This window comes from Panthera onca, chromosome F1 (assembly GCF_046562875.1).
Source record: "Panthera onca isolate mPanOnc1 chromosome F1, mPanOnc1 haplotype 2, whole genome shotgun sequence".
Lineage (NCBI taxonomy): Eukaryota > Metazoa > Chordata > Mammalia > Carnivora > Felidae > Panthera > Panthera onca.
In genome coordinates this window covers 65,992,994-66,133,032 of record NC_138355.1, presented here as the reverse complement: position 1 = coordinate 66,133,032, position 140,039 = coordinate 65,992,994, and the positions used below count along the sequence as shown (strand labels likewise).

General features: G+C 46.1%; 5 protein-coding genes, 3 long non-coding RNA genes and 5 other non-coding genes across 17 annotated transcripts; 10 read left to right on the top strand and 3 right to left on the bottom strand.

Moving 5' to 3' along the window:
• Positions 1–2,374: 2,374 nt before the first annotated feature.
• Positions 2,375–2,445, bottom strand: TRNAG-GCC (transfer RNA glycine (anticodon GCC)). The gene has a single exon. It is a non-coding gene; the product is annotated as a tRNA-Gly (tRNA).
• A 210-nt stretch (positions 2,446–2,655) lies between these two features.
• HSPA6 (heat shock protein family A (Hsp70) member 6) lies at positions 2,656–4,149 on the top strand. Its single transcript, XM_081791837.1, is given in 5 exon segments — positions 2,656–2,806; positions 3,091–3,292; positions 3,294–3,415; positions 3,418–3,482; positions 3,484–4,149. Coding segments are annotated over 5 exon segments (747 nt in total). The 3' UTR covers positions 3,691–4,149.
• Positions 4,150–5,724: 1,575 nt separating this feature from the next.
• Positions 5,725–13,063, top strand: LOC132685771 (uncharacterized). The gene is made up of 3 exons (XR_009613321.3): positions 5,725–5,803; positions 11,810–11,889; positions 12,470–13,063. It is a non-coding gene; the product is annotated as an uncharacterized LOC132685771 (long non-coding RNA).
• Positions 11,623–11,705, bottom strand: TRNAL-CAG (transfer RNA leucine (anticodon CAG)). Its single transcript has one exon. It is a non-coding gene; the product is annotated as a tRNA-Leu (tRNA).
• On the top strand, positions 12,321–12,392 carry TRNAG-UCC (transfer RNA glycine (anticodon UCC)). Its single transcript has one exon. It is a non-coding gene; the product is annotated as a tRNA-Gly (tRNA).
• Positions 13,064–13,298: 235 nt separating the features above from the next.
• On the top strand, positions 13,299–13,370 carry TRNAD-GUC (transfer RNA aspartic acid (anticodon GUC)). The gene has a single exon. It is a non-coding gene; the product is annotated as a tRNA-Asp (tRNA).
• A 7,357-nt stretch (positions 13,371–20,727) lies between these two features.
• Positions 20,728–20,801, top strand: TRNAN-GUU (transfer RNA asparagine (anticodon GUU)). Its single transcript has one exon. It is a non-coding gene; the product is annotated as a tRNA-Asn (tRNA).
• Positions 20,802–22,249: 1,448 nt separating this feature from the next.
• Positions 22,250–30,138, bottom strand: LOC132686618 (low affinity immunoglobulin gamma Fc region receptor III-A). Of its 3 annotated transcripts, XM_081791938.1 has the most exons (6): positions 30,023–30,138; positions 29,197–29,282; positions 28,471–28,491; positions 27,846–28,103; positions 24,372–24,626; positions 22,250–23,576 (listed from the first exon to the last, which is right to left on the bottom strand). In XM_081791938.1, exons 2-6 carry the CDS (start codon positions 29,234–29,236, stop codon positions 23,398–23,400), a joined length of 753 nt encoding a protein of 250 aa, XP_081648064.1. In that variant the 5' UTR covers positions 29,237–29,282; positions 30,023–30,138; the 3' UTR covers positions 22,250–23,397. The 3 variants fall into 3 exon arrangements, with proteins under 3 accessions (XP_081648064.1, XP_060500470.1, XP_060500467.1); XM_060644487.3 differs by lacking the exon at positions 30,023–30,138 and having other exon boundaries at positions 27,846–28,100; positions 29,197–29,321; XM_060644484.3 differs by lacking the exon at positions 30,023–30,138 and having other exon boundaries at positions 29,197–29,319.
• A 33,283-nt stretch (positions 30,139–63,421) lies between these two features.
• LOC132686617 (uncharacterized) lies at positions 63,422–84,595 on the top strand. The gene is made up of 2 exons (XR_009613817.3): positions 63,422–63,495; positions 83,388–84,595. It is a non-coding gene; the product is annotated as an uncharacterized LOC132686617 (long non-coding RNA).
• Positions 70,292–78,513, top strand: LOC132686616 (uncharacterized). The gene is made up of 3 exons (XR_013553058.2): positions 70,292–70,947; positions 73,639–73,742; positions 76,913–78,513. It is a non-coding gene; the product is annotated as an uncharacterized LOC132686616 (long non-coding RNA).
• Positions 84,596–88,076: 3,481 nt separating the features above from the next.
• Positions 88,077–104,166, top strand: LOC132686615 (low affinity immunoglobulin gamma Fc region receptor II). Of its 3 annotated transcripts, none has more exons than XM_060644480.3 (8): positions 88,077–88,305; positions 92,998–93,018; positions 94,724–94,978; positions 98,198–98,452; positions 99,161–99,283; positions 101,155–101,285; positions 103,108–103,145; positions 103,225–104,166. In XM_060644480.3, the coding sequence occupies exons 1-8, from the start codon at positions 88,194–88,196 to the stop codon at positions 103,271–103,273; spliced, it is 984 nt and encodes a 327-aa protein (XP_060500463.3). In that variant the 5' UTR covers positions 88,077–88,193; the 3' UTR covers positions 103,274–104,166. The 3 variants fall into 3 exon arrangements, with proteins under 3 accessions (XP_060500463.3, XP_060500464.3, XP_060500465.3); XM_060644481.3 differs by having other exon boundaries at positions 88,078–88,305; positions 101,155–101,202; XM_060644482.3 differs by lacking the exon at positions 101,155–101,285 and having other exon boundaries at positions 88,080–88,305.
• A 15,636-nt stretch (positions 104,167–119,802) lies between these two features.
• On the top strand, positions 119,803–127,560 carry FCRLA (Fc receptor like A). The gene is made up of 6 exons (XM_078441391.2): positions 119,803–119,947; positions 122,764–122,811; positions 123,067–123,219; positions 123,990–124,256; positions 124,838–125,122; positions 125,985–127,560. Exons 1-6 carry the CDS (start codon positions 119,815–119,817, stop codon positions 126,275–126,277), a joined length of 1,179 nt encoding a protein of 392 aa, XP_078297517.1. The 5' UTR covers positions 119,803–119,814; the 3' UTR covers positions 126,278–127,560.
• A 6,302-nt stretch (positions 127,561–133,862) lies between these two features.
• On the top strand, positions 133,863–139,652 carry FCRLB (Fc receptor like B). The gene is made up of 6 exons (XM_078440521.2): positions 133,863–134,920; positions 135,240–135,260; positions 135,609–135,863; positions 137,120–137,386; positions 137,982–138,260; positions 139,108–139,652. Exons 1-6 carry the CDS (start codon positions 134,773–134,775, stop codon positions 139,524–139,526), a joined length of 1,389 nt encoding a protein of 462 aa, XP_078296647.1. The 5' UTR covers positions 133,863–134,772; the 3' UTR covers positions 139,527–139,652.
• The last annotated feature ends 387 nt before the right edge of the window (positions 139,653–140,039 follow it).

The window sequence follows — 140,039 nt, the reverse complement described above, 5'->3', positions numbered from 1 at the left end:
TCAAGGCATGGTCTCAGCCCACCCAGTTCTGTAAGGACTCACGGCAAATGTATTTTCACAGATTTTAGACAGAGGCTCCTTAAATAGATGAAAATTCAGTACATTCTGCTTCTACTTTCAAAATAAGTCCAGCAAACTTACCACCAGCAAGTGGGTCCAAGCCACTGTCGTCCCTTGCTCGGATTACTGCACAGGCTTCCGACCGGTCTCCCTACACTCGCCCTTGACACCCTACGGTCTGCTCTCACCAGGACAGCCAAAGTGGTCCTTCTAAGATGTGCGTTGTATTTGCCACTTCCTTGCTTAAACTAAGCAAGAGCTTGTCCCTGCACTTGAGAACAAATGCTAAAGCTTTGCAGGGCTCCACGACGTGATCCATGATCTTGACCTCACTGTCTGACCTCATCTACTGCTCTTCCTTGAACACACCAATTAGACCTCTGCTCAGGGCTTATGTTAACTTCTGTTTCTGGAATGTTCTTCCTTACAGATATCCACATCATGCTTCGTCATGGCCTTGATTCAAATGTCACCTTATCAGGGAGGCCTCCCCGATCATTCACTAGAACTCCAACCCACCCCTTCACCATCTCCTAACCCCTGTCTCCTGCTTTATTTCCCCTCATTGTACTTCCTGCCAATGGACGTACCCTGTGTTCCCTTGTTTAGCTGTGTATTGCCTGACTACCCTGCCTCCCATCAGAACGACAGCTCCAGGAGAGCAGGGCCTTTGAATTTGCTCACTGCCTTCTGCCTTAGAGTGTCTGGCACATGATAAAGCACTCAATAAAAATTCTTCAGCGTTTGACATCAGAAATGTAAACCTAGAAAGTCCTGTATAAACGATATAGTCCACACTCCTTGCCGACGCGAGGCTCAAACCATGAGATCCTGACCCGAGCTGAAGTCGGACGCTCAACAGGCCGAGCCACCTAGGCACTCCGACAGCTTGCTTTTTGCGCTCAGTATTGATAGTGCGCTCAGTATCACAAGCATCCCTCCACTTCATGATGTCCAGGTAAGTTATCGCTTAAAAAATCTGTTCTACGTCTAAAGACACTCAGGCTAAGTTACGAAACATAAGTGGATATATTTCAGTGCGTGGGAGAAGACGGCCCTGCAACATACATTCCTCTATATTGGAAACTTTCTGAATTAAAAAGCAAAGACGTGAAATGACTTTGGAAGAGTGCCTGTGATGTACTGTGTGGGTCACGTCCAGGTACAGAGGTGCTCACTTTAGGCCTACACCTGGAGCTCTGGGGGGTGGGTGGGTGGGTGGGGTTTTGAGTTGCTGAGGGCTGGGAGAGAATGCTGGAGGAACTTGGACAAGACAGTCCCTGAACAGGCCAGGACACAGATCCCAAGCCAGGCCACCTTTCCTTCTGAGGTGAGGACCCTTCTCTTGCAGACCCTTGGCTACAAGTGTCCAGAGTGTGACAGCCAGGCCGGACCGGCCTAGACTCTAAGAGGGAATGAACTTAAAGCTGACGGCTTCTTTCTTCCGGGGCTATAGACTAGCTTTCTCCTTTTTGAGGATGGTTTGATTTTTCCACTATGGGAGGCATTCACTGCACACTTCTTCTCACATTCCCTTTTTTTTCCTGGACCGATCACCTGGACTGATCCCAGTAGAGCTGATCTCTCCAGCAGCAAACCTTGCGAAGCCTTCGCACCACTGCACCGGGAGAAGGTTGACTAAGAAACCCCGTCCAGAAGCTGGACTGACCTCTGCATGCTGACTCCCACCTCCTTCCAAGGACCCCCTGAGCTTTCCACAGGGTTCTCGGGCCTGAGGAGAAAATAGCCACTTATGGGACACAGGTTTTCAGTTTCTCTTTTTTAAAAAACTGGTTTCCTTTGAGTTAGGCAAATAACAATATATTACAAAACAGCCAACTTTACTGAAGCTTAAAGCCCTGAGAAGCTGCGCCTGTTTAGTGTAGCCGCTAGTGTCTCTGCCTGCCACCTGGGACAGTCAGGTTCCATTCGCCGTCGGGCAAATGACAAGGACATTTTGTTTTCTTTCCTCCATTTCTACCCTCACGTCTCGAAAAGTCTCCTCCTTTTGTCATGCAGAGCCTTTCCAGCAGGCCTCTGGGACGATGCCCCTCGGGACGCCAGCGACAAGGACGTGGCTCAAGAGGAGGGCGTTCCCACAGTTCAGGCACATCCTCCTTCCGGCGCGCCCCTCCCCCTCCCCGGCCCCGCCCCCGCCCTCGGCCTTCAGAGGAAAGGGACTTGATAAAGGAGGGGAATCAAATCCAATCAATGCAGGCTTCAGCTAGCTGGTTTCGCTTATTTCAGTGTTGCAAATCCTAGAATAGAAAAAGACTGAATTAAAACGACTGGATCAGAAAACGAAAGGCTGTGATGCATTGGCCGGGAATCGAACCCGGGCCTCCCGCGTGGCAGGCGAGAATTCTACCACTGAACCACCAATGCTCCCGATTTGCGATTCGTCGTGGCATCCCTTAGCTTCATCTCTATCCCGAGCTCCGTTCCACGATGTGAATCAGGCTCCCGCTTGAGTCACCGCTGAGCCACCAGTTTGAAAATATTGTCTTTATGTTCCAAGACAGAGAACGTTAGGACTCAAAAAAGAACAACAACAACAAAAGCTATTTAAAGTCCTGACTCTGAGGCTCTATTGGCATGACGATGACACGCTTTCGGCTCTCCCGGCTCATCAACCATCCAGGGGGCGCATTTGTCCTCGTGGGGAGTTGCGACCTGAAGTGGTTTCGGATCTCGCTTCGGGCCGGCGGGGAGGAGCTGGAACTTTCCCCTCCACGCCGAGCCAGGAGCGGGTAACCGGCAGGCGGCGCGACGGAGCGGGATGAAGGGCTCCTGGAGGCCGGGCCAAGCAGCCCGGAGTCCCAAGGGCTCAGGCGTCCGACGCGGCCCGGGAGCGCGAGAAACCACCAGCGAAGTGGCCGTGGGCACCGACCCTAGCCCCACGTGCTCGTGGGTCGGCGTGCTGCAGGGAGGCGGGGTGGCGGCTACCAGTCACCCACGACCAGGGCACGCGCCCAGCGCCCGGCTAGGTGGCCTTCAGGACCGCGCGCGGCTGGTGCGCGCGTAGCTAAGAGGCCGGCGCACCACCTGCTTGGACGCCACGCGCGCAGGTTCGCGGTCCCGGCGGTGCTGGCGGACCTGAAGCACTGACCCTTGCATGGGGGCCGAGGGAGGGCGGCAAGGCCTGGGTGCGCGTGTCCCCCCCCCGGGGGCAGGAGACGTCCTCCTACCCCCAGGAGGTCTCTTCCATGGTGCTGGGCCAGGTGCAGGAGATTGGTCACGGTGCCCGCCTACCTCAACGACCCGCAGCGCCAGGCCACCAAGGACACCGGTGCCATCGTGGGGCGCCACGGGCTGCGGATCATCAACAAGGCCACGGCGGCCACCATCGCCGACGGGCTGATCAGCGCGGCGCGGGGGAGCAAAATGCGCTCATTTTCGACCTGGGCGGGAGCACCTTCGACCGTATGCATTCTCGCTGTCGACGCGGGTGTCTTCGAGGCTCCTGAGGCTGGGTGGGGAGGGCTCGACGACAGGTTGGTGAGCCGCCTCGGGAAGGAGTTCCGACGGAAGCAAGGGAAGATTTCCCAAGAGGACAGGCCCAGAGTACAAGTGTCGGGAAGTCCTTGCCTGGCCGGAGCACAACCAGCTGGCAGAGAAGGAGGACTATGAGAATCAGAAGAGGGAGCTGGAGCAAAGTCTGTCACCCCACCTTCCCCAGGCCCTACGTGTCCCTGGGGGTAGCCGCTGTGGGACTGACGCCGGCCAGGGAGCCCCCCACCCCTCCCCGGTAGTGGCCTCCGCACTGAGCAGGTTGATTGAATGGTCCCTCCTGGCAGGTCATCTGTGATGGTAAGGCCTGGGCTTGTGGTCCCTCTGTCTTCTGTGATCCTGCCCTGAACTTGAAGAATGGGAGTGCAGAGGAATCCTCCAATCAGGGAGCTTTCTTCTCGCCGTGGTGTCCCACTGAGGCCTGTGCCCGCGTCGCTTGGTAAAATCCTTTTCTCTCCCATTTCAGACTGGCAGAAGTCATCATTATTAACACTTGTGGGGCACTTTACCATCGCTTTTGCCTACTTTGGTGCTGTTGTTACCTGCATGTATGGATTTTGTTAATATATGGGTTTTGTGAAACATACATGGAAATAAACATTTAAAACTCCTCCTTGGTTTTCAGTCCAGTTAAATACATAAAGAGGCAAGGCTTTCAGAAGCAGAAAATGTCAGGGTGGGTGCTGAAGGAAGGAAGTGAAGAAAACTCACAAGCCTGTGCGTGTGATTTCCACAGGGGAAAACAGGCTAAGGGAGAGTTTGAGGCAGACATGTCCAGTGGGTACTGAAGTCTGAGGGCTGATAGGAGCGAGCTGTGAGTTATCTGCTGCAAGAGGAAAGGAGATGAGAGTTGGAAAAGTAGAGAATGGTGAGAAACTTTAAGTCCCAGCAAGGTTCCCACGTGTGACCCTAAGATTAAAAAAAAATCCTGTATTGGGATTCTAGTTTAGTTTGTCTGTCTATATGTCCTAATACACTGACAAGATAGTTTATACGATAATTAGCTGGCTCTAATCGAGTTACTTTATCCATTGTTCCTTTTTTAAGCTTGTTTATTTATTTTGAGAGAGAAAGAGAGAGCGTGCGCATGTGGGGGAGGGAGAGAGAGCGAGGGAGAGAGAATCCCAAGTAGGCTCCACACTGCCATTGCTGAGCCCGATGCTGATGCTGGGGCTTGAACGCACGATCCATGAGAACCATGAGAACTGTGAGATCATGACCCCAGCTGAAATCAAGAGTCTGAGGCTTAACTGACTGAGACCCTTAGGTGCCCCTATCCATGTCGTGTTAGAGAATAAACCCCACATCCTGAACTCTGGGATGTAGTGTATCCTGTCTCTGGAGAGTACATCTAGGGGTGTAATTAAAGTTACTATTGATCTTGTGTGTGAGAAGTTTCTGGTTTCTTCTGATGGGCCCTAAGGGTGATGATTAATAATAATGATGATGATGCCAGCCCTGTATCATAATAGCAATACTGAAACCAGATTGCTTAGGTTTTCAGCTCTGTTCCTTTATATCTGGTGGAAGTTAAACTTCCCAAGGTTTGGGGGCATCTGGGTGGCTCAGTCAGTTAAGTGTCTGACTTCGGCTCAGGTCATGACCTCATGGTTCATAGGCTCGAGTTCTGCATTAGGCTCTGTGCTGACAGCTCAGAGCCTGGAGCTTGCTTCCAATTCTGTGTCTCCCTCTCTTCTCCTCCCCACCACCCCCAAATAAAAAAACATAAAAAAAAAAAAAAAAAAACCCACTTCTCCGAGGTTCGGTCTCTCCTTCTATATAGAGGGGATGATGATGAAATAGGACCTATTTCAGGATTGGTAAGAGGGTTCAGTTAATTAGTACATGTAAGAAATGATGAAGAAAGTTATGCATACAGCATATGAGCCACAAATATTAGCTATTACTAATTATTTTAGTTGAGCATCATCTATGTAGCAGGTACTTGACATACACAATCTAATTTAATCCTCACGGCAACATCACAGGGTTTTATTTCTTTGGGGAGATGAGGATTCTGAGGTTCACAGAGGTTAAACAATTTACTCAAGTTCGCATAGCTGTTAACTGTGGGGGAGGGGCAGGTTGGAATTGAGAATCCTGTCCTGCCTGATTCTAGAGCCTGTGCCTTGTCACCTCACAAACAGGCGGTGACTCTACTTGTTATCAAAACTTCCCAATATGTCGTGAAATTGGCTATGTTATTCCTCTAGAACACAGTTGGAGAGAAAAGGTATATATATTTTTTATTAGTTATATTATTCACTGATACATGTTTTTTACAGCACGTGGCTGAAGCTGGGAAGTATTTTCGGGCTCAATTTTACTGCCAGTTGAGCAAATGCCGATGTAAGAACAAGGATAAACTCGCGTCAGCTAGTTCCCAATTAACCCAGTCCACACTGGGTCTCTCCTGTGAGCAACGGGAAGATAGACTTTTATCTCAGAACTGCAGGCGGGTTTGGCCAGAGCAAGGCTGCATTACAGTTGGTTCAGGGGCGCCTCTTGCGGGTGACGAGGAGATTGCAGAACAACCCACTTGGCCCCATACTTGTCACTTCCCATTTTTAACTGCTCTCTTTTCCTGCACCTGGGCTTAGTGCTGGCCATGCTGGTTTCACACTGAGAGAACTTGCCCAGAAAAGATGACATCACATACACATTCTATATTACACTTTCCCTTCCCAGAATTTCCTACCAACTTCCAACTTGGACTTCCCAAGAGGAATGATACTCGTGTTGCTGGGTGAATTGGGGAGACCCTGGGCCCCGGGGCCTTGACCCAGTCAGACCTGAAGGAGTCACCAAAGGTTCTTGGTCTTGTCACAAGAATGAATCCAAGGACAGACATGCAACACAGCGGTCGAGTGACACAAGTGGGAAAAGTTTATTAAAGCGAAAAGTACACTCTTGAGATTTGAGAGCAGGCTAGCAAGGGGGGGTGGAGGGAGAGACAGAGAGAGGGAGCGAGTGCCTTCTAGAGGTGGGGTTTGGGTTTCTGTCTTATTGACAGTTGTTAACTAGGGGGCAGAATATTTATCACTTGGGGCAGGAAGCAGGGTTTCCCGCTTTTTCTTCCTAATTTGGTCAGGGATTTCCTGTTAGGGTATCTGCCAACTTGGGCCTGTTGCTTTGATGGGGCTTCCTGTGGAGTGCTGCCTGGACAGGCCTCTGACCTTCGCACAGCCGGCCACAGCTTCCTGGTTGCTGGCCTCCAGGTATCCTGTCAGAGCTTAAGTAACTTCCTATTCTAGCACTCACAGGGTCAAGATAGTTTCTTAGCATTCCAACAACATATTCTCTCTCTCTCCTTAAAAACATACACAGGGTGTAAGAAGGAAAATCGTCTTGTGTTGGGAAAACATTTCAGATCCTCTCATTTGTATGGGATCTATTTTTCCATAGAGGGATTTAAACACACTACTTCATCTACTTTTGAATGAGACTGTTGTTAATGGTTTAGTTTCTTTGGGGACTATTTCTTGTATGCCTGGTAAGGCATCTTTTTTTTTTTTAATTTTTTAAAGATTTACTCTTGAGAGAGAGAGGGGGGAACAGAGCACGAGCGGGGGAGGGGCAGAGCAAGAGAGGGACACAGAATCCGAAGCAGGCTCCAGGATCTCAGCTGTCACCGGATCCCGACGAGGGGCTTGAACTCACAAGCCGAGAGATCATGACGTGAGCCAAAGTCGGGCGCCCAAACGACTGAGCCGCTCAGGTGTCCTTGATAAGACATCTTTATATTGTATATAGTTGTCAAAGGACAGAATTTTAACCGAGTAACTCTGAAGATCTAATTGGCTTTTGTAAGTGATTCAAGAATTGGGCAACGTCCATTCCAGCAAGTCAAGGGGAACTCTGAGGCCTTTTACAAAAATCGAAGGTTTTTATAGGCAGGAGGGTGGGGTGACAAGTTATTAGCAAAAGAAACGAAAGGATTGCTCCAGATAAGGTCACCCTCCCTTAGGGGCAAGGGCGGGGTTTCTTACCCTAATTGGTGCAGACTGGAAAATTCCTGACTGACTGGTTAAGACTAAATTTCAGGGAGAGGTTTAAACTGCAATTAGGTTAGGATTTAAGCCCCAGTTTGGTGACTTGGCCCAGCATAAGTGACTCCACCTTGGACCTGTCGTTTCTTTCTTTCTTTCTTTCTTTCTTTCTTTCTTTCTTTCTTTCTTTCTTCTTTTGATGTATGTTGATTTTTTCTTTTTTTCTTTCTTTTTTTTTTGAAATTTACATCCAAATTAGCATATAGTGCAGTAATGATTTCAGGAGTAGAATTCAGTGATTCATCCCCTACATATAACAACAAGTGTCCTCCTTAATGTCCCTTGCCCAAATAGCCCATCCCCCACCCACAACCCCTCCAGCAATCCTCAGTTGGTTCTCTATATTTAAGAGTCTCTTATGTTTTGTCCCCCTCCCTGTTTTTATATTATTTTTGCTTACCTTCCCTACTGTTCATCTGTTTTGTATCTTAAAGTCCTCATATGAGTGAGGTCACATGATATTTGTCTTTCTCTGACTGACCAATTTCGCTTAGCATAATACCCTCCAGTTCCATCCACGTAGTTGCAAATGGCAAGACTTTGTTCTTTTTGATTGCCGAGTAATACTCCATTGTATATACATGCCACATCTTCTTTATTCATTCATCCGTGGATGCATTTGGGCTCTTTCCATATTTGGCTATTGTTGATAGTGCTGCTATAAACATTGGAGTGCATGGGCCCCTTCGAAATAGCAAACCTGTATCCCTTGGATAAATACCTAGTAGTGTAATTGCTGGGTCTTAGGGTAGTTCTATTGTTAATTTTTTGAGGAACCTCCCAACTGTTTTCCAGAGTGGCTGCACTGGTTTGCATTCCCACCAGCAGTGCAAAAATGTTCCTCTTTCTCCTCATCCTCCCCAGCATTTGTCCTTGCCCGAGTTGTTAATTTTAACCATTCTGAAAGGCATGATGTGATAGCTCATTGTGGTTTTGATTTGTATTTCCCTGGTGATGAGTGATGTTGAGCATCTTTTCATGTGTCTGTTAGCCATCTGGATGTCTTCTTTAGAAAAGTGTCTATTCATGTCTTTTGCCCATTTCTTCACTGGATTATTTGTTTTGGGGTCTGTCGTTTTCTTTTTAACATAGTTTGATTAGCGTAATAACAACCATGTCACCCAGTTCCTCCCCAAAAATATTACAACAAATTAAATCAAAATACATGTCCATTACTTAGAAATGAAATCTTGCTACAATCCCTCTAATGTAAAAACAGCATTTTCTTGCCCTTCTCTCAATTCCTCACAGGCAGCTATTTTCAAGTGTTTTTCGTTTCGGGGTTTTTTTTTTTTTTTTTTTTTGGGCCTTTTTATTGCACAATAACTTTTGATTGACAGAGAGTTGGGAAGATACTACAGAAAGTTACTATATATCCAGGGGTGCCTGGGTGGCTCAGCTGTTAAGAAAGTTACTATATATCCTTCACCCAGCTTCCCCTAATGTTAAGATTTTTACATAACCATGGTGCACTTATCAAACCCAAGAAGCTGACATTGGTACAATACAGTTAAGTGAACTATAGACTTTATTCAGATTTCATGTTTTTCCACTAATTTTTTTTTCCAGAAGCCAATCCAGGATACCATGCTGGATTTGGTTATCATATCTTCCCTGATGTGGAAAATGTTGGGGTTCAGAGCCAATGGTCAAGAAAAAAATCCTTGAACCGTCTTTGGAGCAAAAAGGTGGTTTTATTACAGCATGGGGACAGGACCCGTGGGCAGAAAGCTGTCCTGGGGTAGTGACAGGTGACTGATTATGTAAGTTCAAGTTGGGAGGGGATTAGGGATAGCAGAAGTCTCTAAGGAATGTTGGAAACAAGGTTTCTAGGACCTTGAGGGGGCTAGCTATTTTTAGGAAAAGGTCATTTATTACTGTTAGTAAAAAAAAACTCAGTCGTGAGACCCTTCGGATATCTGGGGGCCATATGCCTGGAGGATGATTGCCAACATGTATCTTGGGGGGCAGCAAAAATGAAGTTTCCAAAAGAATTTTTATATGTTAGACGGGATCCTGTGGGGTTGGGCTAAGGCCGCCTTTTGCCCCTAGCAAAGTGTCAACTTCAAGGCAGCTGAACTCCCAGAGGAAGGTCACTCTGCCTGTCTCAAGGCCTTATCAATGGGCTGTAGGTAGTAAGGACATTTAATTTTTTTCTTTTGCCTTTGTTTTGTACATCATTCCCGACAACCTGTGACAGTTTCCCAACCTTGTGTTTCATGACCTTGACATTTCCAAGAGCACTGGTCAGTATTCGGCAGATTGTCCCTCGATTTGGGTTTATGTGATATTCTTTCATGATTAGACTGAGGTTTTTAAGAAGTGCCCATCTCCATGAATTCGGTCAGTGGGACTGTGACCTTGATCACATGGTTAAGGTTCAACTTTGTTTTTTTACATGTCTCTCTTGTGAATGCATTGCCATCGGCTTTAGCGTAGACACCTTCTGTTCTAAGTGCGGTGTCTGACATAGTGTGAGTGCTCATCTGAAACTGCCTTGGTGAGAAGCAAGGGAAAGGGTAGTCCAAGTTCAAGATGAGCCTGTGCAAAGGCACCTAAATTGGATCGGTGCTGCTCAAGCTTTCGGATGCGTGTGCATCACCTGGAGACCTTATGAACTTTGGATTTGGTGGGTCTGAGGTTGTGGCCTGCGACCTGCATTTCTAATAAGCCCCTAGGTATTCACCTAAGCCTCCCACCAGCTCAGTGTACTTACTATACTGCTGGCAGCTTCCTGAGGTCACGGTCTGGTCTAGTAAATAGCAGAGAATGCAGTTTGTCCGGCGAAGTTTCACCAATTTCACCAATTGACCTAAAGATCCTTCCAATCTCACACCTGTGAACCTCACACATTCATCTTGACAGCTCGTCCCTCTTCCCAGAAGGGCAACAAGATTTTTTTCATAGCCACTTCCTCCTCCTATCAGAAAGCATCTTATCTGTGACCTTCAGGAAAAAGGAGCTCTCGAAACACCCAACTCCACGAGTTTACCTTTCCTCTGTATTACTTTCCCAGATTTTTTCTGTTGATTTATTTTCCTTGGTTTTGGTGACACAGCAAACCTACTGAATTAGAGTTGGTGGTGGTTTTAGCGCAAGCAGGTAGTCGGGTTTCAACCCCACGTCTGGACGCCAGCAAGGGAGGAGTCAGGGTCAGCTATGCGGAAAGTCAGATACCTGTCCTGGCAACATTCCAAAACTAAAGCCGGAAGAAAGCCGGATCAAATCAGACAGGCCCAAGACAAAGAAGGCCTGCAACCCTGCTCCCAAAGAAATCCCCTCCCCAAATAATATTCCACCGCCTGGTAGACAACTGTCGATGAAAGATAGAGACCCAAACCCTGGGCCCTGCTCTCCCTTGAGCGGGCTGCTCTCACATCTGGAGAGTGCACTCTCTCTCCCTTTAATGATCTCTTTTCCAGCACTGCTCAACCAGTGTCTGGTCTGTTCTTGAATTTTTCTCTTGGGAGGAGCCTAAGAGCCTGCGGTGACATCCCAGGGAGGGGCTGCGCGGAGGCCTCAGGGCCAAGGGGTCTCCCCAGTCCACCCTGCGACAGATGAACGGCCTGCCCTAATATGCTTGGCACATAGGAAGGGCTCAATATATTGTTGTTAGATAAAGGAATGGATAAATAGGTACCAAGAGGACGGAGTCTAAAGCAGAAACACTTTTTTTCAGTTAGGGATAGATCTTAGTGTCAATTGTTTCCTGATTTCCTAGACCAGTCTCCTGCCTATGACAGAAAAAAATTGTTTCATATTTACAATGAAGCATAATATTCATATGTAGATACTCAGGATAAAGAGGTGTCGATTAATCAATACTCCCTTCTCCATGAATTCAATTCTATTTGTTGGTGGGAAAAAAAAGTAAAAGATTTACAATGAAGCATAATATTCATATGTAGATACTCAGGATAAAGAGGTGTCGATTAATCAATACTCCCTTCTCCATGAATTCAATTCTATTTGTTGGTGGGAAAAAAAAGTAAAAGCAACACTTTGTCAGAAGTGGGATTCGAACCCACGCCTCCAGGGGAGACTGCGACCTGAACGCAGCGCCTTAGACCGCTCGGCCATCCTGACTTGGCGTTCATTATCGTCTTATTTTCCTTTAGTATTATTCCACAGTACTGTATCACGACGTTAACGTACATGAAAGTTGTATTTATTGTTTTATATAAAATTAGAACTCTCCATGGGATCCTTGTCAAAGCACGGAAAATAAAACTGTCTCCGACTCCTCTTTCCTACTTCACCATCCTAAACGGTAAGGATCCATTTTAACTTTCGCCCTTTTGAGCCCTCCAATCACTCCTCTAGCGCGGCGGAATCTCGCCAGGGTGGGCCCCTCGCCGGCCGGTCTCCTTCAGACCCTCCGTCCCAAATCGTCGGTACCGAATCCCACGCCCCGCGGATCCAGCGCTGGGACGAGCCCAGTGGCAGAGCCGGGAGCGCGGACGAGAGCAGGGGGCGGGAAAAATCCCTGGGCCGAGCGAGGCGTCTACTTTCCTGCTGGGCTCCGCGCTGCCCCGGCCTCCAGTCCCTGTCCGTAGCTGGAGGATCGACTAGGAGCAAGGCCGAGATCCATTCTCGTTAAAGGAAAGCTCCACGCACCTCAGAATCGTGGAACACCGTGGTCCGAGAAGCCACGGCCTCCATTTGCCTTATATAGAAAATTCCCAGACTTTAGAAACGCCGGCGTTGGTGGTATAGTGGTGAGCATAGCTGCCTTCCAAGCAGTTGACCCGGGTTCGATTCCCGGCCAACGCAGCTCTTCTTTTTTTTTTCCCCTTCCCGAGGAAAGCCACATGGGATTTCCTTTTTTTTTTTTTTTTTTTTTTTAAAAGCCTGAACCCAAACTAGGAACCGCAGGCACTGCCTTCTCTCCCGGACTCATCTGTCGCTGGGGAGCCCCTTCTCCGCCCAGCCGCGTTTGGGTCCAGTGTCCGACTCGGAAGGCTTTCTTTCTTGGCTGCCGCTCCTCCCCTCCTTTCTTTCCCCGCTGCCACCTCTGGAGGAACCTGCGCGACGCCGGGTGCCAGGTACCGAGTGCCGAGCGCCGGGAGCCAGGTCTCCGGAGGGCCCTGCGTGCAAGTGCGCGAGGTCCGTGCGGCTGCCCTGCGAGTGCGTCGGGAGAACTGCGCTTGCAGGTGTACGACAGTAAACTAAATAATTAGCAGAGGTCAATAAATGGACACCCAGTTCAGCCACTGAAGAAAGTCTAAGTACGCTGGGAGCAACTTGGGCATATGAATCCCCTTTTTCAACTGTAAACGTTATGAAATCTAAGTACCCATCCAGTTTTTCCGATGAAAATTTAACGCCCGAGTGTGCAACCTGCTGTCTGTTGAGTGTCCAATACATACTGGTTTGAAGACGAAGTATAAAAAAATTCTAATATCTTCATATTGGTTACATGTCCAAATAATATTTTGGAGATCTTGGGCTAAAGGAGATGTGGTATTAAAAGCCACCCGTTTCTTAATTTTTAGTGTGGCTGCAAGAAAATGTAGATTGCATGTAGGGCATTCGGCATGTGTCGGTTGCGACGCGCCAGTCGAGGCAGGAAAAAAGGCATAGCGTTGCCAGCAGCCGGTAACGTTTCACGAAAGAAAGTGTCCTGGCAAGTTAGAAGTAAGTTTGTAAACAATGACTTTGCCCCCCGCTTCGCGGTTTTCCTCGTTAGTATAGTGGTGAGTATCCCCGCCTGTCACGCGGGAGACCGGGGTTCGATTCCCCGACGGGGAGACGACGAAGTTTTGTTTTTTTTTTTTTTTTTTCCTCTCACCATGGCCTCCCTGAAATCTGTGCTGGGTAGATACTTGGTTGGAGGGTAAGCCAGAGATAGGAGAGATTTATTTGCAGATTTGGTTTTCCGGAATCAGGCTATCTCTTCTCTGAGATTTGCTCCTTCAATATCCAGCCAGTCTAGCAGCCTTCAACTTTGCCTCAATGCATGAGGTATAAGACTGGTTTTCTGCCTGAATTTATGCTCCCGAGTCTCATTTCCTGGAGAGTGCCCTCAGAACGAGGATCTTACCCGTATGATTCCTCCTTCTATAGCTTGAATCCTCTTTTCTTTTTTTTTTTATTTTTAAATTTTATTTATATCCAATTTAGTTAACATATAAAATCCTCTTTATTTTCTATCTCCTTTGATCGCTTTCCAGTGTTTTATAGATTTTTTTTTTTAATTTGTCCAGAGTTTATAATTCTTATGGGCACAGTGGTTAGTACCACACAAACTCCCCCACCAGTATGGAAAGGAATTAACTTTCTAATTGTATTCATAGCATTTTTGAACAGAAGTTTCTAATTTTTATGGAGACAAACACTTTCCCTGGTAGTTTCTTAACTTTTTTCATAAGTAGAAAACTCTTACCCACCCCAATATCAGATCAGTTTTTACCTTTATTTTCTTAAGTGTTTCCTTTTGCTTTTTTGGTATTATCCCTTTAATTCTTTTTGAAACCATTTTGAGATGTAACATGGGTAAGTATAACTCTATTCCCATCCCTCCACCTGGTGGTTCTCTATTCAATTCATTGCATAGCCCACCCCTCAACCACTGATTTGAAATGACATCATTGATGGGTACTAACGCATCCATCCCTCTCAAAGAAGACAACACAAAAACTCTGGGACACACTTGACTCCAGTCCCAGCTTGGATCCATGAGCTAAACGTGAAACCAGAAGATATCAAGCTTCCTCTTGGATACTGTGAATGACTGGGTGTCAATGGCTTACAGTCCCTTAGGCTGCTGTCCCTTGTTGTCTCTTCTTGCTCACGTTTTTGATATTTGGCTATGTGAGTGGCGCCCCGGTCTGATTTCCAAGACAGTTTTGACTCCATCTTGGATTATGAGCTGTTTATCACGAACCCAGTAGATTGCATGCTTTCTCTTAGGTATCGTGGATCAACAGGATGGTATAAACTTTTCTCTGTTCCACTGTTGGGATCTTTTCCACAGGAATTTGGGAAGAGTCCAACACAGGGACCTGGAACCGCTCCCTCCTCCCGCACCTGGGTTGTCTTTTAAGAACAAAAAGCTACACAGATCCTTGGTGGCAAGGTATATATTATCACAATATACCCACAACTGTAGCCCAAGACTACATAGTTCTTTAGATCGTTTCATCCCCTCAGTATCTAATAGCCCCGCATCAGAGGTGGAGGTGGAAGCGTTATCTGCTTTTGTTTTAATTTGGAGTTGGTTTTATTTTATTTTTGCTTTTCAGTTTATTCACTGTAGTGGATACGTCCCCTGGTTTGCTCAGCCCCCGGTCCCGTACCATTCTGGTTTGCTTTCCTGTGCTATTGAGGCTGGGAAGCTAAAAACTACATTTCCTAGATTCCTTTGCAGCGGAGGTTCTGGTTATGACTTACGTTCCACCAACCAGATGTACTTTAGTGAGATCTGATTTGTAACTGAGTTACATGGGAGAGACATGGGGATACAATTTGGGTTGTGTAAATAGTGGCCATTGCAGCCAGTGTTCTGGAGCCAGAGACCAGAGACTGGGGAAGCTTTTTAATTTGTTTTATAGCAGGTTTTGCTGGGTAGTGTGGTAGCCCGATATACAGAATAGTTTGGGGAGCTATTCCCGGAAGTTAGCCTAGAGTCTGTTTCTTCAGTCTTCCTGATGCCTGGCGAATTATCCATAGCCCTCAATAAATCCTTTTGTATTTAAACAAGCTACAGTAGATTCTGCTGTTTGCAGTTAAGGATCCTACTGTGCTCATCCTTGAATGAGAAGCCATCTAAGGAATCTCTCTAAATCGGGTGTCTCTTTCTCCCAATAAGGAGCACACTTTATTCTGGGTTTTATATTCATTATTCCTTTGGCCTGTATAACAGTTTCAATACATGTGTATGTGTTGCCAAATATATGTATTATTTGGATTTTCATGCTTTTAAAGGTTTTATAACTGGTACCAGGCAGTATGTATTCTTTTGCAACCAGCGTTTTTTCCCCCTAAATATTATTTTTATAGGATTCATTTATATTGAGACACATAGCCATTAATGGTATTCAGAAGATTTAAAACAGCTGCAGGATTCTGTATTTCAACTATTCCCTACTAGTCCTTAACTGCACGTACAGATCTGTGTGTTTACGGGTCTCATAAAACCGATTTCCAGGCAACGTAGTTGTCGTGCGAGTCCTATCTAACCTTTCAAATCATCTCCAAATTGTTTGATTTTTAATAACTGTTGGTTTGGTTTGATGCAGCTGTCACTGGCTAAATGATGCCTCTCTCTGAACCCTGCTTTTCCTGCGTCAAGTTCCCCCACTTTCTGTCCAATACACTGATAGTCATGCAGTGACTTGTGTAAGCTGAACATTTTTTCCTAAAATTAGGATACTGAATCCTTTGGCATCTTCTGTTAAACTAACAGCAATCGTGATAAGTTTTTTTTTTCCGGCCTTTGAAATACTGTCTGAGGGTTGTTTTCTCTGTCACACAATAGTCATTTATTGGAATGATATGTGTCATCAGGCTGGATGAGGCAACTAACGGGATTGTGAGGTACATGGGCTCTGTTGTGCTTCCCGTGTTTGGACTTGGCTCCCCTTCTCTCAGTTTCCTCATATGTAAAAGGGGGTAATGATGACGATTATAATTCTCAGATGAGTTAATAAGCGTTTAGAATGGTGTCTGGCAATGAGCAAGCATTAATTATCCTCTTTATTACTAAAACAATTACCCGCGGTGGGAGGATGTTTGGGGTTTGAAAAACAAACAAACAAACAAACCTGTTCCATGAAATGAAGGTGAACCACAATACAGATGGGGGAAAGGGGCACCTGCCCCTCCGTCACCTGTTAGCCCCCAATTTCCCCTATGTTCCAGTCTGCGTCCCAGTCTCCATCCTATCACGGGACGGCCAGCAGAGGCCACAACATGTGGCTGATACTTTGTGTGACGCATTACTGCCTGCCTGTTCTCTGTTATTTCCTGATTCTCGGTACCAAGTTTGGGTGGAGGCTGTGGTTCCTACAAGTGGCCACAGGCAAGGGTGACTACTGAGTAGTAATGAGTGGTAGCAGACAGCCACAGTGTCGGGGAGCCAAACTGACACTGGGCCTTTGTTAACTGGACCAGGGTTTCGGGTGGCCCTGTCCTGGGATAGGACAGTCCTATCACCAGGACTTGCAGTAGGCTGGCTTAAATTGGACTTGTAGGCTGGGAGGCATTGAGCTGCCTCTTGACAGTGCTCATGTAGAATTCTTTAGAGTTGGCCAGCATTGGCATGGGGACTGGCTTTCTGGTATCTAGGGACAGCCAAAGCAGAACCCAGACGATGATTCTTTCTGAGGGGGAGTTAACGGGTATGGCACTGACCGATCAGAATGTTACCGTCTATACATTTCCCTCCTTGTCACAGGATTAATTGTCTTCCAAAAGTTTTCTGTTGTCGTCGTCGTTGTTGTTTTTCTAGCAGATTTATTGACCCGCAGATCCCGTGCAATACGTATGCTAAGCATTGAAGGTCGGTATAGCATTCCTTTTCCCTGGTGCACATGTAAAACCCTGAACAATCAACAGTTTGGGTGTGTTATATATTTGTTACTACTCCATCTAAGCATTTTTCTTTTCTTTAATTTTTTTTTAATGTTTATTTATTTCTGAGAGAGAGACAGAACATGAATGGGGGAGGGGAGAGAGAGAGGGAGACACAGAATCCCAAGCAGGCTCCAGGCTCCGAGCTGTCAGCACAGAGCCGGACGCAGGGCTTGAACTCATAAACCGTGAGGTCATGACCTGAGCCGAAGTCAGTGGCTCAATGGACTGAGCCACCCAGGCAACCGGATCTAAGCATTTTTCAATTTCCACTCAATTTCTCTTTGATCCATGAATTATTTTAAAAGCATACGTTTGAAAATTTTCCACATATATGAGGGTTTAAAAAGGTTTTTTTTTGTAGTTGCTTTCTAAGTCAAATCCCGTTATGTTCAAAGAATGTGTTCTAAATAGTGCCAATTCCATGAAGCCATGTTTTATGGTTTCATATAATAAAGTGAATTTTTGTAAATGTTTGAGAAGACTATGTAGCCAAAAATTATTGGTTGCAGAGTTCTAATTATATATATTTATTTATTTTTTTAATGTTTGCTGATTTTTGAGAGAGAGAGACAGCACGAGTGGGAGAAGGGCAGAGAGAGAGGGAGACACAGAATCCAAAGCAAGCTCCAGGCTCTGAACTGTCAGCACAGAGCCCAATGCAGGGCTCGGGCCTACGGGCAGCTAGATCATGACCTGAGCGGAAGCCGGAGGCTCAACTAACTGAGCCACTCAGGCACCCCTAAATATATATATTTTAAACCAAGCTTATTAATTGTGTTCATATGCTTAATTTTTTTCTCTCTGCTTGACCTATTGAATGCTGAGAATAGTAAGTTGAATTCTCTCACTGTAGAATTTGAAGAATCAACTATAGATGAATTTGTCAGTTTTCTCTCAGAGGTCTAATAATTCTTGCTTCTATGTTTTAACATCATTTTATTAGATACATATGTATTTAGAATTGTTATATGTTTATCATAGTTTAATCTTTGATCATCATGTGGTGACATCTTTATCCCTTGTGATGCATTATTTCTTAAACTTTATTTTGTCTGGTATTACTTAGCTATGTGCCAACTTTCTTTTATTTTTTATATTTAGAATTGTTATATGTTTATCATAGTTTAATCTTTGATCATCATGTGGTGACATCTTTATCCCTTGTGATGCATTATTTCTTAAACTTTATTTTGTCTGGTATTACTTAGCTATGTGCCAACTTTCTTTTATTTTTTATTTTTTTTTTAATTTTTTTTTCAACGTTTTTAATTTATTTTTGGGACAGAGAGAGACAGAGCATGAACGGGGGAGGGGCAGAGAGAGAGGGAGACACAGAATCGGAAACAGGCTCCAGGCTCCGAGCCATCCCAGAGCCTGACGCGGGGCTGGAACTCACAGACCGCGAGATCGTGACCTGGCTGAAGTCGGACGCTTAACCGACTACGCCACCCAGGCGCCCCTGTGCCAACTTTCTTTTAGACTGTTCCTGTCGTATCTTTTTCCATTCTTTTCCATTCAGTCTTTCTGTGGTTTTTTTTTTTTTTCCTGTTTTAATGTCATTTGTCTAAAACAGAATAAAATATATTTTTAAAAAATCCACTCTCACTGGCAAATTTTCTCCATTTATATTTATTGTGATTACTGATATATTTGGATTTATTTCATCATCCCATTTTGTACTTTCTTTTTTATTTTTTTTTTTTAATGTTTATTTACTTTTGAGAGAGACAGAGACAGAATGCGAGTGGGATGGGGCAGAGAGAGAGGGAGGCACATAGTCTGAGGCAGGCTCCAGGCTCAGAGCTGTCAGCACAGAGCCTGATGCGGGGCTCGAACTCACCAGGTGTGAGATCACGACCTGATCCAAAGTCAGTCACTCAACCGACTGAGCCACCCAGGCACCCCTGTACTTTCTTTTTTAATAACTCAGTTTTTCTTGTTTTGCCTTCTTTTAGATTGTTGTCTTGTACTTGCAAAGCGAAACATGGGAAATGTATGCGTGTTTAGAATAAACTGGAAAGTAATTTTTAATTTCTACTGCCAATCCAATAAACAGGTGAAGGTGAGAGTAGCGGTTCCCAAACTTGGACTTTGCAGATAAGTTGAATTTCCCCTAAAATGTTGGTGACCGGGGCGCCTGGGTGGCTCAGTCGGTTAAGCGTCCGACTTCAGCTCAGGTCACGATCTCGCGGTCCGTGATTTCAAGCCCCGTGTGGGGCTCTGGGCTGATGGCTCAGAGCCTGGAGCCTGCTTCTGATTCTGTGTCTCCCTCTCTCTCTGCCCCTCCCCCGTTCATGCTCTGTCTCTCCTGTCTCAAAAATAAATAAACATTTAAAAAAATTAAAAATAAAATAAAATAAAATGTTGGTGACCAATATAGAGTTGCCAACTTTTTATTTTGCCGAATTAGGAAATTAATAAAACAACCGCAGACACTGCTTTGTATAAAACAAAGAACATTTTAAAACAAACTTAAAAGTGTAAAAAAAGGTAATCTCAAAATAGAGTTCTTTTGGCAAACTTCTCTGAGATACACACACACACACACACACACACACACATAATTTGGGCCTATATGGGCATTGTGTATTCTCATTCTCTGAAGAGCATTGGACACCGACCTGCACCCAAACTGGAATCCACTGAGTAGGGCGCAGAGGTGTAGAAGGAAGAGAAGGTTCTGGGCGGAGGGTGGGGACTTGGCACCACAGAGAAGGGCTGCCTGTGGGTGCCTGGGTGCGTCAGAGGTGTGGCTTTGGTAGAGGGGTTCGGGGGGGGGCCAGGGGCGGAGGTGATGTGACTCAGGAAGCCTGCGGCTGCGAAATGACCCAAGAACAAGAGAGAAGCTTCCCTCCAGGCTGCAGAGAAGAGGCCAGGCACTGACCAGGATCCCTGTGCTGGTGATGTTGGATGAGGGGTCTCTGCCCTCAGATATTTAGATCTGGATTTGCCAGTGTGAGAGTCTTTAAATTACAGGCAGTTACAAACTCTGTGTTCTGTCCCGGTGCCTAATGCACGAGTAGCAACCTTTCAAAAACAGCTGGGCTTGGAGATTAGTCTTGTTCTACTGGGCTTCCTTGCTTAGACGTTACATTTCGCCGGGCGTGATTGGACACGTGATACGGTATTTTAAACATTCACAAGAGCAAGCTGATTGTGAGTTACCACTCGCCCAGGCACGAGCGCATAAATCGTCCAGATCAGCAGGAAAGTCGACTGTACCTCCCGGAGCAAAGCCCAGTGAACTCGCGAGCGCACAGAGAGACTTCGTTTTGGACTCCCGAAGGAGCTGGGCTGCTGCGGCTTCTCAGCATCATCTGGGTGCGCACCGAGGCCTGTCCCAGGTCTAGGCAGCTGCCTCCGCAGCGCGGGGGAAAGGCCTGCTTGGCTGGGGCCACCCGGCGCGCCGGAAGGGGACCGCCCCGCGGGTTCCCACGCCAGCCCCGAGCACCTCTTCGGGGCGAAGCAGAAAGCGCGGCCGATTTTTTTTTCCTTCGGTGAACTGGGTTGGCAGAGGCCCTGGCTTCCGCCTGTCTCTGTGGCGCAATCGGTTAGCGCGTTCGGCTGTTAACCGAAAGGTTGGTGGTTCGAGCCCACCCAGGGACGGGGCCTGACCGTTTTGAACCGCGGGCGTGGGTGTCCTTCCCGGAAGCCGCGGGGCATCCTCCGCGTGGCCAGGTTCTCGCTCGCCGCTCGTCCCTCGCCCCCGTGGCCTGGGTTTCCTAGCAGGAGGTCCGCCTGGGTAGGGTTGCGGTCAGGAGTGAGAATTTTAGCCGCCTGACTTCAGTTCTACGAAAACTGCCTCGTGAAATTGTTCTAAAAATGTTTGGCGACCAAAGGAAGCCAGCACTGGTAATCCGAAGGTGAGTTCCTTACCAAACCTGTGCCTGCCTCGCCTTTGACCTTGCATTGCTTAACTCATCAAACGGGCTTGTCCGGAGCCTGGGCCCCTAGTCGTGCCACGTCCGACTGGTTGCCGGTTTTTGGAGAGTCTGCTTTCTAAATATCTTTCCAATAGGCACCTGCGTCCCCAGCCTCGCTGCCACTCACTTCCTCACTATCTAGTCCCCCACCCCCCACCCCCACCGCCCCTTGAGTTACTGCAACAACTACCTAGGTTTCTAGGCGGTTTCCTGTCTTCAACTCCCCTCTCCCTTCCTTGCACGGAGGGAACCGTCTGAGAGGCCTCCTAAAACTCGTTCTGCCTGAAATCCCTCCACGGCTGGCTGGGGGCCCGGAGGCGCTCTCCTCTGCTTGGAAGGCCGTGCCTTTGATGATCTGGCCCCTGAACTCCCTCTTCTCCCTCACTGGCTCTTTACACTGGAAAAGGGCCGAACCACCTTCTTGAACCCTAATCTGGCTTTGGAATCTTTGCCCACGGATCTTCAGCGTTCCTCCTCTCTGCCTGGCGAACTCCTCCTTCACCACCACAAGAACACTGCAGCCTTTTCTCCACTCTCTCCTCAAGGCTTTTCTCCCTAGAATGGAGACTCCTCCCGGGACTGACCCTGTGCTCTACGTCTCTGTCTTCAGCACTTGGACTCAAGCTGGGCATATTGTAGGCCCTAAATAGATGTGAGGTGGATGCCCAGGGTTTCCCAGTGCACCTGCCTTATGTCTGAATCTCATCCGATATTCATACATCAAGCTTGAATCGTCTTGACCTATAGCTCATAACTTGACCTATAGCTCATAACTTATGAGCTATGGCATATGGCTCATAACAATTAGGCTGCCCCTATACCTCTGTCCAGGCCCCTGGCTCCTTCCCAGGGGTGCCTTCTCCTGCCCAGCACCTGCTCTGGAACTACTTCTAACTTTTCCCCCTCCCCTACTCCCATCCCACACCACCTGTAAAAGTCTCCTGTGCCCGTTGCCTCAGCAGGACTGGTGAATTTGCCACTGGCTGATTCACATGAGCTGCGGTGACGTGATTTAGTTACCCCCACACTAATCCCTGGTAGAATGTCGACAACAGGAGGGAAAATGGGTTTTTATTATCAGGTCTTATTACCACGGTTTTTCCATCGTCTGGCTGAGAGTAGCACGCAAAATCTTGTAAAATGCTTTATTGGAATCAAGAAATGTGCTTAAAGCTTGTACAAAGAAATAAGGTCGCTAAGCTTTCTTCCACAAGCAATGCTGGTGACCCCACCCTTACTCATTGTCACTGACAGGCGGACGGATTTCCAACTGTCCTAGCTTAACTCAGCAGACCTGAGCGCGTAGAGTATCGCTTAGCCAAGGTTTGTTTGGTGAGTGATGTAAACAAAACTGCACCTGAATTAGATACTGAAGCAGAAAGCTGGTTTGCTGTTCCCTGCCTCTCCTCTCTCCGACTGTGGCTTATCCTGGCCAGGTGTCCTGCCTCCTGAGCAGCTGTAGTGGACTCTTTCCTGCCATGTTTTCTCGGTTCAGACCCGAGATGGCTCTGTTCACTGAGCTCAATCTGGGACAGCCATGCTGCCCTCCTTCCTGCGGACGTAGGGATTGTTCTGTGCTTTCTTTTCCAACACCCTCCAATCCCCAACCTCCTTCCAGGACCATCTTCGACTCATGACATCAAGAGGGTCCATCATTATATACTCACAGACCATCCCAATTCTGGCATGGGCCCCCCTGAAAAACTCAATTCTATACCACCCCTGTGATCTTTCTGCCACCCACACCATGGCTCATATCCTAGGAAGACAGAGGTCTTCTCTGATCTGTTCTGGACTGCCGTGTTCTTTCTCAGTCACCCGCTTCACTGGTTCTGCCGTCTCCCCTAGACCCTCCACAGCCCCCACGATCTGTCTGGAAGGAGTTTTAGTGTGCCTCACAACAAACGTAGACCATCAGCCTGCTGGCCCTCGGCCATAATTCTCTCACCTACACATTCGGTTATTTAAGAACAACGTTCGCATGTTGGGTCACCGTCCAGATTCTGCATTGTCGCGTTGCTGTGACAGGGCAGTCGTGCAGAGAGAGCATCTGTGTGGCTCTGAGACTTCAGTTCTGAGGGATGCGGCTACTCACTGGGGCGTCACTGTGGGCACCTGAAGGTCGCCAGCCCTGCCTTCCCAGCGGAGACCGAGAGCAAATGGAATGGGGTGAGGGACCCTCAGCCTGGACGCTGCCCCCAGAGCTGCCTGTCGGGGACGACGGGGTTGTGAATCCAGAGAGAGGTTCGGGGGTGTCGATTTTATCGCCCCTGTTTGTCCTACGGGCCCTGGCTCCACGTGACTTTGCCGTCCTTCCGCTCCTTCACGGAGCTTTGAAGGTCTCTCTGCACAGCCACATGCAGCCCTGTGTCCACTACAAACAGGAGTGCTGTCACCAGGAAGAAAGCGATTCGGTACCAATGTGGAAGGAACGTTGAGGTGGAGGGAACTGGCGGACCTAACGGGAGAAGCACAGGGATGAGAAAGATGACAGTCGTTAAGGCAGAAGTTTGGTGTCTGTCCAATTATTTCATTTCGTCCAGTGGTTAACTACGTAGGCTTTGAATCTTGGGAATGATCCTGGAGAAAACTTCATTATTCCCGCTCCCTGCACGACCACTGCCCCCCCCGCCCCCGCCCCGGCTCCTTTTCCCCTCAGTGTCTGCATCTGCAAAGTAGACTCCAAACTAGCTAGTGATCTCCTAACGTTGTTGTCAAGAGTCACTGGGTGCCTGTGAGGAAGCACCTGGCACAGTGTCCAACACACCGGAAGTTGCCCAATAAATGTCAACTCGTCCTTGTTACAGAAGGGGAACTTGACATTCAGCGAGACTAAGTGGCTTGCCCACTGTCACACGATGAATGAGCCACAAAACCAGAACCCCGTCTCTAGGCCCTCTCCGTGAGGGGGTGAGAGGCTCCCACCAGGTGGGCTTGTGGCTAAGCCTTGGGCTTGGAGAGGACAGGAAGGCAGGTCAAGATGGCCAGCATCATGTGCACACATACCCTTGCGGGCATGGTTTGACTGGCGTAAGTGAGGACAGGTGCATTTATGGGGAAGGAAACGCGGTTTCCATTCCTGCCGTCACATTGCAGAGTGAATGACGCCCCTCAGCACCCCTCGTAAAGAAGCCTCGGCAATAATCAGGACGCAAAGCAAAAAGCATAGGATCCTCTGAACTCTTCTTCCCAGGGTGAACGCAGACCCCACGCACAGGGGGCTCTGGGCCCTCTTAGGGCTGCACAGCCTCACCTTGAACCGTGATGTTCACAGCCTCTGACGACTCATTTTTATTCCCGATAAGCCCCCTGCAGAAGTAGGAGCCACTGTGTTTGCTCGTTGCTTTTGGAATGTAGAAGTCAGAATTATTATGAAAAAACATCTTGCCCCTTCCGTTCTGGAAATATTGAACCTTCTGTACAGTCTTGTTCTTCCAGCTGTGGCACCTCAGCTGGATGGTGTCTCCCTCCTGGAACACCCAGCGGGGGGCCTGAAGCAGCAGCCAGCCTGAAAGACACCGAGACCACAGGCCCCGGGGGCCTCAGCGATGAGAGCAAACACCTTCCCAAGGAGACACCACCCAGATCCTGGGACGTCGTGGAGAGCCAGACTGGGAGCCATCCCTGCAGAGTTCCCTTTGGGAAAAAGGCCACTGGGCCCCGCAGGAGAGCTCAAGTCGCACCAAGACTTTTTGTCCAATGGGAAAGAGAGACGCACACGTCAAACCGTAAGGTTAGAGCTGAGGGACTTAAGTGATGAGGTAGGTGAGGAGCTATCCACAGGGTCCTTAAGGCCTGCGCTGGGGTTTGCTACGGCAGCTGATAAGCAGCCGCCGTAGGTTCTAGATCAAAGAGTAAACATTGCACTTGAACGTGATGATTTGCCCCATCCAAGGAAAGGTAGATATCAGAAAGGATAGATAATTATAGGAATATTCGAAGACTCCTGCCAGTCAGGAGTGAGGTCACTGGATGGCCACGGGAGTTGCTACAGAAATCGTGAAGTAGAACTCAAAATAAAAGTCAAGGAGGGGAGGGGCGCCTGGGTGGCTCAGTTGGTTAAGTGCCCAACTCTCTCTTTTTTTTTAATGTTTATTTATTTTTGAGAGAGAGAGAGAGAGAGAGAGAGAGAGAGAGAACGAGCATGAACAGGGGAGGGGCAGAAAGAGAGGGAGACAAAGAATCTGAAGCAGGCTCCAGGCCTCAACACAGAGCCCGATGAGGGGCTCGAACTCATGGACTGTGAGATCATGACCTGGGCTGAAGTTGGACGCTTAACCGCCTGAGCCACCCAGGCGCCCCATTAAGCGCCCAGCTCTTGACTTCGGCTCAGATCATGGCTCAGGATTTGTGGGATCGAGCCCTATATCAGGCTCTGCACTGACAGCATGGACCCCGCTTAGGATTCGTTCTCTCCCTCTCTCTCTCTGCCCCCCACCCCGCTCACACGCGCACCTGCATACACGTGACTTCTCTCTCTCTCTCAAAATAAATAAACAAAAAAATTAAAATAAAAGCTCAAATAGCTTAAAAAAAAAGTCAAGGAGGGGAAAGAGGGGCATGAACGGTAGTGCTCATGGTAACTGCTACTTTCTGAAGGGCCCCAGGGCCCTCATCACTGAGCACAGCCTGCTAGAGAAAAAATTTGTGTATCACCAGGATACTTGTTCTCACAACTCTGTCACCAAGTAACCACATTTCACACAGAGAGAACACGACAGTCACCGCCAGGAGGTTGACCTGAATAATGAAAAATGACATTGCAGATAAATTTTACAATGACACAAGAAAACAGTCACTAGATAATGCTAAGTGAAAAAGACAGAATACAGAAAGCACAGAAGCACGGAAAAAAGGAAAAGAAAGAAAATGTGCTGAAATATTAACAGGGGTTTCCTCTGAGGGATGGGATTACGGTTATTTTCGTTTCTTTTACATAGTTTTGAGATTGAACCCAAACGACTTTTGTAATAAGAACAGGACAATAAAACTTCCTATAATTAAAAAAAAAAAAAAAGTCTGCTGCCTTACGCTACACAAAATTGATAGAACACAAAAATTCTCTGCTTGGGAGATTTGCCAAACAGAAAGTAACCTTAATTACTTATCCAGAGATATTTATCAAAAGACAATGTACCCATATATCCATTTACTTTTTCAGTGAAGAGATACATCATTATTATCATAAGATTATGGTTATAAGAATATATACATATACATGTGTGTATATCTAATTGTGTGCAGAGAGAGAGAGAGAGAGAGAGAGACTGGTGATCTCCAAAAAAGTAAAGAGGACTTATCAGAGGAGGAGGTAAGTGAAGTAATAACAATGATAATCAAGTGTTGGCCTGGTGAAGTTAATGCTCATAGTCTCGTTTTCATATGGTCCTCATTGACAGGCCTTCTTTTTTTTTTTTTTATGTTTATTTATCTTTGAGAGAGACACAGAGTGTGAGTGGGGGAGGGGCAGAGAGAGAAGGAGAGAGAGAGAGAGTGGGGAGGGGGCAGAGAGCTGAAGCAGCTCCAGACTCTGAGCTGTCAGCACAGAGGCCGACACAGGGCTCGAGCTCACAAACTCTGTGTGGGATCATGACCTGAGCTGAAGTCAGACGCCCAACCAACTGAGCCACCCAGGTGCCCCCTCATTGACGGGCCTTCTAAAGCCAGTTTCTAGATCAAGGTCCAAGGCAAATTTATAATTCTCAGACTTGATTTTTCTCTTACGTCCTGCTGATAATTCCCCCTTTTATTTGGTCCATGGAGGCCATCTCTCACCTCATTAGTAAGAGATATGCCTCCTTGTAATTCTGTAGTGTGACGACCATGTCAGCTGCGTGACAGCCAGGGGCTAAGGAACCACAAAGATCAGCTCCAGGGGCACCTGGGTGGTTCAGTCGGTTGAACATCTGACTTTGACTCAGGTCATGATCTCACGGTTCGTGGGTTTGAGCCCCACATCGGGCTCTGTGCCGACAGCTCAGAGCCCGGAACCTGCCTCGGATTCTGTGTCTCCCTCTCTCTGCCCCTCCCCGGCTCGTGCTCTGTCTCTGTCTCAAAAGTAAATAACCATTAAAAAATTAAAAACAAAATCAGTTCCAGAGGCCCAGTTCCGTGAAACTCTTTGCGAGCCCACCTCCGCCAGGCCCTCCTTCCCCCCTCCCGCCTTGTTTCATCCACACCCGGTGGGCAAGTGAGCCTTGGAAGTAGTCGGGCTTGCGAGGCGACACTGCACTCCACTAGGTGATTTGCACTGAAGAGTGAGTGAGAGAGGGGGCCCTGATGGGGGGTGGAAGGGGCTAGATATGACCCTAGGCGGTTAGGAAGGTTAGGAGGAGAGCTTAGGGCGCGGTGTGTCTGAGAGTCAGAAGGAAATGGAGCTCACAGAAAAACAGATTCATCACTTTATTCAGTAAATATTATCGAGCGCCGGTGTCAGGTGCCGACCTTCGGAGGACACCGTGGGTGCCGGGCGCGTCCTACGTGAGCCGCAGTGGCTGGGACTGCGCCCCGCAGCGGTCCCGTACCCATGACCCCCCAGGTTTTGACATTTTGCCGGAGGCCCGCTTATGGTTAGAACCACAACTCTGATATCCTTCAGGGGGATCACAGAGGCTCTCATCTCAGTTGTAACCCTCAAGAATGACATCTTCTGGCTCTCCCCGAGTCGTTCAGCGTCTCCCCTTTCACCCTTTGTTGGAGATTCCCTCCTTTCCCTTCCCCTACTCACCAATATGCACTTCTAGCTGAACCGGGTCGCTGGCTTCGGAGAGGCCCGTCTGGCACTTATACTCGCCACTGTCTTCACTTCTGGCAGCTTTGATGGAGTAGCTGGGGGCCCGATGGGGGATGACGCTCTCGTTGTGCCACCACTGTGCGGAATTGTCCCCAGGGGGGTAGGCCCCCTGGCACCTCAGAATCACACTGTCCAAAAAGAGTACCCTGTTCCATTCAGGTTCTAGGACCACCGTGGCCTTCGAGAGGTCTGCTGAGGAGCCAGGAGAGGAGAAGGTGGGTCAGAGCAAGGAGGTGAGCAGGCCCTACGCCGGCACTCCCCGGGGACGCTCGGAGCCAGAGCGAGCCCATTGCAAACCCATCGTCGGCGACTCAGCCTTGGCCTGTGACTCAGGCTTGGAGCATCTTGGCTTCAGGGCGCTTAGTCCCATTTCTGGCCTCTCCTTATCTTGAGGAAAAGTAGCCAGAGAAGCCTAGCGCCAAGCCCCACTGTGCGGGGGAAGTGCCCCTGACAACCCTCAACAGCTTCCCAGGCAGAAGGCATTTCCCAACACCCTGTGGCCATTACACGCCATATATGTGCCTCGCTTGATCAATCCAAGGGCACAAAGCCAACTCACCAGCTCGCGTGCCAGCAGAAACTGCAAGACAAAAGAGGGAAACAAATACTGAGCAGAGGCAGAGAGCAGGGCGGCCAGAGCGGGTGTAAATTCCTTAGCCCATCCCTTTCCTGAGAGTCCAGCGTTGCCAGGAATCAAGGCGTATACATGGCTAGCTGTCCCGCTGCCCGCCCTCTGTTCTCCCGTGTCTGTGCCCCCTGCTCTCCTCTCCAGCCAAGTCCCTGTCTTCAACACCATAACCTTACTCCTTAGTCCCTAGTCAAACTCCCAAAATAAGGGTACAGCCTGAATTTCCCCGAATCAAGCCATAGAAACAACCTCGACCCGTGTCCCCCCCCCCCCCCCCCAAAAGGGTGGAAATTAAAAGTCTTAGCGGGCAAGCCCAGAATGTCAGAATGGAAGAGACAGAAATTAAAGAGCATCTATCGGGTCCACAGTCTTCATCTTACGGATAGGGAAACTGAGACCCCGCAGGGTGAGGGCACAGGGACCTCACAGTCCCCCTCTACTTCCTGGTTATGCCCACCTCAGAGGGCTCCCATGTTTAGCCCCCAAATGTTTGTCCTGGGAAGGAAATCTAGCGCTAGAGATGGGGTAAGGGGTCCTATTCCTTGGGAGGGCTCCCTTCCCTGACCTGAGAAGTGGGATCTGCTGAACCCAGGGCGTCCTGAGCTTCTCCATCAGCCAGAGTGGCCCTGACTTACCCAGAAGGTGACTCTGACTTACCCAGAAGGAGCAGGGCTGTCGGGGACAGCAGCCGCCACATGCTGCCACGGTAGAATGAACAAGTCACTGCAGATGCACTGAGCTCTGAAGGGACAGAGCTGAGTCAAAGAGAGGAAGTAAACAGTCTTTCCCTCACCCCCCTCCCCCACACCCCCAGCTCATTACTCTCTAGGTTCCTTTTCCCGGAAAGTCATCTGATTTCTGAATCTGAATTCTGACCAGTGAGCCCCAAGATAGGGCAGGAAGAGGAGGAGAAGAGCCTGGAAGAGGAGCTGAGGGAGGCTCCCCCTTTGGTCCACATAGGTCTACAGCTAAGCGTCTAGTGACACAGGGTCTGTCCGAACGCGTCCCAGTAAATCTCAAGGTTTTTCCCCCACCTGGTAGGTTTGGATCTACTCCGTGCCAAGAACGAGATATCGGGACCCTGGGGATGAGACTCAAGAGGGAGGGCATTCATCGAGGGATCTGGCGCTCTACTTCAGACCTTGTCACTCTCCCGCCTGGCCCAGACCTGCCTCCAGCCAGCCTGGACCTGCCTGCATACGGGAAGTAGTCATTTAAACCTTCAGACCCCTAGAAGTATGTCTGTCCCCCCAGCGATCTCTCCACTGACGTATTTTTCAAAATTCAAAAAGCATGTGCCTTGGGGTCTGTAATGCGCTTCTTAGGGTGAATTTGACCATGAGATTCACACCTTCTGTTAAAGGAAACCCGGGCAGTGAGACAGAAACGGGGCCTTGGGATGCCACTGATTGGTTGAAGGGAAGGCAGGAAAGGGGGACCTGTGGGGAAAGCAGCGAGGAGGGGAGGCCGGGAGCTGTTTCCTTCAATCCACCGTTACCAGGGGTGGGCTGAGTCACAGCAGCTCAGGTGAGCTTAGCCCGTCAGGGAGCCTCTGGGCTGCTCTGTGAGCCTGTAGCCACGGTCCCAGGGCTCCTGACTGGAAAAGGTGGAGGCGCTGTGGCCAGGAAGTCGTGAGATTGCTAACCTGTTCTGCTTTCCCTAGCGCGCCCCACCCCCAACACCCGCGCCTACCTCTGTGCCCTCCCCCTCCCACCCCCTCTTCGCTTAAATCCTGGTCCCAGACACAGCATCAAATGGCTCTGCTTAGCAGTGCCAAGGCCCCAGGGGGTCCCTGGACATCTGGGACAGGCCTCGCTTATAAAAGCCGCGGGAAAGCCTGGGAGGTGAACAGCAGACAGATGTGATGTTTGACAGGGGTAGCGTGGAGGCGGGGCCGGCACAGGAGCCTGTGACCTCTGCTTTGGACCAGTGCCCCTCCCCGCTCCAAAGTCGTATTCAAAACCACTTCTCAGGACTTGATTTTCGTTTCCTGTTGCTCCCAGGTAGAGTTTCCCGGTGCCGCCCTCCCATCCACCCGCCCCCTTCACGCATTCTGCAGCAACCTCTCCGCTCACAGGCCCTGGGATTCGATGTGTGCTTAGCATCAACAGTGAAAACGCACCAGGCAGCAGGTCTGGTGCTCCCTTTCAGGTGCCGCATTTACACCTCGCAAAATCCAGATTAGTATCCGGCTAGCTACCTCTCCTGGCACTTCAGGTCCTTATCTGGGAAACCCACGCGCAGAGAGTGCCTTCAGGGCCGCCCGTGGAAGGCTTCCCAGGCCGAAGGGGACACCCTCCACGCGCGCGCTCTGTTCCTCATAGTTGTCGGAGTGGCTTTCGGGCACGTGAGTCGTGGTGCATGGCATTCACTGTAGCTTTCCTTCTTTGCAGTTGCATTTTTGCCTCTGACTCAGCTTCTGTCCATGGTCTTCCAATGGAGGGAGGAATGAATTGCTAGCTGCAGAAAATGGGCTGGACAGGAAGGAGAGAGCACAGGAGGACGCAAGAGTGGGAAGCTGTCTGTAGGTTTGCATGAAGCACTCATTGAGCAAGCCTCAGCTCCAGCCTGAGGTTGTAAGGGCTACTTTTATGGTGTGGGTAGAATGCACATTTTTTTTTTTTTTTTTTTTTTTTGAAGCACAGATAGTCTTGGGATCTCTTATACTCGAGTGTTTGTCCTCATCCTTTTGCCTTTTCTTTTCTCCTTTCGTGCTTTCCTCTCCGGCTTCTTCTCTTCCCTTACTTTGCCTTCAACGTTGAAACGCCAGCCAGAGCACAGGGTTCTGAGATTACCGAGGTCAATCAGTTATCATCCCCCCACCCCCACCCCGGGACTCACACTTTCTCAGGGGGAGACCACCAGATGCGCCACGGGGACTATGAGAGAATCCACACGGTTCTGTTTATGCCCACAGAAGGCATCTGTGGGAGGAGGGAACACTTTAACTGGATCACAGAAGGTAATTGCGTGTTCAGCAGGCAGGTTTGGAGGGAAATAGGCATTTCAGGCAAACAGAGAAGCGTGACCACAGATGGAGGGAAATAGGCTGGCGTGTTCTCAGAGCTGGGTACGTACAGTGCCACGAGGTTAGTGAGTCCCATAAAGGAGAAGTGGAAGCGGAAGGGCGCTGGGTTTCAGATGAGTCTGGGATAGAATCTCAACTCCATCCCTTACTTAACCCTTCTAGGGCCTTGGTTTTCGTATCTGTAAAATGGGGCTAACAATAGCGGTGGTAACTCCGAGGTGAAGCCTAAATGAAACAATGTCTGCAAAGGCACTGGTTCCATATCCGGACGCGTATCTACTGATTGTTATTCGAAGTGCAACATGGAGGTTGGGGCCGTCCCTGGTGATCTGAATCAGGATGACACCCTCGTCCCTTCTCCTTTAAAAGCCCGCGCTTCTCCTTTGTGGTACTCATAATACCTGTGAACCGTAAGGACTCTGAGGGCAGGGAAACTGTTCTTTGTTTATATTGTATCCTCAGCATTTAGTGCAGTGACTGAAACATACTAGGCACTCAGTATTCATTGGGTGATCATGGAGGACTTTGTCACTGTGAACAGTCTATACCTTCTTAGATTGCTGCCAGAATAATGTTCATAAAATGAAAAGCCAGTCATCAACACTCAAAGCTGGGGAATGACATGATCAGTTTCACGTATTGTAACAATTGCTCTGGGGGCACCTGGGGGGCTCAGTCGGTTAAGCTTCCGATTCCTGGTTTCCGCGCAGGTCATGATCTCACAGTTCCTGAGTTCGAGCCCCGAGTCGGGCTCCGTGCTGATAGCTCAGCGCCTGGAGCCTGTTTCAGATTCTGTGTCTCCCTCTCTCTCTGCCCCTCCCCTGCTAGCACTCTCTCTCTCTCTCTCTGTCAAACAAATAAACAGTAAAAAATTTTTAAAAAACATTTAAAAAACATCCTGATAATAGTCCAATAAATAGATTGGAGAGGAGAGAGATTGAAGGTGGAAGGAAAAGTTGGGAAGTTATTTTAACAGTGTAGCTGAGAGGAGATTCGTCATTAACGTGGAAATGCAAGGGAAGCATGTAAGACAGGTGTGAAGAAGGTAGAATGGACAGGATTTGGACAAGGGATTGGCTGTGAGGGTAATAGACAAGGAGGGGTCTGGGGGTGATGCTCAGTCAGCTTTTTGATCTGCCTGATGAGGAGGAGGGTGGTACATTTCATGGACCTAAGAAATAGAGGAAGAGGAGCAGGCTTTGGGTGGGGAGATAATGACCTCAGCTTTTGACATTGTTGAGCTGGAAATAGCTGTGAGTTTAGGTGGAGATTCCCAGCAGGTCGTTGGACACAGGACCCTGGAACTCAGGAGGCAGGTCTGGACAAAACACAAGGTTTATGAGGTACCAGCATGGTGTTTTACACTTTTGATAAGAGCTTCGATCCTTTTCCTAAGAAAAAATGCAAATAAGTATACACATAAATTTCCTTGTGATTTAAGAAGTCCCATGTGAAGCCCATGTAGAGATCCTAGGTTAAGATAAAGCAGGGGTAAAATTTCTCTGATTATCAGAGAGAGAAAAAAGGGGAGCTTCAGGGAGGCAAGGAAGGAGATGGGAGAGGAGGGGCAGGAGATAAGGGGAAACAATGAGAGAAAATTGGCACAGCAACTTTCATAGGGTGAAAAGGAAGAAAAGCTGACAAAGGAGATTGGGTAGGAGGGGCTAAAGAAGAGAGGAGAACAGGGAAGCAGGGGCTTCCGTATTAAGGGAGAAGTCAACCATATTAAGTGCCGTAGAAAGTTCAAGAAGCTCTTTCAATGAGGCAATCCAGGAACTGTTCATGACCTCTCCCTGAATAATTTCAGGGGCTGGGGTGGGGGGACAGACACTTGATAACTTTTGGTTGAAGATTGAGTAGAAGTGAAAAAGTGTGTGTGTGTGTGTGTGTGTGTGTTTATTTATTTTGAGAGAAGTGGGGGGAGGGGGGGGAGAGAGAGAGAGAGAGAGAGAAAATCCCAAGCAGGCTCTGCGTCGTTAGTGCAGAGCCTGACTCGGGGCTTGATCTCATGAACTGTGACAGCATGGCCTGAGCTGAAACAGAGTTGGATGCTTAACCTGCTTAACCTACTGAGCCACCCAGGCTCCTGAAAAAGGGTTTTAATGAATTGCTACTCCCTTTAAGAATCTCTGCTATGAGGGCACTTGGGTGGCTCAGTCGGTTGGGCCTCTGACTTAGGCTCGGGTCATGATCTCACAGTCCGTGAGTTCGAGCCCTGTGTTGGGCTCTGTGCTGACAGCTCAGAGCTTGGAGCCTCCTTCTGATTCTGTCTCCCTCTCTCTCTGACCGTCTCCTGCTTGCGCTCTGCCTCTCTCTCATATAAATAAACATTAAATTATTTTTTTAAAAAAGAATCTCTGTTATAAAGGCATCATGGACCTTTGTCCTGACTGTCCAGGGTCCATATCAGCATCTCATCCCCCCTTGAGGAAGCTCCCACTTCGAGTAGTCTTAATAGAAAGTGGAGACTGGTTTCTACTGCAGAAACCAAACAGGCCACATCCCCCTTTTCCCTACTTGGACCAGTGTTATGTGCTAAACTGTGTCTCCCAGAGATTTATATTTTGAAGTCCTAATCCCCCAGTACCCAAGAAAGTGACGGCATTTGAAGACAGAAACTTTGAAAGGTGATGAAGTTAAAAGGAAGTCATTAAGATGCATCCTAATCCAACATGACTGGTGCCCCTATGAGAAAAGGAGATTACTGGGGTGCCTGGGAGATGCTGTCGGTTGAGTGTCTGACGTTTAATTTTGGCTCAGGTCATGATGCCAGGGTGGTGGGATCGAGCCCCGAGTCAGGGTCCACGTTGAACGTGGAGCCTGCTTAAGATTCTCAATCTCTCTCTTCCTCTGCCCCCTCCCCTCTCCCCTGCTCATGCTCTCTCTCTCTCTCTCTCAAATAAAATAAAATAAAATAAAATAAAATAAAATAAAATAAAATAAAGTAGGGGCCCCTGGGTGGCTCAGTCGGTTGAGCATCCGACTTTGGCCTAGGTCATGATCTCTCAGTATACGAGTTCAAGCCCCATGTCGGGCTCTGTGCTGACAGCCTGGAGCCTGCTTCGGATTCTGTGTCTCCCTCTCTCTGCCCCTCCCCCGCTCATGCTCTGTCTCTCTCTGTCTCAAAAAGAAATAAACATTAAAAAAATTTCTTTTAATAAAATAAAATGAAGAGGAAATTAGGACACAGACATGCACAGAGGGAAGACCATGTGAAGACATAAGGAGACGATGGTCACCTAGAAGCCAAGGAAAGAGGACTTGGAAAAAAACCAATCCTGTCTACACCTTGATCTCAGACCGCTGAACTCCAGAGCTATGAGAAAATAGATTTCTGTTGTTTAAACCACCCAGTCTGTGGTATTTTTACAGACCATATATGTATTATAGCAGCCTGAGCTGACTAATACAGGAAGTCAAAGAGCAGACCTGTGACGTAGGCTTGGCCAACCTGTCTCCTCTGGGATGCTGAATCCCGAATACCTGACATTATTCACATGTCAGGAAGATGCGTTCTTAAGGGAAGGAGATGGTTGGGTCCTAATCATCACAGCGGTGGGACAGGCTGACCTGCCTCCAGTTTCCATCCAATAAATTCCTTTCCTTTACTTAGTATGTCTAGATTCTGGTGCAGTTGCTTACAGTCAAGAGTCCTGAGTGATACAGTAGGAAAGGAGGACCAGAAGATGGTAACTAGAGGGGATCAAAGAAAGGAAAGACGAGGAGTTTTGTTTTTGTTCATTTGTTTTGTTGCCTGAAGTGAAAGACTTGAACTTGTGTTGGAGTCCAGCTCCAGCGGGTCCAGGGGTTCCCGAAGGATGAACGGCGTCGGCGGAAAAGTGAAAATAAAATAAAACAAAAATAAAATGGACACAGACCACAGCAGTGGGTTAGAGTGGCCGCTTTATTGTGGCAAACGTGGCATTATAGTTGTTAGCAATTTCCTTGTAGCGTGCGTCATCTGTTTTCTGGCGTTACCTAATTCTGAAAATGTTCCTATGTGTAATCACCCCTTAAGGAATAACGTGGTTATTTTCTCATAAGGTTCCCTACTGCCCTTTGCTTATTTATTAATTTCTTACATTATTTTCATTATGTATCTACATTTATCCATAATCTATAGAGCATTTGCTTTGCTGTTTTCATGAAAGGTCATCTATCTCTCAACACCTCAAGTGGAACAGTTACGGGGCCATGACCTCTTAGCTGTTTCCCCTAACCATTGGTGATTTGGGGAACAAAAGTGTTCACCTTGGTCCAAGGTGCTAGAAGGGGGCCAAGAGGGCCTTAGGAACCCACACCTTACACGTTCTCAGAGAGACAATGCACCTAGGAACTAATGTACCATTCTGTACTGACTAGGTTCAGTCATCATCTGGAATGCCTCCTGGGGGCCAAGTGGGGTGGAGTGGGCCTAGGGGTGGGAGTAATTTGTGCCCATAGATACACTCCTTTGTTGCGGGAGTGGGGCTTTCAAATCCATTTGTTCCTTCCTTGGCTGGGAAATGTAGGAGGCTATCCTTCCTTTAGGTAGAGGAGTCTTTATAGGGGGTGGCAAGGGCTAAATGCAGGACCGCACAATTTCCTTGCGGAACTTTATTTTCTTTCCCCAATGGTTCTTTTCCCAGGGGGCCTGTGGAGGGCAATTCTCCAACAGACAATTCCCCAGGTACTTTTATTAAGGCCAAATTACATAAAAGCGGGAATATAAGAAGCTTCGCTGTCGGTGGGCGGCCTGCAGTCCCGATCTGTCCACCGCCAAGGCCCCGCCATCAGGCTGGTTGGATAGCTCGGCTTCCGGCCAACTCGTATACAGGCCACTTAAGTTTTTTAATGGCCATTATGATGAATGGTTGGGGGGAAAGTCAGAGGCTCGAAGCACTCCCCAGGAAGCCGGATCAAACCAGACAAGCCCCAGATAGCAGAAAACCCCCGACCAGATAAGGAAGAAAATAGTCAAACCTTGCACCACACCAAGAAATGAATAGTCTAGCTCCTAGTTAACAACTACCAATAAAAGATAGAAACTCAACCCCAGGGGGAGCAGCTCTCTCTTTCTCGAGCTCTCCGGCTCTCACATCTTGAGAGTGTACTTTTCGCTTTAATAAACTGTCCCCATTTTGTCACTCATTCACTGGTGTGTCTGTCCTTGAATTTTTTTTCTCATGAAGAGACCAAAAACCTTCAGCGACATCTTTGGGACAGGCTGGGCTGAGCCCCGGGGCCTGGTGTCTCCCCAGTTCACCTGGCAACAAAACCAGTTAAAAGCCCATCCTGAATCAAGGGTAGGGGATATAGATCCCACCTCTCGATGGAAAGAGTGTCAAAGAATTTGCAGCGATGTTTCAATACTGTCGCAACCAGCCGCTTTAGTAACTTTTTGGGGATTTCCTGATCCTTTGAGGGTCTGGTGATTAAAGTGGAAATATTTAAAACAGAGAGGGTTGGGTGGCTCAGTCGGTTGAGTGTCCGACTCTTGATTTCAGCTCAGGTCATGATCCCCAGGGCTCAAGTCAAGCCTTGAGGCTCCATGGAGCCTGCTTAAGATTCTCCCACGGTGCCTGGGTAGCTTCGTTGGTTCAGCATCCGATTTCATGATTCCGCTCAGGTCCTGATCTTGCAGTTTGTGGGATAGAGCCCTGCGTCGGGCTCTGTGCTGACAGCTCGGAGCCTGGAGCCTGCTTCAGATTCCGTCTCCCTCTCTCTCTGCCCCTTCCCCACTCACGCTCTGTCTCTCGCTGCCTCTCAAAAATGAATAAATGTAAAAAAAAAAATTTTTTTTTTTGGAAACACAATAATAAAAAATTTAAAAGAAAGAATAACCACAGGAAGAAGGGAGGTAGTCGGTGTTAACTGGAAAGAAGAAAGCCAGACAGACATTATCCATGACTCTCGTCCCAGACTCAAAAGTTTGGGTAAGATTATAGCAGCAAAGAAATAGTGTGTGTCATAGCACTGTCTTAGCTCAGGGCTACAGTACAATGCTGAGACATCTAGGAAACAAGTACGTCTTGAACTTGAATCCACGGTAACCTCTGAGTTCTTTGCAACTCAAAAATTGCTCTGACTCATTTGACGTCACAAGTCTTATACAATGTACAGTGAGGGGGTAGAACTACCCAACATCCATCCTTCCTCCTTCCCGATACAGTGCTGATTTTATTCAGAGACTGGCATCACCCCATACGCAGAGGTGTCTCCCGACTGGTCTAAGCCACTGAGGGTGTAGCGTTCTCCTGGCTTTTATTGGTTAAGTGGGGGCAGAGGGGACACTGTCCAAAAGATCCATTCAGGCAGAAAGGAATGGCTTTTATACGTCATATTTGGGAGAGAGGGTGTCTCTCTTCCACTGGCTGTGAACAAGGACCCATTATGTCTCAAGTTTTGCTGGCAGCTGTTGTTAAGACTGTGGGGATAGTGAGCATGAGGCCAAAGCCAAAATACCAAGGAGGGCAGAGAGGAGGGAGGCGAGGGATAGAATGTGGCCTTGGTGACATCACTGAACTTCTGAAGCAACCAATTTAGACTTGTCATAATTTGAGATACATTTCCTTGTTGTTTAAGCCTATTTAAGTCAGGGCTTGTGGCTTTCAGAGGAAGGCATCCTAATGGACACGCAGGTATTTGCCGAGTACCAACTAAAAGAATAAAAAACTCTCTTTCTTGGGGTGCCTGGGTGGCTCAGTCCGTTAAGCTTCCGACTCTTGATTTCGGCTCAGGTCATGATCTCACGGTTGATGGGGTCGAGCCCCACATTGGGCTCTGTGCTGATAGCGTGGAGCCTGCTTGAGATTGGGATTCTCTCTCTCCTTCCCTCTCTCTCTCTGCCCCTCCCCCGATTTGTTCGCTCTCTCTCTCTCTCAAAGTAAATAAATAAACATTTAAAAAGAAGAGGGGCATCTGGGTGGCTCAGTTGGTTAAGCATCCGACTTCTACTCAGGTCGTGATCTCACAGTTTGTGAGTTTGAGCCCCATATTGGACTCCCTGCTGTTAGCCTGGAGTCCACTTGGGATCCTCTGTCCCCCTGTCTCTGCCCCTCCCCTGCTTGCATATGCATATTCTCTCTCTCTCTCTCTTTCTCAAAAATAAGCGTTAAAACCCCCCTCTTTTTCTGGAAAGACCTCCTAATTAATAAGGGAGAAAACTTGGCATTTAAGGAAGAAGAGAAACTATTCACAGGGAAGCCAGGAGTTGTAGACCTTGTTTATGTGACCTGGAACAAGGCACTGAATCTTACCAGATCTCAGTCTCTGAGGTCCTTGAGCTAAGAAGGTAGAAGGATCTTGTTTGCCAAGATCCCCTCTGGTTAAAGAATTCCGTCTTAATGAACGTCAACTAGAGGAAAGATGGTCTGCCAAGAAATGAACGATGAAAGCCCACAGAGCGGCAAAAGGAAATGTAATGGCCTTTTAAGGAAATATTCTACCGGTTCATTTTAATAGCAAAATATAGCAATCTCTGAACTACGACTGCAATAGACATCAAAGTCATTTAATGAAAATATTCACCGTTACACGTCCCGTAAAGTTAGGAAAAGAAATAGCAAAGGAGACTGGCAGACTCAGAGAAAGGAGGGGAAAGGCAGAGAGTGTGGTGGGAAGACATGTAATGGGAACAGAAGGTAACACGAAACAGCCTGGAGAAGTAAAAGGTAGCAGGAAAGTTACCTGGGTTCACAGACACTGAGTCTCAAATGTAGACGGAAAACACACACATAATAGGACAGGCACACAGAGGCCTGGAATCGGACACACCTACAGAGACACATGCAAGAAGTCATGGGAAAGGTAAGGGTCACCTCCAAACAACAGGAAGTCATCGATGCAAGGGCGGGTGGGGGGGGGTGGGTGGGAAGCCACAAGGAAATAAAACTGACTTTGTGGCGTGACCTTAGGCTACAGCCTGTTACTTTGGCTGTGCGCGTTAAAATAATATAGCCTATCGGGGCGCCTGGGTGGCTCCGTCGGTTACGCATCCGACTCTTGGCTTCGGCTCAGGTCATGATCACGCGGTTCGTGGGATCGAACCCCGCATTGGGCTTTGGGCTGACAGTGTGGAGCCTGCTTGGGATTCTCTCTCTCTCCCTCTCTCTCTCCCTCTCTCTCTCTGCCCCCCCCAAAGTAAATAAACTAAAAAAAATTTTTTTTAATAATATAGCTTATTGACATAAAAGAGTGTCCCAGAAATTCGATGTTATCTGCTAGAGTGACTTATAAATGCCCTACCTTCTCATCCGATGTCAGAACATGCTTAGAGTCCCCCTGGACTTGCAAACATTTAAAGTTTCAAAAGAAGGTGTTGCCGTGTTATGGGGAGGACATTAGCCAAGGAGGAAGGAAATCCAGTTTTCGGTTTCAGCATGACCACTGCTGGCTGTCAAGCCACTTCTCTTCCCTAAACCTCTGTTTCCTCAAATGAGGTAATGATTATGTCTAGCCCCCTTCTATCTTTTTTTTTTTTTTTTTTTAAATTTTTAACGTTTATTTTTGAGACAGAGAGAGACAAAGCATGAACGGGGGAGGGTCAGAGAGAGGGAGACACAGACTCTGAAACAGGCTCCAGACTCTGAACTGTCAGCACAGAGCCCGACGCGGGGCTCGAACTCACGCACCGCGAGATCATGACCTGAGCCGAAGTCGGCCGCTTAACCAACTGAGCCACCCAGGCGCCCCAAGCCCCCTTCTATCTTAAATATGCTGGCTTCCCATGTGATTTCCAGACACTGCAGAATGCAGGAGGCTTTGGCTTCTAAAAACCCTAATGAAGGGCCGCCTGGGTGGCTCAGTGGGTTGAACCTCTGGACTTTGGCTCAGGCCAAGATTTCATGATCCATGGGTTCAAGCCCTGTGTCGGGCTCTGTGCTGATAGCTTAGAACCTGGAGCTGCTTCGGATTCGGTGTCTCCCTCTCTCTCTGCCCCTTCCCTGCTCACGCTGTCTGTTTTCTCTCTCAAAATAAACATTAAAAAAAAATCGTAACAAAGGCCACTGGACAAATTTTAGGAGCTAAGGGAATTTTCTAGCAAAGCTAACAGATTAATACCTCTAAGATTTAAAAATCAGTTACAAAACCTGAACTCACGCTTTCGCTCACCCACGCACTAGTCACTACCTAGGAAAACAAAAGGCAACACCAAAAAAGAAAGGTTTCGGAAAAAGAAACGGAAATGGTTTCGTTTGGTTACTGGGTGCCATCCCTTTGGAGATGAGGGGGGTTTGGAGGCATCCACAGGAGTGTGAGCAGAGCCCAGAACCATCCCCAGAGATTCAGTCCCTGTCCCTCTCCACGATGTGTCTGGTCGTTGTTTGCTTTAAACATTTTCTGCTGGAAAATATGCACGCGAAGCTATAATATACTCTTGCTGCGGAATAAGCAAAACAATTCAGAAGGCAAGAAAGCAAAAGTGAAAGTGACTTCTAATGACCTGTACCCCGTTCCTCAGGGGTAACCACTCAGAAGTCTATTGTGTTCTTCCAGAACTTTCCCTGTGCATTCAGATTCATGGAGGCGCAGACCTACCTACATATATTTATATTTTGTTCATTTTTGCCGACGTTGTTTACATATTGTATTACATGCTTTTTCTGCAACTAGATTTTTTTACAGTAATTCCACATATACATAGGTACACCTTACTAGGTAGCGGGAGGGGGAAAATGCTACAAAAATATTTTTGAGGGATGTGTGGAAAGGAAGAGGCAGTGTTACTACTTTGACCTGTTATTTCTAAGAGACTCAGTTCATCATGGGCACCAGAACGGGATTTCTCTGGTAAGAAGTCGGCCAGCCCCGCCGCTGTCTCTCCCTTGCTAACAGAACATGATTATGTTCAGAAATACGAAGGCCAGGAGCTTTAGGGGAAGCTCAACCTCTTACCAGCCTCAGGAGGTGACTTTTCATCCGTCCAAGTCGTACTTCTCCAATTTGATCTACATCGGAGTCATCTGGCTGTCCTGTTAAAATACAAATTAGTGGGCCTGACTCTCAGATTTTCTGATTGAGGTGGGGCCTGAGAATTTGTATTTCTTCCTCTTTTTTTCATATTTATTAAAATTTTTTTTCTTAATGTTTATTTTTGAGAGAGAGAGAAAGAGAGAGACAGAGAGAGCGGGGGAGGGGCAGAGAGAGAGGGAGACACAGAATCTGAAGCAGGGTCCAGGCTCCGAGCTGTCAGCCCAGAGCCCGACGCGAGACTTGAACTAGAGAACTGTGAGATCATGACCTGAGCTGAAACCGGATGCTTAATCGACTGAGCCCCCCAGGTGCCTCTGCTTATTATTTTTTTAAAAAATCTCTTCACCAACCTAGGGCTTGAACACACGACCCTGAGATCAGGAGTTGCATGCTCTGTGAACTGAGCTGGCCAGGCACCCTGAATTTGCCTTCTTTTTCTTTTTCTTTTCTAAATGTAATTTTCTGTCAAATTAGCTAACATACAGTGTATACAGTGTGCTCTTGGTTTCAGGAGTAGATTCCCATGATTCGTTGCTTACATACAACACCCAGTGCTCATCCCAACAAGTGCCCTCCTCAGTGCCCATCACCCACTTTCCCCTCCCCTCTGCCTCCCCCATCAACCCTCAGTTTGTTTTCTGTATTTAACTTGCATTTTTAAAAATGTTTTTATTTTATTTTTGAAAGACAGAGCACAAGTGGGGAAGGGGCAGAGAGAGAGAGAGAAACACAGAATCTGAAGCAGGCTCCAGGCTCTGAGCTGTCAGCACAGAACCAGATGCAGGGCTCAAACTCACAGACTGTGAGATCATGACCTGAGCCGAAGTCGGACACTTAACCGACTGAGCCACCCAGGCACCCCTTAGCTTGAATTTCTAATAAGTTTCCAGGCAATGCTGACCCTGCAGATTCAAGAACTACACTTTGAGAACCACTCCCCCTGCCGGTGATGGACTTAGGACAGAATGTGTGATGCAGTTCTGGACAATGAACCCTCCGGAGGCAACCTGCTGGGGGGCTGTGGAACACAAGAAGCAATGAATTCTCCGTCAGTCTTTGGATATGATGATGTTTGCGGGTGTGATGCTGGGTGCAGCTGCTGCTGTTTTGCTCCCATGAGGGAAGTGGCTGACAGGCTAATGATAACAAAGCAAAGAGGGAAGAATCTGGGTTACTGGTGACATTACTGAGTTATAGAGTAACCAGCGCTGGAAATGCCCCATCTTCCTACAACTTTGACATGTGAGATCATAAAAGATTTCTTTCTTGCTTAAGCCATTTGAGTGGAACTTTCTAGCACTTGCAGAGAGAAACCTCTCTCTCAGTGTTTAGGGCGACTCCAGCTGATGTTGTTGTACAGCAGTGAACCTAAAGCTAGAATTTGTACATTTTTAGGTTGTTTCTAGTTTTCAGTATTCTCAAGAGTTCTGCAAAGAGCAGCAAGATTTTATTTTATTTTATTTTTTGGCATATTTCCAAAGGCCGCATTTGTAGTGTCGTAGCTCTGCACATCTCCAAGCTTTCTGATAGTGCTTCCATGTTTCTTTCCAAAACAATTCCTTTGTTAAAAATTTTTTTTTGATATTTTTTTCATTTTTGAGAGATAGGGGCAGAGCATGAGTGGAGGAGGGGTGGGAGAGAGGGAGACACAGAATCCGAAGCAGCCTCCAGGCTCGAGCTGTCAGCACAGAGCCCGAAAGCTTGAACCTACGTAGGTTCGGGGCTTGAACCTACGAATGGCGAGATCATGACCTGAGACAAAGTCGGAGGTCTAACCAACTGAGCCCCCCCCCCCCCCGTGCCCCCAAAACAATTCTGTACATTTGTACTCCATTCAGAAATCTATGAGAATCCATTCAATCACTTTCTTGTTTAAATTAAGTTCTTCATTTTAATTCCAGTATAGTTAACATACAGCGTTATGTTAGTTTTAGGTCTACAACATAGCGATTCAACAATTGTCTACATCACTCAATGCTCATAAGGTAAATGTGCTGCTCATTTCGACCGCCTGTTTCCCCGGTCCTCCCACCTCCCCTCTGGTTGACCAGCAGGGTGTTCTGTATCGTCCGTTTCTTGGTTTCTCTCTCTCTCTCTCTCTCTCTCTCTCTCGCTTTCATTTGTTTTCACATTCTTTTTCGTAATCTTTGGTAACTTCATAGACAAGAAATGGGATCTCATCATTTTAACTTTCTGTGATGACTAGTAGGACTGAATATTTCCCATGTATTTTATTGGCTGCGTTTTCTCTTTTATATTTCCATTAGGTGGGAAGCACTTAAGCCAGTGTCTGGCACATTTAGACATTTAATGTCTGTGTAATCAAATGTCTTTGGATGTCTGTTGGCTCCCCCATCCCACCTAGTTCTCGAAACTCTATGTTTTTCTCTTTAATTACTTATAGGACAAAAATACCTCTTTGGGGCATAATTAAAATGGTTTTTTTTTTTTTTTCCAGATTGCAATTGGTAGTTTATTTAGAGCTGGTTTTAGTTTTGTATTACTGAGAAATTTAAAAAGTTTTAGGAGGGGATCCTGGGTGTCTCAGTGGGTTAAGCATCTGACTTTGGCTCAAGTCGATTTCATAGTTCAAGAATTGGACCCCCGCTTCTGGTGAGCCCTGCCTCTATCTCTGCCCCTCACTCACTTGCTCCTTCTCTCTCTCTCTCTCAAAAAAAAGTTTTATGAGGATCTTTTCCTCTCCCCCCACCCCAGGCTTAGAAATCTTTCTTCCTTCAGATAATTTGATCACTGTTCAGTTCTATTGTATTCTGGGTTGCCTATAGTTTGGTTCTTTTTTCTTTTTTTGAAATGTTTTCCTTATTTATTTTGAGAGAGAGAGAGCGTGCATGAGTAGGAGAGGGGCAGAGATAGAGACACAGACAGAGCCCGACACAGGGCCTGAACTCGTGAACCACGCGAGATCATGACTTGAGCCGAAGTTGGACGCTTAACCGACTGAACCACCCAAGGGCCCTTCCTATAGCTTGGTTCTTGTGACTCACTCTGTGCTCCTTCTGAAACGCATTTGTGAGTTTTGACAGTGGTCTAACAACTTACCTTATTATGCTCCTAATTTTAAGAAAAAAATGTGGTAAGAAACACATAGCATTAAATTTACCACCTTAACCACTTTGCAGTATAGAGTTCAGTAGTATTAAATCTATTCACACTGTTGTATACCGGATCTCTCGAATTTTCGCATTTTGCAAAACTGAAATTCTTTACCCATGAAACACTAATTCTCCCTCTCCCCTCTTCCAAGCCCTTAGCAGACACCTTTGTGCTTTCTGCTTCTATGGTTTTAACCACTTTAGATACTCCTTATGAGTGGAATCATACGGTATTTGTCCTTTTGTGACTCGCTTACTTGCTTAGTTTAATGTCCTTGAAGTTCATCCATGATGTCGTATGCGAGAAGATTTCCCTCTTTTTTCACACTGCCTAAGATTCCATTGAATGAATATGTCACGTTTTCGTTATCTGCCTCTCTGCTGATGGGCATTTGCATTGGGCTATTGTGAATAATGTTGCAATGAACATGGGGTGCAGATATCACTTGAAAATCCTGCTTTGAATTCCTTTGCTAAGGTAATGGTGGTGGGGTTGAGCTAGTCAGCAAGGAGAACTGGTAAGACTGGATGCGAGTTCTGAAAGAAAGGAAGGAAGCCACGATGATACCCAGATTTCTGGCTTAGCAGGCGCTATTCCCTGAGGTAGGAAATATGAAGGGAAGAAATTTAGCCAGGATGGAGCTGGAGGGACGTGATAAGTCCAGATGTGGAGACTCTGGGCTTGGGATGCCTGCGGGACATACCAGTGAGTGGTCGGAATCGGCTAGAAGGAGAGGGCTGGGCTAGAACCAGAGACAGAGACTTGATCTGAGTTGTACTTTAGGAAATTAACTGGGAGCCATAGAAGTGATTCCCTTATTTGCTGAGGCCTTGAGGTAGATGGATTTCCAGGGATGAGAAGATAATTTTGAACCGCTTAGAAACTTGTTTACAGTGCTTCGAATGTTCTGGGCAAGTATTTACTTGCTACTGAGTGGGGCAGATTCACTCTCTGCAGAAGTAGCCCGCAGCATGCTTGGCTTAGGACCGTGTTCTTACCTCCCTGAATCTTCACGCTCGCTGGAGACCTGTGCACTTGATACAGTTAAGTCTGTATCAAGCTGGTCTGAGCAGGAGGTCAAAGCTTATCTGAGTTGCAGACCTTAAATATTGGGCTCTACCTCCTAGCTTCCTGCTACAATTTCAAATCCTACCCTCACTACTAAAGCCAGAGTGCCGATGAATGAAAGCAAGACCATTTTTGAATGTCATTGTCAAGAGTCACTCAAGAAGGGCAGAGCAGGTGGCTTAAAGCAAGAGGGTCCTCCGGTTGGTTCTTCTTGCTTCTGAACCTGACTCACTCTTGCTTCCCTAGCCCCTTGGCTGGCTGTCAACTGGTGTCAAACCATTCACTCAGATCTTTAGTCTTCTTGAAAACTGGGGATCTTTGTCCGGCAGAAGAGACTCACATTGTCCACTTTGTTTCAACAGAGGGCAGTAGAGAGCCACTGACAGATTACATTTCCCAGCTCAGAGAAAAAAAGTCAGTTTCCATGACCCCAGTGGTCCCCAAATACAACACACCACGCTTCATGTATTCATGAACGGGACGGGAGAGATCTTTGTGAAGGGAGGGAAGCCCCTGGAAAGTCTGCAACTCTTAGATGACTCCTCCTCTGGCAAACAAGAATTTAGCTGTGTGCCACTCGTGGAGTGGCCTCGAAGAAGGAGTATGGGTTGGCAAAATAGCTTTACTCACAGAGAACGGGATGGGCAAAAACATGGCAACACATGGCAGATTTAGGGAACAACAGGACATTTGGTATTCGTGGAGCACAGGATTGGGGTGAGGACACCAGTGATAGATAAGCTGTCTCACACTATGTGTGCTACCCTGAAGGGTATAGGTGCCATTAAGAAGGGTCCATCTTGGGGGCGACTGGGTGGCTCAGTCAGCTGAGTGTCTGACTTTGGCTCAGGTCATGATCTCGTGGTGCATGAGTTCGATTTGTGGGTTCAAGCCCTGCATCGGGCTCTGTGCTGACCCCTCAGAGCCTGGAGCCTGCTTCGTGGATTCTGTGTCTCCCTTTCTCTCCCTCCACTACTTGTGCTCTGTCTCTCTCTTTCAAAAATAAATTAACATTAAAAAAAAAAAAAGAAGGGTCCATCTTGAAGGACTCCCATCCTGAAGGCAATGGGAAGTCATTGAAGGATTTTGAGGAGGGGTAACCCAAACTGTTAGCCAATTTTGGTTTTGTTTTGTTTTTAATTGAAGTATATACGGGTATTGCCAATCTTTTTAATTTTAGCCCATCAGCTGTGCATATAGTGATATCTCATTGTGTTTTCAAAGAGAGAGAGAGAGAGCGTGAACAGGAGAGGGACAGAGAGAGAGGGAGAGAGAATCCCAAGCATTCTCCAAACTTGGGCCTCAAGCTCACAAAACCATGAGATAATGACCTGAGCCAAAATCAAGAGTCAGATGTTTAACCCAGTGAGCCACCCAGGCGCTCCTCTCTCTAAGATTTTTAAAAAGAAAAGTCTACTGGTATTTTAATGATTTTCTCTTTATTTTTGGTTTGTAGGAGTTTGGGTCAGATGTGTTGGGGTGTGTGTGTATGTGTGTGCGTGTGCACATGCGTATGTGTGTATATGCTTAGTCTGTCTATGGTTCTCTCAGCTTCTTAGATCTCTGGTTTGATCTGTTATTTCTTCAAATGTTTCCTCGGCCCCATTCTTTCTCTCTTCTTTGGAATTTCAATGACACGTATATTAGACCATTTTATATTGTTCCACATTTCTTGGACATTCTGTTCTACCTCTTTTTTTTTCTACTTTCTTTTCCTGTTGAATTTCAGTTTGGATTTCACTTTGGTTAGTATTTATGAACCCATCTTCAAGGCACCGATTATTTCTCAGCTGTATGGAGTCCATGAAGGACCCTGTGGAATATATTCCTTCCTCTCTCCTGTTGTGTTCACAACACTCTTACGTTGCCATTTGACTGTTCTTACAGTTTCTATCGCTCCGTTGAAAGTCCTTATCTGTCCACGCAAGTTGTTGTGTTTTCCACCAGAGCATGTAACAGAAGCGTTTAACATATTACTTATAGCTGTTTTATTTTATTTACAGTTTATTTATTTATTTAGAGAGCAATAGAGAGCGTGAGTGCGGGAGAGGGAGGGAGAGAGGGAGAATCCCAAGTAGACTCTAGGCACTCAGTGTGCAGAGCCCGTCGCAGGGCTTGAACCCACGAAACTGTGAGATCATGATCTTAGCTGAAATCAGGATTCAGTCACTTAACCCACTGAGCCACCCAGGCACCCCACATATAGTTATTTTAAATTTCTTGTTTGATAGTATCGCATGTGGATCATCTCTGAGATGGTTTCTGTTGCCTGCATTGTCTTTTGACAGGGCTGTGTTTTTGTGTAGTTTCATAATTTTTTTAAAGTTTTTATTTGTTTAAGGAATCTCTACAGCCAACATGGGGCTTGAACTCACGACCCCAAGATCAAGGGTTGCATGCTTTTCCAACTGAGCCAACCAGGCGCAAATATAGTTTCATAATTTTTATTTTATTTATTAAAAAAATTTATGTTTTTATTTTATTTTTGACAGAGAGAGAGAGAGGGAGAATCCGAAGCAGTCTCCAAGCTCCGAGCGGTCAGCACAGAGCCCAATGCAGGGCTTGAATCCACAAACCATGAGATCATGACCTGAGCTGAAGTCAGACACTTAACTGGCTGAGCCACCCAGGCGCCCCATTTTATTTTATTTCTTCATGTTTATTTGTTTTTGAGAGAAAGAAAATGTAAGCAGGGGAGGGGCAGTGAGAGAGGGGGACAGAATGGAGCCCCATGCCAGGTTCGAGCTCATGAACCCTTGAGATCATGACCTGAGCTGAAGTCCGTCGCTTAACCGACTGAGCCACACGGGCGTCTCATAGTGTCATAATTTTTCATTGAATTCTGCACATCATATATAGGACCATAGAGACTGGAGTAAATGCTATTTACGCTTGGAAATGAGCACCCCTTCTTCTGTTAAGTGTGGAGGACTGAGGCAATTGTCAGGAGTAGACCCGGGCTTGGATTTTCTGGTTGCTATGGTTGGTGTCTATTGTAGTGTCATCTTTGCTTGAGGTACGGGGCTGGTTTTCCTGGAGGGTTTTTCTCAATGTTTCTGCTCCCCCTTCCACTTTAGGCTTTCCTACGTGTCTGCACCTCAGGTGGTCTCTCCACAAGGTAGGGTGTGTCTGCTTCTTATTCAGGACTTGTTAGCCTGGGAGGTGGGGACAGGGATTTCTCTGTCATGCCGGACTTGCCTCAGTCTTAGGCCAGCTCTCTGTCCCTAGATCTTGCGAATAGGACCCTGTCAATAATCCTGCACCCCTTCCAATGATAGAAGCCTTCTCATGCTCTGGGCCTGGGATGGTTTGGAGGCCCTCCCCCAGGGGTAGAAGTTTTCTTTTTGTTCCCTTCTTCAGGTGTAATGGTTTTTCACCTATGCCCTGGGCCCTTCTTCTAGTGATGGAAGGGGTCAGGGAGAAGGGCTTCACGCCCTTCCCACAGTACTCCTGTTATCTAGGCGTGTGTCACCAGAGAGGCTTTCTCTGATTTCCCTCTCTGCTCCTGTTCTCTTCATGAGCATCGGGTGAAGATCCACAGAGAAGACCCTGGAAGCGGGTGTGAATGGTGCTTGCATCAGCAGCCCTCAGTTCTTGGCCACACCTGGGTTTTAGCAATTTGTTTAAACTTTTAGTTGAATTTTTCTAACCCATTTGTATGGCAGCCCCTTCTTCCCCCTACACTCTGTTGCTGGTGAGCACGTCCGTCCTAGCTCTGTTTGGAAGAAACTCTTGCCTCAGATCTCTGAAGGGTTCTCAAGAAAGAGTCTCAATCTTATCTGGCGTTGTGTGTGTGTGTGTGTGTGTGTGTGTGTGTGTGTGTGTTTCTAATTAAAGTAATTTAAGGTGGCTGGTTTTTGAAGCTGTTTTTATACCACTGAACCAAAATGACCAAGTCCAAAATGAAAAATCACCAGAAGGGCCAGGCATGATGCATGTAGGCACAGGAATTAGGTGAGGATATCTGTTCCTCACAGGACTTGATAATCTAAAAAGCTAAGAGAGGTGCCCGGGTGGTTCAGTCGGTTAAGCGTCCGACTCTTGATTTCAGCTCAGGTCATGATCTCATGGTTTGTGAGTCTGAGCCCTGCATCAGGCTCTGTGCTGATGGCCCGAAGCTTGCTTGGGATTCTCCCTCTCTGCCCTTCCCCCAGTCTCTCAAAATAAATATTTAAAAATTTGAAATATATTTGACATATAGCATTGTATAAATTAAAGGTATACAACATGTTAATTTCATACATTTATATATTGTAATAAGATTGCCATTATAGTGGTGATCGTCACCTCTAGCACATTACATAATTATCCTTTCCTTAGCAGTTGGAATAATTAAGTTCTAGTCTCTTATCAAGTTTGATGATTATAATACAATATTGCTGTCTAGTTTGTACCCTTAAATAACATCTGTCCCAACCTCCAACTCTTGTGACTGCCATTTTACTGTCTGTCTTTATAAATTTGGCTTTTTAAAATTCCACATATAAATGATGTCATACAGTACTTGTCTTTCTCTATGTCACTTACATAATGTGCTCAATCAAGGTCCATCAATGTTGTCACAAATGGCAGGATGTCCTCTTTCTCATGGTTAAATATTACTCCATTGTGCGTGAACACACACATTTACACACACGCACACGCATGTCTGTGTGTGTTTGCACCACATCGTCTTTATCCATTCATCCAGTGATGGGCACTTAGGTTGTTCCCATGTCTTGGCTATTGTGAATAATGCTGCAGTAAATATGGAAGTGTGTATATTTCTTCAAAATTCTTTTTTCATTTCCTTTGGTATTTAGCCAGAAGTGGCATTGCTCAATCATATGGTAAATCTATTTTTAACTTTTTGAGGAACCTCCATATTGTTTTCCATAATGGTTGAATCAGTTTACATCCCCACCAACAATGTATAAGTATCCCCTTTTCTCCATATCCTTGCAGTACTTTTTATCTGTCTTCTTTTTTTTTTTAATTAATTTACTTTTTTTAGAGAAAGAGAGCACATGAGGGAGGGATGGACAAAGTGGGAGAATCTCAGGCAGTCTCCACACCATCAACATGGGGCCCGATGCGGAACTCAAATTCAGGAATCATGAAATCATGACCTAAGCTGAGATCAAGAGTCATATGCTTAACCGAATGAGGCACCCAAGGCACCCTTATCTTTTGTCTTTTTGATGAAAGCCATTCTAACAGGTGTGAGGTGACAGCTCATTGTGGTTTTGATTTGAATTTGCCTGGTGATTAGTGATGGTAAGCATCTTTTCATGTCCCTGTTAGCCATTTGGATATCTTCTTTGGAAAAATGTCTCCTTAGTTCTTCTGCCCATTTTGTAATCAGGTTGTTGTTTGTTTGTTTTGTTTGTTTGCTTGTTTGTTTTGTTTTTGCTGTTGAGTTGTATGAATTACTTATATATTTTGGGTATTAATTCCTTACTTAATATATGGTTTGCAAAATTTTTCTCCCGTTTTGTGGGTTGCCTTTTTATTTTGTCCATTGTTTCTTTTGCTGTGCAAAAGTTTTTATGTTTGATATAGTCCCATCCATTGAATTTTGCTTTTGTTATTTGCTTTTGGTGTCATATCCAAAAAATCATTGCCAAGACCAATTTTGAGGAACTTCTACAGTTTTTTCTAGGAGTTTTATATTATCGGGTCTTATGTTTAAGCCATTTTGAGTTGATTTTTGGGAGCGTGCATGACAGGGATTCAATTTCATCACTTTGCATGTGTTCATCCAGTTTTCCCAGCATCATCTGGTGAAGACACTACCCTTTCTCCATTGTGTGCTCTTGACTGCCTTGTTGAATATTAGTTGACCATACAAACATAATTCTGGACTCTCTTGGTCTATGTATCTATTTTTTTGTGCCAGCACTGTACTGTTTTTATTACCGTAGCTTTGTAGTATAGTTTGAAGTCAGGAGATATAATACTTCCAGTTTTGTTTTCCTCAGGATTACTTTAGCTGTTTAGGGACTCTTGAGGTTCCATACAAATTTTAGATTTTTTTTTCCTTTTCTAATTCCTCTAAAGAATGCCATTGGTATTTTGATGGGGATTGTATTGAATCTGTAGATGGCTCTGGATAGTATGGACATTTTAACAATATTAATTCTCCCAATCCATGAATATGGGATGTCTTTCCATATGTTTATGTCTTCTTTGATTTCTTTCAGGAAAGTCTTGTAATTTTAGTTGAATGATGTTTTATTTCATTTGTTAAATTTATTCCTAAGTATTTGTTGTTTTGGATACTAACATGAACTGGATATTTTTCTTTATTTCTTTTTCAGATGTGTCATCATTGGTGTATAAAAATGCAACTAATTTCTGTGTGTTGATTTTGTATACTGAAACTTTACTGAAATCATTGATTAGTTCAAATAGTTTTATGGTTGAGTCTTTGGCACTTTCTAATACAAAACATATCAGCTGCAAATAGCAACAGTTTTAATTCTTCCTTCTTGGTGTGGATGCCTTTCAGTTCTTTGTCTTGACTAGTTGATATAGCTGGGACTTCCAGTACTATATTGAATAGGAGTGGAAAGAGTGGGAATCCTTATCTTCCTCTTCATCTTAGAGGAAAATCTTCCATTTTTTTCTCCATTGAGTAGAATGTTAATTCTCGGTTTGTCATGTATGGCCTTTATTATGTTGAGGTATGTTACTCAATCTACTGAGGGGTTTTATGATGGAAGAATGCTATCTTTCGTGAGATGTCTTTTCTGCATCTATTGAGATGATCATGTGATTTCTATCTTACATTTTATTAATGCAATATATTACATTTGTTGATTTGCATGTGTTAGACCATCCTTGCATCCAAGGGATAAATCCCACTTGGTCATGATGTATAATCCTTTTTATGTGTTCTTGAATTTGGTATGCTAATATTTTGTTGAGAATTTTTGTATCTATATTCATTAGGGATATTGGTCAATAGTTTTCTTGTGTCTTTATCTGGCTCTGGTATAGGGCAATGCTGACCTCATAGAATGACTTTAGAAGTATCTCCTTCTCCTCAACTTTTTGAAAGAGTTTAAGAAGGACTGCTGTTAGTTGTTCTTTGAATGTTTGGTAAAATTCTCCAGCGAAGTCATATGGTTCTAGGATTTTCTGTGTTTGGGAGGTTTTTTTGTGGGTTTTTTGGTGTGTGTTTTCTTTGTTTTTTAATTTTTTTAAGTTTATTTATTTATTTTTGAGAGAGAGACAGAGAGAGCGAGCGGGGTAGGGGGACAGAGAGAATGAGAGAGAGAATCCCAAGCAGGTGCCACACTGTTAGCATGGAGCCCATTGTGGGGCTGGAACTCACAAACCGTGAGATCATGACCTGAGCCAAAACCAAGAATCAAACTCTTAACCAACTGAGCCACCCAGGTGCCCTGGGAGGTTTTTGATTATTGATTCAATCTCTTTATTTGTTATTGATCTGTTCAGATTTACTATTTCTTCCTAATTTAGTCTTAGTAGGTTGTATGTTTCTAGAAATGTATCCATTTCTTCTAGGTTATCTAATTTGTTGGCATATAATTGTTCATAACAGTCTCTTATGATCGTAGGTATGTCTGCAGTATCAGTTGTAATGTCTCTTTTTTTATTTCTAATTTTATTTATTTGAATCTTCTCTCTTTTTTGTTGGTTAGTCTAGATAAAGGATTGTAAATTTTGTTTATCTTTTTGAAGAATCAGCTCTTAGTTTCATTGATCCTTTCTACTGTATTTCTGATCTCTATTTCATTTATTTCCACTCCGATCTTTATTATTTCCTTCCTTCTGCTAACTTTGGGATTAATTTGTCCTTTTTATATTTCCTTGAGGTGTAACGTTAGGTCACTTATTTGAGACGTTTCTGACTTTTTAATATATGCATTTATTGTTATAAACTTTCTTTTTAGAACTGCTTTTGCCATATCCCATAAGTTTGGTATGGCGTATTTGCATTTTCATTTGTTTTGAGATAAGTTTTATTTCTTTTTGATTTCTTCTTTGACCCATTGATTGTTTAGAAGTATGTTGTTTAATTTGTACACATTTGTAACTTTCCATTTTTTTTCAGTTGTTGATTTCTAGTTTCATTCCATTGTGCTCAGAAAAGATAGTTAGTATGTTTTCAGTCTTCTTAGATTTGCTAAAATTGTCTTGTGTCTTATCATATGATCTATCCTGGAGAATATTCCATGTGCACTGGAGAAGAATATATTCTGCTCCTATTGGATGGAATGCTCTGTATACACTTGTTAAGTTCATTTGTTCTAGAATATGGTTCAATTCCAAGGTTTCATTGTTGATATTCTGTCTGGATGACCTATTTATTGCTGACTGGGAGTATTAAAGTCCCCTAGGATTATTGTACGGTTGTCTATTTCTTTCCTTAGATCTGTTGGTATTTACTTAATATATTTTGGTGCTCTAATGTTGACTGCATATATATTTATGACTTATATATTCTTGTATTGACCCTTTCATCCTTATGTAATGGCCTTCTCTGTCTCTTGTTAGTGTCTTTGGCTTGAAGTCTATTTTGTCTGATATAAGAATGGCTATGCTCACTTTCTTTTTGTTTCCTCTTGCATGGAATATCCTCTTCCATTTCTTCATTTTGAGCCTATATGTGCCTTAAGAGCTGAAATGAGTCTCCTGTAGGCAGCATACAGTTGGGTCTTGTTTTGTTTGTTTGTTTGTTTTTAGATTTTTTTTTTTTTAAGTTACCTCTACATCCAATGTGGGGCTTGAATTTACAACCCTGAGATCAAGAGTCACATAGTCTATTGACGGAGCCAGGTCTTGTTTTGTTTTGTTGTTTTTTTTACATCTATCCAGCCACTCTGTACCTTTTGATTGGTGAATTCAACCTATTTGTGTTTAGAGTAATTATTGACATGTAAAGACTTACTACTGCCATCTATTGCTTGCCTTCTGGTTGTTTTGAATCTTCATTGTTCTTTTCTTCATGTTTCTATCTAGAAAGGGTGTGTTTTCAAAGTCCTCATCCAAAGTGACTAAGAGTTATACCCCATCTATGACAAGGGAGCTATGCAAGCAGGAGCCATGCTATGGTGGCAGGCTTTTCTATATGTTCTTTTCACCACTATACATTCAGTTTGAAATCTCTCCTGTGCTAAGTACTCACCACATGGGATATTGATATTTGTTTTCCCTGAGGCTATGTTGTTTGTAATATAAGCATAATGTTAATTTTATGACTCCCTCCCCCCACCAACCCTTTATGGCACAAGCCATTCTCTTAGCTACCATGTTCTTCAGTGTTACTCACATTTATGTTATTACTGCTTGATACTCAGACCTACCTTGCAGCTAACCTGCAGATGTGTCCAAAATCAAAACCCTTTGGATGAAATTCTTTGGCTGTACAATCAATAATCATGTTTTTTTTCTAATTACTCATATTTTTCCTCAATTTTTGATTTAGTCATAAGCTCAAAGTTCCCTTGTATTCTGCTAATACGGGTAAAAGAGAGGATGTAGTTTTGCTGTTTTTATATCTGTCTCTGGCATGTATTAGCTTTTCCCCATTATACTGAGAGTTCCTCAGGACAGAGACTCTTGTCTTTTTTTATTCCTTAATTTTCCCCTCCCACCCTTCCCGCACCTCTTTTATGAGCATAGAATCATAGGGCTTGAGTACTGGGTATTAACTGAGTCACTCAGTTTCTAGGTAACCCCTTCCCCTTGGGCAAGTTATCCCTTGCTCAGCATTTGGTGTTATTGCTAGCCTCAGTATCATTTCCCTCCAGTGGTTCCAGAAGACCAGCTTCACTTCTGCAATTCTGCCAGGGCACAAGTTCCCTCTACCCTTTCCACCTGCTCTGTACCTTTACCAGGGTAAACTCTTCTTCTGGGGCTTCTGCTGAGACTAGGGGCCACAGGAAAGCACAGGTGCTAAGCAAACAACTCCCACTATTTTTTTGTACAAAATGACTTTTCTCAGTTTCTAGACTAATAAACTGAGACTCCCTAGAGGGACTTTTTCTTAAGTGTCTCCAATGAGCAACAACGTACCTTTTATTTTATTTTATTTACTTTAGAGAGAACACACAAGTTGGGGAAAGGAGCAGAGGGAGAGAGAGAGAATATTAAGCAGGCTTCACATTCAGCATGGAGCCCCATGTGGGGCTTGATCCCATGACCCTAGGATCATGACCTGAGCCAAAATCAACAGATGTTCAGCCGACTGAGCCACACAGGTGCCCCCAACATACGTTTTATATTTGCAACTTCCCTCAACTGCTATAGTCAGGAGAGATCTCTTTCATTTACATTCCTGTACTTTGAAGATTTGTCCTTTCCTAGCAATCTTCTAGTCAATGCACAAGAAAAATGAATGGTAGGGCCTTAGTGTTGATAAGATTTGTTCCAAACGGAGTCTAGACCCACCACACCTCCATCTGTCTCTGATTCTTCATGCTCCAGTACTTCTGCTCTAGAAACCTCATGAGTGGGCCTCTCTAGCTACTGTCTTTTCTGCTTTCTGTCCAGGTCGTGGTATACATCTTCCCTCCTGGCACAGCACCCTATTTAGCACTTAGAGTATACTATATCTTAGTTCCCATCCTTCTGTTTGTTGCCCCAGAAGGCAGCCTGCCTGGGTATGATCTAGGATCCCAGCTCTCTCTTGTTCCTGACAGGTTATGGAAAATTGGGAATCAACGTTAAAGAGAAAGTTGAGTCTGGAATCTGTACCGGGTAAAATTGGAAATAATCATAGGAGAATGAAATTTGTATCCTAAAATGTGCCTCTTTGGCATGTGGATTATGCTAGCAAATCTTAAGAAACAGAAGGCTCAGGGTGCCCTGGGTGGTTCAGTTGGTTGAGCACCCAACTCTTGTTTTTGGCTCAGGTCATGGTCTCATGGTTCATGGGATCTCAGCTCCACACTGACCATGCGGAGCTTGATTGTGATTCTCTCTTTCCCTCTCTCTCTCTGCCCCTTCCCCACTTGCATGCTCTCTCTCTCTCTCTCTCTCAAAATAAATAAATAAGCTTGAAAAAAAATAAACAGAATGCTCAGGAAGAACCTTTGATCTCACACTAACTGCCTAAAAGGGATTTAGACGGAGGGTTTTCTTGGAGAAGGGAGCTATCACCCTATCACCATAAAGAGCTACAATATAATATGAACTGGAGGTGGTAGACTGGGAGGAAATTAGCAAAGCTGGTTTGTTAAAATTCCTATGTCTCATTGTTTCTGTGTGGTCCAGCAGACGCTTGTCTACAAAACATTTACTTTTTCATCTCGCTATGAATTGACCTCCTTCTCTTTGAAGTCCCAGGCCCTTACCCCCTTCTCCTTAGCTCTGGATAGCCTCAATTTCTTGACTGCCTGGGGTCTACCTATTCTGATGGAGCCCCTGTATTAATGTAATTACATTGATTTTCTCCCGTTAATCTGTCGCATATCAATATAACTCTGAGGCCAATCAAAAGACTACCGTAGAATAGGGGACTATTTTTCCTTACCCCAAAGTTAGTGTAGTTGCCAGGATAAACTTTGACTGGACACTGTTTGCCCCAGGATTCCTACAGCTGAGAGATCCTGGGACTTCTGATAAAACCTGCTCAGGTGAGACTTCTTACCAAGGCCCTCTTCTGAAAATTTGCCTGCAGGGTCTAATCGAAGTGACAGTGGTAGGAGTACATTTTTTAAAATCTAAATTTAGATTAAGAAGAGAAAATATTTCTGAAACTGGTTCCTTGGGTACAGCAACTTTGGTAAAAATTTGTTGTAAATATTTTCTATTGATCTTTCTCCCAGGGTTGGTCATTGGTTTCTTTAGTCTACTTTATGATCAGTGAGAATCTTCTCTGGTCTCCATCAGCTGGCAGGCAGCGGAATAAGCTGTGGACCCAAGTTTAGGGAATCAAAAAAAGGGGGGGGGAGTGGTGAGCTTTTGACTTGGTTAGTCACTCTATTCTGTTCAAAAGGAGGGAAAACACATGATTTCCTGTGTTTTGAAACAGTTGTTTAGAATAGGGCCCTTCATAGTTACTGTCTGTACTTTCTTAGACTATCTTTGGGTGTGAACTTTCTAGATCTTGTGAAGTCGGCATTTTTGCCTTCTCTTGGAGGACACCTTTGGTTAAGCCATAAAAAGGCTTGTTGAGATTGATATAAGATCCTACTCACCAATGGTCAGATGATGGATCCTTTAAATTAGCTGTATTTGAAAGAAAAAAAATTTTTTTGGAGAGCTCTCGTTCTAAACAATTGTCTTATTGGTGTAACAGCTGGGCTTAGGGACTCCCTTAACAAGATGGAAAACAGAAATTAGGCACAGAACAAAAATTGAAGTCCACTCAGACCCCTTCCTCTTGGCTTTCAGACATTTGCAGATATTGTAAAAAAAAAAAAAAAAAAAAAAATCAGGGCATTGGAACTACAATTGCCCTGCACTAAAGAAGAAAAGAAAAGAAATTTGAGAGCACCTGTCCTGATCTTACAAAGCTGTGCAAAACTAAAAAAAAAGAAAAACAGGGGCGCCTGGGTGGCCCAGTCGGTTAAGCGTCCGACTTCAGCCAGGTCACGATCTCACGGTCCGTGAGTTCGAGCCCCGCGTCGGGCTCTGGGCTGATGGCTCGGAGCCTGGAGCCTGTTTCCGATTCTGTGTCTCCCTCTCTCTCTGCCCCTCCCCCGTTCATGCTCTGTCTCTCTCTGTCCCAAAAATAAATAAAAACGTTGAAAAAAAAAATTAAAAAAAAAAAAAAGAAAAACAAAACAAAAAACAAAGGCAGCCCTAGAGGCAGTCCAACATCTGGCAGGCTGAGGGGCAAAGCGAAAGGTAGCCCCACCGCACCCCGCCGCCCCACCAGGAGGGCCATGCATGATACTCCTTGGACACTCCCGACTAAGTGTCCAAAGGGGAAAGGACAAAAAAACAAATGGTCAAACTGATAAAAGTCTCCACCAGATTACCAGAAAAAGGCAATCCCCTCAGAGCCCAAAGTCCAGGAACTCCCTACTGTCTTAATGTTAATGCTTTGCTAGAGGGAAAAACAGCCTTAGCTTGACCTTAGCCAAGGCCTCCAGTAAGTCTTTAGCATGTGAAAGTCTTTTTGGAAACTCCCTTTTGACTTTATCTCCCTGGACTCCATAAATTGGTTACCCCCCACACTTACAGTGAAGCTCTTCCTGCCCTTGGGTGCTGTCCCCATGCTTTAATAAAATCAACTTTTTTGCACCAAAGATGTCTTCAAGAATTCTTTCTTGGCCTTCGGCTCTGGACCCCACGAACCGCACCATCACCCAAAACTTCATCACAAGGATTTGTAAATCAATGACCTTAGGAAACCAAAGTACTTCTTGGAGGGACTTATGTTCTTTTTCTGTCCTTGAACATATAAATGTTACCATACCTTTGAAATGTAAACACTCCAGAAGTTGAAACCACTTATATTATAGCAAATACTCGGCGCCCAGGAAGAGACAAGCGACAAGCACTCGGGGGAATCAGAAAAGACTGTTTATTTTGCACTGGTCCCGGCCCAGCGGAGTCACCTCCAAAGCCTGAGCATCTGGCTTGGGTTTTACTGACCTTTTATACATATGTGTTTCCACGTTGGGTGGGACTAGTATACTCAAGCTTCTGGTTCCTGGCTGCTGGCTATGCAAGAGACAAGCAAGATTGCAGAAGCCCCGGACATCTGGCTGGCCCTTTTTATTTGCATTTACCAGCTTTCCTTCTCACTTAAAACACAAAGCTGAACAAAAATTAAAATGGCTGCATGAATCCTTCAGTGAAGCACGGTTTTAGTGTAAACTTTACCCTCTCTTCCGCAGGCCTCCCCTCCTCCTCTCTTACCTTTTGTCTCAGGAACCCAGTAACACCCTGAAAACGACCAAGGAGGTTAGCAGAACACACACAATTCCTGTTGAAACCAGCTAGATCCTGTATTTCCCTCTAAACCTCCCAACCCCAGTCCCTCCCTCCAGCAGTCTTAGCCAGCTGCAAACTCCTTTGCCCAGCAAAGCAACCTACTATCTTCCTTCTTAATTATTATGTTTTAAAATCTTTATTTACTTTTGAGAGAGAGAGAGAGACAGAGCATGAGCAGGGGAGGAGCAGAGAGCGAGGGAGACACAGACTCCGAAGCAGGCTCCAGGCTCTGATCTGTCAGCACAGAGCCCCACGCGGGGCTCAAACCCAAGAAAGTGAGTTCATCACCTGAGCCGAAGCCAGACGCCCAACCGACTGAGCCACCCAGATGCCCCTCTTTTTCTTTATTTTTTTATTTCTTTCAAGTTTATTTATTTTTTCAAGAGAGAGAAAGAGAGAATGACAGAGGAGGTGCAGAGAGAGGGGGGTGCAGGGGATCCGAAGCAAGCTCTGTGCTGATAGCAGAGAGCCTGATGCGGGGCTCAAACTCGAACCGTGAGATCATGACCCGAGCCAAAGTCGGACGCTTAACCGGCTGAGCCACCCAGACGTCCTTATCTTCCTTCTTTATACCCATTCTCTGTCTTTGCTTTATATTTTGGCTCCAAAGCATAAAGGTTAGATTTTGATGACAGAAGTGTCTAAAACAATGCCCATACTCACCTAAGACTAAATTTAAAAAAAGGAAAGGAAAGGAAAAAAGTTATTTTCAAAACTACAAACTGTATAAAGGGTTGTTGTGCCCAAACTTTACACCAAAGCCTCCTTAAGATTATTTACACAGACAAATATAAATCTTAAAAGTCTTCTCTACAAAAAGTAAAAGACCAGCCATCTGAGTGAGTAAAATTATGTTTATTCCAACTACTACTTATAAGCTAGTGTGTTTTATATTGTTTTGAAACAGAAGCTATAAGAACTCTGTATGTGTCTATATGTATGTACATTATAGATATGGGTTGTTTTTTTTTAATGTTTTTAAATGTTTATTTTTGAGAGAGAGAGAGAGAGAGTATGTAGCATGTGTGTGCACGTTAGTGGAGGAGGGAGACAGAGGAGCCAAAGCAGGCTCCCTGCTGACAGCAGAGACATATGGGACTTGAACTCATCAGCTACGAGATCTTGACCTGAGCTTAGCCAACTGCTAAGTTGGCAACCCCAGGTGCCACAAGGTTTTTGTTGTTTTTTTAAACCACTGGATGGTATTGCTAAAATTAATTCTAAAAGAGTTCTGTTTAATTGACCTTGTAAATTAGGCATTTCTAAATCTTAACAATACTTAGAAACTAACCCAGACGCATTCAAGTTCTAGGATCTAGGATTATTTTAAGGCACACGGGCAACCTTATGACAAAAGCTTCCTATCTAAATATTCATCCTAACTCCAAACAAAGGAATCCATTCACCCTCTCTCAAGGTCATAGCTTTGGAAACCATTCCCTGTGATCTCCTTAGTTGTGGCAAATGAAAGTTTTCTTTGTGGGACACCTCAACTTGCAGTTTCTAACTCACCAAGGAGTGAACTCACGTTGCTTCAGTTACAAGTTTATATTATCTCTGTTACAAAATTGTCGGCCAAAAATAAAGCAAAAAACAATGGCTGATTTTGTCTAATGTTTCATGAAGTTTTCATGGGTAATTTATTTAAAAAACATTTTTAAGTCTATTTATTTATTTTTGAGAGAAAGGGAGACAGCACAAGCAGGGAGGGACAGAGAGAGAGGGAGAGAGAATCCCAAGCAGGCTCTGCACTGTGAGAGTGGAGCCCAACACAGGACTTGAACTCATGAGCCACCGAGATCATAACCTAAGCCGAAACCAAGAATCTGGACGTTTAACTAACTCAGCCACTCAGGTGCCCCTTCGTGGGTAATTTAGGGATAATTATTGATAACCAGTACATTGAATAGATGTAAGGAGAACAAGATTTTAGATGAACATTTCTAGCAATAATTATATGTTATGGCATATGATGTAAAATCTTGGAGTTTGGGAGGGAACGGTCAAGAAAGAATTCTTGAGAACTCTTTAGCACAAAAAAGGTGGTTTTATTAAAGCACGGGATGAGAATACAAACTGGTGCAGCCACTCTGGAAAACAGTATGGAGATTCCTCAAAAAATTAGAAATAGAACTACCCTACGACCCAGCCATTGCACTATCAGGTATTTATCCAAGGGATACAGGTGTGCTGTTTCGAAGGGACACATGCACCCCCATGTTTATAGCAGCCCTTTCAATAATAGCCAAAGTATGGAAACAGCCTAAATGTCCATCAATGGATGAATGGATGAATGGAAAAGAAGATGTGGTATATATATATATATATATATATATATATATATATATATACACACACACACACAATGGAGTATTGTTTGGCAATCAAAAAGAACAAAATCTTGCCATTTGCAACTACATGGATAGAACTAGAGGGTATCATGCTAAGCGAAAGTAGTCAGTCAGAGAAAGACAAATATCATATGACTTCATTCATATGAGAACTTTAAGATACCAAACAGATGAACGGAAGGGAAGAGAAGCAAACGTAATTAAAAACAAGGAGGGGGATGAAACATAAGAGACTCTTAAATATGGAGAACCAACAGAGGGTTGATGGGGGGGGGTTGTAGGAGGGGGATGGGCTGTATGGGTAAGAGGCATTAAGGAATCTACTCCTGAGATCATTGTTGCACTATATGATAACTAACTTGGATTTAAATTAAAAAAAAAACTACAATGAGATATCACTACACACTTACCAGAATGACTAAAACGGAATATAATGACAAGACCAAACGGTTGTAGAGATAAGAAAAGACTGGATCGCTCATCTGTGGCTGGTCGAAAGACAAAATAGTACAGCCAAATCTAGTTTCTGATAAAACTAAACACGCAACTATATGATGAGCCAGCAATCGCACCTTGGACATTTATGCCAGAGAAATGAAGACGTATCTTCACACGAAAACTTGTACACAAACGTTCGCAGAAGCTTTGTTTATAATAGCCAAAAACTGGAATCAGCCCAGAGATCCTTCAACAAGTGAATACATACCATGGAATACTACCCACAGGAAAAACTATCCGTATAGGCCACCGCTTGGATGAATCTCCAAGAATCCTGCCGAATGAAAAACGCCAATCCCAAAAAGTTACATGCTGTATGATTCCACTTATATAACATTCTTGAAATGAAAAAATTCTGGAAAAAGGACAGTAAGAGTTGCTGGGGTTTATGGCTTGCAGAACAGAGGAGGAAAATGAGTGTGGTCGCAAAAGGGGAACACAAGAGATTCGATTAATGTTGGAACTGTTTAGTACTTTGATGGCAGTGGTGGATGCACGAAACCAGACTGGTTATACAATTTTATAGAACTTAATATACACGCAACAAATGAGTACGATGAAAACTGAGTACAATTAAAAATCATATTTCTTTGGGGAAAAAAAAAATCACGGGAACAGGATCCAGAGCAGAAAGAGAGGTACTGAGGTTGTGAGGAGTGGCTGATTATATACCTTCACGTTGGGAGGAGGTTAGGGACACTTGAGTCTCAGGAATTTGGAAGCCAGGTTTCCCCCCCTTGAGGGGCAAGCTGTTGTTAGGATAAGGTCATTTCCTACTGTCTGGTAAACTCTTAGTCATGAGACCCTTCAGATGTGTATCAGGGGACCCTATGCTTGGAGGATGATGACCAATATATATCTTGAGGGGTAGAGATAAAGGAAGTTTCCAAATGGATTTTCATATGTTAAAGTAGACTTACCGGATCCTGGAGGTTGGGCTAAGATCAAGCTAAGGTTGTCTTTTGCTTTTAGGGAAGTATTCACATTGAGGCAGCTGAAGTCCCAGAGGAAGGTCACTCTGTCTCAAGTACTTGCCACTAGGCTGTAAGTTATAAGAAACTTTAACTTTTTCTGTATTTGTTTTGCCTTTGTTCTCTGCACCAGTATACATACCTAAAAACAGTTTCCCAAATCTCCTTGGTAACTTAAAACCTTAAACTTTTGCTAAGTTAAGTCAAATAATGGAAATTTATCAAATATCCAGATTATTTCCACATAAGATAAAATAATGAAACATTAATTACTGAGCTAGGTTTATCGACTTCTGGTTTCTTATTACAGGGAAAGTAAAGATAAGTTTGGGTCTGTTAATAAACACGTTTTGGGTTTTATTGAAAGATTGCGTATAGAGAAGCACATGTTTCTAGAAATTATGAAATGTATTCATATATTTGCCAATCTAAGAATGCTCATGTAACAGATATTTCACAGTTGCTTGCTACTTAGTTTTCACCAGAAATTAAAGTTTTAAGGGTTAATTTTAATTAATATATGTAGTTGAAACTACTAGAAATAATAGTACAATTAAAGTAGGATAAGAAAAAGATATGGATTTGTTTTGTCGAGGGAAAAGAAAGAAAACTTGTCCTAAAGTAAAACTGGTTATGGGAAAGAGAAAGGACAAAATCTGAATGTCAAAAAAAATAATAATAAGTTGTAGAAGGTTTATGGGCAAGAAATCTTTGAAGGTAAATTTTATGTATGGTCACAAAATTCGAAGACTGGCTAATATTGGAATGAACTTAATTAAGTAATGAGTTTTAATGTCAAAAGTAAGCTGGTACAAAATTAAAATTTGGCTTTAAGATTTCATTTTTAAGGAATCTCTACACCTAACACGAGGCTCGAAGTCACAACCCCAAGATCAAGAGTTGCATTCTCTATCAACTAAACCAGCAGGCACCTCCAAATTTGGTTTTTCTATGGGTTAGGAGGACAAACTTTTCTTGGACTATTGGTCTGCTCTTAATATCAAGAGATTATGAAGGGTTTTCTTTGCCTTTAAAGTAATGTGCCCAGAAAACAAAAAAAAAAATTGTGTTTATCAAAATAATATTTGGTGCTTCATGTGGTCTTAATCAGATTGTCTTTGATTTCTTAAGAAAACTCAATCTTCTCAATATTATAAGACCTACGTTTTCCCTTCTTACAGCCATTTAATGTTCTGTGTTTGCCTGCAAAATCTTTGTCACCATGGTTAAATGGATAACTAAGTATCATTAATACTATATAGTAACTTATGATCCTATTTGATTGTTTTTAAAACTTTTATACACACACATATTTATTTAAGTTCATTTACTTACTTATTTATATCTATCTATCTATCTATCTTTAAGTAATCTCTACACCCAGTGTGGAACTTGAACTCATGACCCCAAGATCAAGCATCTTATGCCCTTTTAACTGAGCCAGCCAGGCACCCCAAATTTTAATATTTTTTTTTTTTCTTAATGTTTTTATTTATTTTTGAGACAGAGAGAGACAGAGCATGAGCAGGGAAGGGGCAGAGAGAGAGGGAGACACAGAATCGGAAGCAGGCTCCAGGCTCTGAGCCACCAGCACAGAGCCCGATGCGGGGCTCGAACTCACAGACTGTGAGATCATGACCTGAGCCGAAGTCGGACGCTCAACCGACTGAGCCACCCAGGCGCCCCCCAAATTTTAATATTTTTCACAAAGTTCCAAAAAATCAAATCCTACACGAAGCTTTTTTTTTTTAAACCTCAGAATAACTTTTTTCAGAGGGTCCTTGAAAAAAAAACCAAAACATTTGTTCTCTCTCTTTATAGAAGAAAGCTATTAAACTAAGTAGCTTATTGGATATGTTACATTACATGGGAAACATTGTCAAATAAGTGATGTAAAACCTTCTCAGATTGTGCTGTGTGGGTAAATATTATCAATATAAATGTTCTAGAAATTCTATAAAATTCCTAAAATTATGATATGTGATATGTATAACATTATCAGTCATAAATCTAGTTATTGTCTGAAAATATTGTATGTCACAGAAATAACTAAATTTCCTCAGCAATTGCATTATAATGAACTCTAATCAGACTTTTATGCCATTTTTAAGTCTTTTATCATTTACAGACATTTACTTTTTTACTCAGATGATTTTACAAAAGAATTCCTGAAAAAGTGTTTCATCTTAAGGGAGACTCATGAAATGGAACCTAGAAAACACCTTTAAAAAATTTTTTTTTAATGTTTATTGTTGAAAGAGAGAGAGAGAGACAGAGCTTGAGCGCGGGAGGGGCAGCGACAGAGGGAGACACAATCCGAAGCAGGCCCCAGGCTCTGGGCTGTCAGCACAGAGACTGACGACACGGGGCCCAAACTCACAAACCATGAGATCATGACCTGAGCTGAAGCCAGACGCTCAACTGACTGAGCCACCCAGGCACCCCTAGAAAACACCTTTTTTAAATTTTTTATTCTTTTTAATTTTTTTATTTTTTAATTAATTTACTAATTACTTTTTAAATGTACATCCAAGTTAGTTAGCATATAGTGCAACAATGATTTCAGGAGTAGATTCCTTAATGCCCCTTACCCATTTAGCCCATTTCCCCACCTACAACCCCTCCAGTAACCTTCTGTTTGTTCTCCATATTTATGAGTCTCTTATGCTTTGTCCCCCTCCCTGTTTTTATTTTTGTTTCCCTTCCTTGTGTTCATCTGTTTTGTCTCTTAAAGTCCTCATGAGTGAAGTCATATGGTATTTGTCTTTCTCTGACTAATTTCGCTTAGCATAACCCCCTCTAGTTCCATCTATGTAGTTGCAAATGGCAAGATTTCATTCTTTTTGATTGCCTAGTAATACTTCATTGTATATATATATATATATATACCACATCTCCTTTATCCATTCATCCATCAATGGACATTTGGGCTCTTTCCATACTTTGGCTACTGTCGATAGGGCTGCTATAAACATGGGGGTGCATGTGTCCCTTTGAAACAGCACACCTGTATCCCATGGATAAATACCTAGTAGTGCAATTGCTGGGTCATAGGGTAGTTCTATTTTTAATTTTTTGAGGAACCTCCATAGTGTTTTCCAGAGTGGCTTCACCAGTTTGCATTCCCACCAGCAGTGCAAAAGAGATCCTCTTTCTCTGCATCCTTCCCAACATCTGTTGTTGCCTGAGTTTTTAATGTGAGCCATTCTGACAGGTGTGGGGTGGTATCTCACTGTGGTTTTGGTTTGTATTTCCCTGATGATGAGTGATGTTGAGCATTTTTTCATGTGTTGGATGGCCATCTGGATGTCTTCTTTGGAGAATTGTTTATTCATGTCTTTTGCCCATTTTTTCACTGGATTATTTGTTTTTTGGGTGTTGAGTTTGATAAGTTCTTTATAGATTTTGGATACTAACCCTTTATCTGATATGTCATTTGCAAATATCTTCTCCCATTCTGTCAGTTGCCTTTTAGTTTTGCTGATTCTTTCCTTCGCTATGCAGAAGCTTTTTATCTTGATGTGGTCCCCATAGTTCACTTTTGCTTTTGCTACCTTTGCCTCTGGAGACGTGTTGAGTAGGAAGTTGCTGCAGCCAAGATCAAAGAGGTTTTTATCTGCTTTCTCCTGGAGGATTTTGATGGCTTCATGTCTTATGTTTAGGTCTTTCATCCAGTTTGAGTTTATTTTTGTGTATGGTGTACGAAAGTGGTCCAGGTTCATTTTTCTGTATGTTGCTGCCCAGTTTTCCCAGCACCATTTGCTGAAGAGACTGTCTTTATTCCATTGGATATTCTTTCCTGCTTTGTCAAAGATTAGTTGGGCATATGTTTGTGGGTCCATTTCTGGGTTCTCCATTCTGTTCCATTGATTTGAGTGTCTGTTTTTGTGCCAGTGTCTTGATGATTACAGTTTTGTAATATATCTTGAAATCCAGGATTGTGATGCCTCCAGCTTTGGTTTTCTTTTTCAAGGTTGCTTTGGCTATTCGTGGCCTTTTTTGGTTCCATACTAATTTTAGGATTGTTTGTTGTAGCTCTGTGAAGAATGCTAGTGTTATTTTGATAAGGATTGCTAGAAAACACCTTTAAGGTTATGAAACTGGGGGCACCTGAGTGGTTGAGTGGGTGAAGCATCCAACTCTTGATTTTGGTTCGGGTCATGATCTAACAGTTTGTGAGGCTGACAGTGCAGAGCCTGCTTGGGATTCTCTCTCACCCTCTCTCTCTGCCCCTCCCCCACACTCTCTTTCTCTCTCTAAATAAATAAATAAGCAAACAAACAAACATTTTTTAAAAAAAGATCTTGAAACTGAACTGAGTATTCCAGAAAAAGGAATAATGGGGAAAAAAATGGATTTAAGGAGAACAAGAATTAATTACATGGGACTGAATAGACTGAGGATGATTATAACTTTTATGACTTTTTGTTTCAAATATTGCTGGTTCTTTAATTTTTGGTTTTTTCAGATATAACAAAACTTTTCTTCTTAAACTAACTATGACTTATAGCAATTTGGCAAATTGTAAGCAGAATGGAAACATTTATCTTTTTCTTCCCTCTGGACCCCTCCAGAATTGGAAAACCTAGTGAATATTCTTATTTTTATGCCAGTATATTTATTTGCATATGAGAATCTATTCTCCTTGGAACAGGACATGATTGGAAATACTGCTTATATTACCAAGGCTTTGACTGGAATGTCATCTTTGAGAGAGATGTCTATAGACCCAGATGTGGTCAGAGAGCTTTAAGGAACTAAGATTGACTTTATGGAGCCAGTGAAGTCCTTTGGAAATACTGGCCTGATACCTTGCTTATAGGGTTCCCAGCAGCTTACCGGGTGAGTAAAGAATGCCACTTCCTGGCAGGTGCAGGAATCTCAGGATATTTCAGGGACCTTGAGAAGAGAAGAATGAACCCAAATCTATAAATTTTGCAGGTGAAGTCTGATGCCAAGTATTTGGCTTGGCTTCTTGGTCTCGAGATCAGAAGTTTAATTTGGAGATTCCTTATGAGAAGTTGCCGCCTATATGATTAACTTCCATTCTTGTTGCAAATAATAAAGCATTATGCAAATCATAAAATTATGCAAATAATAAAGGCCAACTTTGCTGAAACTAGACTTATGTTGCAAATAGATTGGTCTTACTTTGTTTATCTTTGCCAGAAATTGAGGTGATTATGGAGGGGAAAAATGTTTCAGTAGCACACCTTTGGGATTACTAGATTCTGATACTGTTCATTGTAAAGTGGACTAGATCCCGACTCTACCAGGGACCTCTAATGTCTGTTGACAACTCTCCAAACGAATGCTTTCAATTTTTGTCTCACCCATCTGACTTGAAATCATCGGGAAATGAAGCTACTCTTTTACCTGAAGCCCTACCAACGAAATATGAATGACTTAACCTAAAGTTTAGAGAAATCACCACAACAGCTCATGCATGGATAATCTTCATGCCAGATTGACACGGCCTGCTCTCACTCTGTCTAGAGGTGCTTCAAGATGGACACTTAAAAGTCATCTCAACTGGCTGCCTTCAGCACTCAGAAGCTGAGTTGATAATTTGCTCCAATCATTAACTAATGTTTTTTTTTTTATCCCCATAAAAATGTCTCTTATTTAATACCTGATTACTTGAACCATTGGCCCAACTTTGGGAGCATACCTGCATCGCTGCCTTCTGAAATGAGTTTAACTGAACTGACTTGTTGTCAGGACTAAGAGACTGTTTCAGTAAGATGAAATCATCTACCAACTTAGCCTCTGGACTAAGAAACTTTTTGGAGAAGTTTCAAAGGAGCAAAATTCACCGCCCCAAAATGAGTCTCTTTGGCATGTGGATAATTGTAGGCTAATTACTTTTAAGAAACCAAAGGCTCAAGAAGAACTTTTGATCTTACAGTAACTGCCTAAAGGAACTTAGACCAAGGATCTTCTCCAGAAAGGGAGCTACCACCATATCTCCATAGAGGATTACAGTATGATGTGAGTTAGGGGTACACAGGGAGGAAGTTACGTTCCATTGTTTCTGTATGGTCCAGCAGATATTTGTTTACAAAAAATGTACTCTTTTTCATCTTCTTATGAATTGACTTCCTTCCCTTATGAATTGACCCGGGGCGCCTGGGTGGCTCAGTCGGTTAAGCGTCCGACTTCGGCTCAGGTCATGATCTCACGGTCCGTGAGTTCGAGCCCCGTGTAGGGCTCTGTGCTGACAGCTCAGAGCCTGGAGCCTGTTTCAGATTCTGTGCCTCCCTCTCTCTCTCTGACCCTTCCCCGTTCATACTCTGTCTTTCTCTGTGTCAAAAAAAAAATAAGTAAACGTTAAAAAAATTTAAAAAAAAATGAAGTTCCAGGCCCTTACCTCTTTCTCCTTAGCTCTGGATGGCATATAAGACTTAATTGCCTGACTGACTGGGGGCCTCCTATCCTGATGGAGCCCCTGTATGAATGCAATTAAATTGATTTTCCCCTGTTAATCTGTTGCACGTCAAATTAATTCTTAGACTAACCAAAAGAATATTGTAGGGTAGAGGAAACGTTTCCTGCCCAATTAAGTCCACGTTTATCTTCATTAACATATAGGTCAATGAATAGGAAGAACTGGTTAGAACAAGAACTCTTTTTTATTTTTTAAATTTTTTTTTTCAACGTTTTTTATTTATTTTTGGGACAGAGAGAGACAGAGCATGAACGGGGGAGGGGCAGAGAGAGAGAGGGAGACACAGAATCGGAAACAGGCTCCAGGCTCCGAGCCATCAGCCCAGAGCCTGACGCGGGGCTCGAACTCACGGACCGCGAGATCGTGACCTGGCTGAAGTCGGACGCTTAACCGACTGCGCCACCCAGGCGCCCCGAGAACAAGAACTCTTAAGGGACATCTGGTTATTGGCAAAAGAATAGACAAATAGATCAATGGAACAGAATAGAGAGCCCAGAAATAGACCCATAAATACACTCAACTGATGTTTGACAAAGAAGCAAAAGCCATCCAATGGAGAAAAAAAGAGTCTCTTCAATAAATGGTGCTGGAACAGCTAACTGGACACCCACTTACAAAGAAGTGAATCTAGCCCCCAACCTAAAACCCTTCACACAAAGTAACTCAAAATGGACCATTGACCTGAGAGGAGCCAAGATGGCGGAACAACATGGAAGTTTTTTTGTGTCTCCTGCCCATGAAATGGACCATATACCCGAATGTAAAATGCAAAACTTTAAAACTCCTGTAAGACAACAAAGGAGAAAAATCTAGATGACCTTGGATATGACAATAACTTTTTTACGTGTAACACAGCAGTATGCTCCATTAGAGAAAGAATTGACAAGACGGATTTTATTAAAATTAGCAACTTCTGCTCTACAGACGATGTTGTCAAGAGAATCAAACGACAAGTCACAGACTGGAAGAGAATATTTGCAAAAGTCCTATCTGATAAAGAGCATCCTGTCCATTCCCTTCATTCTGCTGAGGTCCAGAGAAGCAAAATGCCTTGTCCAAGACCACTGAGTGGGAAAGGTAGGTCTAAAATCAGGTCTCATCTCTTCCTTCCTAACTTAGGTCCCCAGGGATAGCCTTTTGTTGTCTAAGCCCCCCCCCCCTCCACCCCGCCACTTTGTCATGGCTCTCAGCTTCCTGGGAAATAGCCTTTCTGTCATAGTATTTCCTTCTCCTGTCATCAAAATTCTTCAGTACCTTGCTGCTTTGGGAAACAGTAAACAAATGCATAGTCTGAAGTTAATGACCCACTTAGCTTAGGACATTTGCATTTCTAAGAGGTTGTTAAAGATGACAGTGTTTTAGCACAAAGACATGAATTCTCAGAGGAAGTTTCTGGGGTAGGCTGGTGAGGTTAGTGCGGTGACCTGGCCGAGATACTTCAAACCAGAGTCTCCATAACTCAGTCATTCTTTCTCCTTTCTTCCCTTCTGGCTGTCTTTCCTCCCAGGTTTTCTCTTCTTTTGGATCAGCAGCTGATTGTAGTGCTGCATGGGGTGGCTCAGTTCTTAAGGAAGTGGCTGTAATGAGGAAACCCTAGAGAGAACTGATAAAACAATCACGGGGATCCACTAAAAGGGTGGTCAGAGTATTAAGAGGAAGAGAAACAAAACCCAGCCAAGCAGAGAAGAGCAAAGAGCACCTTCTGTATCAAGTGGCCAGAATCGGAGAGTGTCTGGCACTGGGGTCCTTGGAGTTTATAGCATTAATTGGCCCTTTCCAAAGTGGGTCCATAGATAATGTTCCCCACTGGAAGCAGTAGACTAGACTCTCCCGGTCCTTTAATGACAGTTATGACTGATGGGGTTTTGGAGTGATGGGCGTCCAGAGCTGACAGCCAGGAAAGAATTCTTGAGAAGTCTTTGGCGTGCAAAAATGGTGATTTTATTAAAGCATGGGGACCGGACAGAAAGAGTTGCACTGAGGTTGTGAACAGTAACTGGTTATATACTGTGGAGTTAGGGGAGGTAAAGGCCAAAGGGAAACCTCCAGAGGGACTTTCATATGCTAAAGAGGACTCATAAAATGCCAGGGACCTTACTATTGTCAAGCTAAGGTTGTCTTTCTTCTAGCAAAGCATTATCGTTAACACAGTAGGAGTTCCTGGAGATTAGGCTATTGATACGATTGCCCTTTTCTTGTAATATTACTAAGATATTTATAAACTGAAGGAGTCTCATGTCCCAAAGGACTGTGAGCTCTATCAGTTAACCATTGGTTTTCTGTCCCTTTCCTTTGTCCTTGGACAGCCAGGAGTGCCAGAGGACTATCACACATATCCTACCTGGAGGTGGGGGGTTGTTAGCTTGTGCTTGGCCCTCAGCTTGCCTTCTGCTCCCTCATCAGATAACAAATCAAAGATCACACAGCTCGGGGACCCTAGGTGGCTCAGTCGGTTCAGCGTCCGATTTTGGCTCAGGTCGTGATCTCACAGTTTGTGAGTTTGAGCCCTGCATCGGGCTCTGTACTGACAGCTCAGAGCCTGGAGCTTGCTTCGGATTCTGTCTCCGTCTCTGTCTCTCTCTCTCTATGTCCCTCCTCCACTTGTGCTCTCTCTCTCTCAAAAATAAATAAAGTATAAAAAAATTTTTTTTTTTTACAGATTACACAGCTAGCAAGGGTGAGATTTTTGATCATCTGGGTTTGTCTGTCTCCAAAATCTATGCATGTAATCACTGGAATTTCTTGACTTTCTGGTGGGGGGAGGTGGGGGGGGACTTCCTGATTTTTAAGTCATCTCTGTGCTGACAGCTCAGAGCCTGGAGCCTGCTTTGGATTCTGTGTCTCCCTCTCTCTCTGCCCCTCCCCCGCTCATGCTCTGTCTCTCCCTGTCTCAGAAATAAATAAACATAAAAAAATTAAAAAAAAAAAAAAAGGGAAACATCCAGGAAAACTGAGTGACTCCCCAAGATGGCCCAAGCCATCACTTTAAATGTTATCTTCAGCTAAAGACAAAAGAATAAAAAATTGGAAGGGGGAACCAGTTATAGGAAGTTACTGGCAAAAGCACAGGAAAACATAAAGTTCTTACAGAGACTTAAGTCTGTGCCCTCTCCATTGATAAGGGTTTCTTGTGATTCAGAGTCATCCTTCTCATCTTGGTACAGAGAGAGACACCCTTAAAAAGTGGAGATTCCCTTATAAATGTAAATGTAAAGTTAACTCCTACTTGGTTTCAGACCTTCTCTTGTGTCTGCTCTTACTTAAAAATAACCAGCTCAAGATAATCTTTATGCTAAAGAGGCATGTTTTGGGGCAGCATATTCTGCTCCCCTTCACAAAAAATCAACAACAGCCAACTAGGCTTTTGCAAATAATGCAACTGCTTAAGCAAGAGCCAATAAGATGATTACCTTGCTTTGCTATCACCTTTTCTCTATAGAAGTCTTTCCCCAAGCTTCTGTCGGTGGACTGCTCCAAAACACGTCCAGATTCCCAACAGGAATTGATTTTTGCTCAAATAAACTAAGACATTTTAATATGCCTCGGTTTATCCTTTAACTGTTTCTTCATGTGCAGAGGATGATATACTTTACCTTCTGAAATTGTTGTGTTAAGGATAATATGTATAAAATACCTCCTCCCCGGTAAGCATTCATATGCTTACATAATTATTAGTTTTGGTCTCTTAATGTGTTAACTATATATTACTCTATGCTTTTGTTTTGTCAAATGACAATGAAGGAACAAGTTTGATGTCCTTTATTTTAGGGAGTCTGACATGATAGAGAATAATGAAGTTTTGGAGTGATGGTGGGGTGATCCAGAGCCAACGACCAAGAAAGAATTCTTGAAGATGTCTTTGGTGCAAAAAGGTGATTTTATTAAAGCACGGGGACAGGACCCGTGGACAGGAAGAGCTGCACTGGGGTTGTGACAGTAACTCATTATATGCCCTCAGGTTGGGAGAGGGTCAGGGATAGATTAAGTCTAAGGAATTTTGGAAGCAAGGATTCCAGGACCTTGAGGGGCTAGCTGTTGGTGGAGAAACACTATTTATCACCTTTAATGAAACCTCAGTCTTGAGACCCTTCAGATGCATATGAGGGGAGGTGGGGGGGGGAGGGGGGCATAAGCTTGGAGCTTGATTGCCAGCATATAACCTGGGGCAGTTGAGATAAAGGAAGTGAATTACAGGATCCTCAAGGTTGGGACAGTATTAAGCCAAGGTTTTCTTCTGCCACTAGCAAAGTGTCATCCTTTTTGCAGCTGAGCTCCTAGAGGGAGGTCACTCTGCCTGTTTCAAGGACTTGTCAATAGAATATAGACAGTAAGGGAATTTAATTTTTCATTTGCCTTAGTTTCCCACATCACCATGGCAAGCACTTAAACCCCTTTCCTTTGTTCTTGGGTAGCAGGAGTGTCCCATCACACAGATCCCACCAGGGTGGGGGTGGGGTGGGGTGGGGTGCTAGTTTGTGCTTTGGCCCCTCAGCATGCCTCATGCTCAGTCATCAGAGAGGGGCTTCATTTGGTCCATTAAACTGAAGCACTGGAAATCAGGGAGAAGTTTTTAATGGGCAGAATGACAGGATCAGCAGCATCGTGGACCAAGTGTGGTCTTTGGTGGCAAACCCAAAAATCATATAGGTTACCCCCTTTGCTAGAGCTCCAGAAATACAGACGATAGCATTATGATAGGAAAAGATAGGATAAAATATGCAGAGAGGGAAGGATTAGGATTTGAGGTCCCTGGGTGGGGAAAAACACTTATTTTGGAACAATGCTGGGAGTGTCTGACTCCCTCAGGCTTAAGGTTCCTCTTAAGAATGTAACAGGCCCCTATGGGAATGCAAGCTGGTGCAGCCACTCTGGAAAACAGTATGGAGGTTCCTCAAAAAACTAAAAATAGAGCTACCCTACGACCCAGCAATTGCACCACTAGGGATTTATCCATGGGATACAGGTGTGCTGTTTCAAAGGGACGCATGCACCCCCATGTTTATAGCAGCAGTTTCAACAATAGCCAAAGTATGGAAAGAGCTCAAATGTCCACCGATGGATGAGTGGATAAAGAAGATGTGGTCTATAGATACAACGGAGTAGTACTCGGCAATCAAAAAGAATGAAGTCTTGCCATTTGCAACGACATGGATGGAACTGGAGGGTATCAGGCTAAGCGAAATGAGTCAGAGAAAGACAAAAATCATATGACCTCACTCATATGAGGACTTTAAGAGACAAAACAGATGAAAACATGAGGGAAGGGAAACAAAAATAATATAAAAACAGGGAGGGGGACAAAACAGAAGAGACTCATAAATATAGAGAATAAAGGTTACGGGAGGGGTTGTGGGGGGGGGGGATGGGCTAAACGGGGAAGGGGCACTAAGGAATCTACTCCTGAAATCATTGTTGCACTACATGTTAACTAATGTGGATGTAAATTTTAAAAATAAAAAACTAAATTAAAAAAATTAAAAAAGAATGTAACAGACCCCACCTACTCCCCCTCAGGTTTCCCTCAGGAATTTGACTGAAAGACCTAAGTATGGCCATAGGTCACTCCTCCTACAGTGGAAACCAGTCAATCAGGAATGGACAACCCAGCACCCAGAGTTATCCAGCCAATAAGGGTAGGAGCTGAGAAGGAACAAGGGGGAAGGGAAAGGGGTGGTGACCAGAACCTCCCAAAACGAGGCCCATGGCCTGTGATCCTCGGGCACTCACTTTCTAATGTCCGCACTGTAAAGTGAGCTTTCCTCCTACTCTTACTTTCTGACCTTACACTCTAATAAGCTCTTGCCCGCTACTCATTTTGTGTCCATCTCGGTAGTCTTCGAAGCCGCGGGACAACCAACCCTGGGTATTGAGGTAAAGAAAATCCTGCAACAGCATTACATTTCCAAGTGGCAGAATGAGAAAGAAGAATGGCAAAGCAGGTGTGAAAGGGTGAAAGGGGGTCGTGATGAGAGGGGGAGGCACCAGGATTCTAATGCCAGTGTCTTGGGCGGAAGAAGTCCCTGCCGTGGTGTCAGCATGTTCTCATTCTAATGAGCTTGATTTTGATGTCTCTGGCATTTGTAGAGGACCAGATGTCAGGTGGGGCCTCCCTCAGTTGTGAAATATACACTCAAATTTCAACACTTTGTAATTTGGCAACAGTGGCAGCGAGGAGGGAGCCTCAGGCAAGCTGTCACCCGCAAACACAGGGCCCCCCACCCCAGGTGTGACATTCCTCAGGCTCTCCTGGCTGCCCAGGAACAAAGGAAAGGGGAAAACATGGTTAGCTGATCAGAGATCACAGTCACGGAGCACTGGGGTCTCCATCAGTTTACAAATATCTTGGTAAATTACAAGAAAAAGGTGATCTTATCAATCGCCTAATCTCCAGAAACCTGTAGACTCGGTTTCTTGGAGCCCCAACCTCACCCTTCCATCGTGATATGGGGAACCAAGGCAAGAAGGAAATGGCAGGTGAAATTAAGTTTCCTTATAACTGGCAGCCCAGTGACAAATACTCGAGGCAAACACAGAGTAGAACATTTCTCCAGGAACCCCCTACTGCGGTAATGTTAATGCCTTCCTAGAGGGAAAACAACCTTAGCTTGACGATAGCAAAACCCCTGGCATCTTTTGAGTCCTCTTTAGCATATGAAAGTCCTTGTAGAGGCTTCCCTTTGGCCTTTACCTCCCCCAACTCCATAGTATATAATGAGTCACTCCTCACTACCCCAGTGTCCCTCTTCCTGCCCGTGGGTCCTGTCCCTGTGCTTTAATAAAATCACCTTTTTGCACCAAAGACGTCTTTTTTCTTGGCCATCAGCTCCGGACCCCCACTACTCCAAAACCCCACGATTAGTAGTCAAGAATTCTTAGTAGGGTTCTATGAGTCTCACTTTTGTAAAAGTGTTAGGGACTCTCTTGCTCAAAAGTAGATCCCAACATTTAAAAACAGAAACAAATAAGACCACTTAATTCATGCTCTAACTGAAACCCATGGTGCTCATTTTTTGTTGTTGTTGTTTGTTTGTTTCTTTAGTAGGCTCCTTTCCCAGTGTGGGGCTTGAACTCAGGACCCTGATATCAAGAGTCATATGCTTCACTGACTGAGCCAGCCAGGTGCCCCCCATTGTGCTCATTTCTTATTGCACTTTCTTGAAGCATTGATGAAAGTATTTGCAAGGACCAGAGAACATTCCAACCATCAGGCCAGAAAAGCCCTGATAGCAAGAGATGCTTAGAAGACCACCCCCATACACCCCTTTCCTGGTCAATGATCAAGAACACATACTGACCCCCACCCATGATCATGTGCTCTCCGCCTGCTCTCTTGTATGTACTGCCCCTCCCCCCCCCACCTCTCCTTATGAAATTCTAGGTGTCCATCTTGTAAGTGAAGCAGTTGGTTGGGAAGGCTTGGTTGTCTGTCACCTCCCCTGGCTGCTGGCACCAAAACCAATTTTCCCCTTTCTCTTCCCAAACCTCATCTGTTGCATTATCGTCTTCTTGGGTGAGGAGTTTGGCTTCTTGTTAGGCCACAGTCTTGGCAAACCCAGACAGGACAGGTGACCTTGATTTGTCTAGGTCAATGAACCTTGGGATTCATTCCCCTAGTTGGAGCAGTTGGCCAGGGCAGTGCACCGGGGCTGACTCATTCATTTCCTGAGTTCGTGGCTGTGATAGATTGTTCAGTAACAAAAGCATCAGACTGGAACAGTGATTGCCTGTAAATGACCAAAAAACCTAAAAATGCCCGTGGGTTAAGATCTGATGAGAGTTCATTTCACAAGCAAGTGTAGTTATTTCTGTGGCAAAAAATAATTTAGGGTGATAACTGAACAGTGAGGCTACTGACAAATTTCTAGAACCTTTAAACAATTTCTGGAATACCTAAATCAGTAAATAGATCCACATGCGTATAACCTAAGAAGGTTTAACATCACTTCTTACTTTATAATGCTTCCCATATAACTTAACACACCAAATAAGCCTAATTAGTTTACTAGCTCTCCTTCACAGAGGTGATAAGTCCTTTGAGGTTTCCAGGGACCCTGTAGGAAATCTCAAATCACAAAGACTCTATTTAGAATGATTTAGAAAAGTTGTCAAAATGGCAAAGGGTTTGAACGTTTGACTCAATAACATCGCAGATCATTATGAAATAATACATAATTACCTATTTAATAAAAGTGACAATAAAAGATTTTAAAGGCAAATATGGAAGGTTACATAGTTATGAGCTCTTAATAAAATATTATTGAGCTTAATAAGATAATAAAAGAGCTAATACTTAGCTCTTTTAATATGAGCTAATACTTAGCTCTTTTAATATTGAGAAGACTGAATTTTCTTAAGTAATCAAAGACCTGAAAAAGACAACATGAAGCACAGGAAATTATTTTGGTAAGACACAAAATCATTGCTTTCCAGGTAGATTACCCAAAAGGTTAAAAAAAAACAAACAAAAAACAACTTTCAGGAGCGTGGGTGGCTCAGTGGGTTGAACATCTGATCCTTGCTTTCGGCTCAAGTCATGATCCTGGGGTTGTGGGATGGAGACTTGTCAGAGTCTGTGCTGAGCGTGGAGCCTGCTTAAGATTCTCTCTCTCTCTCTCTCTCTCTCTCTCTCTCTCTCTGTCTCTCTCTCAAATAGAATAACGAAACTAAAAAAAAAAAAAAAAATCTTTCACAGCTCTTACCGAGAACAGACCAATATGGTTGGACCTAGAGAATATCTTAAGTGAAATAAGTCAAACAAAAATATCAGATGATTTCAATTATAAGTGGAATCTAAAAGGCAAAACAAATGAACAAACAGTAGAAACAGACCCCATAAATAGAGAGCAAACTGCTGGTGGCCGGAAGGGAGGGAGTGGGGGGAAGGGCAAAATCGGTGAAAGGGAATGGGAGGTACAGACTTCCAGCTATGGAATGAATAAGTCATGTGGATGAAAGATACAGCCCAGAGAATATAGTCAATGGTGTTGTAAAGCATTGTATGGTGGCTGATGGTATTTACACCTGCCTGAGCATAGCGTAGTGTAGACTTGTCTAATCACTATGTTGTACACCTGAAACTAATGTAACATTGTGTGTCAACGATACTTCCATCAAAAAAAAAAGGGAGCTGACCAAGAGTCCAAGGAAACTTTGTCCTTTTGAAAGAGGACTTCAACTACCTTCACTTTGACCTCAAACTTTCTAATTGATGAAATGCTTCTTTAACTCAACTCTGGCAAAAGACCTTGCGGGCAAAGCTTCCCGTGATGGGAACTGAAACTACCCCTCAAGCAATCAGGAGTGCCCCGAGCCAGCAAGACGCAGCTTGAGATTGAACCTAAGACAACGATGCACCTGACCTTGACTGCCCACATGCATGTACTCCCCCATCTTTGTCCCACATTTTCCTTATATAAACCTGGACGTATTTTCAGCACTTTGGAGACCGTCTTCGAGCCGTTCCTCTGCTGTCTTCCTGGTGGTGGCCTCACTGAAATAAATTCTTTTTCTTCTTTTACCACTACTCAACTCTCTGCCTTTGGATTTTGTCAGGGGCGGGTGGCCGGATCTCGTCTGTCTGGGACTCCCAGAGCTTGCTGTTCTTGTACACCTGCACCCCAGCTACATTTTCGACAAAGAGAAAGCCAAATTCTAATTTTGCATCGGTGTATTTTTTATATTAAAATTCCTTTTTCAACTTTATTTATTTATTTTGAGAGAGAGAGACAGAGAGAGCCGGGGAGGGGCAGAGAGAAAGGGAGAGAGAATCCCAAGCAGGCTTCGCGCCATCAACCCAGAGCCCAATGTGGGGCTCGAACTCACAAACCGTGAGACCATGACCTGAGCCGAAACCGAGAGTCACGCGATTAACCTACTGAGCCCCCAGGTGTTCCTACGTTAAAATTCTTAAAAAACAAAAAACAAAACAAAACTTAAATAGACCCATTCCAATCTTAGCCGGCTTGACCACACCTAAAATTGCTTTCCCAAGATTCATTTTCCATAAGTCTTCTATACATTTTTTATCTCCATTTAAAGTTTGTCCTGTTTGTTCCTCTTTCTCATTTTGGAACAATTATTTTAATTAGGACAAGCTTACTCTCTTTTTCCCTTAACAAAAAGATCTCCGTCTCTCATACCTCTTCTTACCAAAAACACATACTACTTTGCTTGCTTAGAGACGTTTCCCTTATTATTTCTTGTAGATTTAATTACATATATTAATTAGAATTCTTAACCCTCAGAATCCTTAATTCTTAGTGAAAACTAAGAGGTAAACAATTGTGGACTGTTGGGCTAGCATTCTTTGGACTGGCAAATTTACAAACACATTTCATAATTTCTAGCATTTTCTTCCTCACTCAATGTGGCACCAACCACGTTTACTAATACACCCAGACACCTTTACTTACTCTGTAAAAGGAAGCCAAAAGTGGATAAACCTCTGTTCAGGAAGTAACGTTTCAGTATTTTATTTAGAAATGATCTGGATAGGCAACAGATACCCATCATTTAACTTATCTTAGTACGACATTAAGATTTCAAGTTACCGAAAAGATTTTGGAAAAATTTTTTTTTACATGTATTTATTTTTGAGAGACAGAGAGAGACAGAGCACAAGTGGGGGAGGGGCAGAGATAGAAGGAGACACAGAATCCGAAGCAGGCTCCAGGCTCCGAGCTGTCAGCACAGAGCCCGATGCAGGGCTCGAACTCACAAACTGTGAGATCATGACCTGAGCCGAAGTCGGACGCTTAACTGACTGAGCCACCCAGGCGCCCCTGGAAACTTTTTTTTTTAAGTTTATTTATTTATTTTGAAAGAGAGAGAGAGAGAACATGCACGGGAGGGGCAGAGAGAGAGGAAAAGAGAATCTCTAGCAGGCTCCGAAATGTCAGCGCAGAGCCCCATGTGGGGTTCAAACCCAGGAACCGTGAGATCACGATCGAACATTTAACCCACTGAGCCACCCAGGCGCCCCTAAACTTTTCCTTAATATTTGTGAAAAGTTTAAAGATTTTTCATTCGCTTAGTTTCCAAATAGCCTTTCCTTTTCTTTCTTTCTTTTTTTTTTTTCTGATAAGAATTGCTTTCCTAAACCTTACACTTCACAGAGCTAGCCCAGATAAGGGTTCCTAGAGAAGAGTGGGTAGAATTTTCTATCTTCAAAGCACAGGGAAAGAATGCAAGTTTCTTCGAGAATGACTTCCATTCCGTAAATTAGAATTCGACAATACCCACAAACCTTTTGAAATACATAGAGGAAGTTTTGGAATCAGCAAAAGGGTAGGTGGGCTTTGAATTGTTCATAGAGCTGACCTTCTGTTCTTGAAAGATTCAACAAGACAAAAAGAGCTGTTTTTAATTCCTCAGAGAATTGGGTTGCAACCTGAATGACATTTAAAGGGCTGGCCCACTAGGCCAGCTACGTTTTCTTCAATTTGCTTCTTTATATCAGGAAAAAGATCCCAACTAATTTAGAAATCAGAAGAACCTATGTTCTAGATTTACAGTTCTTTGTTGTGGAATGTTTTTCTTCTCCTCCGAGTATGTAAAGTTTCTATCGGGAGGCGCCTGGGTGGCTCAGTGGGTTAAGCATCCGACTCTTGAGTTCAGCTCAGGTCATGATCTCACAGTTCGTGAGTTGGAGCCGTGCATGGACTCTGTGCTGACAGCAGGGATCCTGCTTGGGATTCTTCCTCGTTCTCTACCCCTGCCCCGCTCGCAGTCTCTCTGTCTCCCTCAAAATAAATGCATCATCTTTAGGAAAAAAACAAAGTTTCTACTGGGCTCTGATTATCCGCTTCAAATTTAGTCAACTTCTGATCATAGAGCTACTTAAAAAATCATTTCAAATATCTTGTCCGGTTTCAGCTAGGACAAACTGTAAATGTTCCTGCAGTATTTTTTTTTTATGTTTATTTATTTTGAGAGAGAGAGATAAAGAGTGAGCAGGACAGGGATAGAGAGAGAGGGAGGCAGAAAATCCCAAGCAGGCTCCCCATTGCCAGTGTGGAGCTTGACATGGGGCTCAAACTCACAAACTGTTGAGATCACGACCCGAGCCAAAATCAAGCGTTGGAAGGTTAACCAACTGATCCACCTAGGCACCCCATTGTTCCTGCAATATTAAACAATCCCATGGACCTAAGAGGCACCCCCAAAGAGCGTGCAAAAGGTATTAATCCTCCCAAGATCCAGAGCCACTCCCAAAGACAGCCAAAAGAAGGACTTAGACAATTCTCTGAGAGCTGGCAGCAGTTGGAAAGACTCCAGCTAGAGACAGGGGCAACCCATGTTTCTGTCTAGCCGTATTTTGGGGGCCTCCAACCTCACAGTTGTCACATGAAGTTCTCAGGACACAAAACAAATAACAAGGCAGTAGATGCTCCTGAGAAAGAAAGATTTGGGAAGTAATGGATACCCCCAAACCAAAGTCACAGGAGCCTGAATTTAGAAAGGAAAAGACAATGCGAAATTGTATTTTCTTCTCTTGGCCAGGCACTACAGAGATGGAGGAGAGCTGACTCGGATAAGAATTCTCACTCTTTGGGGTGCCTGGGTAGCTCCATCAGTTGAGCATCTGGCTTTTGATTTTGGCTCAGGTCATGGTCCCAGGGTCGTGGGATCAAGCCCCTGCATCTCTCTCTAAAAAAAAAAAAAAAAAAAATTCTTACTCTTGGCCAGTTTTTGCCAGTTTCCCCAAGATCCCATCTGCAGATTCTAGACTGAGAGGGATCTGAAGTCGAGGGTAGCTCCATTATCTATCTGAATTTGGAAAGGTTTTCCACTAATTAAAAAAAAAAAAAAAAAGTTTGTTTATTTTGGCAGAGAGAGAGAGAGAATGAGAGAGAATCCCAAGGAGGTTCCGAGCTGTCTGCACAGGGTCTGACATAGGGCTCGATCCTATGAACCATGAGATCATGACCTGAGCCAAAACCAAGAGTCAGACTCTCAACTGACTAAGCCACCCAGGTGCCCCTCCACTAATTTTTTAAAAATAGCTTAAAGAATTTTTTTTTTAATGTTTACTTACTATTTTGAGAGAGAGAGAGAGAGAGGGAGAGAACGAGTGTGAGCAGGGCAGGGGCAGACAGAGAGGGAGACACAGAATCGGAAGCAGGCTCCAGGCTCCGAGCTGTCAGCACAGAGCCCGACGCGGGGCTCGAACTCACAAACCCTGAGATCATGACCTGAGCCAAAGTCAGATGCTTAACCTACTGAACCACCCAGACACCCCTAATTTTAATTTTAGTTTCCCCTCGGCTATTTAAGGGAATAACTGATAGCAATTGACTGGAGAATTCCTCTGAGGGTAGATACGGGAGGTGTCCATAAGGTCACTACCTTGTCAGGCTCGTGTTTATGGCCTTGTAGTCTTTTCAGAGTGGAAGGCAATTCAGATAAGGAACGAGTAGGGTGTGAATACTCGAGTGAAAAAGGGGAGTCATGCGAGTCTCACAGTCTTTTGTTTTAGATGCCTCTTATGTCCTTAACTTTTCATTGGCCTTTTGCAGTGAATCTCTCAACGAAGTTATTTTCGAATCTTGAAGACTTTTGGAAGCTTCTTCACGCCAATTAAAATAGGTAGCCCAGCACTTCCGTCGCCATGACCATGAACAGCGCAGGGGAGGCCTGCACGGACAGGAAGCACCCGTAAGATAAGTGCTTTAATCACTGGTTTGCCGAGAGGTTCCTCAACGGGGACGGCTCTGGGGACCCGCGCACCGACCTCTTCAAGCGCTACCAGCAATGTGTTCAGAAAGCGATAATGGAGAAGGAGCTTCCCATTGAAGAACTAGAATTCATAGATCACAGTTCTTCTTGACCTTGACGGTCACCTTAAAAATAGACTCCTTGAATCAGGAAGTAGAGGGCACTGGGTTTCGTCAGTTAAGGCTGTGAAAGTAGCCATCTGTGTGAATGAGGAGTTTAGGAGGGAGGAGGTTTCTTTCCTCTTGGATTTCCTCTCGCTTGTAAGAGGATGAACCATCACTCTTTGCTTCGAGATGATTTCTCGCGTACTCTGGCATCTTGCAGGCACTCTTTGTGCTAAAACGGAATGATTTCTTGGGATTGTGGTTGCAGTGCTTGGTCTGGGATCAGCTCCGAGTGTCCTTTGTATGGAAACACTGATAAACTTGTCAGGATGATGAAGATTGCCTGACCTCTTGAGTTTTGCTGCAAAGGACATTAGGTACACGGTCCTGGGGTTATGACTCATGGAAGCAATTGGTTGGATCTCTCTTTTCCCTCAGGGAGCTGATGCTCTGAAATGGGATCCCAGCACAAGTTTTAATCAGCGCTCGGGAGCACGGCTGTATTTGTACATAACTGTTAAGATCGCTGGCGGACTGGGTTGGCCAACAGGAAGACCGCTTGAACAGAGTTCCCTGCCGTAAGACGAGGGGTCAGATTTCAGGTTAAGATGTGAAAGCTTGAAAAATGTTGCAGTAAAAACCATTTCGGAGCTCACAGTGTAGCTGAGGAGTCAAGATCCTTGGAGTCGCTGTGGAGGAACATCCTACGTTGCAAAGATTTGCGGTTGCCAGCTTTCAACCCAGGCCGATTAATTAGGCCAACCTGTGTTTATCAGAAAAGTGCCCAAATGCTGCACCTGGTTAAATGGGAGAAGAGTTTGCTGTATTTGCCTTGTAAGGTCTGTAATTATGAAGATGGAATGAACTGTAACGTCTAGTTTTCAGTAAATAAATAAATAAATAAATTGATTAATTAAAAAATAGGTAGCTCACTCTGTTTGAGTTGGAAACCTTACTTTTAAGTGCACTTCTTGTTTTCTTTCTTTTTTTCTTTTTTTTTTTTTAATGTTTATTTATTTTTGAGAGAGAGACACACACCCAGGGGGAGCTGGGGAGGGGCGGAGAGAGAGGGAGACTCAGAATCCGAAGCAGGCTCCAGGCTCAAACCCATGAACCGCGAGATCATGACCTGAGCTGAAGTCCGACGCTTAACTGACAGAGCCACCCAGGTGCCCCTCAAGTGCACTTCTTAAATGAATGATCTTGCCTTATTAGAATGTTTCCCGGAATAGCTGTGGTCATTCTTGTGTGTTTTAGTAAGACTTTGCCATTATTTATAGATGTCTACAGCTTCTAGGACCGTGGTTCTCAGACATCAAAGACGCAGGTGTGCTGGCAGACAATGCTTGATTCTTTGAAAATTGAGGATCCCATTTCGTTAGCCAAGGCGTGGGTCTCTCGGAGCCAAATTAATAACCGAGGGGGATGTGCCACTGGGTTGAGGGCTGTGTAGTGTTGTCCAGCAGACATCAGTGCTTGGGAATTTTCTTGGGTTAGCAGGTGACCTAGTGTCGGTCTAAACTGTTCCATGACCAAACTTCTGCTAGCATGGGAACCTTAGATTTGGGTGGTAAGTGCTCTAATGGCTTTTAAGACCTTGACCCATGCCTACTAATTTTGTGGCTTTGGCTTCCAAGATTCTCATTAGCAATAGATCTCTTATCCTTTTTACAAAGATTATCCCCCCACCTTCACCCCCGAGAATATTTCTTTATAGTGGCAGACACTCAAATGGATTTTTTTTTAAATTTTATTTTTAAGTGATCTCTACACCCAATGGGGGACTCGAACTTACAACCCCAAGATCAAAAGTCACATGTTCTACCCACCGAGTCAGCCAGGTGCCCCTCTAGTGAATTTCAGTGGTCTGCTTGTGTCTTCTTAGATTTTGATGTGCTGTCCACCAGAAAGGTCCACATTTTTGGTCTCTGTTTATTTCCTTAGGTCCTCCAACTCTTTATGCTGTGGACTTGCCTTGAGGCTTTGCACGTCCCCCCAATGGCTCCCATCACACTTTTCTTTGATTGAAGAAGACCCACTATTTTCCCTTGTTGAAATAATCCTCCTTAATTCAACCAGACTTGCTGTCTCAGGCTGCCTGAGCACCGTCCCTGAGACCTATCAGCACCTCCGAAAGACACTTCCCTTGGAGATGAGGTGGACTCCAAACCCAAATATGGTGGCTCACTATGTCTCACCGTGAAAAATTCGGTCTCTCACACCCTGATTTTCCTCCTGGAAGGAGTAGAACAAACACACTTGAAGAACTCAGCGTATGAAACGGGCAGAGCTCAACTGGAAGGAAGTTTGCCGGAGATCCCAGAAAGCAGCCAAAGGGGCAGGGAATGAAAACGGCTCTGTGGAGACCTTCGCCTGCATCTAGGCACCAACCCCAGATTCTTAGTAACCGTCTTGGGCTCCCATCCTCATTGGCAAGACCGCCAAATGACAAAACTAAAACAATTAATAACGAGTTCAATGTCCTTTATTTAAGGGAAAACATTCCATGGGTTGGGGGAGTACAGGACCTCACAAGCAGTAGAGCACTCTTCCTGAGGGATTTGGGGGAACAGTGAGTTTTATAGATCATTGGAAGAGGCAACTAGGAAATGGCCTGATCAGCTGGAAGGTTGGAGATTTCCCTATAAGGCTGGCAGTTTCCTCTTTTCTAGGATATGGAAAGCTAGCCAAAGCCACGTAGGTAGATTGTGATTGGTGTACATGAGGTTTCCTTGACAGGTGTTTCCTGTAAGCACAGGCTGACTTAGATTTAGATTTTGTGACGTGGGCCAGGCCACTGGCAGGGGGGCTTCCATTTTGTGAGTCTCGAGATACAAATTAACCTGATTGGTTTCTAATGATATGTTTCAAGTATTGATGTCCGATCATTGGTGTCTTGTCACCGGGGAAGAAATTCACCTGAAAATCAGATAAGGGCTGGAAATAGATTGGGGTTAGGAGCCTTGAATGAAGCCAGTAGTAAAAGCCTGCAGCTGATGGGCCAAGGCTGTTGAGGTTTCTGAAAATTACGGGTGTGAGAAGAGGTGTGACGGTGTTATTTCCTTGAGTATTAAAGCTTGCTTCCTGTGAGGGCATTTGGGAAAGAGGCCCCAGGAAAGGGCCCTGAGAAGAGAATCTTATGTTCTGGGGATGAAACGGTGATGAGGATGGTGATAGAAAGCAAGAAAAGGAAACTAGCCTTCACTGGGTACTCATGATGCACCAGGCACTTGGCTAGCCCTCCAATTTTCATTTCTCTTCTAAAAGAACCTTGGATGCAGTGGTTCTCAACCCAGGGCAACTCTGCCTCTGAGAGAACATTTGTCCAAGTCTAGAGACATTTTGATTTTCACAACTAGGGTGGCCCCTGGCATCTCGCTGGTAGAGGCCAGAGGTGCTCTTAATTATTCTACAATGTATAGGACAGGCCCTCCCCGTGAGAACCGTTTGGCCCCAAATATCAAAAGTACTGAGGCTGGGAAATTCTGCTTGAAGGGTAGTCCTGATTACCTTCTTCTTCTTCTTTTTTAATGTTTATTTATTATTTTTGAGAGAGACAGTGCAAGCAGCGGAGGGGCAGAGAGTGAGAGGGAGACACAGAATCCGAAACAGGCTCCAGGCTCTGAGCTGTGAGCACAGGGCCTGATGTGGGGCTCGAACTCACGAACCGGGAGATCGTGACCTGAGCCGAAGTCGGACGCTTAACCGACTGAGCCACCCGGGTGCCCCTGATTACCTTCGTTTTTACATATGAGCTATCTGAGGTTCTGAGAAGCTACCTAGCACTCAAAACTAGACTTATCTAGCTCCAAGGCCCGCGCTGCTTGGCCATAGTGACAGGGACAGGGATGGGAACGAGGGTGGCAAAGATAAAGAACCAGGGCACAGCTTGGTGCTCAAAAGATCCCTGTTGAAGGAACGAGCAAAAGAACGCATGTCCAAGGGGAATAAGGGGACGGGGATCATCATCCTGATTCCACCTGACACACCTCTTTGTTCTTGTTCCACCATCCAGGAGTGAGTCAGGGATTGGACAATAAAGAAAATCGAATGATGGTGGGCGCCTGGGCCTCCAAATGGAACTAGAAGTCAGAGAAGACTGACTCCACATTCTTTCCCACTGCTTTTTCTAAAGACCTGGGAACAGATAGGAGGGTCCGAGCTGAGCTTGGGTGGCCATTCCCCTCTTGCTCCCAGAGGCTGAGCCCGGCTGTGTCCCAAAAGAAGAGGAAGAAGTTGTTTCCCAGTTGCTGAAATTTCTGTGAATTTGGAATTGGGCTGAGCCAGATCCATTCTGGGAAGCTCCGAATCTTCTGGGAGGGAACGGTTGAGAGGAAAAAGGGTGGAAGGGGAGGGGCCTATGGTAAAACAACATTTCTTTTCACTTCCTCTTTGGGACTTCAGAATTGGTCTGTCCTCCCCCCGGGTGGAATCGGTCAGGCCTCGAGAGAAGTCTGGGACTGCCACGCCGGTGCTGCCAGGGCCACCGTGTGCCAGGAATTGATGCAGATCCCTTCAACCCGCCCCCTCCCTGCTGCCCGGAGTGACCGAGCCGAGTGTGTGCCCTGCCCCCCTTTGGGCGACATGCTACTGTGGACAGCTCTGCTCTTCTTGGGTGAGTCCGGGTCCCCAGAGGCAGGTGCACTTTCCTACCTCAGCTGCTGCCACCCTGGTTGGGCGGAGGTCGGGCGAGGATGAGGGGTGGCACGGGAAGCCCATCAAGGAAACGAGGAGGGTGAAGGCCCGCTGATGAAGAGCAAACTCGGACAACCCGGCTGGCCTTGGCAAACAAGAACACTGGCAGTTTTGGTGGTTGTTTTTAGTGTCTTTTGCCCAGGATCCCCGGGGCAGTCAGGTCACTGGTGCTCTGCCACTCATTACACCCGAAAAGTCCAGTGACCTAGATTTGAGTGACTAATGAGTGGCCAGCACGTTTCCCTTCCTTAGAAATTTGTGTTTCCCAGGGACCAGATCTCAGGCGGGAGGGCTAAGGCTGTCTGAGACAAGGGGTAGGGAGGAAGCAATAGCCATTCTCTGTGCCCCTGAAACCACTTCAGGCAGCAGAAGCCTCTTCTGTTCATGTGTCAGATTTCCCTGGGAAGGAGCACAAGAGGGTCTGGGTTATCCAGGGAACAGGGGCTCAGAGAACACCCAACCTGGACAATTCTGGAATCGCCCATCGTAGGACCAGAGAAACCACGCGTGCCTCTTTGCACACACGCGCGGGGCTAGGTCCTGGGTCTGATCGTGGAGAAAGCCAGAGTCCTAGGCCAAGATGGAGAGCCAAAGACTGATGGTGCCGGCTGGGCAGAAGTCGGGGGAGACCAACTAGGGGAGCTCTATTGCCGGGATTGTCTCTCCAAGCTCAACTGCTAGAGTTTCCAGCCTCAAATACACCTCAGGATGGCCCCAGACCCCGCAAGTCAGGGACTCTGACTGATAATGAAATCTGGGCATCTCCGGGAGCCCTCGGCCCTCAGTGCTGAATGATACCGGGATAGGGGGTGGAGGTGAGAAAGAGAGGGTGTTCCCTTAGGAGCGGGATAAAATGGACTGAAGGGGCAGAGCATGTCAAAAGGGCACTGGACGGTCTCCTTTTTCACAGGGGGAAGCTCAGGCCTGGAGAGGGGCTATGCTTCTCTGCTGACAGTGCTACTGACGTGCAGGTCACCTGGGCGACACTTGATGTTTTCTCCCGTTTGCCCTTTTGCTAAGTCACCGAGGGTTTGGTCCATTTTTCCCATTCTTCCTTGGGCCACCACATTTAGGTCTTCGTCACTCGATCACTCAACTTTTAGAACGGCCTCTGACCCCACCTCGAGTCTCTTGTCTCCTCTACTCTGAATCCATGCTTTACACTGAGGCCATGACCTCTTCAAGTACGGCCACAGCTGAGTCTTGGCACTTCAGAACCTCCTCCAGTGCTGCTCTACTGAATAAAGCCTCCCTTCTTTTTTGTTCTTTGTTTTTTTAATGTGTATTTATTTTTGAGAGAGATAGAGAGACAGAGCACCCAGCAGGGGAGGGGCAGAGAGAGAGAGAGAGAGACACGAATCCGAAGCAGGCCCCAGTCTCTAGGCTGTCAGCACAGAGCCTGACGCGGGGCTCAAACCCACCAACGGTGAGATCATGACCTGAGCCCAAGTCGGACGCCCAACCGACGGAGCCACCCAGGCGCCCCAGTAAAGCCCCAATTCTACCCTCTTAACCACGTTCCCATTGCCCCAAGTGGATCTTCCTCTACAGCCAGGCAATGTGTACATTGCGTTTCCTGCAGAATTTCTACAGATTCCGCAAACTGCCCTGTTGAAACATTAAATAAATGCTATGTACAGGCCCTGTTCTACGACTTGGGGATTTACCAATGAATAAGACAGACGGCCTTCCTGACCTAAAGCACGCGGTCTTTGTCTCCCTTACAATGATTCTACAGAGGGTGTGTTCCCTACCATTTGTTGAGCGTGGAATGAAGAAATGGCCGATGACTTCTCTCTGCTCTTCTCATCTTTTTCTTGTTTCTCCTCTTCCCCTCCTCGTAGGCTCTACTTCTTTATCTGCTCTCCTGTCCCGCACTGTCCCTCTCGCCAGTCCCACACTGGTTTTTAGCTCTCACCTCTACGTCAAAGCTTCCAAACCCATCCCTCTTGTTTGTATCAACTACAATTGCGTGTTTCCACCTGCCGGTTGGACGCCTCCACATTGATATGCCAGCTCAGAAACAAAACACACTCAAACTCAACTTAACATCTTCGCCTTACGAATGCACACCTCCTCCTAACACATATATCTGTGCGAACGGGAGTAACTTTCTCCTAGCCATCCGCTTACATTACCACCGTCCCCAGTTCTGCCTCTTAAATTTCTCTCGTGTGTGTATCTTCTTCACTTCCCATTGTCAATACGACTGTGGCCCCTCTTATTTCCCACCTAGACTCATTCAATAAGCGATTTCCAGAGCCTTGGCCAATACAATTGATACGGCTACTGCCCTCTTTGAGCTTACATTCTCCTGGGAGATATAAACAACAAGTAAGCAAACACAGAGGAGTAAATATAAATTGGAAAGGGCCGTGAAGATGTAAACAGGATACTCTTATAAGGAAAATCCTTGTGGGGAAGAAGAGAGGGCGGCTCACTTAAACAGGATGATAGGAAAAGTATTTTCTGAGGAGGTGACCTTGAGCTGAGACTTTGAGCATAGCAAGGATCTAGCCATTGGAAGAGAAAAAGGAAGTAGGTCTAGAGAAGAGGGATGAGCTTACACAAAAGCCCCAAGTGTCAGGAATCTAAAGAGGAGCTCAGTGAGTAGGGGAAGAGGGCCTCAAGATGGGAGGGGAGAGGGGAGCAGAGCCCTTGCCCTGTGTGGCCTCATAAAGATGTACACTTTATTTCAAGAGCAAAGGAAGGCCCTTGAAGGCTTGCAAGCAGGGGAGTGATGTTATACGATCTGATACTTTTATTATTATTTTTTAATGTTTATTTATTTTTGAGAGAGAGAAAGAGAGCACGAGCAGGGGAGGGGCAGAGAGAGAGAGGGAGACACAGAATCCGAAGCAGGCTCCAGGCTCCGAGCTGTCTGTGGAGAGCCCAGCATGGGGCTTGAACTCATAAACCGTAAGATCATGACCTGAGCCAAAGCCAGATGCTCAACCAACTGAGCCACCCAGGCGCCCCTCTGATCTGATATTTAAAATTTTTCTTAATGTTTGTTTATTCTTGAGGGAGCGAGAGGGGGACAGAGTATGAATGGGGGAGGGGCAGGGAGAGAGGGAGACACAGAATCCGAAGCAGGCTCCAGGCTCTGAGCTGTCAGCACAGAGCCCGACGCGGGGCTCGAGCCCACGGACCGCGAGAGCATGACCTGAGCCGAAGTGGGACGCTTAACCCACTGAGCCACCCAGGCGCCCCGGATGTGATATTTTACAAATAACTCCGGCCTTTCTGTGGGAAGTGGATTGTAGGGGGACACAGGAGTGAGGAGAGGAGTTAGGAGGTGGAAAAAAGCTGGTGGTGACCTAAACCTGCACGGCAGTCACGGGCACGGAGTGAAGCCGACAGACTCCGGGCCTAAGCGGGAAGCAGAATCAACAAGATTCACTGATGTGAAAGGGGGTGGGGGGCTTGGGAGAAGGAGGGGAATAGAGGTGAGTTGCAGTTTCCAGGCTTGGCTAACTGGGTAGGTAGTGAAGACGTACAATTTCGCGGGGAAGAACGGGAGAGAGACGTTAGAGCGAACCGGCAACGGCAGAGTCCAAACTGCGGCGAACGAAACAGTGAATGGAAGGAGTAGAAACGAGGGTGGCCCACGGGGGAAAAAACATTTTTGAGAAATCTGGCTCTGAAAGGGAGCAGAGAAACGCTTTTAGAATTGCATGTGGGATCAAGCGAGAAGCTTTTTTTTTTTCTTTTAATGAAAGATCCTGGGATATGTTTACGTTGACGGGCCAGACCCGGATGAGAAGGAGAAATTGATGATGCAGAAGAGGGTGGGAGTAACAGAGAGAGGGAAATGCTTGCCAGGGTGACGGAGAGGACAACACAGCCTGGAGACGGACCAGGGAGAGACGCAGGGAGGCTTTGCCCAGAGAACAGGGAGAAAGGAAGTTGGACAGAGGTGCAGACTGAGCTGGGGGAAGGTGTGAGGTTTCCTACCAGCTTTTGTTTTCTGTGAATTATGGAGGAAGGAGTTGGGCTTTAGGAGAGAAGGGTTCCAAGGCAGAGGGCAGGGAAGTTTTGGCAGAGAGAAAAGATGAGTGTTACTGGGCAGCAGAGCAAATTTACTGGAGAAAATTGTCCGAGGGACGCCTGGGTGGCTCAGTTGGTTAAGCGCCCTACTTTGGCTCAGGTGGTGATCTCGCGGTTCATGGGGTTCATGGGTTCGAGCCCCGCGTCGGGCTCTGTGCCGACAGCTCAGAGCCTGGAGCCTGCTTCAATTCTGTGTCTCTCTCTCTCTGCCCCTCCCCTGCGTAGGCTCTGTCTCTGTCTCTGTCTCTCTCTCTCTCAAAAATAAACATTAAAAAAGAAAATTAAAAAAAAATTTTCAGAATGACAGTTCAGTGTCCTTTTGAATATGGTGACCGCAAATTTATAGAAACATCCATCTGCCTGCTTGTGTAGGTGATTTTAGTAACACACAGCTGAACCAGTAAAGACAGGGACAATACAGAGACAGCCAAGGGTAAGGAAGTTAAGGGGATTTGCATAGGGGGCCTTTTTTTTTTTTTTTTTTTTTTTTTGAGGGGATGCTTTGTAATGATGAATCATCAGATCTAAACTCCAGGCTGATCTTTGCTTTTCTCTCTTACAGGTCCAGTCCTTGGGACACCTGGTAAGTGCTCCCCCCACATCCTCTCCCTCCCCCAGCCACCTTCTTCCTCTACTCCCAGCACCCCATCTGGAGGTGCCCTGAATGCACCAGTAACCCCATACTGAAGTGGAGTCTCCCGGAAGATGCCCCGCCCCCTCCCCTCCTTTCTCTTTCCCCTTCTCCCAGGGAAGCAGGGGAGCCTTGGGGGCATAAGTGGCTTCAGCCCTTCCGGTTCCCTGCTGGTGAGCTGTAACTCGTCATCTCTCTCGCACCTTCCTCTCCCCAAGTAAAATCAAGAACCCGGACAATTTTAGCTTCAGCTGCATACAAAATCCCATCATCTGCCTGGGATGTCTCCGCGTGTTGATAAATTTTCCACTTTGGGTGTATCTGAGGGCTTCAGGGCCTGTTTCCCTGGAGAGAAATAGGAGGAGAGACCCCTGGGTGCAGCTTGCTGAAGCAAACTCTGCAGGGCCTTCTTTCTCTCTGCCACTAAGCTCCCCAGGTCCCAGGCCCCCCAGGGGGTGAGGCGGAGGTTCTCCCTGGGGCACTGAACCCAGGATCCCTAGACTGCCCCCCCCCCACCCCAGCCTTTCTCTCTCTTTCTTTATCCATTTGAGGCCACAGATCCTCCACTGAACCTGGGTGAGGATAGGTCTAGTCTAAGGGATAAAGATTGACATCAGGTCCGAACGGAAACCTGATGTCTGCCTCATGCCTGACACTTTCACCAGATGCTCCCACGGTCTTCATCCAGCTCTGCAGAGACTTTATCCACAGTGTTCACATGCCTCAGGTTACAGGGGAGGAAAGTGAGTTCCAAAAGGGCATGTATGTGGAGTGTGTGTGTGTGTGTGTGTGTGTGAAAGAGAGAGAGAGAGAGAGGAAGGAAGGAAGGAAGGAAGGAAGGAACAAAGAAACAAGGAAGAGAAAGAAAGAGAAGAAAGAAAGAGAGGAAAGAAAGAAAGAGAGGAAAGAAAAAAAGAGAGGAAAGAGAGGAAAGAAAGAAAGAAAAAAGAAGGAAAGAAAGAGAGGAAAGAAAGAGAGGGAAAAAAAGAAAGAAAGAGAGAAAGAAACAAAAGAAGGAAAGAAAGGAAGAAAAGAAAGAGGAAAGAAAGAAAGAAGAAAGAGAGGAAAGGAAGAAAGAAAGAGAGGAAAGAAAGAGGAAAGAAAGAAAGAAAGAAAGAAAAGAAAGATATAAAGAAAAGAGGAAAGAAAGAAAGAAGAAAGAGAGGAAAGAAAGAAAGAAAGAAAGAAAAGAAAGAGGAAAGAAAGAAAGAAGAAAGAGAGGAAAGGAAGAAAGAAAGAGAGGAAAGAAAGAGGAAAGAAAGAAAGAAAAGAAAGATATAAAGAAAAGAGGAAAGAAAGAAAGAAGAAAGAAAGAAAGAAAAGAAAGAGGAAAGAAAGAAAGAAAGAAAGACCTGCTTTGGATGGCCCCCGGTGAGATATACTTCCAGAATGTTTGCCTTGCCCCTTCTCCCTTTCTCTTACCTCTTGCCCTATCTTTCTGAGGAACGGCGACACTCTCTGAGGGGACCTGGCTTCCCAGGGGCCCCTGCGGTGGGGTGTACGAGTAAAAGGAGCTGCCTACATTTGCAGAACGGTTCTGGGCCGGGTTCCACGCTTGATGTCCCCAGCGGGACCTCAGGTGCTTGAAATTCGGGGCCCGCTTAGGCTCTTGGGGCCCCTTTTCCTCATGCTTCCCCTTCTCTCTGCCCCGGAGCAGGTCTCCCGAAGGCTGTGGTGGACCTGGAGCCCCCGTGGATCCTCGTGCTCCGGGAGGACGATGTGACTCTGAAGTGCCAGGGGGCCCACACAGCCGGGGACCACTCCATCCGGTGGTTCCATAATGGGAGCTCCATCCCCACGCAGGTCCGGCCCAACTACAGCTTTAAGGCCACCGAGAAGGATAGAGGGGAGTACGCGTGCCAGACGGACCAGACCAGCCTCAGTGACCCCGTGTATCTGGATGTGTTTTCCGGTCAGTGGAGGAAGGCCCCGGGGACGGTCCGGGAGGGCAAGGAGAGACGGAATCTGCTTACAGAGGTTTTTTTAGGGAAGCGAGGTGGCCTGTTTACCGGGAAGCATCGCCGTGAGCTGTTTGAAGTTGTTTTCTCCACTTGTTTCCCTTTTCACCCACCCCCTTTGCTCGGTGTGTGTTCCTAAGAGATTCCTGATTGAGCGAGAACCTTACGAGGGCTACAAACAAGCAGCCCCGGGGTGTGAGAGAAGCAGAAGGAAATTCTGACTGCATAGAAACCCATTTTTGTAGCAGTCACGGAGCGCAGACGGACCACAGCTGAGTCCCTGGCCTGGACATTACCAGCCGTGTAAACACCGAGCTACGGTCTGCCCTCGGGCCTGTTTCCTCATCTGCTCCTGGGGGCTAATTATGCCTCCTTCCCCGGGTCCTGGTGGTACCAGCATTTCCCTGCCCCCTGCCCTCCAGGCAACTTGACCTGAAAATTGTGTTTTAACTATCTTTGCATTTCCAGCCCCTGACAAGGGCAGGCCTTAAAGGATGTTTGCTAAACAGAGGACCGGTTATACAAAGCTCCGGGCAAAACAGTAGTTTCTCCCTGAAGAAAAGCCACCAGGCAATTGAGATGCATACCGTCCCTGTTACTCTTCCTGTCGTCCCTTTCCCTCACCTGATTCCCGAATTTTCCTCAAAAGCATGGGGCCTGCTGTCCACCCCACCCCCACGGCCCACTCTCAGCCCAGCAGGAAGTGACAGGCCTGGAGGGAAAGCTCTGAGGACCGGCAGGGCCTTGACCTGTGTGTCCCTGTCCCTCCAGGAAGGGAAGGAGGTGAGACAATCCCCCTCAACCAAGCCCCCCCAGCCCCTCCCCCCCCCAGTGCGTCCGCAGCCAGCCATTGGAGCAGGGAGGGGCTGTGTGCGCCTTCTCTGCGAGGCTTCCAGAAGATTGCAGAGGACTTTCGTTCCCAGATTGACAGAAAGGCCCTTGGATTACCCGAAGAACATATGGGGGCCGCGAACATGAAACTGGGCCCTGCTCTCAAGATCTGCCCCAAGACCCATGTGCTCAAGGAGACCTCAGGTGGCCCGCTCGCAACCCAGCCTGAGGCGGACACTCCCCAGTATTCAGGTCCAAACCTGGTACGAGCACAGACTTTGCAGGGAAGGAAGGGCCAGTCACCTAGACAGGGAAGAGATGTGCAGGAATCGGTTGCTGGGGCCACGTGGCAGCAGCTTTGGCTTTTTCTCTGGGCTCTACTTTATTATTATTACTTTTTTAAGTTTATTTATTCTGAGGGAGAGAGAGAGAAACAGAGCACGTGAGCGGGAGAGGGGCAGAGAGAGACGTAGTAGGGAGAGAATCCCAAGCCGGTTCTGAGCTGTCCGCGCAGAACCCGACTCGACGCGGGGCAGGATCCCACAAACCGTGAGACCGTGACCTGAGCTGAAACCAAGAATCGGATGCTCCACAGACTGAGCCACCCGGGCGCCCCTCTACTTTAGTTTTTAAAAGCTTGACAGTCTCAGCATTCCTGCCTACCCTCGTCCCATCTTCTGAAAGAGGCAGTCAGTCCAGGGGACCAGGGCCGCCTGGCCTCACCCTGGAGTGCAGTGTCCAGCCAGGGTCCCGGTTCTCCGAGAGGAGGAATCTGCAGAAGGGAAAGGGGAGGAAGTGGGTGGAACGCGTCTCCCCAGCAGGAGGGGTAGGCTTTTCTAGCCGGTGGGACCCAAGTAGCAGGATTTGGTGTCATCCTCTGTGCCCAGATTTCCCGCTGTAGCTGGGGCACCCCCTGGGTACTGAGTATCTCTTCCTGTAACCGCGGCAGGGTCACCAGCCAGTGTAGAGACTTGGTTGGCCTCATTCTGGTTGGGGCCGGCCCGCGCCTGGCTGTTGTCACTCTTCCCGCCCCCTCCACCCCCCTCCACCCCTACCTCCCTCTAATTCTGCTCTCTTCTTCCACCTCTCTTTCCAATTCGTGCTCAGCTCTGTCCTCCGGCTTTAGAGAAAAGGAGTGGGGTGGCTGGTGGCTCAGTTGGTTGAGCATCCGACTTCGGCTCAGGTCATGATCTTCGTGGGTTCAAGCCCCGCTTCAGCCTGGAGCTGACAGCTGGAGCCTGGAGCCTGCTTGGGATTCTGTGTCTCCGTCTCTCTCTGCCCCTCCCCTGCTCATGCTCTGTCTCTGTCTCTCTTTCTCTCTCTCCCTCGCAAAAATAAAAATTAAAGAAAGAAAAGAAAAGAAAAGAAAAGAAAAGAAAAGAAAAGAAAAGAAAAGGAGTACCTGGGCTGAGGTCAGGAGTACTAATATCCCTCATAGGCTCTGTTCCCTATACAACAAAATTACTAAATATTTTTTTCTTCCTCGGTAAAAGGATGAAAATTGGGGGGGAAGGGGTACGCAGCAGGCTAGTGCCCCGCCCATGACAATGCTGCCTTCAGGCAAAGACCCCGCTGAAGTAAAACTCCACGTTACCAACATACGCCATATAAACTAATATTTCTTTCATGTCCATGATTTCATACTCTCCCAGAAGATGCGTGTCGCTGCCGTGTCCCCTCACATGTTACCTCCTAGGTCAGACTGGATCTCTCCCATCACTCCCCCAAGGAAGGGACCGCATCCTGGGGTCTTTTTTTTGGTGTTTTGTTTTTTCTTTTTTTAATGTTTATTTATTTTGAGAGAGAGAGACAGAGCATGAGCAGGAAAGGGGCAGAGAGAGAGGGAGACACAGACTCTGAAACAGGCTCCAGGCTCTGAGCTGTCAGCACAGAGCCTGACGCGGGGCTCGAACTCACAGACTGTGGGATCATGACCTGAGCCGCAGTCGACAGCTTACCTGACTGAGCCACCCAGGCGCCCCCCCCTTTTTGGGTGCGGTCTCTTGTATCCTTCTCACAAGGGCCTCCTGGGCAGGACGGGCCTGTAGCTGCCCTCTCTCAGGACAGGAAAGAGAAGACGGGCGTAACCTGAACACCTACTACGTGCCAGAAACTATTGTAGATGCGTGGTATTACGTCATCTATTTGCACAGCTGAGGAATCCAGAAGAGGCCCAAGATTGCCGAGCTCCCAAATGATGGAGCCAGCTTTGGAGACCAGGGCCGCTGGATTGCGATCTCAAGCTCTTCCCTCCACACACTGTGTCCCACCAGTAAGGACAGGGTGGGTCTCAGAGTTGAGTCAAGACCTGCTGGGTCCTGGGGTCCCTTTGTGTCTTTCAGACTGGCTGGTGCTCCAGACCCCTAGCCTGGTGTTCCAGAAGGGGGAGCCCATCGTGCTGAGGTGCCACAGCTGGAGGAACAAGCCTCTGTACAAGATCACGTTCTTCCAGAATGGAAAATCCAAGCAGTTTTCCCCCATGAATTCCACCTTCTCCATCCCACGGGCAAACCTCAGTCACAGCGGCGAGTACCATTGCACGGGACTGATAGGGAGGAGTCTGCAGGCGTCACAGCCCGTGGCCATCACCGTCCAAGGTGGGAGCCCCATCAGGATGGAGAGAGGACTGGGGGCTGGACAGTTATGGCCGAGGTCCTACGGGCCTCCTCGGAGGCCTGAGAAATGCCACAGCCGAAGCAGTTGGGCGCTGAGGCAAAGGGGGGAGGCACGGGGCGGGGGGGCCTGATAAATATTGGCCAAGGGGCAGCAGTAGGGGCTACGGTTCAGAGCCCCCAGTCTCAGGTCCCAGCTGAAAAGGCTGGGTGCCGCTGAAAATGCAGGCGCCTACTAAGGACAGCAATGGCACAGAGCTCCCTCTTTGGTGCAGAGGTTCCTTGAGCTCCTGGACGTCCCCAAGCACTGAGGGTTTCGGTTCTTCTTAGTTCTCGTGCCATGTACATTGGCTTGCTCCCCAAGGCATGGCGTGTCCCCGACAGTTCAAGGTCTTGCTGGGTCCAGTGGTGGTGCTTCCCACCAAGGAAGGCTTCAGGCCCCCCTCCCTTCTCTCCCTGAAGCTGACAGGAGCCCTTCCCTCTGCCCCCACACAGGCCCTCGTGTGCCTCTAGGAGGCACCTGGTGTGGGGGAGGCACACATCCAGCCACAGCAACCCCATTCAGGGGAGGTGGGGGAGGAAGTGAGTGTAGCATCTGCAAGGGACCCAGACACAAAGCAGCTCCCGGGGAGAAGCCCTGAGCACTGTGGGAGGTGGGAGAGTACCGCCTGTCCTGAAGTCTCTCCTCTTCAGGGTCCAGTTGGAGCGACTCCTCACTGACAGTGATGATTGCGGTCGCGGTCGCTGGCATTGCTGCCGTGGCCATCCTTGCTGCCGTTGTGGCCTGGTTCCGCCACAGGCAAAAGCAGACTTCAGGTTTGTGGCTTCTCTTGGTTCCTCTTGTTATCAGTTCCTACTTGGCCAACGCCCTAACCCCAAACATTTCCAGAACCCTTCTCTTGGGGCTAAGAGAATCTTTGTAATTCGGACATAGCCCCTTGTTTTGTTTTGTTTTTGTTTTTAGTTTATTTATTTATTTTGAGAGAGAGGGAGAGGAAGAGAGAGAGAGAGGGGGGCAGAGAGAGAGGGAGAGAGAGGATCCCAAGCAGGCTCCTTGCTGTCAGTGCAGAGCCCAGTGCGGAGCTCGATCCCATGAACCGTGAGATCATGATGAGCGCTGAAATCAAGAGTCAGGTGCTTAACCTCCTGAGCCACCCAGGTGCCCCCACAACCCACGTTTTATTCATTCATTCATTCATTCATTCATTCAACAAGGCTCGAACGAACTTGTGTACGTGCACAGCGCCGTGCTAGGCAGGGGAGGCTAAGTCCGAGCTCTGCTCTCAAGGAGCTCACCGTGCAGGGGCAACGACAGATGTGGGAACAGCAGAAGTACAAGCGAATCGTTACAACTGGGTGGGATGACAGCAATGGTAGAGAGTTGCAAAGGCTATGGGTTCAGAGGACACGAGAGCCCACACGAGGCAGCACGCGGTGAGCCATCAGAGAAGCTTTTTCGCGACGCGGTGGCACATGTAGTGACCCACGCGCACGTGGTGGGGCCAGACCACCCGAGTTTAGATCTCGGCTCCACGGCTCCCCCGCTTTGTGGGCTTGGGTGAGTTATTCCCCACCTCTGGGCCCCCGTGTCTTCATCTGGAAAGTGAGGACGTTAATCGAACCCACCTCGCAGGATTGGAGGAGGATAAACGAGGCTGAGCTCTCACGACGGTGCCGAGTACCTAGCAAACAGCACGCAAGTAAGAGCCGTTGTCATTATGGAGGAGGCCGTACGTGAGGGAAGCAGTTAGCCAGGCCAAGTGGGCCGGAAGAGCATTCTAGACATGGAAATGGGGAACACTGCAGCTGGGCTGGGACTTGAGGGAAGGGCAAGGAGGGCGCTGGAGGCAGTTGGAGGCACTGAGGCCATGAATTGCAAGGCACGAAGGAAGGAGGCCTGAGTCAGGCAGGCAAATGGACGAGGGCCGGGTCACGCAGACCGCGGAGGCCACATTAAAGAACGAAACTGTGTTCCAAAGAGGATGGCAAGACCACAGGAGGGAAGTAGCCGTAACTCCTCGCTCACTTCCCCTCAGCACCACCCAGCACAGTTTGCCAGGCAGCCTTCCGTTCACTGATGGGCGCGCTGAAGATTCTGGGCCCTTGGAAACCAGTTCCTTCCCGCTTAGCACTAACGCAAAGGAGCTGAGAGAGGAGGGCAGGTGCCATAGAGATCTAATAGGCAAATCGTCACTGTTCATCACGTGGAAAAGCCGGCTTGCTGGAGAGGAAGTCGGAAGACACCCAGGGGAAGAAGGCAGAAAATGACTCAGAGCCATTGAGAGGAGGAAAGACTAACACCTCGCAAAGCACTTTGCAAGCCTGCACCTCAGCCACTGATGGCAAGCAAATGCGGAGATGCGGAGAGAGACACTGACTGGGAGAAAGTAGTGCTTTTTTAAAAGGCAGAACGAGCCTGAGAAAGATGCCTCGGAGGGGCCTTTCTGGCGGTCCCAGGAGACGCCACGGTTAACCCAAGCGCCCAACCTGTCTCTCTGGACCAGGCCCTTTTACAGGCAGGGCCTGGGCAGGAGAGCCAGGGCGTGGGGAGGAGTCTCTGTGGGGGAGGGGTCTGTGTTGGTTCTAATCCATTCCTGCCCTGGGTCCTTGTCCCAGGACTCAGGCCCCAGCCCACAGTCCTACTAACCTTCTATGTGCACCCCCCCCCTCCCCCCTGGCTCTCCTAGGATACCCTGAGCACAGGGAAATGGGAGAGACCCTCCCTGAGGAACCAGGTGAGTGCAGCTCCCCGCCTGGGGGCCTGAGGTGCCCTGCCTGGGGCTGCCAGGTGGATTGGAGTCAGCAGGAAGCGGCTTGTGTGAGTTCAGCTGGGAGCGCAGGAGAGGGAGGGGGCGGCGGGAGGAGGACAGGGGCTCAAATCGCTTGGTCAGTTCTGAGACTAACTCCTGGGCCTCAAGAGGACCTCACGGGGGATGAGGGGCAGAAGACCACCTGTCCCAGATAGAGAGGGGAGGGCCGTGTCCGAATTTCGGAGCCGGGAACGCTGGGAACATTTCCAGAGCAGGAAATAAGAGATATCTGGGCCTCTCTGTGGGGGTTGGCCAAGCTGGCACGGGACAGAGGTTAGAAGTGGTAAGACTGAGACAAACAGGATTGAGAGGAAAGGAGGGGGAGGCCTAGGGAATACTCCCAGGACATGGTGAGGAGTCTCTGGGAGTGATGGGGTAAGGGTGGGGCATCAGGAGGAGATCTGGGCTTGAGAAAGTTCTAGAGGACTGGGTGCATTCACCAGCGAGCTTCACTTGTGGGCAAAGCTTGGTTCTGATGGCCACTTGAGTAAGTTTATTAAACATGGACGTGGTCCTAGCTCTGTCATCATCATCAGGTGGAATCTTGAATGTTCCCCACCATGGGGGTGCAGGGACCTCCCTGAGGACAGGAGTGGAGTGGCCTGGATGACCTCGAAGCCCTTCCAGGCCTGACACTCTGAGAGTCAGTGGCCATTCAACCCCCGGCTGAGGTAGGAACAGGAGTATTCGAGGCGACCTCCTGACTGTAGTTTAGCTGGAGCATGAGGGAACCCAAGACATTCTCGAGGGGCTCCCCAGCAGCAGCAAGAGAAGAACAGGAGGCCCTCGAGGACTCTGGGTCAGACGGCAGGAGTGTGACTCAGAAAAGAACCAACAGATTCGAGAGCTTGAGCAAAATGGCGTTCGTCCCGCTGTGCTTTGAGCAAGGCCCTTGCGTTCTTGGCCAGGTCACGCGGGGACGCGGGGCCTGAGCCCACACCAGGCCAAAGCAGATGTAGAATAAAGCCCCAGCACAACTGGGACAGCCACCTGGAGGTCTGGCTCCGTCCATACCGGCATAAATATATTCCACAAGTATTTATTTCACAGCCAGGCACTGGGGCTGGTTGTTTCCCATCAGCTGGCGAGGTTGCGGGGATTATTGAGAAATGTATTGGAAGGAGAATTGGGGAAGAGGTTTGCCCCAGAATTTGCAGCATGGCGAACAGAGACTCTTTGTGTTCAGAGGGCGAGTGGAGACACTAAACGTATTGTCCCAGACCCTCCAGCCCCTTCCTGAGGAATGCTGCTTCGCAGATACTGAGGCTACTTCCCGCCCTGGCGAAGTGAGCTTTTTGGCAAAACACATGTGGGAATTTGGTGTGTTTTAGCGATTTACCAGGGAGCCGACTGGCCTGATTTGCTTGCTTCCCTCTTTCCCTCCCTCGCTTTCACCGTTGCGCTTTCTTTCCCTTTAACGTCAGGGAGCATCACCTTCTTCTGAGAGTTCCCAGCAAGATGCAGGGCATCTGGCCAATGCCCAGACGCCCCCCCCACCCCCACCCCCGGTCTCCTGGGGTTGGCAAAAATCTGGACTTGACTTCCCTGTGATACTGAACAGCTCCCAGCTCTTCCCCGGTTCTCAGATCCCCCAAGCTGGCCAGTTTGCCTCTAGAAAAAGTCAGCCACTCTCTGAAACGCACACGGCACAGACTGCCTCCTTCTGCCAGCTTGGCCAGGGTGGGGAGCCTGGGTGGTGAGCGAAGCTCTTGGCCTACAGGTCCTTCTTGCAGGTCTGGTTCGGGCTTTGTCTTTGCAGCCTCTGCGGCAGTGTGGTAGGTCCTCTTCTGCAACAGTGCCCTGGCTGATCTCTGTTCTTGTTGCCCACAGCCAATCTCACGGATGCTGAAGATGCCGCCAAAGTTGAGGTGAGCTGTCCCAGCCGTCTCCTTCTCCCCCCTCTTCTGCTGCCTCCATCCCTGTGACTCTCCTTTCTGCTTTCTCTAGGCTGAGAATGCCATCACCTATTCACTTCTCTTGCACCCGGAAGCCATAGAGGAAGAAGCAGAGGAGCCGGATTACCAGAACCACATTTAATCTCCGTTGTCTTGCCTGAGACCGGGGGAGGAGAATCAGAGGGGCCAGAATCGGAGAATCAGAATTCTTGCCTGGCCTGAACTCCCCTTGGGGAGGACAAGAGGCTGCTGCGGTTCCAAAGAAGGAGAAGGACTCTTCCAGAGCGACCTGTGTGAATCCTGAAGCTCCCTGTCCTCAAAGACAATACGGCCCCAGATAACTGACTGTAGTGAGTCCTTCTGTGTCTCTGTCCTTCTCACCATCGAGACTCTTCTGCATACACCCACACGGCAGATAAAAAATTACATTTATTAAGAGATTGTAGCAACATGGGAAATATTTATGTCACAGGCACATGAGAAACATTACAGGAGTATGTACAATTTCAGAAATGATGAAACAGACTAACATTGGCCAACACATTAAAAGTGGTTGTTTCAGGGTCATGGCGTTAATTATGGGTGCTTTCCATTTTCCTTCCTTATTTTTCTACATGGACCGTGTGTTCCTTTTATAATAAAATACTATAAAAACAACTTTCCCTTTCCCTTTTAAAGGCCGTATTGGTTGGAGTGTAGACAGGTCTATTTCTTTCCAGCGATATAAATCTTGGGCAGGTGGTGATGGGAAGGAGGTGGAGGAGAGGGAAGATTTGGAGTATAGGGTGAGTGTCCCACTTAAAACTGACTACTCTTGGGGCACCTGGGTGGCTCAGTCGGTTGAGCCTCCGACTTCGGCTCAGTTCATGATCTCACGGCTCGTGAGTTCGAGCCCCGAGTCGGGCTCTGTGCTGACAGCTCGGAGCCTGGAACCTGCTTCTGATTCTGTGTCTCCCTCTCTGCCCCTAACCCACTTGCATTCTGTCTCTGTCTCTCTCAAAAATAAATAAACATTAAAAAAAATTAAAAAAAAAAACCTGACTACTCTCAGCAAACACATCTTCTGGTTTCCATGTCTTCTTTCTTTTCCTCTGATGGCAAAGAAAACAATCGCTTTGTTTTGTAACACTTGTTCTCAGGAAGCCAAGCTTCAGATGAATCCTCAGGAGAGATTGCTGACTTCCTGTTGCTGAGGTCCTCCTATATTTACCAGCAGGACATGACCCTCTCAGAGAAGCCATCCTGGCAGGTTCGAAACACGACCGACAGCTCCCCTGAGGGTTTGGTGGGTGCCCTTGGAGCAGCCTCATTTTCCTGGGACGCTAACACAGCCTCCTTGAACAGCATCCTTGCATTTGGGATTTAGCAGCTTCCTTCTCGGTATAGTTTCCATAGCTTTCTAGGATACATTTCATAGTCCTACAATCAGATTTCACACGCACATAGTGTTATAATAATAAGGAATAGTAATGCAATAACCTAATTACTAGGTTATTGAGGGCTTACTTTATGCCAGACTAGGTGCTTTAGAGAGTTTCAGAGTATTAGCCATTCACATTTCTTCTTCCTGTTCACGTGCTCATTTTTATGGGAATAATGTATATCTATTTATAAATTTCCTGGTAGCAACTTATTTCCAAAAGGAAATCAAGATTTCTATGTAAATTATTTTACTACACTAATATTCTTTGCATAAAATTAAAATACAGGTAAGCAAAAGAGATCATTAAAATCACCTATACGCCTAGTGACCGGAAACAGTCAATGCCGACATTCAAAGGGTGCCAATCCGTGTTCCCATCTGTAGCAAGAGGTATATGTATTTTAAAAATCGGATCACATCGTGTTTTCACGTGTGCATAAGTGCACATAGACAGAAATTCATGCTCACTCTAAGTACGTAGCGCAAATAATACAGGAATATATCAGGTAAAAGCAAATGCTCCCTTTAACCATCCCCATATTGTTCCCCTTTCTGTGGGTAACTGCTCTTGAACATGTGTGTATTTCTGAATTGTTTGGTATGCATCTAACACATATCTACGGTCTTTTTAAGACCGGAAGTGGGACCATATTTTACAAATGCTTATGCAGCTGGTTTATTTCGATTGACCGCATATTACGGAGTTCTTTCCATGGAACTTTTTTCTTTTTAAGGATTATATAGTGTCCCACAGTGCAAGTACTATACCACATTTTGTTTAGCCAACACTTTAAATGTTACCAATTTTTCATTGTTACATACAATGCTGCAATAAACAATGCTTTGGGCGGGGGATATTTTTGACTGCACGTGTGACTGTTTCTGAAAGATAAAGTCCAAAATGTAGCATCATTGGCTCAAAGATACTTTCATATTGTCTCTAAGAAAGTAGCCTCTGTGCCCCACCCCACCCCCCGGAGTATATTAGGGTGCCCAATTCCTGACGCCCTTGTCCATGGTGGGCATTTAAAATTTTACATTTGTGCCAATCTGATTATAATGGACTATGTTACTGTTCCCGACCCAGCATGAATTTCCCCCCAATTTTCGTAACAGACGATTTTGCTTTGGCACGATTCTGCTGCCTCTGTCAGTCCATGTGGGTAGGTAGGCTCACTGTATACCTATTGGATCCCAGAGGACAGCATGCACGCCAGTGGGTCGAGCAGTTTGCCGTCTCCCTGGAATTTAAATCTGGTGATTAGGGGGGCCTGGGTGGCTCAGTGGGTGAAGCACCCGACTTGGGCTCAGGTCATGATCTCACGGTTTGTGGGTTTGAGCCCCTCGTTGGGCTCTGTGCTGACAGCTTAGAGCCTGGAGACTGCTTGGGATTCTCTCTCTCTCTCTCTCTCTCTCTCAAAAATAAATAAACATCAAAAAAAAAGTAAATCTGGAACAGATTAGACCATGACGGAAGGCAGGTGAGGTTCATTCATCCCAGTGACGCTGCCTGGATGAGACCAACTTCCTACATCCTCGAACCTGCCCTGTTTCTTGTACTTTCTAAGGTCAGTCATCTTCCCCTTAGGATAGGCAATTTAGGTTTGATAGATTTCTCCTATAATATCACATGGACTCGATACCCTTTTTTGGGATACATCTTTGACAAACTTTTGTTCCCTGTTATTATTGGTCTCATCAGGCTTTTCTATCTCCTTTGGAATCAAGTTTGAAGAATCATCCATTTTACTGGTATGCGGCTGTACACATTTTCTTCTATTTTTTGGTAATAGTTTATGTGTCTGTCCACATAAATCGTTCCCCCTCTCATACCTCGCTTTGGAGCTCTCTTTCTTTTATCAGCAAGATGATTTCAGCTGGAAATAACAGGAAAGCATGATTCAAATTGGCTTAAACAGTGAGGAAATGTATTATCTCACACAACAAAAAGTCTAGAGACAGGATGTCTCCAGTACATGACTCTGGACCCAGTTTTCTGCAATTCTCTGGGCATGGCCCTTGGGCTAGCAGCAAGATGATTCTAGCAGCTCCGAGCATCAGACCCGAAATATAGAGAAAGAAAGGGACCAAGTACCTCTTCTACATGTCTCTTTCTTGAGTGTTGAAACTTTGTCCAGCGATCTTGCCGTATCATATTGGTCAGGACGGGGTAACCTGCCCATTTCTAAGTCAATCACTAGAAAGGGGAATGAGATTGGCCACCATAACTTCCTCAGCTTACCCATTCTGAGGTGGAATGACTGTTGGGGAGGCAACCCCCTTGACCACTCTATCTGTTTTAATCACACTTGCCAAAGGTTCGTCTGTCTTCTTAGTCCTGTCATAGATTTTGTCTTATTGATCAGGTCTTTGCCTTTTATTTCCTCATGCATTATTTCCTTCCTCCACTTTAGATTTACCTCATTATTCATTTATTTCTAAACTTCTCTTTTTTTTAATGTCTATTTGTTTTTCAGAGAGAGAGAGAGTGCAGTGCAGGGGCGGAGGCGGGGCGGGCGGGGGGGGGGGGGCAAGGGAATCTCAAGCAACCCCTGTGCTGACAGCAGAGAGCTCGATTCAGGGCTCCAACTCACAAATGAAGTCATGACCTGAGCCGAAGTCAGATGTTTAACCTACTGAGCCACCCCGGTGCCCCTAAGCTTATGTTTTTACACAAACTCACAAAGGCTATCACTTTTCCTCTTATTGTTATCTTGGCCACATTCATTAGACTTTTGTATGTATTCCTGTCTTTGTTCCTTATTTCTAAATAATCTATAACTTCAGTTTCACTCCCTTCTTAACTCACGGTTGATATAGAAGCCTGTTTTATTTTCTTTGTGGTTTTCTTTCCAAGAGGAATAAGCATTATCTCCTTTGTTGTTATTTTCCACTTTCGCTGCACGGTGATGTGGCCTATGTGATTTTTTTCCCATGGAAATATCTTTAAATGTATGTGGGAAGACAGCACTTTCTTTCATTTTTATTTTCTATTTTTTCTTTTTTGCTTTCTTTCATTTTTAAATGATTTTTTTTCAGTTAAAGGAACACACACACGATTTGAATTGTATAATAGAATGCAACGCATGTAAGAAGATAGCTGTTTATTGGCCCTTTCCTCACACCCCTCAGCCCTGTTCCCCAGAGGCAATTAAATAATAATAATTTTCAACAATTTTAGCTGTGTCTTCCGTTACTTTACCTCGGTATGTAATATGCTGCTATTTCTTGATTTTTTTCAACATTAGATATTATCCATTTGAACTCCTACCATACAATATGAAGATTGCTCTTAAACCATCATGAGTAACTTCCCTCTTTCCTTAGCCACCGCTCCAATGCAGCTTTATCACAATTTATGGCTGTTGCTCATTACTGAGACACACAGTGTTCGCTGATTACGTTTCCTTTCCCGAACAATCTTTTCCTCTCTAGAGATAATAGCTGCTTCATTTTTGTCATTTGGTTAGTTTTCTATGTGCCTATTATTAGCTTTCCCCCAAAGTTTTGAAAAACATTCTGAAGCCACTTAATACTGTTTCCCACATGGGTAAAAGCACCAAGAAGTTTTTTGGTTTCTTTTTCTTCTTTCTTTCTTTCTTTCTTTCTTTCTTTCTTTCTTTCTTTCTTTATTTGATTTTCATCAGCAAAAAGTGTCCCCTGGGATCCACGGGTCTTTGACACTAATTTGGATTGTCTTATCTCTAGGCCCCCTGCCATGCTGCTGTCCTGGGACTTCCTTGCATCTGTCTTTTGTGTTAAACCTCTTTTTTTCCTGAATCTTATGTCTTCCTTTTTTTTTTTTTTTTTCATTTACTTCCTTGCTTGGCTGAAGCACCTTTGCCAGGGCAAAGAAAAAGAGTGTCTGGGTGGTATGCCAGGTGCCAATGATGCCCCAGCTGTCGACCTATTGAGCTCACCTGAGTTCATCTGCACTTGCTAGTGGGTTTAATTTCTCTTGAGCGTTTAACTTTGGTGGGGGAAAAATTAGTCTCCTGGAAACACCCACCCCTCCTTGGATGGAAGAGAGGCCCTAAGTGTCTAATTTCTCCTTGTGTAGACTTTCCAGCTAGCCTTTTATTTTCAAAATCATTCCTGATCTATATATTGTGTTGTACCTAATTCCTCCTATTCCTGAACCTTTCAGGAAAATCATCTTGCTTCTCATTGGTATGTTCCTCATTAGGGAAATAAACTCGATTCCCTACAACCCAATTTTCTATAACAACAGGACCAAGATTAGTGGTCATCACTTTACTTCATAGATATTAAACAAAACATTGTTGTTTAATGGTTGAATATGAGAGATATCTTCATACTTAAAAAAATTTTTCTGAACATTTATTCAATTTTTTTTTTTTTTTTTTGAGAGAGAGAGACAAAGTGCAAGCAGGGGTGGGGCAGAGAGAGAGGGAGACACAGAATCCAAAGCAGGCTGCAGGCTCTGAGCTGTCAGCACAGCAGAGCTCGAACTGACAAACCATGAGATCATGACTTAAGCCAAAGTCAGATGCTTCACTGAGTCACCCAGGTGCCCCTAGACATCCTCATACTTCAGTTGATCTTAATCAGACTAGTCAAAGGCCTATGGCTTTCGCAGAATTAACTTTTGATATTTTGATCAAGTCTTCTGTCTTGTTTCTTCTAGCTTGCACACTATAGTCTCTTCTTTTTTAGTCTTAATTTTTAGTCTTAATAATATCCCCTTTCTTGTTTCTAATACTTTTATATTTTTAAATACCAAGGAATATATATATATCTGAAATCATCTAAGATATTTACCCCACTAATGTATTCTCTGTTTACTGTACTCCTGTGTCCGCTTGAATTAAAAATTCCTTATTTCTCGTCTTTTATTTTTGCAAAAAGCATAATTTTGACAGAGTTTAATTTATAGTTTATACTACACATAATATACATATAACTTATGCTATAAATTATGTTTATACTATGGTTTATACAACGAGATGGCTTAAGACTTCATCAAACACCTCGTTACATACATTTCTGTAACTATGTGAGTCAAATAAATTAAACCCATCAATTTATGATTTCCACATACCCAATGAAAGTCAGATCATGACCTGAGCCAAAGTTGGACGCTCAACCAACTGAGCCACCCAGGTGCCCCTGAGGTTAATTTTTTAAATTTTTGGTAGAAGTCTCCAAGAAAACTATCTGGGCCTAGAGATTTCTTTTGGGGGAGTTTTAAAGTCATGAATTCAATTTCCTTTATAATTATAGGGCGGACTTTTCAAGGAATTGGCCCATTTTACCTAAGTTGTCACATTTCTATGTATTAAATTATTTATAGTTTTTCCTTATTGTCTTCTTGACATCTGCACTTTGTGTAGTGATATCCTCAGCTGCGCCTAGATATTGGCAATGTATGTCTTCTTTCTCCGGTGTTTCTTTTCCAGTCTTGCTAGAGATTTGTCCATTGTACTAATCTTTTCAAGAAAGATTGATTTTCTCATTTCTTACCTTCATTGATTTTCTCTATTGCTTTTCCGTTTTCAGTTTCATTGTTTTTCTGCTCTTATCTTGGTGCTTCCTTTTTTCTTCTTGTTTGGATTTACTTTACTATTCTTTTTTTAGGGAGCTTAGACTATTGGTTTAAGATTTTTCTGTTTTCTAATACATGCAGTTATTGCTATATATTTCCTTGTCAGGGGTGCCTGGGGGGCTCAGTCAGTTAAGCATCTGACTTTGGCTCAGGTCATGGTCTTGTGGTTTGTGGGTTTGAGCCCCACATCGGGCTCTGTGCTGACGGCTCAGAGCCTGGAGCCTGCTTTGGATTCTGTGACTCCCTCTCTCTCTGCCCCTCCCCTGCTCATGCTCTGTTGCTCTCTCTCAAAAAATAAATAAATGTTAATAAAAATTTACATTTCCCTCTTAACTCTGCTTTAGCCATGTCCCACAAATTTTGATATATTGTATCTTCATTTTCATTCAGTTCAGTGTATCTTTTTTAAAATTTTGTCGACTCATGGGCTATTTGGAAGTATGTTGCTTCGTTTCCAACTGTGTAGAGATTTTTCTGTTCTCTTTCTGTTATTGATTTCTAGTTTGATTCCATTGTGACTGGAAAACACATTCTGTATGTTTTTAACTTTGTTGTTAATTTTATTTTAAAGAGAGAGAGAGATCACACGAGCAGTGGAGACGGACAGAGAGAAAGAGAGAGAATCCCGAGCAGGCTCTATGCTCAGCACAGAGCCCGATGCGGAGCTTGATCCTACGACCTTGGGATCATGACCTGAGTCAAAATCAAGAGTCAGACGATCAACCAGCTGAGCCTCCCGGGTGCCCCTGTATGGTTTTAAATTTGAAAATTTGTTGAGCAGTTTTTTGGGCCCAGGCTATGGTCTATTTTAGTATACACTCTGTGGACACTTACAGAGAATGTGTGTTCTCCTCTTACTGAGTGGAGTATTCTACAAGCATTGGTTAGGTCTCGTTGGTTGATGGTGTGGTACCTTCTTCCATATCTTTGTTGATTTTCTATCCAGTTGCTTTTACAGTTGTTGAGGGGACTGGTGAAGACTCCACCTGTAACTGTGGATCTGTCAACTTTCCTAGTCTATCATTTTTGTTCCACGTGTTTTGCAGCTCTGTTGTTTGGTCCATATACATGTGCGATGTCTTTTATGGGTTGATCATTTTATTAATACGTAATGTCCCTCTCGGTCCGTGGTAATTTCCTCTGCTCCGAAGTCTACTGATGCTTTCTCCAATGTTTTTGCTTCTGTTCTTTAAGTTTGTGTTTTGTAATCTCTACACCTAACACGGGGTTCAAGCTCACCACCCTGAGAGGAAGAGTCACATGCTCTTCTGGCTGAACCGGCCAGGGGCCCCAGTTTTCTAATGCTTTTGTGGGTAGTGGTGGGGCCATAGTTTTTTCCTGTGATGTTGCTGAAGTGGAACATTTATTGTCTAAATGTTTTCTGTCATGTTAAACTGTTCCTTTCCCAGTCCTTTGGCTAAAGAGAGCAGACTTTTGCTGGAAGTCCCCCCTCCCCCCCACCACCGTGCCATTGCATTTCTGGGTTGCTGGCTTTTTCAGCTCCGAGTCTGGCATATATAAAGCAAAAAGAGGGGGGCCTGGATGGCTCAGTTTAAAGCGCCCAACTTTGGCTCAGATCATGATCCTGCAGTTGGTGAGTTCAAGTCCCACATCAGGCTCTGTGCTGACAGCTCAGAGCCTGGAGCCTGCTTGGGATTCTGTGTCTCCCTCTCTGCCCCTCCCCTGCTTGCACTCTACCACTCTCTCTCAGAAATAAATAAATGTAAAAAACAATTTTAAGCCAAAAAAAAAAAAAATCCAGGGAACTTACCTTCGTTTGTTCCTTGGGTTCCAAGATCCCTAGCTGGTTTGCTTTCTTCTATTTATTTATTTATGTATGTATGTATTTATTTTAGAGAGAGAAGGGGGAGGGAGGGGCAGAAAGGAGAGAGAGAGAGAATCCCACAGAGCTCACAGAGTATGAAGCCTGACACAGGGCTCCATGCCACCATCCTGGGATTGTGACCTGAGCTGAAATCAAGAGTCAGACACTTCACAGACTGAGCCGCCCAGGCTCCCCTTCTTTTAAAAGGTTTTAAAGATCTTATTTTTATATGTAATGTGCAGAATTTTTAGTTGTATTTAGTAGGAGAATAAGGAAGAGTGCCTGTATTCTATATTCCCTACTTTAGACATCTAGAGTTATATATGTGTGTGTATGTGTGTGTACATGTATATATATATATATATATATATATACACACATATATATTAGAGCTTTATATTTTTAGTATACATTTTTAATCTTATGTTTTTTACCAGTACATAAGATTAATCATGGTCTATATTCCTGAGCTTGTTGGGTGGGGGGAACACCTAAGAAGAAAATTAACCAAACTATCAATAGGAAAAGTCTCTGGATAAAAGAAATACAAATGATTTTTATTTCTTTATTTTATTTTTCTTTATTTTCTTCACTTTCTACAGTTTGCAAATAACATTTGGAAGCTTGATGTCCTATGTGCCTTATGTTGTTATATTATTAAGAAAAATCTGGAATAGCATGGAAGGGTTTTTTTTTTGTTTGTTTTTTGTTTTTATCTCTCATCCCTGAAATGTGGCCAGATCAACACCAAACCATCTTGCACACCTAGAAAACTGACCTGGGGATTAACACAAGCAATCTGCACAACTTGTACTACAGAACTTAGCAGAAAGGGAAAAATTTTATTTTTATTTTCTGTCTTTATAAAAAAAATTTCCTTTAATTTTTTCAACTATATTTTTTACTTTATTGTGATTTTTTTAAAATTCGATTTTCATTTCATTTGATTGTATTCATTTTTTTCCAATTTTCAATCATTTTCCTTTTTTTCCCCTTTATTTCCCCCTTTTCTTTTCTTTCCCTTTTTTCTCTATCAAGCTTCTTTCAACAACCAGAACAAAAGACATCTAGGATCTAGCATCTTTTATTTGATTTTTTTGTGTTGCTTTTAATTCTTAAAATTTTTTTTTACTTTATTCATTCCTTTTCCTCCTTCAGAATGATGAAACGAAACAATTCACCCCAAAAGAAAGAACAGGAAGGAATGACAGCCAGAGATTTGGTCAACACAGATACAAGTGAGATGTCTGAACCAGAATTTAGAGTCACAATAATAAGATTACTAGCTGGGTGAAGAAAAATCTTAATCATTTCTACATCATTTCTGCCAGTAAAACAGAGTTTTGTAAGCCTTCTTTTTGCTTACAGTGATAACAAACAAAATTGCAGGCTTTAACCTTAAAAAAAAATGCAAGGTTTCATAACTATTAAAAGGAGCCTTAAAAGAGATGAAATAAATGTCCCTTCTCTTCTGAATCAATAGAGGGAGCATGATCCTTCTGTATCATAAACCTGGCCCAAAGAATCCAACTCGAGAAGGTGTCTAAGTAAAGACTACTTATGGGAATATCAATCCCGTTATCTTGAGCGGAAAAAGAGACGTGTGAATATTCCTAATTGTTTACAACTTCTTCTGTTAATATCAACCTGTCTTTGGAAGTAAAACTTTTTTTATTTTTGCTTTTTCTTTTAATCAAGTTTATTTATTTTTTTTCTTTTGCAAATTCTTACTAAAATTCTAGTTATGGAAGTAAAATGTGACTCAGGGGGGGTTTGTGGAAGAACTTCTTGAAAGATGGCCATGTTCGGCGAAAATGACCCTTCAGAAGGAAACCCATAATTCTATCTGGTTATCTTATTTTTTACTTTGCTGCCTGGGCAGTAATGTGGTAATTGACATCTCTGTATTCCTGCACAGAATAAATACTTGTAAAATTGCTCTATTGACCCTTGAGTTTTTTTCATGTGTGTGTGTGTGTTGTGGGGGGAAAGCCTGTGGTTCTGCTAGAACTATTACTTCAACAAAGCAATTGAGAGATGTATTTCAACTAACACATTTCATTAACCAATACACAGAGCAACTGAGAACTGAAGACAGGCCCAAATAAAGCGGCCAAGAGAAGGGAGGTAGACTGTCATCTTGGGCCCCAGCAGGAGCCGGCCTGCCTCTGTGATACACCTCTAGGCAGCTCAGAATTCCTCTGTTTTGCTGGATCAGCCTGCAGACCCATCACAAAAGGAGTAAGAAAAAAATACACGCATACGTATTTTTTTAATCCTCTATGGCCCAAGAACCTCAAACAGTATTAATTTCTCCAGGAGAAAAAAGCTCAGGGCAGTATCCTCCGTGAAATAGCCTTGATTCTTTCATTTGCTGCCGGCAGTCAAGTTAAAGGAAAAGCTCAGGACACGATCTTCCAGGAAGATGTGTGTTTTCCTCATGAAACTGAGGCTCACCTGGCAGCAGAATGAGTTTCTCATACTTCTAGTGTCCTGGGGACAAGGGATCGGCTTGCTTGAGGAACTGGAACCACTCCCTGAGAGGGAAACAATCGAGCGAGAGGCTTGGTGCATGGGAGGCTCAGAGCATCCTTGTGCTTGGTTTCTGAATGTATGTTCTAAACTCTATGCCTGTGGGGTGCATGGGTGGCTCAGTCGGTTGAGCGTCTGACTCTTGATTTCGGCTCAGGTCATGATCTCACGGTTGTGAGATCGAGTCCCTTGTGGGGCTGAGCATGGACCCTGCTTGGGATTCTCTCTCCCTCCCCCTCTGCCTCTCACTCTCTTAAAATAAATAAAGAAACATTAAAAAAACACAAACAAAAAAACACGCATCTGGGGCATGTCAGTTGATGTCTGGCTTATCTGGACACTTCCAGCTTCTATCTGCACAATCTGAAATAGACCTGAGAGTATTCTTTTTGTTCCCCTCCCCCTGCCTCCCTCCTTTTCTCCCTTCCTCCTTTTTTTCCTCCTTCCTTCCCTTTTCCTCCTCCTCCTCTCCCTCCCTCCCTTTATTTCTTCTGTCTTTCTTTTATAAGAAATGAACAAACAGTGGAATTCTCCTACACTGCTGGTAGGATTGTAAAATGGCCCGGTGACTTTGAAAAAACAGTTTGACGGTTTCTTAAATAGTTAAACATATAGACTTGAAATTATAAAACGCTTAGAAAAAAACATAGCGCAGAAGTTTTATGGCATTGAACTTAGCATTGATTTCTTGGGTGTGACACCAAAGTTACCAGCAACAAAAGGAAAATAGACAAGTTGGACTTTCTAAAAGTTAAAAATTTTGTGCATCAAAAAACATCCACATAATGAAAAGACACCCCCCAGAATGAGTGAAAACATTTGCAAGTCATAAATCTGATGAGGCGTTAATGTCCAGAACATACAGAGAACTCTTAAAACTCAACAAAGAAAAATCAGATTTTAAAATGGGCACAGAATTTGAATAGACATTTCTTTTTATTTTGTTATGCTTATTTATTTTTGAGAGAGAGAGAGTTCGTGTAAGTGGGGAGGGGCAGGGGCGGGGGGTGGGGGGACAAAGGATCCGAATTGGGCTTTGAGCTGACGGCAGAGGCAGCGAGCCCAATGCAGGGCTGGAACTCACAAACTGTGAGATGATAGCCTGAGCTGAAGTTGGATGCTCAACCGACTGAGCCACCCCCCCCCCCCAAGAGCCCCTGAATAGACATTTTTCTAAAGAAGATAAACAAATGGGCAATAAGCACATAAAAAGATGCTCAATATCACTAATCATTAGGGAAATGCAAATCAAAACTATAATAAGATACTGCCTCCCACCCATTAGGATGGCTACGCTCAGAAAAACCAACAGAAAAGAAGTGATTCTACTGATGTGAGGTACTTAGAGTAGTCAGGATTACGGAGACAGAAGGTCGAAAGGTGATCGCCCTTCTACTGGGAAGATGAAGAGTTCTTGTTTAATGGGGACAGAGTTTCAGCTTCACAAGATGAAAGCCTTACGGGGATGGATGAACGTATTTAATACCACTGGACTGTATACTTAAAAATAGTTAAGATGGTCGATTTTATCAAGATGGCGTATTTTACGACAATAAAAAAATTATGCAAATTACACAAATACACGCGTTTTTACTTTTTACTTACATAGAAGAGTAAAAATTCAGAAATAAAAATGTTAAACATACACCTACACCTCATGAGCCAGCCAGTCTACTCCTAATTACTCAATACAAACGAAAGCTACTAAGTCCTGGGGATAGAATGAGAGCATGGTGGGGGCGCCTGGGTGGCTCAGTTGGTTAAATGTCTGATTTGGGCTCAGGTCATGATCTCACAGTTTGTGAGTTTGAGCCCCGCGGCGGGCTCTGTGCTGACAACTCAGAGCCTGGAGCCTGTTTAGGATTCTGTGTTTCTGTCTCTCTCTGCCCCTCCCCCACTCACACTCTGTTTGTCTCTCTCTCTCTCTCTCTCTCAAAAATAAATAAAACATTAAAAAAAAAAAAAGAACTACAGCGTGGTAACTAGAGCTAATAATGCTGGATTGTATATTTGAAAGTGGCTAAGAGAGTAGATCTTAAAAGTTCTCGTCACCAGAAGAAAAAATTTGTAACTATGTGTGGTGATGGATGTTAATTAGACTTAAGGTGGTGATTATTCTGTGATATATGCAAATATTTAATTATTGTGTTGTACACCTGAAACTAATATGCTATATGCCAATGATATCTCACTATAAATAATTGACTAATTAAGGAATTAAGAAAGCCAGTGTGCATGTGACAACCTGTACAGGAATGTCCATCACAGTTTTATTTATTTTATTTGGGGCTAAAAATATTTGCACGATCCAGCCAGAAAGAGACATGGAGGAAACCCAAAAACACAATGCTAAGTGAAAGAAGCCAATCTGAAAGGTTACACGCTGTAGAAGTCCAACTCTGACATTCTGGAAAAGGCAAAATTACGGAGACAGTATAAAAAGACCAGTGGTTACCAGGGTTTAGGATGAATAGACAGAACACAGAAGGTGGTTAGAGCAGTGAAAATACTCTGTATGATACTATAATAATGGATATAAGTCATTACACATTTGTCCAAACCTATAGAATGCATAACCCCAAGAGTAAACCCTAATGTCAACTATGGATTTTGAGTGATGGTAATATACCAATGTAGGTTCATCAACTGTAACTGATGTACCACTCTTGGGAGAATGTTGCTAATGAGGGAGTCTGTGCATGGGCCGGGGGCACAGGGGTACCCTCTGCACCTTCCCCTCAATTTTGTTGTGAATCTAAAATTACTCTTAAAAAATCCTGTTTAACATCCTATACACATACACTCACTCACACACACACACACACACACACACACACACACACCTGACCTGAAGAATGGCAGATAAGGAATTAAGGACCTCTTGTCCAAGCCCAGCAAAAGGCTAATAAAAGAAATTCACAAGAAAAAAAAAAAGAAGAAAGCAAGTCTCAGAACAATCAACATAATGTGATTCTATTTATTAAAGGTTCAAAAGTACAAAGTTATTGCAACGATAAAATAAAGGGAGTGACAGATACACCATCAGGATTGTGGGTGATGATCATGGGGCAGGAAGTGTCTTCAGAAGGGACCCACACCGTACTTCATGGATAATGGCAATATTCTATTTCTTCCACTGAGTGAGGGCACAAAACTGCATATTGCATCATTAGTCTTTAGACCTTCACATCTTTATAAATATTTTTACCTACTCAATAAAAAAAAAAAAAGAAAAAAGAAACACCAGCCCACTGGTGACAAGCCAGGTGCAGCTGGGAATGGCAGCAGTCTAACTGGTGTTGGGATGGGGTGAAGGCAGGGACTTGTCCCAGTTCCCCGTGAGGGTTCTGGGATGATCTTGGTGGCAGGGCTCCCTCCGTGAACTGGATTTCGGTCTTCATGAGCACATCGCAAGGCCCGGGGTGGCTTTTCCCCACTAACTAGTTCATTGATGAGGCTTCGAGGGAGTAAAATTTCCCAGAGACCGTCGTAGGAATTTAAGTGCGGAGAATACGATAGCTTCGCCCCACATCTTCAGAGGCCATCTCGTTTCCCATATTGAGATCTCGTGAGTTGATGCAGACGGTACAGAGGAGGGTCTCTATCCAGTCATGACACTGTGGCAAGGGCAGTTAAGTCGAAAGGATGCCAAAGAGAGGGAAAGATCTTTGTGGTTGGTTTAGAAGCCCCTTAAAGACCTATCTAACCCCGGGACTCTGTTTTAGGGAGTGTTAGGAGTGGAGGTCCATCTAAACCCATTTCATTTTCTTGATTTTTATTAGATCCGACCAAGAATTTTCTTCCTCTTCTGAGGCTTCAGAGTCTTTCACATCACGTCAGCTGCAGGGCTCACTGCCTCACTGACTCTCCCCACGCCCATATTTTCAACCCCCACTGGAGTCCCTGGGGCCACCTGCACAAAAATACATGTCTCTCAGAAAATGGAAAATCTATTCTAAATGCTTATTTTAGATTGAGAAGTATCCGTTCTCTCATGGCCGTGTTGCCAACAGGTCTGCTCTGATCTGTGGTTTTTGCACAGCTGAAGGGGCACGCTGGCCCTCCCTCTGACTTCAAGCAGGACTGCGTTCTCCCATTTCTGATGATTTATTTCATCTCAACGTGGGTGTTATGCTGGGGAGGGGTGAGGAATGCGGTCCCTGTGACCAGAGGCCTGGGCCCTGCCATTAAGTAGGCCTTGAACAAACAGCAAACATTCGGAGGCAAGGACAACGGTTCCCATAAGGCCACCTGGAGCTGAAGAGAGATGCTAGGGCCTCCCTATCGCCCTTATTCCTGCGTCTCCTTAGGTTTCTCAAGCTATCAGATGCCTCCTATCTCTGATTTCCTCAGGATCAGTGGCTCAAGCTTTGGCCCTGGGCCTGAGCCCTGGGCTTACTGCTGTGTCTTCTAGAAGTCAATGTCCTTCTTTCCTCTCCTCTTTCCCAGGGGGCTCTCTCTGCTTCATACTCAGATTTCCTCTGAGACTGGATATTCAGTTAAAAAAAATTTTTTTAATGCTTATTTATTTTTGACACAGAGAGAGAGAGAGACAGAGCATGAGCAGGGGAGGGGCAGAGAGAGAGGGGGACACAGAATCCGAAGCAGGCACCAACCTCTGAGCTGTCAGCACAGAGCCCGACGCGGGGCTCAAACTCACAAGCTGTGAGATTGTGACCTGAGCTGAAGTCAGACGCTCAACCGACTCAGCCACCCAAGTGCCCCTGAATATCCAGCTTTAATCGTGCCACAGAAAAAGCCAGCAGAGACATGAGACTAGAGAAATTTGTGCACAAATCTGTGTGGGCTTTGGATGGTTGGAGCCTACAAGGGACTAACCTGATATCTGATTGGGTGCCATTACTGATCTTCCCGCTCTGTCACTCTGGTCACTAGAAACACGTAAGGCTTGCGGCAGGATAGGGCAGGACATGTGAATTCTCATCATTGCTTTCCCAGTGAATGTCTGTGTTGCCTTCAAGCAATTTCCTGCTTCTTGCCTGTTGTTTCACTAGTGAGATGAAGGGTTAGTGCACTGACCCTTGCCAGAGTGCCACAAAGGCCAAAAGGAGATCAGACAGTTAGGTGCTTTGGAAGGTCTTGAGCTCTATGGGGGAATTCTTGAACAACTGAGAGTGTTACTATTTCATCCATAACCCTTTGGTTGTAAATGATCCTGGAGCCAACCTAGCTGAATCTGAATGATGAAAGCCAATCACAAAGTTGAAAATAGACCCCAGATGCAAGGAGATGAGACAGTTAGATTAACTTCCTCTTTTCTAATTTGAGAGGTTTCATGTTGAAGAAAATCAGTGCGTTAGAGGCTGCAGGAGACCTAAACACAGTCACCATGAAGCTGGGCTGTGTCTGCACGGCTGGGGCCTTCCACTTTTCTCCTACTATGCTCTGGGCAGGCCCGATGCTACTGGGTAAGTGAAATGTTTGAATGTTGGTGTGGGAACAGAGATATGCCTGACTTGGATCAAGGGAAAGAAACATGGACTGACTTTGGCCCAAAGAAGCAATGTTCAGGTGGGACATGAAGGATAGACGTTACAAAGTCCGGTGTGCTGGCTTGAATGGCCCTTTCTGAATATAAAAATCTGCAAGCCTTTCCCATTCTAAAAGTCCCCTTGACTATGATGCTCTCTATTTAGCTACCCTCTCAATTCTTTTCCTTCTTCTTCTCAAAGATTTCTTGAAAGAGTAGTTTGCACTTGCTTTCTCCACTTCCTCACTTTTCACTCACTCATGCCTCAGTGCTCCCAGTCTGGCTTCCACTGGAATCAGCTTTGCCCAGGGTGCAGTGACTTCTGTGTTGACTGCACCATTTTCCATTTTTTAATTCTTATCCTGCTGGACTTCTCTTCCGCATTGGGCAGTGTTGGTCACTTATTCTTTCTTGGCATTCTCTACTCAGCTGGGTTCCACTCACCATTTTCTCCTTGTACTCCATGTACTTGTCTTTGTCCCTTTGGTGTCTTCTCCTCTCTTCCCCTTATAGACTGGTGTTTTCTACGGTTGCATTCCTGCCACCCTACTCCTCTCTCTCTTCGCACAATCTCCTTAGTGAGCTCATTTATGTCTATAGTTTTTACCACTACAGCTATCTATTTAAGAGTCCACAGCCCGATCTCCACCCCTAATTGTGCTTCTGAGTTTCAGTCCAAGATCAAATTTTGCACGAGACGTATCTACCTGCATGTTTCACAGGCATCTCAGCACAATATGACCAGAGCCAAACTCACCTGTTTTCTTGGCTCCCACCTCTCCTGATTGCGTCTTTCGCTATTTCTGACCTTGGCTCATGGCATCCGCCCAGACATCCAGGCCAAAAATTGGGGAGCTAACTTAGACACTTCCTCTCCGTCCCCTGCATAGGATCCATCAGCAAGTTTGGCAAAATGAACCTTCTAAACTGTTCTTAGAGCCAGTGCCTTCCTTGAAACAGAACTAATAGTATCCTAGGACAAGCCGTCATCATTTCTGATTTTGGATAGTCCAATAACTTCCTAAGTAATCCCTGTGTCTCAGCCTTGTGTCCTTAAAATGGATTTTGCACTCTGCAACCAATGCACACAAGGCCCACCATTGCCGGCCCCCATTTCACCTCTTCAGCCTCTACCCTTACCTGTGAGCCCTGTAAATTATGCTGTAATAAACCCCAACCTGCTTATATTAATTCATTCACACACTGGACTCTTACCTATCTCCAAGCTTTACTTACTGCCTGAAATGGTCTCTTCCCTTCACTCACAAACTTCCTGGTATCCCTAAAGATTCAGCCGAGGTGACATCTTCACCAGGGAACCTTCTTTGAACCCTCCTTTCTGCCCCAGTTGCTGCCTGTCATATCTCTTTGTCATTAATTTCCTCCTCATGCTGAAAGAATCTCTTCATGTGCCTGTGCCTTCCACCAAACTGAGTTATTTGTAGATAGGGACAATGCTTTATTGGTTTTGTTTTTTAACCTTGTCGTGTTCATGCTTGAATTTTTAACATCTACACTGTCCCTGCACAACAATTTTGTTGAATCATTTTATTAAACTCATAGAAACAGGACTGGGTGACCATATGACGATACAATGCCGGCCTTATGGCGAGAACTCCAGACACTCTGGTTTCAAGCTGTTCTTACTAGCTCTATGTCGCCTTGGAAAATTCACTTTTTGTATCTCTGAATTCCATTTTCTTATGCATAAAATGAGACGAATACCTACCACAGTTTTTTGAGTGAAAGTGCCTGGCAGCCCACAAGTTCATTTTCAAAAAGGAATGGCGGCGGAGTCCAGTTGAGTGACAGCAGAGGAACTGAAAAAGGTAGCATCAGGGTGGTGAAGGGACCTGAGAGCGGAGCTAAAGAAAACACCTGGTACCGGTGTAATGAGAATTAGGAAGTGGAGAGGGCCTTGCTAGGAGAAGTTACAGGGTCAAAGAAGAGTACTGGGACTCTGGGAGTGGAAGAGAGCAAAGGCAAGTGGGTCAGGAAAGAACAGATTGAAGACTTGAATATATGTGAACGGCCGTGGAGGCAGAAGAAGGGGACAGGGATTAAGGGACAAGAAGCAGTCGTGAACATGGGGAAAATGGAATTTACTTTGCCTGAGTCAACCATGGTTGAAGAGATGCAGTGAGAAATCCTTAACTGTGTTAACCTGAAAGTAAAGAAAGAATTGTTCCATAGTCACCAGTACAGCCTGGGAGGAGAGGCTTGGGATAGAGAGAAGGACATAGGGAGAGCTCTAGAGTTGCCGTGGAAAGTTCAAGTCCAGAGGACATCAAGGTAGAGATGGGAGAGCTCTCCCAAAAGGAAGAGCAAGGAAGAAGGAGACACAGCTAGGTACTGAAAGCTCTTGGGTAGATGATATATTCAAGGATGAAGAGCCAGGGGAATGTTAAGAAAATGAAAATATGGAAGAACCCCACCCCCCCAAGGAAGGTCCGAGGATTGCAGTAGATCAAGTCTAAACAGTGAAGTAAAAAGAACACTGATTTTGGACTCAGGTATACCTTACTTTCTTGCTCCATTCTCTTTTTCGAAATTTTGAATAAGTTAGTTAACTATTCTACGCCTATTTCTTTTTGAGTTATAAAATGAGAGTGAAATCACATACCTACAAATCTTGTGAAGATTAAGTAAAATAATGTGTAAAAGTGCCCAGCAGTGTCCGGCACCCAGTAAGTGTCAAAATCTGACCACCTCCCTTTCCCTTTTGTCTTGCATCTGCCTGCTCTGGGGTCATAGTTGTCTTTGGCTTCTGGTTTCATGCACCAGCGGCTGGATGTCCTGCTGGTGAGTTCACATGCCTCCATCCCCTCCCCACCCTCTTCCCCAAACCACAGTCCGTTCACTAAGAGCACCTGGAAGCCAGTGAATCAAGTCAGAAGTATGGGTCAAGAGACACATATGGGTTTTGGCGTCTCCCCCTTATCACTGTGAAGAGGATGATTCCCCCAGAGAGGGAGGGCTCCTTGTGGAAGGCAGTTTTCTGTCTTCTTCTTCCAAGTCACGGCATTGTTTTCTGGTCTCAAACCACGCTCTCCCCAGCTGCCAGTTTTGAGACGCTGCAGTGTGAAGGACCTGTCAGCACCCAGGACAGCAGCTGCAATACTGAGGAGGACTTGACGAGCCCAAGGGAAGTTGACTTCCAGTTCAAAGGCTACACTTTCAGCGAACCCTTCCATCTGATTGTGTCCTACGGTGAGGTCTTAGGAGGGACAGTGCAGGCCTGTTCTTTCTCCCATTTTCCAACCCTGTCCTTTCAGCCTGACGGCCCACTCAGGAGGGCGCCCCCAGGAAATTGGCCATGGGATGGGATAGAGTAGCCCCTCGCCTTTATCCATGGGAGATATGTCCCAAAACCCCCAGTGGGTCCCTGGAACTGGGGATAGTACCTAAACATACTATGTTTTCTCTATACATACATACCTGTGATAAAGTGTAAACTAGGCACAGTAAGGGACCAATAAGAGATTAACAACAATAGCTAGTAATATAGAATAGTTATAACAATATACTGTGATAAGAGTTATGTGAATGTGGCTTCTCCCTCTCTCAAAATATCTTATAGTACTAATACTCATTCTTCTCGTGATGATGTGAGATGATAAAGCGCCTATGTGATGAGATGAAGAGAGTGAATGACATGAGCATTGTGATATAGCGTTAGGCTACTATTGACCTTCTGATGACATGTCAGAAGGACAATCATTTGCTTCTGGACTGCAGTTGAGTATGGAAAGCCAAACTGTGGTTAAGGGGAGACTACTCTACCTTCTTCCCCATATTCAGCCCACAAAAGTGAGGGTTTCCTCAGTCTTAGCTCCTAGAGAAGTTGTTCCACAATCCCAACCAGGGGTTGGGTCCCTGAGAAACTTTACACGGGGTCGGGGGGCGGTCTGTGTGGGCAGCACTGGGGGAAATCCCAAGGAAGGCAGGGGGTCACACTCAGCTCTTGCTTTGGGTCGCAGACTGGCTGATTCTCCAAGGTCCAGTCAGCCCTATATTTGAAGGAGACCCACTAATTCTACGCTGCCAGGCCTGGCAAGACTGGCCACTGACCCAGATCACCTTCTACCGAGATGGCTCAGCTCTGGGACCCCCTGGACCTAATAAGGAATTCTCCATCGCCGTGGTACAACAGACTGACAGCGGGCACTATCACTGCAGTGGGATCTTCAGGAGCCCTGGTCCTGGGAGACAAGAAACAGCATCTTCCGTGGCTATCAAGGTCCAAGGTGAGACCTGGAGGGAATGATATTGTAGCAGAGGCAGGTATGGAGACACAGAGGGACCAAGACTGTCTTTCATTGGATGTGGCGAGATCACTGGAGGCTAAGGAACAGGCTGCTGGCAAATGCAACCTGTTAGGCGTCAGGAGGGGCATCATCTCAGCATTATGTTCGCAAGTCATCCAGCACTCTCCAAGCTCCGCCCACTTCCTGCAGCTCTATCCTACAGATCCATGTTCCCCAGTGTTCGCTGTTTGGGCATCTGGACCATTGTCAGATTTGCCCACCTCTGGGTCTTTTCTAATCTCATCTACTTGAAGAGAGAGAAGATTCCAAATGTTCAAATGGAGCTTTTCTAAGAATGCTCATTGCTGATGGAAATAGGGAGAGGAACACGTGACGGGGTTCTTTGTGTACAATAACCTTTGGCGTGTAGGTTAGCACAGCATTTAATAATGACCTCAGCCTGCACGCATTCTGCCATGTTATCCTAAATCATGCGGTACAATGTTATCTGCTGTATTCGTTCTTTGTCTAGCATGAATGCAAGATGGCTGAGTGCTTCTTTCCCCCCATCTCTCCTCCAGAACTGTTTCCAACCCCACTTCTCAGAGCCGCCCCCTCAGCTGAGCCCCAAGAGGGGGGTCCAGTGACCCTGAGCTGTCAGACAAAGCTGCCCCTGCATAGGTCAACTGCCCGCCTCTTCTTCTCCTTCTACAAGGACGGCAGGACAGTGCGCGGCAGGGGTCTCTCCTCAGAATTCCAGATCCCCAGAGCTTCAGAGGCACACTCTGGGTCCTACTGGTGTGAAGCAGCCACTGAGGACAACCAAGTTTGGAAACAGAGCTCCAAGCTGGAGATCCGGGTGCAGGGTAAGTTAGTAGGTATTTGTCTGGCCTTTGTGAAAAGTGAGGGAAAGGAAGACTGGACCCAGGGGCCAGCGTTTGGTGTGAACAGGTTAAGAAAGGACACAGAGGAGGCAGGAGCAATAATCCAGAGTCTTCCAGAGATGGAAGAGAGCACAGACAGGGAACTTCTCCCTCACACCATGGTGCACACTTCACCAAACCAAGACCTGAGCCAGCTCCACAGCTGCTGCCTCAGAGGCCTTGTGCTCCCTACCTGAACTCTGGGCATCAGCAGGAACATAGTATCTAGAATGAAGATGAGGTCGTCTGGGGTTTGTGTTCAGTTCTGGGACCCCCAATTAAGAAGGTTGCATTTGGCCTGATATAATATGCCCAGAGGAGGTAACGAGGGCAATGACTGGGCTTAAAGCCACGTCGTAAGAAAAATAATGGGGAGGGGTGGAAGATGTTCATCTTGAAGAGCATGTGACCCAAGCAGCCAGCAGAGGTGTCCTCAAAACACTGAAGGCTGGCACAAAGATGAAGAGTTGCACTAAGGTCACATATAGTGAAGAGGTTGACTTAGGACCAGGTACCACATCCATGCTGTAGGGAATTACGTTCTGAGAGTAGGCTAATATGCATGTGCCCGTAATGTTGATGCCTCATCACTGAAGAGTTTCAAACTGAGGTAGCCAAGTGTCAGATTCAAACTTTGACCATGAGTGGGTCCTCAAACCTCTGTTGTCATTAGATCTCCCTCCCCCCGCCCCCCCCACACAAAACAAGAAAGCCACTTTCAGAAAACAAAAGATTGACCATGAATATGAGTCTAGGGACAGAGCCAGACTTCACTCTTACATGTGCCTCCTACCCCATAATGCAGGACCCTCCAGCTCTACTGCAGCCCCCACCTTGAGTCCAGCTCCTCAGAAATCGACCGTTCCAGAATCTACTCCAACTGAGTCACCTGGACCTCACCCTCCACTGTCCACTCCTTCTAAGAATCCAGGCTTCTCCTCTCCTCTGCGGGTGCCAGACCCCCATCTGAATCACCAGATGGGCATTCTTCTCAAACAAATGCAGGATATGAGAGTTCTCCTCGGTCACCTGGTCATGGAGCTGAGGGACTTATCTGGCCACCTGAAGCTTGAGACCACAAAGAGTCATGCCAAATAGGAGTAAACAATCCACTCGCAGTTTTGCCCAACTACTCCCGATAAACTCAACTTTTTCTACCTTTCCTCTTTCTGTCCTATACATACACATAATACCCACAAATAACTTCACAAATTGCCCAGTGTTACGGTAGAGTAACAGAGACAGATGAGTAGATGTAAATTTGCACAAGGCGATCATTGGAGTCTAACTAGAATTGTGTATTCTCTCACAATGTGACAACATAATCCTGTTGTCTCTAAACCAGGAGTTGCCTTCTGCTGCCCAGACCAGAATCTGGTGATTGAAAGAAAATCAATGATATGGATTTAGTGCAGCGATCTCAATCGGAGGCAACCCCGACCCCCAACCAAGGGGATATTTGGCAATGTCTGGAGACATTTTTGGTCTTCACATTGCGGAGGGGGGGGGTGCTACTGGCATCTAGTGAGTAGAAGCCAAGGACACTGCTACACATCAGGTAACACACACTGGACAAGCCCCCACAGCAAAGGATTATCTGGCTCAAAATGTCAGTAGTGCTGAGATTGAGAAACTTCAACCTAGTGGAAGCTAGGTGTTAGGCTCTGGGGTGGGACTTTACCTCTTTGCTGGCTGCCCCCCTCCAGCATCGTTCAGCAAATATTGATTACATGCTGGTATTTTGTTGGCCTCCACCACATACCAAAGTTTGTTCTCTGTTAAGTATACTCATAAGATAGTGTCCCTGCCTGTAGAGGGTTTAGACTTTGGGATAGAGAAGCAGTAAGACCCTTTCCCATCAAACAATTAAAGCAGGGTATTGGAAAATTTCCTGCAGGATCCTACTGGACTCAGAAATATGTGATTGAGTATAACATTGCCAGAACAGTAATTATGGGTTTTAATACACTTGTGTCTGAAATGTTTTTCTTTAAAAAAATACATATGTCTATTTTGGTACCATAATAAGACTTTTTTTTTCTACATTTGGACTGCTACTGTGCATTCACAGCCAATGAAAGATAGCTTGACAGCTTTTACGATAACCTTTGGTCGGTGGGTTAGCACACCATTTAACAATGACCTCAGCCAGCACGCATTTTCCCATGTTACCCTAAATCATGTGGTACGATGTTATCTGCTCTATTCTTTCTTTGTGCCATTTATTCTGTGCAGTTTTGACCCATAATGATTTGTGATCTCTCCAGACATGCCACAAAGAAACAAAGGAATAGAATCGTGCTGGATATTAAAACTTGAGTTTTGTGGTGGTTCTTAAATACACGTTTTATGGTGGTTCTTCGTACTCTAAAATTCATGTTCTCTGGTGGTTCTTAACACCTTCAGGGTGAAGGATCAGGAGGCAATTGGGAATTGGTAAAAGCCCATAAACATCTTTGCAGTGGCAGGATCAACTCACAACTGTGAATGGGAGTTGCAAGAAATGATGACCAGAGATATTCCATGACTTTGGTGGCTTTGAAAACAGGGAAGTTCAATTGCCAAAGGACGGTGCTGGATGTACCTCCAAAGATACTATGTTATAACCATCCTACTTGGAGTTTATCTCAGCTAATGGTATCATTTTCATGAATGCATCCTGCAAGCTCTCATGCTAAACAAGGGATTCACGTACAGATAATAAGAGCTATTAGAGATCAGAGAAGGAAGAAATGGATACAGCTGGCTGAGATGGGTGTCACGCTCCTCAACCGTGGGTCTATGTGCACCTCTGTCATCACGCTGCATTTGAATTTGTTATTCTCCTTATTATTTCTATTCATTGGAGGGTGAGCTCTTTGAGAGCTCCTGGAGCTCTTTGTTCTTCATTGATTCTTTGCTGTCTAGTTTAATGAGGCATAGTTAAGCTCTAAAATTCTGTTTAGTTGAATTGAGTTGAACAAGCACAAGGGAATATATCTTGAAGAAGATGGGAATGAGTGGTTTGTCTGGCGTCAGAAAAATCTCCAGACTCTGCCCAGGGGACCCAGCCTACTTGGAAGTTGGAAGCCTCGGGGAGAGGATCTCCTATCATCAGGGATGAGGAAGGCAAGACAAGAGCTGAAAGGATGGGGGCGAGGGGCTCTTACCTGTCTCCATCTGCCCTTCTAGCCTGGGGAGTTTGGGAGGGGGTGGAAAAGAGGAATTGTTACACTGGGTCTGGGTTATGGCCAGTGCAGTTTAGGGTTCTGTAACCCACAGAGGTCCCAATGCGGCCATGCTAGATGCTGCCTCTGGAATCAACATTAGGTAACAAGCACCTCCATTATCCTGGAAAATTGAATACTTGCATACACTATAACCCAGAATCCAATGCCCGGGTGTATATGCCCCAAATAAATTTCAGCATATGTGTATCAGAAGACAGGTATAATAACGTTCATAATTCTTACAGATAGTAAAAGCAAAATTTTGGAATCAATTCAGTTGTCCACCAACAGAAAAATGGACAAATTGTGCAACTTTCACAGAATGGAATACAGTACGACAGTAAAAATTAGCAAACCATAGTTAAAATGAAGCAACATAAAAAATATCGGGGATATAACTTTGAGTGAAAAAAACAAGTCCCAGAAGATACCACACAGTGTGATGCCCTTTATACAAAGCTTAAGAACAAGTAAAACAAAAGAATATATTGTTCAGGCATTCACATATACGTAGGATAAACCTTTTAAAAAGGCATGAAAATGGAAATACCAAGATCAGGATAGTTACCTTTGAGGGGTTGACTGGGGAGATCATGAGGGAGAAATGCATAGGTAAATACAAATTATTAGTGATTTAAAAAATCTTCTGAGTAGAAATTTAAGTCTCCTTTAAATATATATCTCTCCGTACATATCTTCAAATTCCTATGTGTTTTCTCCCTTTAGCTTTTCTTAGAGGTGATAAGAAGCCAAGTTTACCTCCTACAATGTGGAGTTGTTCCTTCCTTTATCGCTCCTCAAGGAACCATACCACCCTATTAAAGACTGTCCCACGTACCCTCGGTATTGCTGGATTTGGTGAACCTTTGTTTGTTGACCTTAAAGTCATGACTATATATGTTTCATACATTTTCCCCAGCCTCAATCAAGTCAGACAAACTAGCTCATTTTTTTTTTTTTTGCAGTACTGAAGAAACTTCACTTAATCTAACATTTATGTACAGAGTATTGTGCTCTTAGAAAAAAAAAAGAAGCCGCTATATAGGGGAAAAGAATATAAATTTAACATGATCTCTGCTCTCAAAGAAGAATTTACTTGGGGCACCTGGATGGCTCAGTTGGTTAAGTGACCGACTCTTGATTTGGGCTCCGGTCATAATCTCGCACTCCATGTTGAGCCCCACGTTGGGTTTCTCTCTCTCTCTCTCTCTCTTTCTCAAAATAAATAAATAAACTTAAAAAAAAAGAGTTCCCTTGAAGTTTGTAAAGTCTAAGTTGATCACACTATATGTTCCTTTATTCCTTTATACATCTGTGGGGAAAAAACAACAACAGCCTCTGCACAGGAAACAGTAAACAGAGTGAAAGGGGAACCTCTGAAGTAGGAGAAAATATTTGCAAACCACGTATCTCGTAAGGCATTCACATCCAAAATATATAAAGAACTCATACAACTAAATAGCAAAAAACCAAATAACTTGATTTAAAAATGGGCAAAGGACTTGAATAGACACTTCTCAAAATAAAACCTACAAATGGCCATCAGGTATCTGAAGAGGTGCTCAACATCACCGGTCACCAGAGAAATGCAAATCTAACCCACTAGGAGATATCCCCTCGCACCTGTTAGAATGGCCACTATCAAAAAGACAAGAAGGGGCGTGTCTGTCTGGGTGTTTCAGTTGGTTGAGCTACTGACTCTTGATTTGGGCTCATGATCCCAATGTCGTGGGATCAATCTGTTGGGCTCCGTGATGAGCATGGAGCCTGCTTAAGATTCTCTCTCGGAGCACCTGGAAGGCTAGTTGGTTGAGCGTCCGACTTCGGCTCAGGTCATGATCTCACGGTTTGTGGGTTCGAGCCCCACGTCGGGCTCTGTGCTGACAGCTCGGAGCCTGGAGCCCGCTTTGGATTCTGTGTCTCCCTCTCTCTCTCTGCCCCTCCCCCACTCATGCTCTGTCTCTGTCTCTCTCTCTCTCAAAACTAAATGGATATTAAAAAAAAAAAAAGTTAAGAGGCACCTGAGTGGCTCAGTCGGTTGAGTGTCCGACTTCAGCTGAGGTCATGATCTCATGAGTCATGGGTTCGAGCTCCATGTGGGGCTCTGTGCTAACGTCACAGAGCCTGCTCGGAATTCTCTCTCTCCCTCCCTCTCTGCCCCTCCCTTCTCTCTCTCTCTCTCAAAATAAATGCATAAACATTTTTTAAAAATTAAAAAAAAAAGATTCTCTCTCTTCCCCTCTCTCCTGCTTGTGCCCATGCACTCTCTCTCTTGCTCTCTCTCTCTCTCTCTCTCAAGACAACAACAAAAAAGACAAGAAGTAACAAGTATTGATGAGCACGTAGAGGGAAGAGAGCCCTGGGCACTGCTGGTGGGAATGTAAACTGGTGCAGCCACTATGGAAAACAGTGGGGTTCTTCAAAAAAAAGTAAAAATTTTTAAATTTTTAAAAATTAAAAAAAAAAAATTAAAAATATTCCCTACGAACAGGAACCCCACTTCCGGGCATATGTGTAAAGGAAGTAGAATCCGTATCTCAAAGAGATATCTGCTCTTCTGTGTTCAATGCAGCCCTTCTCACAATAGCCAAAGCATGGAAACAACCTAAATAGTGCTCAGTGTGTATCGAAAGACGAACGGATGAAGAAAGTGTGAGATTTATGTGTGTTATGTGTACATGCTCACACACACTCACACACACACATACACACGCCCACAATGGAATAGTATCCAGCCTTAAAAAAAATCCCGCCACTCCCAACAACATGGATGAACTTGGAAGACGTTAGGCTAAGTGAAATAAGCCAGAGACAGAAAGACAAATCGTGTGTGATCTCATTATGTGTGGAATCTGAAATCGTCAAACTCGTAGAAGCAGCGAGTAGAATGGTGGCTGTCAGAGGCTAGGAAAGAGAGGGAGAGAGAGAGAGAGAGAGAGAGAGAGAATGAGGACGAGGAATCAGTTCGTGAGATCATGGAGGCTGAGAAGTCCCATGACCTGGCATCTGCAAGCTGGAGACACAGGAAAGTATAATTCAGTCCTAATCCAAAGGCCTGAGAACCAAGAGAGCTGATGATGTAAATCCCAGTCCAAGGGCCAGAGATGAGATTTCCCAGTTCAATCATAGATGCAGGGGGGTGGGGGGTGGGGGCGGGGTGGAAATGGTGGTTGGGGCAAATTTCTCTTAACTCTGACTTTTGTTCTAAAAGAGAAAATGGGGGTCGGGGGGTGGCTGGGTGGCTCAGTGAGTTAAGCACCCGACATGATCTCCTGGTTCCTGAGTTCAGCCCCGTGTGGGGCTCTCTGCTGTCACTGCACAGCCTGCTTCGAATGGGGCACCCGGGTGTCTCAGACGGATAAGCTGCAGACTCTTGATTTCGACTCAGGTCACGATCTCCCGGTTTTGTGACTTCGAACCCCACGTTGGGTTCTGCACTGACAGTGCAGATCCTGCTGGAGATTCTCCCTCTCTCTCTCTGCCCCTCCCCCTGCTCGCACTCTCTCTTTCTCCAAAATAAATAATAAACCGTTTAAAAATAAGAGAAAATAATACCTAAAACACAATACCATTTATGTAAATCAATAACGAGATATTTCTCACAGATAAACATATGCATGAATGGATGCGCGTGGGGAGGAGAGAAGGGTCGTGTGAATAGAGGTAATAATAATCCTTTCTGAAAGGCCCCTTGCGAGGATGAAATGTGTCAGTAAGTAATATGGTGTCGGCCGCAGACAGGATGCTCACCCTCCAGTGCTCCCTGAGAGCGGGCTGGTGCCCTTACTGTCAGCAACAGCAGCCTTGTCATCATCATCACTGAAAGCATTTTAGTCATCAGAATTCTTATCAGAAGGTGGCATATCTTGCCCAGAAATTAGGTCATGATAAGCTCCAAAGAATTGCTCAGGTAACAAAATGATAATTGCTACATATCTCCATATAGCAAAGGGGTGAAGAATTGGAAATTCTGCAGGGGAAAGTCTGGCATGGAGAAAAAGATCCAAGTTGGGGAAAATGCAAAAAAAAAAAAAAAAAAAAAGCCTACTGTAACCAAATGTTGGGGGCCTCCAGGTGGCTCAGTCGGTTAAGCGTCTGACTCTTGATTTCCGACTCTTGACCTCGGCTCCGGTCAGGATCTCACGGTTAGGTTCATGAGTTTGAGCCCTGCATCGGGCTCTGCACTGACAGTGGGGAGGCTCCTTGGGATTCTTTCTCTCTCCCTCTCTCTCTGCCCCTCTCCCGCATGCACTGTCTCTCTCTTTCTCTCTCTCAAAATAAATAAATGAACCACAACAAAAACGAAATGTTGGGTGGGAGATTCTTCAAGTCCAATTCTGAGCAGTGTGTGAGAAGATACGGCTCATGAATATGTGGGTTGATTAGGTTTCTTGTGGAATCTGGTAAAGAGGCTGAGATCTGTGTTCTGAGTGATAAGAAGCCCCAAGAGAGGCTGCTTGCAGAGAGCAAGGACAGCTGACAGGTGCATTACATTCTGACCACGGGGGCGGTGGCCTGGTGCAGAAGTCAGACCCCTGAGTCAGGATGTGGTGAGGCCCACACTGGCCCTAGAGGAGGAGTCAGGCAGGGTGTTTGGGAGCCTTGTCTAGCCGGGGCACCCCTAAAGCAGGCAGTTTATAATCTCTGTTCCCAGTATCGAATTCTTCTCTCCCTCCCTCACCCCTGAGCCCTTATCAGGTTCCTCCCTCTTTTTCAGACCCATATGACTACCTGTCTTTTATCAAAACCTGCTCTGATACAGGATCTAAAGTGACCATCAAAACTTAAATGGCCAATCACATTTCCCTAAGAGGCATTTGCATTTTTAACAAAAACTGACACCTTAAGAGAAACTTGAGGGAATTCTCAGACCGGAGCTTAGGCCGGCCGTCAGCCAGCAAGAGGGGAGAGACTGTGTTTAAGAGGTGACAGCATCTGACAATCCTTTTCCTTCCTGCCAGAGTTCCAGAAGAAGGAGGTGCCCCAGTGCACTACAGGTGAGGACAGGAGACAGTCCAAAGAGACATACAATCAGGTTGGAAACTTCATTAAGTATTTACATGAGAATTCAGGTGCCCATTTGCCCAGGGTATGATCACATAGCTCGGAAAGCTCGAGAAGTAGAGCTGGGAGGTTGGACCTGAGAAGCTTCCGAGGGGCTGATGTGGTGACTTCTCTGCCACAGGTAAGGAGTCCCGGAACAGGGGACACAGGTAAGGAGTCCCGGAACAGGGGAATGGTTGGGGGAGGCATGTAGGCATGGTTAGAAGGAAGGAAGGCACAAGTGAGTGGAGGTGCCATAGGGCGAGATCACTGGGGTGGGTAGTAAAGAATTTTCACATTTCTGAGGGTTTAAGTTTTCCAGAAGGGAGGAAGAAGGGGAAACACATTGCATTTCTATTCTTTTTTTTTTTTTTTTAAGTTTATTTACTCATTTTGAGAGAGTGAGAGAGCATGAGTGGGGTAGGGACAGAGAGAGAGAGGGAGAGAGAGAATCCCAAGTAACCCCACACTCAGTGCAGAGCCTGACACAGGGCTCGAACTCACAAATCGTGAGATCATGACCTGAGCCAAGATCCAGAGTTGGCTGCTTAACTGATTGAGCCACCTAGGCACCCCATATTTCTTTTTTTTTTTTAATTAAAAAAAATGTTTTTAATGTGTATTTATTTTTGAGAGAGAGACAGAGTGGGGTGGAGGAGGGACCGAGGGAGAGGGAGACACAGAATCCGAAGCAGGCTCCAGGCTCTGAGCTGTCAGCACAGAGCCCCACGCGGGGCTCGAACCCATGAACCGTGAGATCGTGACCTGAGAGGAAGTCGGATGCTTCCCTGACTGAGCCACCCAGGCGCCACCCCCTCCCCCCATTTCTATTCATAACTGGAACTTCGGAAGACAGCGACACAGAAGGTGGTTGGTGAATCACACATTTCCATCCACTCATCTGTGGGCAGCTGTGAGCTCTGGGTGCAGGGAACCCGGTGTCAACCTCACTAGGCCTCACAACGATGTTTGTCACCAGGGAGCCAGCATCATAAAGGCCCTGGGTAGACCCTGAGGACATGAAGAGGTATTTCCTCAACTGAGGCTTACAGGGCCAGCTGGAAGGTGGGGAGGAGAGAGAGTGGGAGGGGGGTGTCAACGGGAGCCCGAAGGTGGCAGGGTCGCCTGCCACCGCCTGGGGTTCTCTGTGGCTTCCTCGGGCCGCAGACGGCATGGGTTCTGCTCAGCACGCCTTCTCTACAGAGGCTGGCGCTGGCCTGAGATGTGCCGTGGCTGTAGGGCTGGCAGGTGGGACAGCGCCTGGTGCCTGGGACACCGGAGGGCTGCGCTGACCCAGCCCACGTCCCGCTGTCTCCAGTCCGCCATCTTCAGGAATCAGGAATGGGTGAGCGAAGCCGCAATGCCTCCCAGGACTCAGGCGGCAGCACTGGCCACCTTCTCTCCCTCCTCCCCCACCCTACGCCAGGGCACCTGCACCGTTCTGCAGGCAGGTCCGTCATGTGGTCTCTGACGGCCCTACTGCTCCTGGGTGAGTCCTCAGTGCGTCAGCAGCGACCCAAGCACTTTGGCTGTGGGGGAGGGTATGGGCCAAGGTGTGTGTGTGCGTGTGCGTGTGTGTGTGTGTGTGTGTGTGTGTGTTGGGGAATATTCCTCTATTACAAACAACAGTTCATTGTCTATTTCGGGAGGATAAAGAGGAGGGGGCTTTCTCGGGGCTGGGGAAACTAAAAGCAGAAGCAAAACAGGTCTTGAGACCCATGGGGGGTTTCCTACGGTCAAGAGGGCCCTTGCTTTCCTCTCACCTCCAACGTTCTTTTTCTTCTTCTTCTTCAATTCCTGTGTCGCAGTTCCAAGCGGTGGGCAAGCTGGTGAGTCCTCCACATCCCTGAGCCCAATTTTCTACACCCGCCACACCAATCCCCCTAAGGGAGCTCCCTGGGTACTCCCCACTTCCTGGCGGCCGTGGGACAGTGTCGCTTCCCAAGCCTCCTCAGTCCCTGTGACTCAGTTTGCCTCCAAGCACCGAGAAATGGCTACAGATCAAGGGACTGGCAGTGTGTAACCCAGCGTGGTGTCTCCACAATCGGACTGCTTTAGTAACGCGGGTTGGGTCCTGGGAGCTGGAGTTTTCTCAGATTTGCCAACCCCAGACCACATTTTGGGCACCTCATCTTGATTCTCTTTTCCACCTTGCCCCCTCCCGCATCCCTCCCCAGCTACTCTGGAGAAGCCCGTACTGTCTCTACACCCGCCCTGGACCACAATCTTCAAGGGGGAGCGGGTGACCCTGCGATGTGATGGGTACCACCCTCCGCTCCTGGAGCTTCGGCCCATCAGCACTCTCTGGTATTTGGGCCACCTGCTTCTGCCCTCTCACAAGAAGAGCATCGAGGTGCAGACACCAGGGGTGTATCGATGCCAGACCCGGGGGGCGCCCGTCAGTGACCCCATCCACCTGTCTGTTTCCAATGGTGAGTGTTTGAACACGAGGGCAGGGACTGCGCACATCTCCTCTGGCCGTACTGGCCCTGCTATGGGAGGGGACACTGGGCCACTCCCATTGGGGCAGGAAATGGGGGCTGTCTGGAGCCTTTGGAGCAGGCAGGGCCCTGCCTGGCGCAAAGACGTGAGACGCGTGGTAAGGCTTGCCTGGCCCCAAAGGTCCCCGCACCCCTCTGCCGCAGTGGGAGGCAAATAAACATTTGTGTTTGTTTCTGGGACTAGCTCAGAAGGGGAGAGGCTCTGAGGACCTGTAATACTGGACGGGGAGCTTCGGGGGAGGGCTCAGCCAGGGAAAGGGCAGAGCCAAGCCCGGAAAGTGAGAGTCCCGTGCAGGCTTCGTGCAGCTGGGAGAATCACTCCCGGCTGAGCAAGGCGGTGCTTCTCTGTGCTTCCCAGCAGCCAAATAATTGTATCTGCGCCTTTGGCTGTTGCGCGGACGAGAAACGAAAGATGACTTGTTGTTAAGGGGGTGGCAGAAGCAGCAGTTGAACCAAGCGCTTGAAAGCTTATTGTGGACGTGCCCGTGTGCGCATAGGGGCCAACTCGGAGGCTGACTTCCTGGGGATACAGTAAAGGGTTTCCGAAGCAGGATGAGAAAATAGCAATAATCCCTTCTTTAGGGCACGGGATTGGCTATTTGGTAGGGAGTATTATGTCCCCTTAGCTCGACGGGCCACAACTTGTATTCAGAAGTCAAATATCATTACTTAGCATTTACATACATTTCATGTCCATACTCTGTGTTTTGGAAGTTGGTAATACAAAATACTGGCCACGAGAGAAGGTGATTACTGCCTGTGGAATAGAGGAGCATAGGGACTGTGGCTGTTACTCCAGAATTCTTTCTCAACGTAAAACTCCTGAAATGGCATCCAGAACATGTTAGGGCTGCATAAGCATTAGCTGTGATGGTGATGATGGTGACGGTGACCCATAAATACAGGGTAGGGTGGGAGGTACCGAAGACTGTCCTGCGAGGGTTGGGGTAACGTCTAAACCCAGATCTAGGGGACAAGCAGGTCTCAACTAAAACGTGTGTGTCTGGGGGTGGGGGCGGGGGTGGGGGGAGTCTTCTCGGGCGCCGGCTGCTTCTGGAGCAGGGAGGGAGCTGGCGAGGCCGAGGAGAGCAACCGTGCGGGGAGGGCGGCGGGGAGGCGGAGAAGAAGGGAGACTCCCAGGGCTGGAGTTCTCTCGGAGTCAGGCCTGTCTGTGGGGACTGTCGTAGACTGGCTGATCCTGCAAGTGCCCTACGCCGCGGTGTTCGAGGGCGAGCCGCTGGTCATGCGCTGCCGCGGCTGGTACGACAAGGTGGTGTATAAGCTTCACTACTACCACGACGGCAAGGCGGTGCGCTACTTCCACTCCAGCGCCAACTACACGGTGCCACAGGCGCGCGCCAGCGACAGCGGCCGCTACCAGTGCTCGGGCACCATGCGCATCCCGGTGGAGAGCGCGCCCATGTTCTCCGCCAAGGTGGCCGTGACCGTGCAAGGTGGGGGACACCTGGGGCCCAGGAGGGAGGCGAGCGAGTCCCGGGAAACTCGGGGACGGGCACCGGGCGGGCAGGGAAGGCGGGGGTCAGGTAGCTGCCACGCAGCGGATTTCTCCCGCCGGCCACGCACGCACTCGCCTCTCCTCCCCTGCGCAGTGAAGGCGACACCGAGGCACAGCCTGCGCGGGGGCGGGTGTCACTCCCCTGCAGCGCGCTCTGGCTTCTCACTCGGGGTGGGGACTCCATATAGGCGGCGGCTCAGTCCACAGCCCCAGGCAGAAGGCGCAGCCACCCCTCTAGGCCGCGGGACCCCAACTGGAGGTCATCGGGATGTGACAGGAAGCGTCTGGCCGGGTCCTGCCCCCTTGCAAGCTTTCCCCGTCCCTCGAGCCCCCTGCCCCGCCCTTCGGGAGGCTTCCTCCCTCCTCGGCGCGCACCCAGCCTCCTCCCACCCCTTCTCCGCGTCCGCGAGGAGCGCTCGCGGGAAACCCGAAGCACAGAGGGGTCGCGGGGCCGCGGACGCGGGGACCTCGTCCCCTGGGGCCCCTGCGCCGGCCCTCCGTGCACGCTCAGCCCCTGGAACCCCTCTCTGCAGAGCTGTTCCCGGCGCCGGTGCTCAGGGTGACCGGCCGGGCGGAGGCCCGCGGCGGGGTGGCGGTGCGCTGCGACACCCGCCTGCACCCGCAGAAGCGCGACACGCCGCTGCAGTTCGCCTTCTACAAGTACAGCCGCCCGGTGCGCCGCTTCGACTGGGGCGCCGAGTACACGGTCCCCGAGCCCGAGGTCGAGGAGCTCGAATCGTACTGGTGCGAGGCCGCCACCGCCACGCGGAGCGTCCGGAAACGCAGTCCTTGGCTGCAGCTCCCCGGGCGCGGTGAGTGACCGCACCCCCGGGGACGCCCCCCACCCCGGGCCCGCAGCCCCGCCGCCGCCTCCGCGCCCCGAGTCTCCCTCGAGCCACCCCACCCCTCCAGCTCGCCGTTCTGGCCCTCCCTCCTCTCCACCTCACCCCTCCTCTTCACTGCTCCCCTCCCTTCCGCACTTCCCACCCCAGTCCCCCCCCCCCCCGCCCTCCTCACCCTTCCCCTTCCCCCTCCTCTCCTCCCCATCCCTACCCCGTCTTCCTCACTCCTCCCCTCCCTTCTCTCCACCCTACCCTCTGCGTCCTCCCCACCCCTCCTCTCTACCCCTCCTCTCTACCCCTCTTCTTCTTCTCCACCTCACCCCCTCTGCCCTCCTTACTCCTCCCCTCCCTCCCTCCTCTCCACCTCCTTCCCCTCCTCACTACTCCCCCTCTCTTCTGTTCTCTGCGCAGCATCTCCTACCTCCCTCCTCTCCACCCCGTCCCCATCCCTGCCCCCCGCATCCCCCCTCTCCTCCCCATCCCTCCCCTCCTCCCTGTCCCCTCCCCCGCACCCCCTCCCCTTCCCAGTCCTCCCCTCCCTCCCTCCTCTTCCGCTCGTCCCCTTCCCCGCCTCCCCATCCCTCCCCTCCCCTCCCTCCCTCCTCTTCACCCCATCCTCTCCACCCTCCTCACTGCTACCCTCCCTTCGTCCTCTCCGCTCCATCCACTCTGCCTTCCTCAACGCCCCCCCCTTCCCTCCACTCCACGCCGTCCCTCCTTACTCCCCTCCGGCCCGCGTACCCCGCGTGCCCACGCGAGCGCCCAGGCCGCGGGAGGGTGAGAGCAGCCGCGCGGTTCTCGTGTGTTGCGTTCGCAGGTGCCGCCCCGGACTCGGCGTCCACCACCGCCCCAGTCCCACAGGCCGCAGCCTTGGCGCCCGGCAACCAGCCGCTTTCCTTCAGAAAGCCCCCTGTGTCCCGATCGGCCGCTCCGGTCACCTCCGTCCCGAACATCACCTCTCCGGGGCTGCGGTTCCCCGCGGGCAGAGCCCCCACTGCTGGGCCCCCGGCCTGCGCCCCGCCGACGCCCTGGGAGCCACCGGCCGCCGGAGCCCTGAAACCCGACGTGGACCTTCTGCTCCGGGAAATGCAGCTGCTCAAAGGCCTCCTGAGCCGGGTGGTGCTGGAACTCAAGGAGCCACAGGCCTTCCCAGAGCACGGGGACACCCCCGGGCCCCCCACTTCCCACTTGGCTGTGAGCCCGGCAACGCAGGCGACCGCTGTCGTGGAGAGCTGAGGGCGCCGGGGCGCCACTGTCCCCTCCCCGGGCTCCTTCACCTGCAGCCTCTCCCGCTTGTCACCCGCCGAGACCTCGCCAAGCCACCTCTGCTGGCCTGCGGTCCTTTGGCGGTAGTTTCCAAGAAGCGCCATGAAGTGTGGTGGCTGACCATTTCCGTGTCAGCGTGTTTGAGCCGTTCTCATCACACTCCAGTCCTCTGAGCTCTTCCTTCCCCTCTCAAGACCTCCCTCCTGTTACTCTCTACCCCGGAGTTGATGCTTGCAAGTGAATTAGGCCACACTTAGCTTTTCTTTAAAAAAAAAAAAAAAGTCTTTTTTTTTTTTTAACATTTATTTATTTTTTGAGAGACATAGAGAGACAGAGTGCAAGTTGGGGAGGGGCAGAGAGAGAAGGAGACACAGAATCTGAAGCAGCCTCCAGGCTCTGAGTTGTCAGCACAGAGCCCGACGCGGGCCTTGAACTCACAGACTGAGAGATCATGACCTGAGCGGAAGTCGGAGGCTTAACCGA

What these genes read in the sequence shown, in the direction of transcription:
- LOC132686618 (XM_081791938.1), bottom strand. Translation starts at nt 29,236, where the DNA reads ATGTGGCGGCTGCTGTCCCCGACAGCCCTGCTCCTTCTGG. An exon ending in GACAGCCCTGCTCCTTCTGG is followed by an intron (nt 28,492 to 29,196) that starts GTAAGTCAGAGT and finishes TTTGTCTTGCAG; the next exon opens with TTTCTGCTGGCACGCGAGCT. An exon ending in TCAGCTAGAAGTGCATATTG is followed by an intron (nt 24,627 to 27,845) that starts GTGAGTAGGGGA and finishes GGTGTCTTTCAG; the next exon opens with GCTGGCTGCTGCTTCAGGCC.
- LOC132686615 (XM_060644480.3), top strand. Translation starts at nt 88,194, where the DNA reads ATGCAGATCCCTTCAACCCGCCCCCTCCCTGCTGCCCGGAGTGACCGA. An exon ending in TCCAGTCCTTGGGACACCTG is followed by an intron (nt 93,019 to 94,723) that starts GTAAGTGCTCCC and finishes GCCCCGGAGCAG; the next exon opens with GTCTCCCGAAGGCTGTGGTG. An exon ending in AAGATGCCGCCAAAGTTGAG is followed by an intron (nt 103,146 to 103,224) that starts GTGAGCTGTCCC and finishes TGCTTTCTCTAG; the next exon opens with GCTGAGAATGCCATCACCTA.
- FCRLA (XM_078441391.2), top strand. Translation starts at nt 119,815, where the DNA reads ATGTTGAAGAAAATCAGTGCGTTAGAGGCTGCAGGAGACCTAAACACA. An exon ending in AGCGGCTGGATGTCCTGCTG is followed by an intron (nt 122,812 to 123,066) that starts GTGAGTTCACAT and finishes CGCTCTCCCCAG; the next exon opens with CTGCCAGTTTTGAGACGCTG. An exon ending in CGTGGCTATCAAGGTCCAAG is followed by an intron (nt 124,257 to 124,837) that starts GTGAGACCTGGA and finishes TCTCTCCTCCAG; the next exon opens with AACTGTTTCCAACCCCACTT.
- FCRLB (XM_078440521.2), top strand. Translation starts at nt 134,773, where the DNA reads ATGGGTGAGCGAAGCCGCAATGCCTCCCAGGACTCAGGCGGCAGCACT. An exon ending in GACGGCCCTACTGCTCCTGG is followed by an intron (nt 134,921 to 135,239) that starts GTGAGTCCTCAG and finishes CCTGTGTCGCAG; the next exon opens with TTCCAAGCGGTGGGCAAGCT. An exon ending in CCACCTGTCTGTTTCCAATG is followed by an intron (nt 135,864 to 137,119) that starts GTGAGTGTTTGA and finishes GGACTGTCGTAG; the next exon opens with ACTGGCTGATCCTGCAAGTG.